Raw genomic sequence first — 131,444 nt, forward strand, 5'->3', positions numbered from 1 at the left:
ACAGTAAATTGTGCTAATAGAGACTGACATAGATTAGATGAGACAAAATTTTGTACAGAAGGCTGTTTCTTTTATTTTGAAGATTGCCCATTTTGGTATCTTCCTTGTATCATTCCTTTGAAACTGTAAAAATGCTATATGAATAAGAAAGTTATACCATGACATTATGAAAATTTGTTTGCTTTTGTCTGATATGAATGATCTCTAATATATGCAACAATACCATAACAAAAGTAAACATGTTCAGATTGGCAAGAACTTTTGAAGAACAATGAAAAGAATTGAAAATTTGCAATCCACACAGATTCTAATATTCTATGACTATCTAACTAATGTTATATGAAATTGGAATCCATTAAAATATGGCCCTAGAAATAAGCAATCTATTTCTATCATAAAATAAAAATTTAGAAGTACAATTCTGCAATGGTTTCAAATCTACTAGTTTAATTTAATTCTGAATCAATGGTGTGGTCTAATATATATATGCTTTCACAGTATTTACACCTTACAAATATACTAGTTTATATCCGGCAACACATAAACTCAAGCAAGAAAGTTGAGCTTATTAGATATAATAACATCATTCACTTACACCTGCTTAACCCTGTTGCAAAGCCTCCTAACTAACTTTTGAAGAGTCTTATAGAGTGGGAATTGCATCCATGCAAATATAGCCACAGGAAGGAATCCAGCACAATAGAACAAAACAGAAGTCCATTTCGTGTTCTCCAACTGAATCGTCAGCAATACGGTTGCGCTGAATGCCAGCATTGTGCACACCAATGAGAAGAACAACAATGCAAATCCCAGATTGAGTTTTCTTGGGAGGGACTTGTAGAAATCCCATAACTCGAATGGTGATGTTAGGATTGAAAGGAACGTCACCACTGAGGCAAGTGAGCTCACAAGGGCTACAACATCTGTGACAGTGAAGAAGAGGAAGACTCGTGAGCCAAAGAACACTGGTGTGCCGTTTTCACTCCCACCTGGGATTGTGTAGGCAGCAGCAAAGACAACTGTGGCAACAAGAACTGCTACTGTGGAGCATGATTGAGCTGTCTCCTTTATCCAGCACTTTGCCTCTTTGTGCATATCCTGATGCTCCATTTCCAAAACATCATTAGCTGTTAGGCCATCTTTGTCACAATGCATCAAGTAGTGAGGAGGAATAATCCTTCTCACTCTCTGCACGAATAAAGGTGAAGTAATGAACTAATGATCAGTTTATTAATGACTTGTTATGAACCAGTTAATTTTAATCAAAAGTACATACCATAATTTGAATAGAGGACAAAAGCAAATCACAATTCAGACATAGATAGATGTAAGAAAGAGTCATAGAGCTAGAGCTGCTTACTTCGTACCAACGCAACTCGTCTTGCAGTTGGAACGCCACGCCAGGGAGCCGTTGCTCTTTGTAAAACTCCATTCTAGCAACTTGGTGCAAGAGAGTGCGACCTTCCCCGGTTATCCTGTGTATCAATGATTTGAATGCAGAGTTTCTCTTTATCAGGTTGAAGATTTTAAGCTGCCGGTGCTTCACAGCCATGTGTAGAACATTGTGTTCATCCTGACTAACATGACTAATAGCCTCAGGATTCATGTCAATGATTTTTTCAACAATTTCTACGATTCCTGAGCCGGCTGCCATGAGAAGAGGTGTGTAGTTTTTAAAATGGGATGCTTTGGAAATGGATTCCTTGAGCAAAGGTTTGCTGATTCTAGAATGAGCTATTTCAACTAACTGGCGTTTCTCCTTCATCAGCTGAATTTCTTTTATTCTGTCTAGTTTGGAGGAAAGAATTGGCAACACAATCAATGGTTGAAAATTTGAATGAAAAGAAATCTGCCATGAGAAGTCCTTCTGCACTAACAACTCAGCCAGACACTCTGCTAACTTGTGTTGTTTCTTCTTTTCCCAAATATGTCCAATCCCATTGAATTCTGCACATGATCAACCATAAAATTGATCAAAAAGAAAACAATCCTACAACAAAATCTAGTTAGTTCAATTAGTAATTCAACTATTTTCTAAGGATAACATAGAGCTACTAACATTAAATCAGATGCCTGAAGATTAAAAAAATTAATGTGTCACTAAGAAATTTATAATTTGCCAAGAATGCTTTGTTAATATTTTAACTTGTATGGTATATACCTTTAGCAAGAATTTTCCAAATAGCATAATTGATCCTTGAAAAAGCTGCAAATTGGTGAACTTTAATCACATGAAAAAAGGGGGGAATCAATCTCATTAGGAAATCCATGAGCTTAGTATATGTAAATGAAAAAACAAATAAACGCCTCGAGGGTTGGAGGTTTAGGGTTTAGGATTTAGAGGGTACCAGATTGCTTTGCCTTGTCCAGTGGACCACTTTCTAAATCTGTTCTCAGTCTGAACAAAACACTCCCTTCCTCCTCCTCCCCCTTCTCGTCATAATCATCATCAATTTCATATCCTTCATCTGGAAGCACTGTGTCAACCAAATTACAATCAATGTAAACAATCATGGCAATGTTGGAGAATTGAATATAGATATGGGGAAATAAGAATGTACAATAATATACAAGGTTCTTCACTGCTCCCATTGAGGGGGTTTGGCTCCGAAAAACAAGAGGCATGTTGGCAAGAAGTTGAAGACATGTCAACCCATCCATATCCTTGTGTTGAGCCAAATTTCCATCCAATTTCAATAACCAAATAGCAACATCTGCACCATAAAGTCACAAAGTACTCTACTATATATCACACTTATTAACATAATTAAGGATATTATTAACAATGACAATAAAGAAATTAGGGAGATACCTACCAAAGAATTGACCAAGAATGCAAGCATGAAGAATGGAACATCTATCAAATCTTACAAAATGACTTCTTATGTCACCAACCACATGATTTGCCATATATTTAAGCATCTTGAGCTTTCCAAGCTTAGCAGCCCTGAACAAAGGGGATTCACCAGAGTCATTTCTTACTTCTACAAGGGGATCATATGATTCTACTTCTTCCTGCAGCTCCTTCTCCAACTTGAACACAACACCAGCCATGTCAACCGTTGTGCAAAAGACTATCTCATGCAGAAGAGTGTTATTCACACAATTCCCCATCCTCATCACGCGCCACCTTTCTTGTCGAGGAAGCAACTCCAGAAGTTCCTGCAAGAGATTTGGATTATCAGAGTGAGTTGCAATGTGGATGGCAGTGTTTCCAAACAAGTCAAGGGGATCAAGTAACCGCATCCTGTCAACTTTAAAGATTTTCTTGAATTCCCTCCAGTTTTCACTCCTTGCAGCCCTTTGAGCACTTATCATTTTCTCATCAAACATAGAGATTTGTTCTTTTATTGATTCTCTCTCACTCTCAGCCATTTCCCCTTTGATTCTCTCTTTTTTTCTCACAGCAATGTATGCACTCTAATTTATAAAATTTTCTCCTTCTTACTAGTATAAATAATCTATGTGTTTTCTTTGTCCAAGTGTACTTCATTGAATATGATTTAAATTTTGTGTGTATCTTTTTCTGATATTAAATTTAATGAACCAACAAGGAGAAAGGGACTCATATAAACAATAAGAGTGCAATACTGAAATTCACTTGGAAACTTCCTAAGGAAAAATTGTTTAGTTAAACTTCCAATATTTTTAGACGTATATATGCAACAACTGTATAACAAGTCCAAGTCCAAGTCAAAGTCTTCCAGATGTATTAATTTAAATAAAAATTTATATACATTTGTGTTTAGGTAAAGTTAATAATCAAAATCGTTAGATAATTTGATAAATTTGACTAAATTATCATTTAATAATTGTCAACTTCTTTACACAAAGTCAATTATATAAATTTTTATCATTTATTTAAAGATTTATTTATCTTATATCCTAAAGTCATATTTTAAATTTATAAATTAAAAAAAATATTAAAAATATAAGAAATTTAAATTTTTTATTCATTTATTTTACATTCATTCAGTTAAAACATTTATAATTTTCACTAATAATAAATTTGTTAACTAAACCCTTAATTTAATATCTTCATGAGATACTTTTCTACTAATGATGCTCCGAGAGTCCCGTTATATTTAGGCGAGGACTTGAATAAAGTTACCCTGTGTGACTTCTGCTGAAGTTGCTCCCATGCACTGTTCTTAGCGTTGCACGCGTCAAACGTTTTAAGAATCATCTGAAATTTCAACTCGTTATGAGTTGTTAATTTTCAATTCATTTGAAATTTTAATCCCATTTGTGGAGTGGATAACTTGATATTATATCAACGGACGACTTATTATTTTCACTAAATTTATATTTACTATTATTAGCATAATTGGACTATTTTCTAATTTACTCATTATAATTTTATCAATTTAAAAATCATCTACATAATATTAAAAACTAATATATAAAAAATCATCATAACCACAAAAATAACATTCTTTTTGATCTTTAAAAACCAAATTTATACTTTCTTCACCATAAAATCCTACAAACAAAGCCTTAGTTTCATAGAATTTTTTTGAGTGAAAAAATATCTTCTAAATTCTAAAGAATCAGGTAACAAAACAAATTAATAAAAAATAGAGGAATTGATTCACAAATCCATATTATTATTATTATTATTATTATTAGATGTCACTCTCATTTTTATTCTTGTTATTATTATTATTATTATATAAAATTTTTAATTTAATTTTCCAAAAAAATATGATTGGGTCTTCTTACTGTTATTTATTATTATTATTATTATTAGATGTCATCTTCGTTATTATTTTAGAAAAACTCGAATTCGCGATAGGCGAATATAGGAAGATTATGTCATTTAAAATATAATTTATTGACCTCATTATTATTATTATTATTATTATTATTATTATTATTATTATTATTATTATTATACGAAATTTTATAATAATACGAAATTTTTAATTTAATTTTTTTAGAAAATATGATAGAGTCTTCTTACTGTTATTTATTTATTTATTTATTAGATGTCACCTTCGTTATTATTATTATTATACGAATTTTTTAATTTAATTTTGCAGAAAAATATGATTCAGTCTTATTTTTTTTTTTATCAAAAATAAAAAAACTTGAACCCGCAACTTCTTAGGTAAATATGGAAAAACTATGTCATTCGAACTATAACTCATTGGCGAGTCTTCTTACTATTATTATTATTATTATATGTCACCCTGAAGGTTGTGGTAGGCTTAGAGAAGGGGGGTTGAATCTATGCCTTCTTTTTAAGTTGCTGTTATTACTCTTTTAAAACAGATTTGCAATTCTGATTCTGTTTGAACTCAGCAGCCGAAATTTATGAGACAATTTATTTTTGTCTCATGATTATCAGAAAACAGAACACAGCAGAGAAGAGAAAAGCTAACACCAGCAAGTATCCTGGTTCGGTTGCCTTGAGTTATGCAACCTACATCCAGTCTCCTCCACAACTATGGAAGAATTTCACTATAGTTAACAGTATTACATACACCAATAACACAGGATTGACCCAATCCTTTCACACTCAAGTTCTAACCTAACTTGACATTGGCTATGCTAATACCTAACTGTTCACTCTTAGTGCTAACCCAACTGAGAAAGAGATACCTTACAGGTACAAGATACAAGACATAGACATACCTAAAGAAATCTGAAAATAACTCTAGGCTTTTCTCTCAAGTGTTTCACTCAGCCTTTTTCCACTCATGGCTTTTACTTGAGCTTTCTCACAATGCCTTTTCTCACAAGAAATTACAGAAAGATAAACATAGAAAAGTACATTACAATCAGTAAAACATGAAGGAGATTGACTTCATCAACAGCATCTTTGCTATGTTAAAAACCAGCTTTGCAAACCTCTGATTTAGTTCTTCAATATTGGCCGAATGCTTCTTTGATAGAGAGCATTATCCAAGTAGAGGAACTTCACAGGGAATACTTCACAGAACACAACTCTCAAACTCTGGTTTTCTCTCTTTAGTTCTGAATGAGCAGGAAGTCTTCTTTTATTCTCCTTGCATGTTACTGGGATCTTCTCCCAAGGTCAACTTCTTGAGCTGTGTGCTTCACCAACTCACCTTTCACTTTCTTCCATTTACCTCCAAAAATGGAATGCTGGAACATACCTTTTTTTGCTTGACCGAAAGCCTTAGATCAGCAAAGATACAAGTTTCAAAGGTAAACTTGAATCTAAACCATTGATGATGTGCTTTGGCTCCAAGAAACTTTGTGAACCATTGATTTACGGCAACATTGATCAAAGGCTTCTTTCTTCATTTAACCAGAAATGGGTATGAGGGGAAAATAAGCTTTATCAAGTTACTTTGGGGTACCAATAATGGAAAGATCTTTCTAATTTGTCTAAGATCTGATTTTGCCCTAGTTTCTGATTTCTTCTTCTTTCTCTTTGTAGCTAACCCCTATCTTAGCCATTGAAAACCAACTTGGTCCCTAAGATACACTTGTGATCGTGGATGCACAGCAGTGTAGAACAGAGAACACTTTTTCCATTTATCCAAAAATGGTAAAACAGAAGATTTGAGATGAAGTGAAGAAAGTAAGTTGCATGCAAATGGAAATAAATCACCTTTTAATTTCTGACTTAGTTTGATGTGGGTGATTAGACATTTGCTTTCTGAATAAGCTTTCTCTTTCTTTTTTTTGTTGAAATGAGTAGGAACGACGAAGCTCTCTTTCTTGTGTTTTGTTGCTGACCAAAGCAATAAGAGAGAGTGAAGACTTCAATCTTGTATGAGAAGCTTGGTGGGATCAACTTGGGTGAGCAACTCGGGCTTGGGTTGGCTTTCTTCATTCATGCAACCCGTTTGCTTTCTATTCATCACCTTTGGGCTTCTATTATTTTGTGACCCAGTAGAATAGATTCAGCTTGCTTTGAGTTGGGCTGTTGTTGATTAGTAGCCTTCCAACCTTGTTTTTATTTTCATCCAATTGGGCTGCTCTATTATATTTATTTTTGGCCTGCAACATATCATCATCAATAATCAACACTAATTATTTACTTTGCTTAATAAAATAATGTTTGTCATCACTAATTAATTTAGTTAATTTCTTAACTCAACAATCTCCCCTTTGATGACAAACATATTTAAGCAATAACCAAAAGGAATTGAATTTTAGTAAAGTTAGAAAACTTCCCTTTGATTGATGTTTCTTGCTTTAGTGTTGCTCTCCCTTTCTTTTTCAAAGTTAACTCCCCCTTGATTTGTACTCTTCTTTTCTTTCCTGTTTGTATTTACTTATAGAGAGCACCATAAAGAGCTACACAAAAATATTTTGACTAAGGGAGTTTAAATAATCAACACTACAAATTTAGCCCAATACTCAACATATTATGTCAGCAGCAAAATCAAAGTATCAAGAGATTAATCAAGGGCAAGCCAACAACATATGGAAGCAAGTTTCAATTGTTAGTGGAGATACATTCCATGTAGCAGCACAATTGCAAAACAAAATTTATAAGCTCAACACTATCATCAGCAACAATCAAAAGTTCACAATTCAAATCACAGAAAATTCAATAGCATTCCGCAGCTATTACTCCCCCTTTTGTCATCAAGGGCGGACAATAAGCAAGATCAACAAAAATAGCACCTTAATCTCTGCAAGAAAGTGTCAGAGACTTTCTTTTGATGATACCAGATTAGCTTGATGTGCTCTCCCTTTTTTTCATATAAGTTGCTCCCCCTTAATGTATGCTTATCGCTTAACCTGAGGGCACAAACAATAATGCCAATACAACAATTCACCAGTACAACATAAAGTTTAAATGACTTAAATTCATCCAAGTTCAGTTCACAAACAAGTCAAACAGATTTCATCTCATAAACACAAGTCAATTAACAAACACAAGACTAGTCAAAACTAATATCCAATAATCTCAGTAAGTCTTATGTCTTATCAAGTCTCATATATGCATTTTTCTCCCCCTTTAGTCGTCAAGGTGGGAAAAATAAAACAAAACAGGACCTGCAAAAAAGTGTGTTAGAGACATGTTAAAGCTAAATGTTGCGTTTTGAAATACTAAAAAATTGGAAGAGAAATAAAGATCATATTTCAACCTGCAACACCATAGTTATATAATAAAACTCACAATGTGCAAAGACCAATTCTTGGTAAAGACTCACTAGAACCAAAAAGAGAGTTTCATATCACTTGAAGGTTTCAAAGAACAAAAAGAGACCACATGTGTAATAAGATTCAAGCTTGGTCCATGTCCATTTTTACATTACAAAATCTAGATCTCTTATTTCTTATTCAGCAAATGTCTCTTTGACCCAAAAGTGAATTTCCAAAACCATGCAACTGCATCACCTTTTGAAATGACATGAAAAGACCTGACCTCATAAAAGAAAGATTTTATTTGATTTTAAAAATTAAGTCAAACTGAAAATCTTTTTTGGATCAAGAACATTAAATGAAAATCCTTTTAAAAAAAATTAAGCACACAGCCCAACAATCACAACAACCAAGCAAAAATTATAACATTCATATATGGGCCCAGAGATGGTTGGTTTTAAGGAAACATATTGGACCACTCTAGATCTGAAATTTGAGATTGGCCCAGATTGACTTTCACTTGAAACAAGCCCAAAACACGCTGATTTGAAGGAAACGTTCATCACCTGCCCAAAATTATCTCACACCTGTTTATAAGACAAAAAGCTCCAGCAAATACATCAGCATTTTTCAAATAAGGAATCATAACTCAAAATTTCTAGACTAGTCCTAAGCATGCAGAATCTATCCTCAGCTAATGGTTTTGTGAAAATGTCTGCTAATTGCTCCTCTGATTTAACAAATTGAATACTAATATCCCCCTTTTGGACATGTTCTCTTATTGAGTGAAATTTCACTTCAATATGCTTAGTCCTAGAGTGCAAAACTGGATTTTTAGAAATATTGATGGCACTCATATTGTCACACATCATCAAGGGAATATTTTCAGCGTTTAATTTGTAATCAGCAAGCTGTATTTTTAACCATAAAAGCTGAGAACAACAAGAAGAAGCAGCTATATACTCAGCCTCTGCAGTGGATAAGGCCATTGTTGGTTGCTTCTTACTTGACCAAATATTTAAGGACTTTCCAAGAAAACAACATAGGCATGAAGTGCTCCTTCTATCAACTCTATCACCAGCAAAATCTGCATCACAATAACCAACTGCAGAAAAATCATCAATCTTAGGATACCAAAGACCAAAATTAGACGTGCCATGAACATATCTAATGATCCTTTTAACTGCAGAAAGATGTGACTCTTTAGGTTTGGATTGGAACCTAGAACACAATCCAACACTTTGCACAATATCAGGTATGGAGAAAGTTAAGTACATAAGAGAACCAATCATCCCTCTATACCTAGTCTCATCAACATCTTTCTCAGTTTCTCCCTTATCTAATTTAGAACTAGGATGCATGGGAGTTCCCATGGGTTTGGCATTTTCCATACCAAATTTCTTAACTAATTCCTTGGCATACTTTTCTTGGTGAATGAAAATACCATTTTCTATTTGTTTAATTTGCAGCCCAAGGAAAAAATTAAGTTCACCCATCATACTCATGTCAAATTCGCTTGTCATGAGTTTTCCAAATTCAGAACAAAGGGATTCATTGGCTGACCCAAAAATAATGTCATCAACATATATTTGGACTAGAATAAAAGAATCATTAGAGTTCTTGATTAATAGAGTTGTGCCAGTGGTGCCTCTTTGAAAACCATTTTTCAAAAGAAAAGAGCTAAGTCTCTCATACCAAGCTCTAGGAGCTTGTCTTAAACCATAGAGAGCTTTAGATAGTTTAAAAACATGATCAAAATATTCTTTATTTTCAAAACTAGGAGGCTGCTCCACATACACTTCTCTATCTATCACTCCATTCAAGAATGCACATTTCACATCCATTTGGTATAATTTAAAACCACAATATGCAACATAAGCTAAGAGAAGTTTTATGGCTTCCATTCGGGCAACAGGGGCAAAGGATTCATCAAAGTCTATTCCTTCTTCTTGGTCATATCCTTGTGCCACTAGTCTTGTCTTGTTTCTTGCAATGCTACCATCTTCTCCCAACTTGTTCCGAAATATCCACTTGGTGCCGGTCACTTTCTTTCCACTTGGCCTTGGAACCAAGGTCCATACTTGGTTCTTTTCAAACTCAAGAAGCTCATCCTCCATAGCTTTAACCCAAGAAGGGTCACTAAGTGCTTCCTTGACGTTTTGAGGCTCTATTTGTGAAAGAAGGGCAATTGTTCCTTCATTTGCCTTTCTAGTGGAAGACCTTGTTTGCACTCCATGAGAGACGTCCCCAATGACAAATTCCTCAGGATAATTCTTCAAGAATCTCCACTCACGAGGTCTGGTGGACTTGGAGGCAGATTCAGTCACCAAGGGATTCTGGGCGCTGTTGGCTGCAGGATTTCCTTCAGATTCATGAGACAAAATGGAATTGTCTCTTGAATTTTCAGCATTTGCTGTTTCTGGTTCAGCTTGTCTAGAATTTTCTTTTCCATGATTTTGAGCAGCTTCATCCTCCTTTTGAGCTTGATTTCCTGCATCACAATCTTCCAAAATACTTTGTACCAAGTTAGTATCACAAAATGTAACATGTATGGACTCTTCAATAATTCTAGCATCTTGATGATAAACCCTATATGCTTTACTAGTTGTGGAATATCCTACAAACAAACACTCATAAGCCTTTGGATCAAATTTTCCCAAGTTTTCTTTGTTATTTAAAACAAAACATTTGCATCCAAAGATGTGCAAGTAATCTAAGTTTGGTGGGTAGCCTTTCCAAAGTTCATAAGGGGTTTTCTTCAAAAATTTCCTTATAATTGTTCTATTTAAAATGTGGCAAGCTGTGTTAACCGCTTCAGCCCAAAGGAATTTTGGAACATTACTCTCACAAAGCATAGCTCTTGTCATCTCTTGTATGCTTCTATTTCTTCTTTCCACAACACCATTTTGTTGTGGTGTTCTTGGACAAGAAAAGTTGTGAGATATTCCAAATTTCTCACAAAAGGATTCAAACAAATTATTTTCAAATTCAGTTCCATGATCACTTCTTATAGAAGAAAGATTTTCAAATCCTTTTCATTTCGAATTTTCTTGCAAAAAGGTTCAAAGGCCGAAAAGGTTTCATTTTTGTGTGCAAGAAATAAAACCCAACCAAACTAGTAAAGTCATCCACAATTACTAAACCATAATGTTTACCACCTAGGCTTTGAGTTCTTGTTGGACCAAATAAATCAATGTGTAGCAACTCAAGTGGTCTTTTAGTAGAGATGTCTTCCTTTGGTTTAAAAGAACTTTTTCTTTGTTTTCCCATTTGGCAAGCATCACAAGTGATGTCTTTGTCAAACTTTATCAAAGGGAGACCTCTTACTAATTCTTTCTTTACAAGTTTGTTTATTTGAAACATACTTGCATGGCCTAATCTCTTGTGCCATAACCACTTTTCAGATTCTTTAGAGTGAAGACAAGCTACATTTTGATCCTTTAGTTCATCAAGAGTAAGTCCATACATATTATTGAAACGCTTGGCAACAAACATCACTTCATTTGTCTTTTCATTAACAACACAGCATTCTAGCCTTTTGAAAACAACTAAATATCCTAAATCACACAGCTGACTTATACTCAAAAGATTGTGCTTTAAACCACATACCAAAAGCACATCATCAATGAAAGTAGATTGCTCATTACCTACTTTTCCAACAGTAATGATTTTACCTTTACCATCATCTCCAAAGGTCACAAAACCTCCATCATACTTATTTAGTTTGATGAAGTAGGTTGACCTTCCAGTCATGTGCCTTGAACATCCACTATCCATGTACCACATGTCCTTTTTGTTCTTGGATGCTAGGCAAATCTGCATGATGAGTTTCAAGTAGCCTTAGGTATCCAAATTAATTTGGATCCTTTGAAGTTAATCCATCTTGGTTGCCCAAGTGCATTGAAATCACAAACAATATTGTAAACTTTGTTTCCAACAACTCTTTTTTTAATGAAGCATTGTGCATATGAGTGACCAAATTTCTTGCAATTAACACAATGATTTTCTGATGTGTGCCGCTGAAATTGAGGTGAGTTATATTGCTTGAAATGATTAAATGGTTCGAATTTTCTGATTTTTGGAGGAGATGCATTTCTTTTGACAAACTGGTTTTTGTTATAATTATTCCTCTTTGCAAAAATGTTTTAACTAGAATTTTTTTTAAACATTTTTACCTTTCGAAAATGAGGTTTTGTTGTAAAATATTGGTTTCTTGAAAGCATCCTCATTTTTTGAAATGTAACCCAAACCTGGCCAGTTTGGACTCAGACCAGTTCTTGGTGAAGGCTCAGTTTCACTTGTGTTTGCTTCATCAAATTTTTCTTCACAAGTTGAAACATATCCGATACCTGATTTGCTTGGTATAGATTTGGTATTTGATGAAGAAGCCACAAATTTTATAGAGGAAGTATTAGAAACTGCATCTTCCTTGGCTATGTAGCCTAAACCAGATTTTTCAAACAATGGTCTTTGACTTGCAAGTAATTTGTCCAAGTTTTTGGAACCTTGAGCAAATTTTGCTAAGTCACCATTCAGCCTTTTAATCTTATCATTTAATCTTTCATTTTCAGCAATTAACTCATGAGAAGGATCCACAATGTGCTTTCCTTTTAATTTTTCAAGTTCAGATTTTAGAAATCTGTTTTCTTCAATGATGTCCAATGCACATTCAGTTTCCTTCACTTTTTCTTTTAAAAAATTATTTTCAACTCTTAACACATCTCTTTCAGATCTGCATTCATTGTATTTATCAAGCAGTTTTGATGTGTTTAAAGTGAGATCATCAATAATAGCATGCAAGTCCTCAATGGTCAAATCATAATAGTTTACCTCATCAAGATTGTTGTTTCCAGCCATGAAGCAGTCTTTGTCATCTCCTTCAGATTCTTCTTCTTCATTTGAGTCATTCTCAAGATCCTCTCAAGCTGCCATGAGTACTCTCTTCCTTTCCTTCTTCCTTTTGTCATCCTTTTTTAGCTTTGGACAATTTAGCTTGAAGTGTCCAGCCTCCTTACAGTGATGGCACGTCACTTTGCTTAAGTCGATCTTGTGCTCCTTTGAACTTGAACCTTTGTATTTGCCCTTGTTCTTCATCATTCTTCTAAATCTCCTAGCAAAAAACAAAAGTTCGTCATCTGAAATACCATCACTAGACTCACTCTCTTTCGATTCTATTTGTGACTTGAGGGCTATTCCCTTTTTCTTTGAGTCTGTGTTTGTGTGTGTGGCTTCATAGGCAAGGAGTTTTCCTCTCAGCTCATCATAGGTTATGGGACTTATGTTGTTACTCTCGGTTAGGACAGTGGCAGTGTTTTCCCATTCTTTTGTGAGGTTTCTAAGGAGTTTTCTCACCAAGGTTTGTTCTGCATAGTTTGTACCCATAACATCAAGGTCATTGATTATGATTGAGAATCTCTCAAACGCTTCATCAATGCTTTCTCCATCCTTCATGCTAAACATTTCGTACTCTTTTCGCAGCATATCAATCCTCGTTTCTTTTACTTGTTTGGTGCCTTCGTGTGTAACCTGGAGTTTTTTCCAGATTTCTTTGGCTATCTTGCATCTAGACACCTTCTGGTACTCTTCAAAACTAATAGCACAGTGAAGAAGGTTGATTGCTTTAGCATTCAGCTCTATCTTCTTCTTATCATCTTCATTCCATTCAGCTTCTTCTTTTGGAGTCACCACTCTATCAGCACTTGTTTTTGTTGGGATCTTTGGACCGCTTACAACGATCTTCCATATGTTATAGTCAATGGATTGGATGAAGATCCTTATCCTTTCTTTCCAGTAGGAATAGTTCTTCCCGTTGAAGAAAGGTGGCCGGTTGTTTGACTGGCCTTCAGTGAGGGTGTAAGCAACTGTGGTTGTGCCCAAGTTGTTTACCATTGGATCTTTTCTCCAAGTGGTTAAGCTTGATTCTTGAGACCTTAGCTCCTGATACCAATTGAAGGTTGTGGTAGGCTTAGAGAAGGGGGGTTGAATCTATGCCTTCTTTTTAAGTTGCTGTTATTACCCTTTTAAAATAGATTTGCAATTCTGATTCTGTTTGAACTCAACAGCCGAAATTTACGAGACAATTTATTTTTGTCTCATGATTATCAGAAAACAGAACACAGTAGAGAAGAGAAAAGCTAACACCAGCAAGTATCCTGGTTCGGTTGCCTTGAGTTATGCAACCTACATCCAGTCTCCTCCACAACTATGGAAGAATTTCACTATAGTTAACAGTATTACATACACCAATAACACAGGATTGACCCAATCCTTTCACACTCAAGTTCTAACCTAACTTGACATTGGCTATCCTAATACCTAACTATTCACTCTTAGTGCTAACCCAACTAAGAAAGGGATACTTTACAGGTACAAGATACAAGACATAGACATACCTAAAAAAATCTGAAAATAACTCTAGGCTTTTCTCTCAAGTGTTTCACTCAGCCTTTTTACACTCATGGCTTTTACTTGAACTTTTTCACAATGCATTTTCTCACAAGAAATTATAGAAAGATAAACATAGAAAAGTACATTACAATCAGTAAAACATGAAGGAGATTGACTTCATCAACAACCTCTTTGCTATGTTAAAAACCAGCTTTGCAAACCTCTGATTTAGTTCTTCAATATTGGCCGAATGCTTCTTTGATAGAGAGCATTATCCAAGTAGAGGAACTTCACAGGGAATACTTCACAGAACACAACTCTCAAACTCTGGTTTTCTCTCCTTAGTTCTGAATGAGCAGGAAGTCTTCTTTTATTCTCCTTGCATGTTGCTGGGATCTTCTCCCAAGGTCAACTTCTTGAGCTATGTGCTTCACCAACTCACCTTTCACTTTCTTCCATTTACCTCCAAAAATGGAATGCTGGAACAGACCATTTTTTGCTTGACCGAAAGCCTTAGATCAGCAAAGATACAAGTTTCAAAGGTAAACATGAATCTAAACCATTGATGATGTGCTTTGACTCCAAGAAACTTTGTGAACCCTTGATTTACGGCAACAGTGATCAAAGGCTTCTTTCTTCATTTAACCAGAAATGGTTATGAGGGGAAAAGAAGTTTCAGCAAGTTACTTTGGGGTACCAATAATGGAAGGATCTTTCTAATTTGTCTAAGATTTGATTTTGCCCTAGCTTCTGATTTCTTCTTCTTTCTCTTTGTAGCTAACCCCTATCTTAGCCATTGAAAACCAACTTGGTCCCCAAGATACACTTGTGATCGTGGATGCACAGCAGTGTAGAACAGAGAACACTTTTTCCATTTGTCCAAAAATGGTAAAACAGAAGATTTGAAATGAAGTGAAGAAAGTAAGTTGCATGCAAATGGAAATAAATCATCTTTTAATTTCTGACTTAGTTTGATGTGGGTGATTAGATATTTGCTTTCTGAATAAGCTTTCTCTTTCTTTCTTTTTTGTTGAAATGAGTAGGAACGTCGAAGCTTTCTTTCTTGTGTTTTGTTGCTGACCAAAGCAATAAGAGAGAGTGAAGACTTCAATCTTGTATGAGAAACTTGGTGGGATCAACTTGGGTGAGCAACTCGGGCTTGGATTGGCTTTCTTCATTCATGCAACCCGTTTGCTTTCTATTCATCACCTTTGGGCTTCTATTATTTTGTGACCCAGTAGAATAGATTCAGCTTGCTTTGAGTTGGGCTATTGTTGATTAGTAGCCTTCCAACCTTGTTTTTATTTTCATCCAATTGGGCTGCTCTTTTATATTTATTTTTGGCCTGCAACATATCATCATCAATAATCAACACTAATTATTTACTTTGCTTAATAAAATAATGTTTGTCATCACTAATTAATTTAGTTAATTTCTTAACTCAACACACCCTCATTATTATTTTTGTTATTATTATTACACTTATTATTATTATTATTATTATTATTATTATTATTATTATTATTATTATTATACGAATTTTTTAATTTAATTTTCTGAAAAATATGATTGGATATTTTTACTGTTATTTATTTATTATTATTATTATATGTCACCCTTATTATTATTTTTGTTATTATTATTATTATCATTATTATTATTATTATTATTATTATTATTATTATTATACAAATTTTTTAATTTAATTTTCAAAAAAATATGATTGAATGTTATTATTATTATTATATGTCACCTTTATTATTATTATTGTTATTATTATTACGCTTATTCTTATTATTCTCATCATCATTGATATTCTTATTATTATACGAACAAAAATAATTTAATTTTTTAAATCAATATATTAATATTTTTATGTCTTTGAAGCTTTTCTAAAATTTTCTTTCTTATATTTTTAATCTTAGCTTTCCTAAAATTTATGCATATAAGAAGGTAAAAGACGAAGTTGTAAAGGGCTTGAATAATATTATTGGATAATGGATAATAATTAAACCTAGATTTTCTATTTGGATGGATTGTGGGTATGACCCATGTGACAAATTCCAAAAATATAAAAGCTATTCATTAATTTGTTCAAAAAAAAAACTGTCATTATAAGATTGGTCCAACTAAACTATGTTAGGACCAGTCTGCAAATATATTTAATTTTAAGTTAAAATTAGTATTTCTAACAAGTTTAGTATAAATACAATTTAAACTATTCATTTGGAATATTTTTGCATGGTCTTTTAGGATTATCCTTTCTCCGCCAAGACATTCTCTAACTTCATTCAATTTGTCTTATGGCTGGTTCTACTATAGGAAAGAATAATGTGGCCCACTAAGAACCTAGGAGGTTTTATAAAATAAAAAAGTTGTAAAGTTTGATTTATAAATATTAAATTAGCTCAAAAGCTGTGTTTTAAGAAAGTGTTTAGAAATAAATTTGCTGATAATTTAGATTATCAATGTAAATACTGAAAATGGGCAAAACAACGTCGTAAGAAGAGCCATATACGATCGAACAAGAAAAAGAACAGTTGTAGGGAGAAATTGCTTCGACTGAGCTACAAGGAAGGAATATCTTCGGCTACTTGATCAGACGAACTAGGGTCGAATCTCAACATACTCATATCAACATCTCTCTGTTGCGTCTTCCATCCACTAGATCCAGAGATTCAGATCCACAAGGTTAGTGCAGTTTTTTGCTGTATGAATGTTTGAGCTAGGAATTGGGGAAGCCTTAACGACAACCCCTAATCTTTAATGAGTGCTCTATATTTCACCATGCTAATTTTCTTTCTTTCGTTGGAACAAACAGACGTGTCTGGGTTGTTTTTCACGATTTTAGTGGTTTGTAAAGTGAATTTTGTGTTGAAATGTGATAATGTGTTGAGGTGTTGTGCATTTCTTTGGTTCAGGGAGGCTTACCCTTTCGAAGTAGTGCAAGCTGAGATCTTTTGAGCGTACTTTACAATATTGATAAGTGGTAACTAAGAGTTTTGTTACACTCTCCTGCTTCTGTAAGAAAAATTAAGGAAAAAAAAATAGAGAAGGGTCTATGCAAAATATTGACTTGAGAAAAAAAAATTATTTGTTTATTTATTTATATACTGATTATTATTTGCAGGTTTTATAAGATGAATTGAATTGTTCATAATGTTAATAATAGGCTAGGATTTGATGAGATTGAACGGATAAGGAAATAAATGAAATGATTGAACTTGAGTGAAATGGTGTTGTTCAAATTCAAACAATGAAATGGGAAAAATAATTTTATATGACTAACTCCTATGGAATTTGAAACACACAGCTGTCTTTTTATTTCTGTGATTCTTTTATTAGTCTTTATGTTTTTTTTTTCTAATGTTTTCACTATTTTTAAACTTAAGTTCAATTTCTAAATATCTTCGTTGAGATAAATACTACTTCTGACTTAAATTTTATACATTTATTATTACTTTCTGATGCATTCTATTATCATAAATTCACAACCACGAGTATAAATTCACTTTTATTGTTGAGGGGGACTTTTTTGTTACGAATCTTTCGGTTTATTTTATGAAATGGGAGAATAGAAATTGAGGGATGAAAAGAAAAAATTACGAGTAAGTTAATGATGAAAGGGGGAAGAAGAAAGGAATTGTACTTTCTGTTATAAGTGAAAATTCTTCCGGGCGGATATATTTTATTTGTATAAAGAGAGTTGGTTAAATACCCTTCTAAAAAACTTTGTCCTAACTTAATTTTGTATTTTTGTTTGGCAAAGTTTTGAAAATAATAATTTCAAGAATGTTTCATATTCATAATGATGATGAGGTAAGGGCATTGTTCATGCTGCTCTCCAACTCAAGCAATTATTACACTTATATTTTATCAATATTCATCTTTTGTTGCTCTCTAATTTTTATAAATTCGGTTTCAATTCTTCTTTTTATAATGTTGGATACTCTCAAAACTGACAACTTTTTCCTTTTTGTATTTTGCTCACCAACTATTTATAATTTTGTTTCTTTATTAGTGTTAGCGTGTTCAGAGAGTGAAAGAGACATGGGAATTCAAGTGGAAGAGATGCAATGCACTATAGCCGTTACGTTTGGGCTATGGGGATAAAGTGTTGAGGCATCCCATTTGGTTCATAATTACATATTAGTATAAATAAAATCATATTAATAGTTATAGAATTAAATCAAAATTAATTTTTTTATAAACAACTTAATCTTGATTTTAATTTTAATGACAACATTAATATTCTCAATAAAATATAATTTTGGAGACAAATATTTAATTTCAATTACATCAGACTCATGTTACTTCCAACTGTTATAATCACTTTTTGAATATGATGGATGGACTTCTCCATCAAAAAGTACTGCTGCATCTGCATAATCTTTTCCAGTAAAAATCTCTTCATGACTTATCCAATTTGCTAAATTATCTATTTTTATTATTATGTATTTTTTTAATTCAAAATTCCTTTTTAATTCTTGAACACAATTTTTTAGTAGCATAATTATTTTTAAATAATAGATTTCAGTATTTCGTATAAAAATATATATTGATTATTTATTATTTTTGCATTAACTTGATGTTACAAAAATATAAAAAGGAATTTTTCTAAACTCTAAATCCTAAACACTAAAATTTAAAACCTAAACGCTAAATCCTAAACCCTAAACCCTAAATCCTATAACTTAAACTCTAAATCCTAAACTCTAAACTATCACTTTTAATACTCTGATCCTTACACCCTAAACCCTAAACCCTAAACACAAACGATCATTTCTAATACTCTAACTCTTAACCCCTAATCCATAACTCCTAAACCCTAAATCCCTAAAATCTAAACCCTAAACTATAATTTCTAATCTTGTAACCCTTGTACCATAAACCCTAAACTCTAAACTATCATTTCTAATACTTTAACTCTTGCATCCTAAACCCTAAACCCTAGATTCTAAACACTAAACTATCATTTCTAATCTTGTAACCTTTGTACCATAAACCTTAAACTTTATACTCCAAACCCTAAATCCTAAACTATTATTTCTAATACTTTAACCCTTGTATCATAAATCCTAAACCCTAAACCTAAACTATTATTTTTAATACTCTAATCCCTAACCCCTAACCCCTAAATTCTAAATCCTAAACTATTATTTTTAATACTCTAATCTTTGCACCGTAAATCCTAAACCCTAATCCATAACCCCTAAAATCTAAACCCTAAACTATCATTTATATTCCTCTAATCCTTGCACCTTAAACCCTAAATTCTACACTCCAAATTCTAAATCCTAAATCCTAAACTATCATTTCGAATAATCTAACCCTTGCACCACAAATTTTAAAATCTAAATCCTAAATCTCAAACTCTAAAATCCTAAGACATAAAATCCTAAACACTAATTCCTAAATGCAATACTCAATTATAAATCCTAAATTATTAGCTATAAACCTTAAACATTAAATACTAATTATAATATACAAATATTTTAATATTTATAATAACATTTACATCTAATATTTTAAAATTTATTTATTTTTCTCATGATAATAAAATTATAACATACTAAATAAATTCTTTAAAACGATTATATTTTATATATCTTATTCACCAATATATTTTAAATTCATATATATATATTGATTATTTATTATTTTTGTATTTATTCTATGTTAATAAAAAAAATTGTTCGAATTCATCAACTAAAAATGTATATTCGTATAAACCTTTTTTAAATACATAAGTCATAAATGTTTAAAAATTTTAAATTGTAAACCCTACATTTTAGTAACTACATATGTCATGAGTAATACAAATAATAAACACAAATTTTAATAAACTACATATGTCATAAATAATACAAATAATAAAAATGTAGTATTATTATTTAATTGATCTAATTATTATTCGTAACATTCTATTAATTAGGTAAATATAGTTCAGCATTTAAATTTTTAATATATTTAAAAGTGAAAATATTTAAATTTATTTTCTAAAAAATATCAGGTGAACAAATTATTTTTGTAATCAAGTCTAAATGTCTAATCAACTAATTTTTTTATTAATTTTTAAGGTTGCGTTTGTTTACAGGCACATGACACTAAAATAGAGATACAAAAATACAAAATCGTATTTGACAGATGAGATATGAATAGAAATATTGTGTCGAGAGACACTGCATTAATGTATTTTATGTTTACTCTGACAGGAGGATATAGAGATACTAACAAGAGATATAATTTATTTTTATTTTTTCTTTTATTATTTTTGTTAATTTTTCATAATTATATTTTTTATTATTATTATATTTTTCTTTCCAAATTTATTAATTAAAAAATGATAATAATTTAGACTTTTATAAATTGTACTAGTTTATTATCAAATAAAATATAATAACACTAATTTTGTGTCTCAGTTTTTTGTATCTTGTTTACAAAGTCTTGTCTTATCTTATTTTCAAAACCAAATGCAGTTAAGCCATTAGACCAATTTAATTAAACTTAATTACCGAAATACTTTTATTATATAATATCATAGTTAGATTAATATAATAACCGAAGACAATTGAACTACACATATTATTCACAATCTAATTTTAGTCATTTTAAAATTAAAAAATAATATATTAATCTTTTTAAAATTATATTCAAGGAATTGTTATATGTTTTGGCTGAAATCAATGTTTTAATGAAACAATGTATATACTCAAGGATTATTATTATTATTATTATTATTATTATTATTATTATTATTATTATTAGTAGTAGTAGTAGTAGTAGTAGTAGTAGTAGCAGCAGCAGCGGCAGCAGTAGTAGTAGTATTATTATTATTATAGTAGACACTTTTGCTTGTGAGTTTTTTTTTTTCTTGTTTACAATTTGCTTTATGAGTTTTTTTTCATAAAAGTGTAAGTAGTAACGTTACAATTTTTGTTAACTAGTGTCTAATATTAGTTTAAAATATTGGTTCTTTATACACATGTCCATTAAAGGCCCAAGTTACAAAAAGCCCATAAACTTAACCCTTCCCTAATTGCATCTAAATAACAATGCTTTCCAAGTCCAAAAAAAAAAATGCTTTCATTCATGATTGAGGCCTCTTTATAATTATTATAAACTTTGCGTAAGAATATAAATACACATACTAACCTGTACAATTGATCAACATCCATACATTTAGAATCAAATTAAAGTGTTCTTTAAGGATCGCTTGATACTTTCACCACCATAACCAAATCCTTATTATTTTTTCTTTAAGATTCTTTTTAGTTTTTTTTTACGACACACCAGATATTTGGATGAATTCTTTTAATGTATTATTTAAAAAAAAATTCACCTGTTTTTATGTTCTGTTTTTAAATATCTTTGTATTTTATTTTTTAATAATTAATAAAATATAATTTACTATATTAAAAAAAATTGCTATCTGAATCTCATAAAAATTTACTATATAATTTACTTTAGCTAAAAATAATAAATTTTATTCTGTCGCCTAACAATATTAAACTAATAACGGTAAATTAAATTTACTTTTGAAAAAGTACTCGTTCTTTAAATTAGTCCCCCAAAAAAATTATTTTAATTGAATTTGTTTTTTAAAGATTTTAAATTAATTGCATTAGTTATTTTATTATTTTTTTATTAATGATGTCAAAATTTGTTAATATGATATGTTAAGTGATACTACAACACACATAGGAATTTTAATTGACTACTAGTATAATAAATTTATGAAATTATATCAAATTAAAATTTAATTAAGAAGAGAACTTAAAGCATTGGAATTTTTAATTTAAGATTGATTTAATTTAATTTTATAAAGTTGTCGTATTAACTATCTTTTAATGTTACTTTATATGTCACATCAATAAATTTTGATGTTGAGAATGACAGATGCACTAAACTAAGTTAAAATATTTAGAAAATAAATTTAATTAAAAAAATTTAAAGATTAATTTAAATAATGAATAATTTTTTAAAACTAATTTCACTATTTGATCAAAACTAATAAAGATTAACGTTATACTTGTGCTTCATGAACTGTTGTTAAGTTAGAATTAGTGAAGTCAATTACTCTCATTCAACGTTCTGCTTGTAAATGCATTTACAGGGATGGCAAATCCAGCTTCAACTTCTGAGACCATGGCTACTAACTACGACATCTTTCTGAGTTTCAGGGGTGAAGACACGCGTCATGGATTCACAGGTCATCTCTATGATGCTCTCTGCCGCAACGGAATCAACACCTTCATCGATGATGAGAATCTCAGAACAGGAGAAACAATTCGACCTCAACTCCTTCATTCCATTGAAGCCTCAAAGATCTCCATTATTGTTTTCTCAACAAACTATGCAGCTTCAACTTGGTGCCTTGATGAACTCGTCCAGATCCTTCGGTGTCACAGGGAAAGGTACCAACTTGTGTTTCCGGTCTTCTACAAAGTAGAGCCCTCAGATGTACGGCATCAGAGGAACACTTACAAGGAAGCCATGGATGCTCATGAAATCAGGTTTGGTTGTCACTCTCAGAAGGTGAAAGAATGGAAGGAAGCTTTGGCTGAAACATCCAACATGAAAGGATTTCATTTAAAACAAGGGTAAGTAATAAATACCTTCTCCCCGATTGTTTTAGTGTCTAAACTCTAAATCACATTTTTAATTCTCTTATAATTGTGAGGATGGGTGGTAATGGTATGCTTGACTATTAATATAACTATACCATTATTAACTATTACAAATTGATATCCTTAATTTTCATTAATTGGTACTTCTATATTGATTTGAATCGCTATCTTGTGTACATGGTCATATAAGTGAAGATTGACTTATCAATTATTTTAATGTCAACTAAATAAATCCTTTATTAGAAGTTAGAACTGACTTATAAAGATTATCATTAAAATGTTGCATGATCATTCAATGACGAATCTCAATATTCGAAAACTGTTTGAACATCTACAGGTATGAATTCAAGTTTATTCAAGAAATTGTAGGCAAGGCATTGACTCATATACCTCCAAGACAATTGCTTATTGAGGATCATATGGTTGGATTGCAAACTCGAGTTGTAGAAGTGAAGTCACATCTATATTCTTGGTACAGGGTATTATCCAGTAGCGAATCACCCAAAACAAAGTTCTATAATAACAATACCATGTTGGGGATTGTTGGAATTGGTGGGAGTGGAAAGACGACACTTGCCAAAGCCTTGTATAACTCCATCTGCGACCAGTTTGAATGTGCTTGTTTTCTTTTCAATGTTAGAAAAATTTCAGATCAAGAAGAGGGCCTAGTACATCTACAGAAAATGCTCCTCTCAGAATTGCTTGGGGAGGAGAAAATCAAGGTCCGCAGTGTTGAGAAAGGAATCACTATGATCAAAGAGAGACTTAGGGAAAGAAAAGTTCTTATTGTTCTTGACGATGTTGATAAGACAGAACAATTAAAAGCATTGGCAGGAGAATGTGATTGGTTTAGTCAGGAGACTCGAATTGTTATAACAACAAGGGATAAATATCTTCTAACAGCTCATGAAATCGAAAAGATTTACGAGATGAAATTGCTAAGTGACCCTGAATCTCTACTGCTCTTCTGTTGGAACGCCTTCAAAATGAGAAGGCCCAAAGCAAACTATGAAGACCTATCCAATCAAGCAATACATTATGCCCAGGGTCTCCCATTAGCCTTAAAGGTTATAGGGTCTAATTTGATTAATAAAAATTTAGAAGAGTGGAAGTCTGCTTTGGACAAATATGAGAAGAATCCTCCTAAAGACATTCAAAGTGTTCTTAGAGTAAGCTATGATTGTCTTGAAGGCAATGAAAAGGATATTTTTCTTGATATAGCATGCTTCTTCAATGGGAAGAAATGGGAATATGTAAAAAATGTATTAGATGGATGTGGTATGTTTACAGAAGATGGTATTAGAATACTAGTTGATAAATCTCTCGTAACTATCAAAGATGGTTACTTGAGGATGCATGATCTAATACAGAATATGGGTAGAGAGATTGTGAAGCAGGAGGCACCAAAAGAAGTTAGAGACCGCAGCAGATTATGGTTTCATGAAGATGTTCTTGAGCTACTACCGGATGATAAAGTGAGAACTACACAAACTTTCTTTCTTATTTAGCTTTTTGACTTTTTCCTGTCAGATGCAGGGTATTCTAATTATTTGTCTTCCTCCCATCAATACACATTGGAAAAGTTCTGAAAAGTTTTGTTTTATTTTATTCCCCCTTCAAGCCTTCCTCAAAATTAATAACATTTAATGTGACATATTCTTATTTCACAGGAAAATAAAAAAATTGAAGGAATAAAGCTTGTTCAATGTGAAGAACATGATTGGACTGACACTGCCTTTGAAAAGGTGAAGAAACTTAGAATTCTCATTCTTCGGAACACAAACCTTTCATGTCGGACTATTCCTCTACCTGAGCAATTAAGGCTGCTTGATTGGAAGGGGTACCCTTCAAATTCTATTCCGTCCAACTTAAAAAAAATTGTTGCCTTAAGTTTACGTCATAGTCCTCTCATGTTGGAAAAGCCGTTTCAGGTACAACTAGTTGTCTGATTCCCTTCTTATAAAAGGTTCGCTTTTTATTGTGCAGACTACTTTCTTCTAAAACTCGAAATTTATACACAAGGATCCATTTAGACTATGCGTAATTCTTGTTAATTTACACCATTAGACAACTTTTTATATATTTATATTACCTTTGTGATTAATTTAGCAAATTTTAGAAAATTCAAAATGGCACCAATAATAGACAAATAATCCAAAGACGAGACTTGACTTATATTACAAAATTGTGTTATGTCAAAATAAAGTAGTGTTTAACATATTAAATCTCTTCCCAATTTTATAAAATTTTACATGATTAATCTATATGGTTAAGTGTCTCAATTCAATGGTTGGATTCGTGGAATTCATATAATATATTGTTACCTTTTTTAATTTATTTATTTTTGTTTGCAGAACTTTAAGCATTTGACTTACATGAATTTCTCCCATTGTGAATCAATCACTCATTTTCCTAATGTATCTGAAGCCCGAAGTTTAAGAAAATTGATACTCAATGGATGCATAAACTTGGTTAGGTTTGACGAATCAGTTGGATTTCTCCCAAACCTTACATATTTGAGAGCTTCAAAGTGCACTAAATTAAGAAAGTTTCTTTCAAGAATTTGTCTGCCTTTACTAGAGCACCTTTCCTTTAACTGGTGTCGAAGACTTGGACTCTTCCCAGACATAGTGGGAAAGATGGATAAGCCATTAAAGATTTGTTTGAAAGCTACTGCTATTCAAGAGCTTCCAGATTCCTTTGTTGATCTTGTAGGACTTCTCTATTTAGATTTGACAAGTTGCGAGAAACTTGGTTATCTTCCAAGCAGCTTATTTATGCTGCCAAATTTTGTCACATTGAAAGTTGGAGGATGCCCTCAACTTGGTGGATCATTTGCAAGATTCAGAGAAAGCCTTGCAACTACTGCAGAGTGCCGTCCAAGTTTAAAAACTCTGCATTTAAGCCATGCAAGTTTATGTGACGAAGATCTTCATGTAATTATGCAGAGTTTTCCGAACTTGGAAGTCTTAAATGTTTCATCAAACAACTTTGTATCTATTCCAGCATGCGTTCAAGAATCGTCCTACTTGACAAGTTTGGATTTGAGTTACTGCCTAAATCTTCAAGAAATTCCGGAACTTCCCTCTAGTGTTAGGAAAGTGGATGTGAGACACTGCAGTTTCTTAAGTGCAAACACAACAAATATGCTATGGGCACAGGTTTGTTACTTTGAAATCATTTCATATCTTTTTAACCAACATAATGATTAAAAAGAAGAGAGAGAAAAATACTGAAGCAATATATTTGATGTGTAGGTGCGCAAAGAGATACATAAATTACAAGTTGTGATGCCAACTTCCAATACAGAGATTCCAGAATGGTGGGACTATCATGGAAGTTGGCAGGGCTATCCACAGTACCTGAATTTCGAGGTACGTGGCAAGTTCCCTGTTGTGGCTTTGGCGTTTGTGTTTGGAGAAATGAACTATCAACCTGTTGGTCTGCACTTGTCCATTGACTCTAGAGATTACTCTGCATACCAACCATCGCATAATTTCACAGTTGCCGAAAATCATGTGTTGTTGTGTGACCTACGAGTATTGTTCAGTGATGAGGGGTGGAAGAGACTTGATGCACATGCTGAGCATGGTAACAAATGGAAGACAGTGAAGGTGAAGTGTGTACCAGACATCATCCCAGTTCAATGGGGAGTGTATGTTTACAAGGAAGAAACAAGCATGAAAGGTATCCGCTTTAGTGGGTCGCCAAAATACTGGTTGGAGAGTGTACCTCGTAGTCCAGGGAGTTTGACGAAGAAGAGATTATCTTCTGCTGAGGAACTTGCCATCATTGCTAGCTTCCCAGAAAGCCTCCAAACTGTGGTAGAAAAGTTGAAGAGGCTTATGGCTCCAATAGAAGAAGACCAATGCTTGAGCTTAATGCTACAAGACGGAGATGAGGAGGACGAAAATGAGGATGATGGAGAGGAAGGGGAGTCAGACATCGAAGCTTAGAGGACACTAAAGTAATAAGGTTCCCCCATAGAACACATGCATGTGGCCATGTTGCAATATAATGAGTTAACAAGGTTGGGTGACCAATTCTCTCTACACTTGGCCTGTTTAATTTTTATTCATTGGGTTATTAATTTGCATTTTCTGATGAAGAAAAGTTGTCTTTCTTTTCATTTTTCCTGTTCTATATACATATTAGGATAATCATTGCTTCTAGTTAGAATGCTTCTTTGAAAAAGATCTTGCCAACCTATCCTTATATTTGCATTTATGTGTTTTGTGGCTGGTTTAACTAACTTGGCCAGAACATACTTCAGAATTGTTGATTTGTTAGTAGCATTATATCATGATTCAGTGACGCTTTGACAAGTCCATTTCTCTGTATAGACTTGCGTTTTGCATTATTGGCTAAGCCGAACAAATACTTTCATATGCTGACTAATAATCAAAATTTCCGATTTCAAGAAATATATTTTGAATATATCAATTAAGTAAATTAGTAGATTTTTGTACGTTTCAAATGTGTGTGTATTTGTAAATTGAACAAGGAGGATCTCTTTATATCAATAATCGAATTAATAATTATCAATATCTTGACTTATTGAAGAGAAGAGAACCTTCACCCTGCATGCAGTTTTTTGTTAATCATTTTTAAATAAATGAATAAATGATCTCTCTCTCTAGAATGAAGTCTTTGATCAATTGAAATTTTGTACCTTATCCATGAAGAATACTATGACAGCATAACAACCATTGCAAACTTCAGGTATATGAAGTATAAAACAGAAATGTGTTATTATAAAGACTCCTAAAATAAACATTATTTAATAACACTTAATAATTTTGTTATATTTTAAGTCTCATGATTTATTTAGCTTGACCATTGTCCCAAAAAAATAACTTTGATCTTTTAACTAAAAAAATAATTATGTTATTTTTGTCATTAATAACTAAATTTTGTAGATCTGTCAGTGTTGAAGGTACATGGGCATTGATTCATTGTTCTTGGATGTTGGATGAACTCTACCAAACAGCATATGCCTCCAAAAGTTTATCTTGCAACAGCTGGTTGGCTAATACATACAAATCCATTGCCTTGTACAATCCAATATTTAAGTTGGTAAATCCGAAAGGCAATTCACTCATTAATATATAAAAATGTTTACATGGTGAGATGTGAATCATTTAAAGGAGCACATCATTACAATACTTTAACTTCTGCTTCTACTTACTGCTATTATTATTTTTATCAGTGCACATAGTGATGGCAAATCCAGTTGAAGAAATAGAAACTGGTTCTGAGACCATCAGCAACAGCAGCAGCAGTTACGATGTTTTTCTGAGTTTTAAGGGTGAAGACACGCGTTACGCCTTCACCGGTCATCTCTACTATGCCTTGTGCCGCAAGGGAATCAAAACCTTCATGGATAGCGAGGATCTGAGGGTGGGAGAAACGACTCGACCTCAACTCTTTCAGGCCATTGAAGAATCCAAGGTTTCAATCGTTGTTTTCTCCGAGAACTATGCAGATTCCACTTGGTGTCTTGATGAACTTGCCAAGATCCTCGAGTGTCAGGGGGAAAAGGGCCAGCTTGTGTTTCCCATATTCTACAAAATAGAGCCTTCAGATGTACGGCATCAGAGAAACAGTTATAGGCTTGCCATGGCTGCTCATGAAAATAAGTTTGGTTGTTACTCCGAGAAGGTGCAGAAGTGGAAGTCGGCCTTGCTTGGAGTATCTAACATAACAGGATATCATTTAAAAGAAGGGTAAGTAATACAATTACAGCGGTACAATGTGATATATACTTCAATTTCAATATGAAATATTTTTTCAGGAAAATGATATTGTAACTCCTACTTTTTATGAGAGAAATGTTAGGTGGTCAACATTTTTTTTTTTAATTTTTGTCTTGTATTTGAATAGATATTAGCCAACTCTCCATATTTTTACACTCTAACATTCTCCTTTGGGAACTGTTTTGTATGTCACTCTTTGGATCAAATTAGAAAGGGACTATATTATCTGACGGAGATAAACGTTGAAAATTGTTTTGTGTATTTTGAAATCTGATGGACTAAAATGTCGGAATTTAAAAACTTCATGGACTGATTTGGATAATTACTCACTACTTTTATGAATTTAGCTAATATATATTTTAAAAGTACATTTTAAAGTTATCATTTGAAAATTCAATTTATAAAAGAAATTACATTTTCAATATATTTGTTATATATATTAAATAAAAAAACTTTCATTAACGATAATCTTTATATGTACAATTTTATGAGCTAAATCATATTTTTATAATCCCTAATATTACATTTATACCAAAAAACAACCAGCAATAATTGTAGGAAAATTAAACATGTATAAACTATTTTGAAATCGCCAAAGAGAAAGAATATTAAAGATTTATCTGTTTTTTTTTTAGGAAAAGATAGAATGAACTTCATGATTTGAAAGCCATTTGTATGTTTTATCTGCTCTGCACTCTGCAGGTTCGAATTCAAGTTCATTCAAGATATTGTCTGCAAGGCCGCCACAAAAATTTCTCCTAAACAGATACCTTTGGAGGAGAATGTAGTTGGACTGCAGTTTCGAGTTGCAGAACTGAAGTCACTCTTAGATATTGAGTCTAACAAGAACACTTTCATGTTGGGGATCATCGGAACCGGTGGAATTGGCAAAACAACACTCGCTAAGGTTTTCTATAACTCCATTTGCAATGAATTTGAGGGTGCTTGTTTTATTTCCAATGTCAGAAAAGCTTCCAACCAAGACAAGGGGAGAATATTCCTGCAACAAAAGATCCTGTCAGATGCTCTTGGGGTGCAAAAGATCAAGTTGGACAGTGTTGAAAAAGGAATACATACAATAAAAGCCAATCTCAGCACAAAAAGAGTTCTCATAGTTCTAGATGATGTTGACAAGATAGAACAGTTGAAAGAATTAGCAGGAGGATGTGACTGGTTTGGTCTTGGGAGCAGAATCATTGTAACAACAAGAGATAAACATTTGCTGGTAGCTCATCAGATCAGAAGGATTTATGAAATGGAAATGATGAATGATCGAGAATCACTTGAGTTGTTTTGTCAGAATGCCTTCAAGATGAGTACTCCTGCTAGAAACTATGAAGACTTGTCGAATCGAGCAATACGTTATGGAAAAGGTCTTCCATTAGCTTTAAAAGTCATAGGCTCAGAATTGATTGGTAAAGATCTGCAAGTGTGGGAGTCTTCTTTGGACAAATATGAGAAGAATCCTCATGGAGATATCCAAAATATTCTTAGAATAAGTTATGACAGTCTTGAACGCAATGAAAAGGAAATTTTCCTTGACATTGCATGTTTTTTCAATGGGCAGAGATTGAAATATGTTAAAAGAATACTAGATGGCTGTGACTTTTACACAGACAGTGGTATTAAAATACTAGTTGATAAATCTCTCATAACCATTGAAAATGGTTACTTGAGGATGCATGATCTAACACAAGACATGGGTAGAGAGATTGTGAAGCAAGAGGCACCAAAAGAGTCTGGTGAACGCAGTAGGTTATGGCTTTGTAAAGATGTTCTTGAAGTACTAACTGAAAATAGGGTAAGAACTAAGAACATTACAGCTCTCTTTATTTGCTTTCTTTTTTGTTAGTGCTAGTACAAGAGTATGTTTAATGAAGTGCATATAATTACTCTTGGTAAAGGAAAATAGTAAAACTGAAGGAATGAAACTAGATTGCTATGGAGAAGTCAACTGCTGTGATGATACCTTGGAGAAAATGATGAAACTTAGAGTTCTCATTGTTCACAATGCAAGCTTCTCCTCAAAGCGTATTCGTCTTCCCAATACATTAAGACTTGTTGATTGGAAAGGGTACCCTTCAACATCTTTTCCAGCAGCAGGATTTAATCCCAGTAAAATTGCTGCCTTCAATTTAACTTGTAGTTCTCTTGTATTAAAGAAGCCATTTCAGGTACAATTGCTCGTCTTCTTTTCTTTGTAAAAAAAATACTTCATTATGATCTAGGGTTATTCGATTTTTAAATCTGAAATATTTTACATATGAATTTCTAAATGCAAATTCTTGTTAATGTTTTGCAGAAATTTGATCAATTGACTTACATGAACTTCTCCTATTGCCAGTCCATCACTCAATTTCCTAGTGTGTCTGGAGCCCCAAATTTAAGAGATTTGGTACTTGACGGATGCAAGCAATTAGTTAAGATTCATAATTCAGTTGGATTTCTCTCTAAACTTGTTTATTTGAGTGCTTCAGACTGCACTCAACTAAGGAGTTTTCTACCAGAAATCTTTCTACCATCTCTTGAATATCTTTCTTTTGACTTGTGTAAAAGACTAACGCATTTGCCAAGGTTGAGAGAAAACATGGATAAACTATTAAAGATTTCTGTAATACATACTGCTATTAGAGAGCTTCCGCTATCTTTCGCTAGCAGTCTTTGTGGGCTCGAATATTTAGACATGACAAATTGTAAGCAACTTCAATGTGTATTTACAGGATGGTTTCCAAAGCTTCGAACATTGAAGATTGGAGGGTGTTCTCAACTTCGGAAATCATTAAATGTAGATACATTTTTTCTTCTAGAATATCGTTTGATGAGTTTGCATCTTAGCAATGCAAGTCTATCAGATGATGACCTTGAGAAAATTATGCAGATGTTTCCCTATTTAAAAGACTTAATTGTGTCCTCAAACTGCTTTGAGAAAATCCCGTTTAAACACTCCTTTTTCTGGACAAGTCTTGATGTTAGTTACTGTCTAAGCCTTAAATATGTTTTAGCACTTCCTTCTAGCATTCAAAAAGTAGATGCAAGACACTGCAATTCCTTAAGGACATACTCATCATCCACGCTATGGTCACAGGTTTATTACTTTTAATTCCTCTCTTGTTTTCTTCTGTTTAGCAAAATAAGGCCCTTATAATCTTATTATCCCTGTCTGGGATCACAGATGCGCAAAGAGATAAAAGGATTGCAAATTGTGATGCCGAAGACACAACTTCCAAAATGGTTGGACTACTGTGACTCTGGAGGGATCCCCTTCTTATGGGCACGTGGCAGGTTCCCTGTAATGGCTCTAGTGTTGGAGTTTGGCAAAATGGACTACCAAGATATTAGTCTGCATTTGTTCATTGACGATGAGCATATATACAGCCAGCGCCCTCAAAGGCATAGTTTTGCTCTTGCAGAGGATCATGTGCTCTTGTGTGACCTGCGACTACTATTCAGTGATGAGGAGTGGAAGAGGCTTGATGTGCGTCTTGGACATGATAATGATTGGAAGGCAGTGCAGGTGAAGTGTGAAGCAGGCTTGAACTTAAGACAGTGGGGAGTTTATGTGTACAAGAATGAAACAAACATGGATGATATACAATTCCCGTGTCCTTATTATCATGAAGAAGAAGAAGAAAAGTCATTCCTGGAGGCTGTGACAACATCACCAAGTGATGAGATGGAGGAAGAAACTCTAGCGGCAGTCTCAAGTAGAAAGGAAGAATGGTCATCCCCTGAATTATCTGATGATGATTCAAATCATGATAATCGTTCCCCTGGAACTTGTAGCCTTTGTTGTTCGGCATTATTGTCAAGCTTCAAGAAGCGGCTTTGCTGTTGTAAGGTGAGAAGGGCGAGAAGTATTTCATGGTGGATAGTTTTATGGAATCAATGGAGACGGAGGCAGAGGAGGCTAAGGGAAGAGGAGAGAAACTGGGAAGAAGAGAGAAAAATGGAGAGAGACATGAGACGGCAGAAGGAGAGTATGGCAAATGAAGCAATGCAGAGAGATATGGAAGAGTTGTTGGAGAACATAATGGTGGAGGAGGACCAGCTGAAGAAAGAGAGATCAGAGACGTGTGAAAGTCAGAGAGAGGGGAGAGAAAGGGGACAGATTGAAGAGAAAGAGGACATGGAAGAGGAGGAGAGCAAGAGGTGGAGGGATAGAAGGCAGACAATAGAAGAGACATGGATAGAGGAAAGGCAGCAGAAGGCAGAGAAAGAGACATGTTTGAGTCAAAGAGAGGATATAAAAATGGAAGAGATTGAAGAGGTAGAGGACGTAGAGGAGGACAAGAGCAAGAGGTGGAGGGAGGGAAAACAAAAGATGGAAGAGACGTGGATAGAGGAAAGACGGCAGAAAGAAGTGGTTGAAGAGACGTGGATGGGGGAATTTGATTGGAGTGTGATGAAGATGGAGGTTGAAACGAAAAGAAGACGAGAGAAGATGAGAGAAAAGGAAGAAGAATGGAGGGAAAAGCAGTTGGATGTGACAAGGGCGATCTCTTCACATCATGCTCCTTTCTCACCAAACCTCCAAATTGTGGTGCAAAATTTGAAGAGGCTTATAACTGTCGGAGAAGACAGTGGCTTGGACAACAACCACGATTATAGCTCGGAGTGGTTTCCGGACAGGACAATATTAAGGCATCATGATGGGGAAGTGGAAGGATAGTCGCCTCAGCTTGAAAATTTTTTAGCTAATTATAACAGCATATGTAAGATGGAACAAAAATGTTATTCTTACACTAAAAACGTATTTGTATATAAATATATATGTGATTTAATTTATTTTGAATATGTATTTATATTTTAATATATATTTTATATTAATAACTGATTTTGATAGTTAATTTTGGTGTCTATGTAGCATAGTCAAAGAAAGAAATAAATTTCTCCATGACTACATTTTCAATTTCACGCTACAAATTTACTTATTTTCTTTCATTTTTATTCATTTTTTCCTTTGTCATTACTTTCACAATTCTTTAATTTTTTAAAAATATTATTTTATATTCTGTACAAAATTAATAAAAATAATACACAGAGATAAAAACATGTATTTTGTTTGTATAAATAAATAAACATAATATAAATAGACAGATGTTACGGTGGGTAAGCGGAGATTAATAAGATGGATGGCTTTGGTTGGCCCAATCGTCCGCGGATGATGGCTTCCGAGCTAGTTTGCACGTTGGAGCCTCCTTCCGACTTGTGCTCGTGAGGGAATGGGGGGTGGTACCTGCAAAGACACTCCGATGCCTAAGTTAGCAAGGGTGTGAGCAGGTCTAGAGAGTATTGGGCTTAGAGATACCTAAAGGGTGTCAGGGTATTTGTAGTGGTGAGCCAATAACTACCGTTGGAGTAGTGCCATATTTTGAGGGTGTTAAGATATGGCTTGATTAAAGTAGTTGGAGAGATTTTAGGGACAGTTACTCATTTGAATGAGTGCTTATCTGCCAGTTGTTCTCCGTCCCGACTTCTTGGGAGTAAGTCGGGTTTGGCACCGACTTCTAAGTGTGAAGGTTGGCGTTTAGTAAGGCTCGATCCTCTGGACTGGGCCTCTTATTTGGACCTAGGCCTTTATTATTGGGCCAGGGTAGGAACAACAGATAAACATAAATTTTGAGTAAAAAAAAGTTCCTTCACATTTGTGTAAAACATAATATATATATATATATATATATATATATATATATATATATATATATATATATATATATATATTGAACAAAATAAACATATTTTTAAACATGAAATTAAAAAATGAAAAGAATAAAAAAAATTGTAGATAATGGATGAAGAAGTGAAGAATAAGAAAGAAATAAAAAAATACTGTGGTGTTCGTATAAAAATATTAGAGACTTTTCCATTTCTAAACACCTACCAACTTTTCATTCATTTGTTTTCTGTGTTGCGACTAAATCCAGAGCCAAGGATATAGATAGTCAAACAATAGATGGTATTTGCATTGGGTTCCACCTCCCGTTCATTCTATTAAATTGAATTGTAATGCTAGTTGTTTTGCTTCTTTTTCTCTTTTTTTTTCTGTTTAGTCACCAAAAACAATACATGGTGTTTAATTTGTGATATATACTATGATTGGATAGAATAATTAAATATTATATTCTAGTAGTAGTACCTATAAACATTTGGCATGATATCCATATCCAAGTAAGGTTCAGATTAAACAATGTGAAGGCAGGGGCGTAGATATGAAATAGTGTTATATATTTGGTTATTAACAAGCACGTTAACACGTCAAAACGTGAGAACCTCTTCGTAGTGTGTAGTGTCCACAGTCCAATGTCAACGCCAATGACAACGTGATGCCTACCACATAGCATAACATAGTCTCAAATCCCTTGATCTTGATTAATGATTCTTCTTTCTTTCTTTCTTCTTTGTTGTGTTATATTATATATATAAGAAACTGTCATGTATTTGCAATGCATGCATAAGGGTGCAAGCAAGAAAGAAACATTGTTGGTTCATTCATTTGGTCACAGTAGTTCTCTTTCTCATTTTCTAACCATCATGAACATCTCTTTATGCATCATAACACTACTACTGTTGCACTTAGGCTTATTTTTAGGGGCAAGCTTAGCCTACTCCTCAAGCTTCAACTATGGTGATGCTGTTGACAAGAGCTTGATGTTCTTTGAAGCTCAAAGGTCTGGTAAATTGCCACCTCAGCAGCGAGTCAAGTGGCGTGGTGATTCTGGCCTCAATGATGGACTTTCACAAGGAGTGAGTTGTCCCCATGAATTGATTTTTGTATTTTTTGAGCCCCACTATGGATTTTGTTTGTGTTAAATGTTTTATATTATAGTTGTTTATGTTTTTCAGGTGGACCTTGTGGGAGGGTACTATGATGCTGGGGATCATGTGAAGTTTGGGCTGCCAATGGCATATAGTGTGACAATGCTTGCATGGGGAGCCATTGAGTTCAGAAAAGAGATCACTGACTTGAACCAAATGGGACACACTTTATGGGCCATTAAATGGGGAACTGATTACTTCCTCAAAGCACATCCTCAGCCTAATGTTCTTTGGGGACAGGTAAACTGCTACTGATAGTTTCTATTGTTTGTTGTTCGGTTATAAAATTTTGGATGCTAAATTACTTGTGACACAAGGTTTGTTGTTAAGATCAAACTATTATTTCAATTATTTCATAGCATTGTTTATAGGTGAAGACTCGTTTGCAGTTGTCTTCAGTAAAATTCATAGTTGAGAACTGTTAGATAACAATTTAGTCAAACATGTTAAATCATTTCATGATTCTCAGCTAACTACTTTCCACGAAGACAACTACATGCATTTGAATTTTGGTTTGCCATGGGAATTTCAGGTGGGGGATGGAGCCTCGGATCACTATTGCTGGGAGCGTGCTGAAGACATGACAACTTCAAGAACTGCCTATAAAGTTGATGAAGAGCATCCTGGCTCTGATATTGCAGGTGAAACTGCAGCTGCATTGGCTGCAGCATCCATAGCCTTCAAGCCCTACAACTCTTCTTACTCTAGTCTTCTCCTAATTCATGCAAAACAGGTAACCAAAATCACTTATACACTTGAAAGGAATACAAGACGCAACATTTAAAAGTTGTTTGATCAATCGTCAAAGGAGCTTTATTGATGTTCTTGTATATATTTTGTGGCAGCTCTTCACATTTGCAGATAGGTTCAGGGGTCTATATGATGATTCCATAACTAGTGCTCAGCAATTCTACACTTCTTCCGGTTACTCAGTGAGTAAACAAATATTTTTCTCTATTTTGTGTGTTTATAGTCCTATTTGTGTCTTACAATGCACAAGCCTAAATCAAATAACCTTTTGATGTGAAGGATGAACTATTATGGGCTGCAGCATGGTTGCATCAAGCAACTGATGATGAATACTACCTAAAGTATGTAGTGGACAATGCTGTGTACATGGGTGGAACTGGCTGGGCAGTGAAGGAGTTCTCTTGGGACAATAAATATGCCGGTGTACAAATCCTCTTGTCGAAGGTAATCAACCACTAGAATAATCTTTTCCTTCCCTATTTTCTTCTTGTTAGATGTATAACTATTCATGCATTTCTTTCCATTAGTTTAAGTTTTTAGAACAGGTGATTTCATAACATTATATCAGAGCTTCTATGGCTAAAAGGTCAAAAATTCGATCCTTCTTAGTCTGCAAAAAAAAAAATTCAGCCTAAGACAAAAACATTTTAGAAACCTATGCAAAATTCACTCAAACTGTAAAAGATACTCTTGCGTGAGGGGATGTATTATGATAGTTCTAACATGCAAATGTGTGTACCAATTATAGTTCAATAGAAACATGCAGATAAATGGTTGAATCCAATTTGCAGGTGTTACTAGAAGGAAAGGCTGGTTCATATGCCTCTACACTAAAGCAGTATCAAGCCAAGGCAGATTATTTTACCTGTGCTTCCTTGCAAAAGAATGATGGTTACAATGTCCAGAAGACTCCAGGTTAGTCACTAAAGGGTAACATCATTTCTAACTATTGCTTTATGTGTACATATAAGGTGTGCTAGTATACGTGCGATTTTTATAGATTCTATTGATGGAATTCATTGCTTAATAGGTGGTCTAGTATACGTGCGCGAATGGAACAACATGCAGTATGTTTCTTCTTCTGCATTTCTCTTGGTTGCTTACTCTAAGTATCTATCAGATGCAAAAACTCAGATTAATTGTCCAGATGGACAAGTTCAGCCTCAGGAGCTCCTCAATTTTGCAAAATCACAGGCATGTCATATAATTATATTCTATTGGATTTTTGTCCTACCAGTGTTCTATTATACTAGTATTTTGCTGGTGCATTTTGACTTTCTTTTGATATCTGTAAACTTGTTAGCTAACTGCTGGTCGAAAATAATAAATTGTGCTGGCCTTGTAACACAATTGTACTTTTTTTCTAATACTACTGGATTGAACCAATAACATTCAAGTCCTATTAACAATATCACAGCTAACTCTGCTACTGAAACTGTGGAATTTGGTTGACACAGGCTGATTACATCCTTGGCAAAAACCCTGAGGGTATGAGCTATTTGGTTGGATCTGGACCAAAATATCCTGTGCATGTTCACCACAGAGGAGCTTCCATTGCTTCAATCTTTTCTATTAGGTCTGAGGTTGGCTGCATCCAAGGATTCGAGGCATGGTATCACCGTGCCGAACCGAATCCTAACATCATCTATGGTGCCCTTGTGGGTGGTCCTGATAAAAATGATGAATTCTCTGATGACAGATCAAATTATGAACAAACTGAGCCTACACTTTCAGGATCAGCTCCTCTTGTAGGCATCTTTGCTAAACTGCAGAGTTTATATGGCAATTCAGGTGAACCATATTCTGCACTAAGCAATAATCTACTCACTTGTTTGCTTATTCCTCTATAAACCCCAAGCACTTTTTCTTAATTGTCACAGGTTACTACCATAAGGAATCATCAGTGCCCCACCCCAAAACACCAAGTGAGTAACAAAGTCAAAATAGATGATGAACTAGAACATTGTACAAAAGAATGATAAAACTATGACAAAATCAAAGAATTAAGTCTTCACTTTTTTTTTATGTTTATAGTCATCTATATTAATCTAACATCTATTGGCTTGACAGATACCACAAGCTCATGGAAAACATCATTGTCTAAAACATTAGAAGGTAAGGTCCTATATATATATGCCCTCTGCTTGAGTTGATTCATGTATTTGTGTATAAACATATGTATTAGTTAATTCATTTTCAATGTATTTTATATGAGCGACTGATTTGGTGACGGATTCTTTGTCTTCGTATAGCATGGTTGTTTTTTAATTGCAAACAATGAATGAAGAATGATAAGGTTATGTTACAGGTGCACCAATTGAGTTCCTTCACTCAATTACTAGCTCATGGACTGTTGGGGCTACAACTTATTACCGCCACAGAGTGATCATCAAGAACACTTCTTTGGAGCCAATAACAGATCTCAAGTTGGTGATTGAGAATCTCTCAGGATCTATATGGGGTCTATCTCCAACAAATGAGAAGAACATTTATGAACTTCCACAATGGCTCAATGTCTTGAATCCTGACTCAGAGTGTATGTTTGTTTATGTTCAAGAAGGACCACAAGCAAAGATCAGTGTTCAAAGCTTCCATTGATCATTTTTGGTAGAGAGGATTGGAAGTATAAAGTACATTTGATATCCTAAGCGGCCATATTAAGAGTTTCTTTTTTCCTTTTTTTTATACTTGTAATTTGACTGTTAAACTTCTGCTACTTCCATGATTGTAAATTTTTAATATCAACCTGTCAGATCATTACCTTACTACTCAAAGTAAAAAAAAAAAAATATTGAAATGTATAGTCTGCTATTACAAGCAATCAATATATGAAAACTCAGTTTAATTTGGTACACAGGTGGAAACTGTATAGTGGACTAAACTTGTGTCTTTTTAGATCCATTTCAAGTAACTAATGATCACATCAACAATGACAAGTGAATTTTATTGTAGAAATAAGTAATCTATTATCTATCTATTCTATATTGTTAAAATTGGGTTCTCTGTATTTAATAATAGAGTAATTAAAAGATATATTATATAATAAATCAGTTTTAATTTTATATAATTAATTCCAAACGCAATTATTTATTTTTAATTTAATTTCTTTCAAATAAAATTAATTTTAAAAATATTTGTTACTGGGCTAATGCACAGTTATTATTGTTAATATTTCAAATAAAGTAAGGTAAATGATTCAGAGTTGAATTTTTATATATATTCTTTGAAATACAAAATTCACCATAATAAGGTGGAGTAAAGAAACAACAAGAATACAAGACTATTTATAACTTTTATTCTTTTGTCACTTCTAATATTGTCATCAATAATTAAAAGAATCAACACAACTCCACTTTTTATAGTTTTTAAATAAAGATTTAACAACATTAACAACTTCTGACGCCTTATTCTGAAAGGTCATTTGATTTCTTTCTCATTAAATATTTCAAACAATAGCGAAAAATCTATCAACCACTTCTTGTTATAATCCTTTCTCATTGTTACTCTTGTCAAACTTTTAAAATGTTCCTTTATCGTATTTAGGATAGTCCATGAATGGCCACCATTATAAATCAAAACACATCACACCTTCCACGAAAACTCACAAACAACAAACAAATGGTATACACTCTTTACATCCTTACCACACAACACACAAATTGTCATTAGATTCAATTACATCAAACGTGCCTATCTTTGTATTAACTCTACAAATAATTAATACAAACCAAGTAAAAATTTCAACTCGAGGTGGAACCAGCCCATTCCAAATAGTTTTGGTGAAGCTATAACTTGATATATCGGTAATCTTTTTCCTGCAACACCTGTACAAATGAGTTAGTAGTAAACAATCCATTTTTATCAAATTTTCATACATTTGTATCTTTGCTTTCTCTTGTCAATTTGGCCTCTTGTAAAACACTATGTAGTTGGATGAGTAACTCTAATTCCCATTGATAGAGATATCTTCTTCATTGGAAGTTCTACACCCAATCTAACCCATCCTAAAACTCACATTCTGGTATAGTGGATCCTTTTTTGTTTGAAACCAAGAAAAATTTTGGAAAGAAAGACTTTAGAACACCACAATGTAATCAGTTATCTTCCTAAAATCTAATCATCCTCCCATCTCCTAACTCCATATACATACTATTAATCATATTCTCTTTCGCATATTGCTCATTTATTTGCATTTGACAAATGTCCTTTCAAGGACCATCTCTAATAAGGAGCGTCTGAGTGCATAGCATCTGATTCGGATCGAGGTTATTACACGAGCATACCACCTTTTTTCAAAGCGTACAATCTTCTTTAAAAAACATTCACCACCATTTAAACAGAAGCGCCATATTTTGAACAAATGCATCACCCATCCTAAACTTTTTAGCTTTTTAGGTGCATGTACTACTTCTATTTAACTTGAGTAATCCTAGGTTTACCATCCTCCTTACCCCAAAAAAATCTTTTCTGTAATTAAATTTTCTGCAACCATCTTCATCATCTTATACAAACTAAGATAATAAACTGGCAATTATTAAGAATAGATTTTATAAGAACCAATTTACCAGCTTTATTTAACATCTTAGCTTTTCATAGACTAAACTTCTCTTCAACTTTATCAATCACTGATTTCCATCTTTTCACAAGCCGTGGATTCACCCTTAGATTGATACCAAGGTATTTCACTTTGTACCCCAAAACACCACACATCTGATATACCCAATCTGACTCACAATTAACCAGAATCAAGCTAGATTTCTCAAAGTTGATACTTAACCCAGACATCAATTCAAAACATCGAAGAAGCCTCTTATAGTTTCGCACAGTTTCCTCTCCAGGGAGAAGAATAATATAGTGTCATCTACAAATTGGAAATGAAACAACTCTATATTATCCCTCCCTACCAGTAATGGGGAAATGCACCATTTCGAATTGCCTCTCCTATCATTTTGTACAAAGCATAAACAACAAGAACAAAGAGAAATGGAGACAAAGGATCTTCTTGTCTCAAATCCTTTTCCATCCTAAAGGACTTCGTCGGTGACCATTATTTATCAGTACTGACATTGATGCAGTAACTACACATTCCCTAATTCACTCCTTTCATCTCTGACCAAAACTCATCTTAGCTAAAACAATATCTACAAAGCTTCACTTAACTCTGTCATACATTTTTTGGAAATCTAACTTAATAATTGCAGAAGTTTTTTTTCTCAACTTTAGCCACTCAACAGTCTCACAGGCTATCAAAGTCCCATCATGTATTTTTCCATCTTTCACAAAAGCACTATGCGTCTTCCCGACTAATCATGGCATTATCCTTCTCAACCTCCTAAACAACACTTTAGATATCACCTTATATACATAGCCAACCATACTAATATGTTGCAAGTCTTTAATCTCCTTTGCTCTAACAAATTTCGGTGCCAAAGTCACCCATATAACGTTTGAATCCTTTGGTAGCTTAGCTGTCTCAAAGAAACTCATCATAGTGAACTCATCTCTAATCTCTTCCCAACACTTCTTAATTAAATCCATATTGTAATCATCACTACCCCATGCCTTAGTTGATTCGCAATTCCATACTACCTCCTCCACTTCAACTGATGGCAACACCTCTATAGATATAGATTCTTCCTCATTGATCTGACTGACTAGTCCATCACGAAAACCAATTCTAGAAAAAACTTTTTGATGGTACAAACTCTTGTAAAAACCCCTAATTACAACCTTGATCATTGTTTAATTTCTTACCACCCTTCCATTTATTATCAATACATCAATTCTGTTATTTCTTGCCTGTTAAATATACTACAAAGCAAAGTATTATGCGATTTCAAATTTTCACTATCTATAACAAGTTAGATCAATAATATAATATTCGTTCAGAAGATATGCTCCCTACTGAAAATTTTTTGACAAATATTTGGACATTTTCCTTTTTCATGATTGAGTGAAATATAATGACTTCCGATATAGCTTGAACTGCATGTCTCTAAAGCTCAACGGTTAGAAAAGCAAATACGTTGTTAGCAGCAGCAACGATCTTTCTTATCTAATGGATACAACTATAATTTTTCTTCTAAGTTTGTGTGATCAAATTGACACTATTTGTCTCAATTTTATTGGGAATGGTTCAACTGAGAGAATGAAGATTCATCTTCTTGGCTGAAAAAATATTTGCAAACCTAAAGATCATTGGATTTGTGATGATGAACAAATTCTGTTTGGAAAAATCATTGGATCCCTTGTGTTTGTTAGACCTTGTGGATATTAATAATGTTGATTATTTGGTCGATTTAATAGAAATAGATGTTGCCACTGCCACTAGAGGTTGGAATTTTGATTTCCTAAGCCAAATCCTTTCTCTGGACATCTTGAGTCTTATTCATTCCTTGAGAGCCCCTCAATTGTGTTTGATGGATTGCATTGTTTGGTTTTTGGAAGCTTTAGGTCTGTTTAGCTGTAAATCTGCTTCATGAGGCTTGTGCAAGTTATGGTCGTTGGAGTTACAATAGTGTTTTTAAGCATTTTTAGAAGATGAGTATCCTCAAGATAAGTCTTTTATGTGGTTAACTAGTGATAATACTCTCCTCACACATTAGGAAGGAGTTTATGTCTAAAAATAGGAAGGAGTCAACTAGTGTCCTCAAGATAAAAACTCCTGCATATGTAACAGTTAATTCAGCACAACAAAAATTATATCGGACTTTTTTGTTAGGTCTAATAGATCCATAGGCTGTTTGTTTCTGATAACAGGACAAAATACGGACAAAACATTGATGGATAGAGACATAAAATTTTGTGTTCTGGTATTCTGTTTGGTGATAAACTAGAACAAATTATGAAAATTCAATTTATTTATTTTTTTTCATTCAAAAAATTTGAGATAAAAAATATAATTATAAAAAATTAACAAGAATAATAAAAGAAAAAATAAAAAATAAGTTGTGTCTCTTGTCAGTGTCTTTGTGTCCTTCTGTCAGGATGGACAGAAAATACACTAATTCAGTGTCTCTGATACATTGTCTCTGTCCATGTCTTTTCTGCCAAACACAATTTTGTGTCTCGCTGTCCTGTCTATGTAAACAAACGCAGCCATATGAACGGAGTGATATATATATGAGAGTTCTTTGGTATTTATGATTTTTGTGCTTAAATTTTATAAAAAATATATTTTTTCGAGTTATCTTTTTTTAAAAGATTTTATGGAAAAGTAAAAGTAATTTTATATTTAAGTATTTCATGCAAAAATATATTTTTATCTATCAATTATGTTTTGATATAACAATATAAAAATATTTTTTTGTTTATTTATTACATAAAAAACATCTTTTTTAATAGAAAAAGATCTTTTAAAAAAATGTAAATTATAGTTTCTCAAAAGATATATTTTTTTAATTTTTCTAGTGCTTTTATTTTTACTACTAGAAATTTGCCAAATACGCAAAAAATAAAAAAATATTTTTTCATTAAATTTTTTTTATCAAAATAATAGCATCCAAACAAGCACTAAAAATAAAGACAAAAAAAGATAAAATTTACTCTTTTATTTTTAAATTTTATGTCTAAAATTTAGACACAATAAAAAGCATCATATATATATATATATATATATATATATATATATATATATATATTTTAAAGAAGTTAGAAACTTAAAATATTTTTAAATAGCTCAATAAAACTCTGTGCGAAGCAAAGGATCGAGACCTTTTTTTTTTTTAATAAAACTTGGTTACACTTAATCTTTTTTTAGTTGTTTATGATTTTTTTGTTATTATAATTTTGCTATAATTCTCTGCAGATTTAGATGGGTTGCTTTTTTTTGAGTTGTTTATATATATATATATATATATATATATATATATATATATATAGCTGAATTTTGATCCGTTGATAATTAAAATATAATAATCAAATTAAAAATAACATTATTTACTTATTTTAAATAATTATTTGTATGATAAATATTAAATGTAATTACTTTTAATCATACAAATACATATATAAAATATTTTTACTTTTAGTGTTTATTAAAATTTATTCCTTAATATTAATACAAAATATAATGATTATTTATATGAATATATAAAAATAATAATTAAAAATTATCAAATTACTTAATATAATATATGATTATGTTTTAATTATAAATTTATAATTTTCTGAATATAAAAGCCACCAAGCATGTGGGCCAATATGCTGACTTGGAGGAAAAATATCTAACTCCTCTCATTTAGACAGAGTAAAACGCACAGCTTTGGCGCCAGTTGCCACAAACATTAAGCCAGTTTCAAAACCCTAACCCCCTTCGCCGAATACGCAGCGAGACGCAAGTATTTATAAACGAAGCAGCCGTAACCTTATTCACTTCTCTCTTTGCTCCAAAACCCTAAAATCCATCAGACGTAGGGTTTTGCAGAGCCTCCATAACATCTCCCTTTTTTCTTCCTCCAACTTCGCCGATTACTCTCTCTTCTGCTCCAACAATGGCCAAGACTAGCAAGAAATCAGCTTCCAAGGTATTATCTCTCTCTATCACTATATCTATTTCCTTTCAATTCGTCTATCGCGATATAACTAACGCGTTGTGTGCTCTTTTCTTTGAAGGTTGAGACTGCTCCACCTGTCAAAAAGGGTATGAAAATTCTCTCTACGTCGCTGCTTCGTCATTACGTTTTGATATTGATGGTTTTTTTTTTAAGTTTGATTTGCTGCTTTTGGTACATGGTTTATAAAGAGTTTTTTTTGTTACTTACCTCTCTAACGTGCTTAGACTTGCTTCATTGATATGTGTTGGTATGGTTAAGGCATATGAGTATTGATGTTATGAATTTGTTCACTGGAAGTTTTTTTTCTTTCATTCGTTGTCGGTATTTGGTTGGAAGTTTCGTTACTCATTGCTTTTTTGTTGGATTTCTCTCTTGACTGATTCTGATCACAGGAAAGAGGCAGGCAGATGAGGAACTTGAGAAGAAAGTTAGTTTAAAGAAACAGAAGATCGAAGAGGCTGCTCAGAAGCAAAAGAAGGAAGTGAAGGTGCAGAAGAAAAAGGAGGAAAGTAGTTCAGATGATTCTTCTTCAGATTCTGAAGATGAGGTATTGGATATGAATAAAACTAAGTTTTATGTCAGTGTAAATATTGTTGCTTTGTTTTCTTCTGCTTATTTCGTTGGTAACTGTTTTGGGATCAGAAACCTGCTACCAAAGTTGCTGTTGCTTCAAAGAAGCAGCCTGCTAAGAACGGCACTTTAAGCTCCCCTGCAAAGAAAGCCAAGCCAGCTAGTAGTTCTAGCTCTGATGATTCTGCTTCAGAGTCTGAAGATGAGGTACGGCACTGGCATTTACCATTATGACAAATTATTATTTTAGGGTGTAAAATTGTCCCATTTTGCTTGCATCTGATCTCTCTCTTTTATTTTGCTCAGAAACCTGCAGCAAAGGCTCCTCCAAAAAGTCAGGCTGCAAAAAATGTTGCTCCAGCAAAGAAAGTCAAGCCAGCTTCCTCTTCAAGTTCTGAATCCTCAGATGATGACTCTGATGACGACGAAGTGAGTAAATCTTAAGGGATTGTAAAACAGTACCCCATGTTAACCATTGATATATGTTTTATTGTTAGCTAGGATGCCTATTTATTTGTCTTTCTTTGTTCAAAGGTGCCCAAATCCAAGGTGCTGCCTGCTGTGGTTAAGAATGGATCTGCTTCTGCAAAGAAACCAAATGAAAGCTCTGAGTCTGAGGACAGCAGCTCTGGGGAGGAAAATGTAAACAAAAAACTCTCTTAACATATCTGTTCTATGATTATCTTTTTCTTGGATAAAATAATTAAGGAATTGGATGTTGGAATCATCCAGAAAGCAAAATCAAGCAAAAAGGTGCCTGCTAAGAAGGTTGAATCAGAGTCATCCTCTGATAGTAGCTCTGATGAAGAAGTACGTCTTATTATTTTTATTATGTCCCATGCTCTAATTATTCTTTTAATGCACTCTGATGCTCATGTATAAATTGTTGTTCCAGGATGAGAAAAAACCAGTAGCCAAATCATCTGCAGTTCCAAGTAAGAAAGTTGAGACAACTGAAACTTCAGATGATGATTCAAGTGAAAGCTCTGATGATGAAGAAAATGTAACTTTGTGTACACAGTCTTTACTCTTTAGGGGATAAACCTGTTCACTTGTTGTAAATAACTTTTGGAATGTATTGTATCATTTATGTCATTTAGGGTGCAAAACCTACTGCAAATGCGGCTTCCAAGCCTTCTGCTATAGCTAAGAAGAACGATGACAGTGACAGTTCAGATTCTGATGATAGCAGCTCCGAAGATGAGAAGGTAAATATTGTAGTTTGTTGATTGTTTTTAATAAATTCTTTGTTGTCCTTTTGAGTTGAAGCTCCCTTTTGTACTACGTGCTCTCAAAATGTGCTTAATTACATTTTTTTATCCCTAACTTGGTTGGTATTTGTAGTAAGGTACCGTTGTATCATTGTATGACAATAGTTAACCTTTTGGTGTTACAGAAAACTGCTCCCAAGACTGTTTCCAATGCCAAGTCAGTACCCGTGCCAAAGCCTGCCAAGAAGTCTAGTAATTCTAGTGAGAGTGAGTCGGATGAGGAAGAGGTTAGTTGGTTTATTCTTGATTTACATATATACTTGTTAATGTTTTGTCCTTTTACATTAAATGTGTTTTCAATCTGAATTTACAGGACTCATCTGATAGTGAATCTGAAGATGAAAAGGTGTGTTTGTGTTATCTTCTTGTACTACTGTTGTAATTTGTCTTTACCTGATTTATGTATTGCTTCACTATTATTTGAATTACTTTCTCATTTTTTATTCATTCTATATTGGTACAGAAAACTGCTAAAAGCTCCGGTCAGGTAATTCACCATATACACTTGATCTAACATTGAAGTGTATATAGATATTAGTATTAGTTTTAATTAATTTGGCATGTTTTACAAGCTTATGTTATGGATTCATGATTGTTATATTATCCTTTGTCTATTGAGAATTGTGGAAGATCATGACTGGTGATAGTATTAACTTAAAAATTTTCGTTAATAGGACAACTTTTGCTGATTGTTGAAAAGACTCACTTTTCTATTACAGGGAAAAATGGATGTTGATGAAGAAGAGAGCTCTGATGAAAGTGATGACGAGCCAAAAAAGAAGGTCTGTCTTGATATCTAGAGTTATTACTTGATCAACTTTTCTTTCTGTGCCTTAGTTTCCTACTTGTATTATGTAGTGTTAATTGCTACGGTTCTCTCTTCCATTATATTCAACTTAAATTTCTCAATTTAGATATCTGAATTATGTACTTTAAGACACGTGTTTTTTTTTTAAAAATATTTTATACTATGTGAACCATTGTTTATTATTTTGCTGTGTTCAATTTCTTTTGCTATTCACTGCAGCCTGTGAAAGTTTCAAAAGAAAGCAGTGATAGTTCAGATGACAGTGATGAGGAAGAAGAGAAACCTTCTAAAACTCCTCAGAAAAGTGTAAGCAACTCTCTTTGTATTTTAATATTGCTGTTTGAAGGCCTGTTTTGCTTTGTCTTGTGATTGTGCACTAAATGTATTTTCCTCTTGTGAAACAGGCTAAGGATGTGGAGATGGTTGATGCTGACTCAGCAAAGAAAGTTGTATGTGACTGGTCTCATTTTTTAATTCTTTTTAAATGTTCTAATATCTTTGATGGTGATATATCTTTGCTTTGCAGCCTAAAACCCCTTCTACACCTAGTGCTGCAACAGGTGGTACAAAGACACTATTTGTTGGAAACCTGTCATTTAATGTGCAACGATCTGACGTGTATGTATTGTATCTCTTATATTTCCTTGTTTATAGTGTATTCTTTTTCTTATGATGTCATCTTACTGTTGTTCAGTGAGGAGTTTTTCAAAGATTGTGGAGAAGTTGTTGATGTTCGTTTTTCTGTTGACGATACTGGGAGGTTTAAAGGCTTTGGACATGTTGAGTTTGCTACTGCAGAGGCGGCACAAAGTGTAAGCTATTGCTCCTCAAATATCTACAGAATAATGGGTTATTTGTGGTGTTTGCGTAGCTTTTGCTAGCAACATTTCTAAAACCTGTCAAATATAGTGTGTTAAAATTAAATAATTTCTTTTTGAGTACTTCTGTTGTTGGAAGTTATTGGCCCGCGTTAACTAATTATCATGTTTTTTTTATATGAAGTTAGTTTAATTGTTGTAATATCTGTTCAGTTTGCTGATTTCTTTTCTCATTCATTTTGAAGCTATTTTTTTCCCAACTACTGCCTTGCTGTTTCTATGCTGTTAACTAATTGCTATTGCTTTATTGATTTGTTTTCTCCTCCATAGTGTTGTTTGATATGTATCACTGCAATCTATTGTTTGATTACCCTCCATCCCTTTTTACTTTGAAAAGATGATGTTTAAATTATGTATTTGTTGATTTTTGGGGTTTTGTATTGATAATCCTTTTGGTTTTTGTACTTGCAGGCTCTTGAATTGAATGAGCATGAGTTGTTGAATCGTCCTGTTAGGCTTGATTTAGCTCGTGAAAGAGGTGCATATACCCCTGGTGGCAGGTAATTATTATATCATCTCCCTTCCTCCCATGCCTCATATCTACTTCTATAACCTTTTTCTCCACTCACTTTCATGCCTTGCTTCCACTTATTTCCTTCTCTTTATCCTTTGTAATACTTGTTGCAATTTCAGCAATTCCTTCCAGAAAGGTGGTCAGCGTCAATCTGGTCAAACTATATACATAAGGGGTTTTGATAAATCTCTTGGAGAAGAAGAGGTAATTTTATTTCTATCATGTTGGCTGCTGCTTCCCTTGCATGTGTTTCTTTTTGCAATTCATATTTGAATACTGCCAAAATTGTGGTTGCAGATAAGAGCTAGCCTAAATGAGCATTTTGGTTCGTGCGGGGAGATCTCGAGGGTGTCAATCCCAAAAGATTTTGAGTCTGGATGTCCTAAAGGGTTTATTTCTTCTTCAAATCCTTTTTCTTTTTCGTTTATTTTTAGTGTGAAAGATTTGCTATTTCAGTTTTTGTGCATCCTTTGTTTCTCAAGTTGGATGCTGATTGTGTTACGTGTTGCTTTGAGTTTAGCAAACTGACACCAGGTGTAATTTACAGTTTTGCCTACATGGACTTCAAGGATTCTTCTAGCATGAAGAAAGCTCTAGAACTCAATGAGACTGAACTTGCTGGTGGTTATTACCTCTCAGTTGAAGAAGCCAAACCTAGATCTGATGGCTTTGGTTCAGGTGGAAGAGGTGGCGGTCGATTTGGAGGTAGGAGTAATGAAGGTGGTCGATTTGGAGGAAGGAGTGGTGGTGGCCGATTTGGTGGTGGAAGGGGTGGTAGTGATCGAGGCAGAGGTGGTCGAGGAAGAGGTGGTGGAAGGGGTTTTGGAAATAAACCGACATTTGCTGCAGAAGGTACATGCAACAATTTCCTTCCCATTGCTCTGATTTTTTCGGACATTGATTGTTGCTTACGTTTTGAGGATTGAGAATTAAGGATTTGATGGATACTTAAGTTTCAACATTCTATAACCTAATAGTTTTCGCTGAATGAATATTGTTTATTCATATTATGTTTACCATTTTAGCTTTCGATTGATTATATGCATCAATGCAATTTGTTCTCCTCAATCTGAATGTGTTGTTTTTTTCCATGTCAATTTCTGATGATTTTGATTTTCCCGTGTTCAGGAAAAAAGACCACATTTGCCGATGACGACTAGAGTGGTGGATTTCGGGAAAGTTTACTATATTTAGTTACCGTAATTTATATTCAGCTGTTTTGCCCTTCAATTTTGTTTTACTAAGATGAATTCGTTAAAATCCAGTGTACCGAAAAAGTTTTAAGTGGTGGTCCAGTACCTGTCTGATTAAATTTTTGTATGCTTGCGTTATCCCGATTAGTCATGTAGACAACTCTTTATTATATAATTATAATATTTTTAATGACAATATTTCATGTTGAGGAAAACTGTAGTGCCCATTTTTTCAGTTTGTGTGTTTAGTTTATTCGAGGAATAATTGGTAATAAATAATGTTTTGATTTTGCCATGTTAAAATCGGCTGATACTTTTGTTGAATCATCCTAGAGTTGTTTTAATAATGTAAGTTTCCCATAGTAAAGTCATCCCAATATATTTGCATCTTTCGATAGGATAAATTACCAAATTCCAAAAGTTTATGATAATTAATAATGAAATTTTAGTGATGCAAGATTCAGTACTACCAGTACACAGATTCTTGCCTTTACTTTAGCAATATACAAGCATAATTGCTTGCACCCTTTCAAAACCCTCCACAGTTGTGCGTCAAGACAAAATGCGAATTCGTTTATTCACAAGGTTAAATTCCAGTTGTGGTCTTTCAGCTACTCCATAGTCCATATTGGATTCCCTTGCCATTTTTTTCCCCATGTCAAGTGAACTTATATTCGCGTGACATTATCTATTCAGTATTCATCCTTTAAAAAGGATTAGTGATCATAAAAAATTTAGAAGGATAAAAGGATTTTTTCTTCTCAAATTGTACCTTTTAAAATGTCTTTAGAACAATAATAAGACTCAATATTTAAATGGTGTACCTCGACGTCTTTCAGCTTTGTGATTGGCAGAGAGTGCCAAAACCGCCAAGAAATAAAGGAAATCTATAAAATGATGAGCATTGGAGATGCCGTTAATAACAAAAGCACTTGTAATACCCGTCATCAATGTATAGAAAAATATTATTAAGAACGAAGTGGCCTAAGACAATGTAACAACCTTGGACAAAAAATGAAACAGGTTACAGCTATGTCGAGAGAATCAAAAGCAATTAAACAAAGTCCTTCAATTTATATAAAGCACCATATTACACCTCTAAAACTTCCCATTCATTCTCTTTTCCTTTCCAGATAAACAAAGTATACTAACAAGATAGGAGGAAATATATAGAGAACATAAAAAAACATGGCAGCCACATTGCCTTCGAACATCATGCCATCCCCTTCGAGTCCTGATTGGTTGAACAAAGCCGACAATGCGTGGCAACTCGTCGCGGCAACACTCGTCGGCCTTCAAAGTGTTCCTGGACTCATAATCTTGTATGGAGGAGCAGTGAAGAAAAAATGGGCAGTGAACTCAGCGTTCATGTGCTTGTATGCATTTGCATGTGTCTTCTTCTGTTGGATTGTATGGGGTTATAGAATGTCCTTTGGTGATAAGCTTGCACCATTTTGGGGTAAAGCTGCGGTTGCACTTGATGAAAAGTACCTTTTTGACCCTGCATTTTCAGGGATGTTCCCAAATGCAACAATGGTGTATTTCCAGGGTGTGTTTGCAGCCATAACATTGATTTTGATAGCTGGTGCTTTGTTGGGAAGAATGAACTTTTATGCATGGATGGCTTTTGTGCCTCTTTGGCTCACTTTCTCATACACCTTCACTGCATTCAGTATATGGAGTCCAAATGGGTTCTTGTTCAAGCTTGGGATAATTGATTACTCTGGTGGATATGTTATTCATTTGTCTTCTGGTGTTGCTGGATTCACTGCTGCTTATTGGGTAAGCAATATATGATCATAAGACACAAGAGTGTTTATATGAATATCTTTATATAAAGATAATAGTTAAGATGCTGATATATACATGAATATGATTAACAAATAATGCTTGTTACGCAGGTTGGACCACGTCTTAACAAGGATAGAGAAAGGTTTCCTCCAAACAACATCCTACTGATGTTGGCTGGGGCTGGTTTACTCTGGATGGGGTGGACCGGCTTCAATGGCGGCGACCCCTACTCAGTAGGCCTGGATTCCTCCCTGGCTGTGTTGAACACTCATGCTTGCACTGCCACCAGCTTGCTCACTTGGGTCATTCTTGATGTCATCTTCTTCCGCAAACCCTCCGTCATTGGTGCTGTTCAAGGCATGATCACCGGCTTGGTCTGCATTACCCCTGCCGCAGGTTCGTAGGCTATTGGGAAATAGCAGAATCTACTTTTTTTTTTTTTTACTTTTGGATGTCATAATTTATGTGTTTGGCATTATTTAAAAAAAACTTTTAATTTTTCGAAAAGTTAATTTGCAGTTTTTTGAAGAAGTAGAAATATATGACTTCTTGCTCATCGAGAAGTCATTCTACCACTTACTTAAAAAAAATTAATTTTAAAACAAAAAAATCTACTTTCCTTCTTGACTCTATGAAAAATACTGACCCTTCATCATCATTTTCACACAAGGTCTGCTAGAAGCACTGGCCTTCCACCATCATTCTCACGCAATGTTCCAAGTCTCACCATTTTTACATAACATCTGATGGAAGTATTGATACTCCATATTTTCAGACAATATTACATCTGAACAACTGACTGCATATATTCCTTTTAAATTTTTTTTATCATTTTATCACTATTTTTTATTATTAAATTTGTATTCAAGTGTGGTATGAAATTTCAGTTTTAATTTTATTTTTTTCATATGTAATTTTATAGCTTATTAGTATTTTCATAGTTAATTATAACAAGTTCTTGACCTCAATAAAGGAGAAGAGAGTTCTAATAGGAGTAAAAAGAAAAAATAAAAAACAGCAATAAAATATACATTGACACCGCATTTTATATTTATTTTTTATTTTCACCTATCATATCATACACAATATTAGTGATTAGGTTATGTAAAATCAACATTCAATATTAGAAAGTATTTGTTATCATGGTTATTTTAATATTCATTCTCTTTTATAAAAAAATTTATTTTTTGAGTTATTTATCCAAACGCTACAACTTCAAAATAAGTACTTTTATAACTAAAAATTCAAATACAAAATAACTTATTTATATGCTGCTTTTAATAAAAGTTCTTATGTTTTAAGCTCATTTTCCAAAAGAACTTATTTAAGTTATTTACCCAAACTGGGCCTAGTTCTTAAAAGTAAAAACTCAAGGGTAGTCAAGTCAACTTCATGTGAAGTTGATAGTTGAGAGAGTTAAATAATTTGACTGATTTGACTAAATCTTTATCTAACGACTCTCAATAATCAAGTGAAGTTAGACTGCACCTGAATTTTTACTATACTTAAAATTTTTTAATATTATAATTTTAAATAAGTCAATCAATTTTAAATATTTTTACTAGATCATATTATATTATGATTTAAATTTTATTACAATTTCATATTTAGAGCATTAGAATATTCAATTTTAGTTTAATTATATTTTGGATCCTAGCAAATGTCATATTAGTACTTATGATACTATATATCATGAATAATGGTCACTCCAATATTTTAGTTTGAATTCAATTTAAATTTTATACAAAGTAATAAAATGTAATTCGTTATTCACCAAAGTGAAACCGTTTCTTTACATGAAAATTGATCACATTTCATCAATCATCTCTAATCTATTTCGAAATTTTGAACCACCAAAAGCATTTTATTAGAGTTCCTCTTAGTGAATCTAAGTGCTTTATAGAAATTGAAAGTGATGATGAAAAGACAATTGTTGTATGTTGATTTTGTTGATTAGGAGTTGTGCAAGGATGGGCAGCAATTCTAATGGGGATGCTATCAGGCTCAATTCCATGGTTCACAATGATGGTAGTTCACAAGAGATCAAAGCTTCTCCAAAAGGTGGATGACACAATGGCAGTGTTGCACACTCATGCCATTGCAGGAACCCTTGGAGGAGTCCTTTCAGGCCTATTTGCTGTGCCAAAGCTCAACTTCTTGTTCTATGGTTCTTACAACAAATATGTTGGACTCTTCTATGGCCTCAAAATGGGAATGAGCAAAACAGGGTTTAGACAAATATGGATTCAGTTGGTTGGGATTTTCTTTGTCGTCACATTGAATGTCATTAGCACAAGCTTGATATGCCTGTTGATTAGGATGTTTATTCCTCTGAGGATGTCTGAGGAAGACATGGAGATTGGTGATGAAGCTGCCCATGGTGAAGAGGCTTATGCTATATGGGGTCAAGGTGATAAGCTTGAGAATGCAAGCTCTAAGTATGCAAGTTCAATGTATGATGATGTTGAAGCAGCCACCAATAAGAAAAAGCGTAGTGGCCAAGTTGAGATGATGTAGAGAGAGATACTAGTTAGTAGTATATGGAATAAATAGAGCTAAAAAAAAGTACTAATTCATGTTCATTGGAACTACTGTAATTTCTGTCGAGTTATAGATTCTCCTTTCCTCTCTTAGTTCATTTTCCTCACAAAAATGTGCCTGCATGTTTTTTTTTGTTGTTGGTAGTATTACAACCTATTAATTAGTATAAATGGCATTTCTTATTTCATACTAATTAATACCGGTTAAAAAAAGTTTTAGCATTAGCAACTATAATCATCTAAAAAAAGTACGATGATGTGAAAAACCCTACATGATGCAAAAGCCTTGGTCCAAGTGTGCTGCAAGTGATGATGTGACGTTGATGAAGCAGCGTTAAAAGTATAAAAATAAATAATTATTAAATATTTAAAATTTATTATAAAAAATAAATTTGACAAAAATTAGATACCAAATTATATATAAACTAATATCTCAAATAGGTCTCCAAAAATTTGGCCGTCCGACAGATTTGTCCCTCAAAAAAATTAACTAAGTCTTTAGTCCCTGAAATTATTAAATATATGCCATGTACATCCCTGATTCAGGTTTAGCCGGTTAATCAATGCAAACACTCTCTCTTACGTGGAGGTGATCAGTGTCACGTGTCAGGTTAAAGGCTACGCGTCGCTTTCAGGACACATTAGTCCATGCACACGTGGCCAAAACGACGTCGTTTAAGGACTTCTTCAAATGACGTCGTTTTGAGTGAGACAGATTAGTCCCCAAGCTTTCTCATGTCAATGTTATAAAATGGCAGCATTGTGAGAGGTGCAATACGTCGCTGTTTCAAAAGGGGATCATAATAAAATTAGGTCTTTATCTTTAACCCATGTCTCTTTGTCTCCAACCCATGTATCTTAGTATGTGAGAGAGAGTTTTTGGCTTCAAAGAAGGTGATGGCGAGTGGAGGCAACACGTCAGTTGGTGGTCAGAGAACTATCGATGATGTCTTCAGTGTTGACAGCGGTTCGACTGGCTTCCGAAAGGGGCGACTTAGAAGAGGAGAACATCCTAAGTGTAAGTGCAGGACATATGCTGTAATATCCAGGTCTCGCACAGCAGAAAACCCAAATAGGCTGTTCTTTGGTTATCCTCACTTCAAGGTACTTTAGAGTGGTGGATTTTTGTGGTGCTATAGTTTTGATAATTGGGGACTATGACTAATGTTATGATTTTTGTTTTGTTATTCTGATTGCAGGAAAAACAAAGTTATTGTGATTTTTTGTATAGTTTGATGAGATTTTTGGGTATCTGGTGGATGATGTAGTTGAAAGCAGTAAATTAGCCTCTGTGGAGACATGCATGGGTGAAGAATTTGGTGTAGGGTTGAATCATAGCTTGGAGGAGACAGTGAAACAATTGGAAGAGATGTTAATAAAGAGCAATGAAGATAGTTTGAAACTCAAGAAAGATAGAGTTTTCAGGTTGTTTAGTAGTGTGATAATAAGTGCACTTATAGTTATGATTTTGTTTTGTATCTATGTGGTGGTTATTTAAACAATTAGCATTGTATGTTTGTTGAACAAATATTGTATTTGAATGGCTCATTTTAGTTAAATGAACATTAGAGGTTGACAATGATGCTAAATTGAATCTAGTCTATATCCAAATCAGAGTATGCAAAGTAACTTGACCAAATGGATATTACAAAATATAGTATACAATCCAAACTAGAATATTCAAATATCATGCATCAAAATATTAACATAAAGTAGCATCAACATAAAGTATGCATATAAGTAGTATCAAAATGTTAACAAACTAAATAAGGTCTATTTCCTTCTACACACACTGATGTAAAGTGGTAACACAAAAAGTATTAAAAGTGGAGGTCTATTTTCTTCAAAATAATAAACAAGGTCTTGTCCCTTTCACAATAAAATTCAAGAAAGCATTATTTCTTCTTAGAGAGGTTCAATCTAGGAGTTGGAATAAATTTGAACATTCTGGAGATTGTGCCACTACTTGCAGCTGCTATTGTCTAAGCACTCACACTTTCCTGACTCTTGGGCCTAATTATTGTCTGCTTTAGGCATCTGAAAGGTTGCTAAGGCTAAGGCTGAGTTTGTCTTTCCTGATAGAATTGTAAACAATTATGAGTATTCTAACATAAGATATTAGTATCTAGTGTTTAGGAATTAATAGTGAAACACATTATCAAACATACTTACAGTTGCAGCATTTACACTCATTCCAACATCTGGTACAGTAGCATTTGTTGGTGCCTCATACTGAGTAACCTCATACATGAGCAAATTTATTAGGACAATTAAATCCTTTATGATGTATGTTATAAGTTAAATAGATCCTGTAGAATTTATACGATAAGTCAAACAGGTCCCTAATTAATAATATGATATGTCAGGTTGGTCCCTATAACAGAGTAACTAATTACTGTAAAAAAATTGAATCCTAAACATGTCATCACAGATCTCAAGCTGCACAATATATCACATTTAGTATAACAAGGTAAGCGTTAATCATGAATACCTGAGTTACGGGTGCTGATTGAGAAACCTGAACCTCTTCTTGTGTTGCAAATGACTTTTTCTTGGATTTTCCCTTGATTTTTCCTTTAGGATTAGTCTCAGCCTTAGGAGCTCCCTTGCAGGTCTTAGCATTGTGGCCGAACTCTCCACATTTTTCACATGTGACTCTGAAGGTCTTTTTTTGCCTTAGTACCCTATGGTCCATTTTCCACTGGATCTGGTCTCCTTCTCTTTATTAGACGCCCTATTGGCCTCTTAATCTTGGGAGGGATTGAGCTTATTTCTCTAGACTTCTCCCAATACTCTTCACTGTTGACAGGGCTAATGGAATGACCATATTAGGGGTGTTCAAAACCGATCCGGACCGAACTAAACTGAGGAACCGAACCGAAAAAACCGAAAACCGAATTAACCGATAATCGAAAAAACCGAAAAAAATTGATTTTGCTGTTTTTTGTTCGGTTCGGTTCGGTTTTCGGTTTTGCATTTGAAAACCCTAACCGAACCGAACCGAACCGGTTAGTAAAAAAACCCTAAACGTAAACGTTACTAACCCACCCCCACACGCGTGACACGCCCACACCCCCCCTTTCCCCCCTTCAATCGAAACTGCGCGACAGCCCCACCCCACCCCCCAAACGAAACTGCGTCTACCCTAACCCCCAAATCCACAATCCATACCCTAACCTTCAGGCTTCAGTACTCATCGCTCCCTCTTCTCCAAATCTCCACACCTGCCGGCTGCCGACCTGCGCCCAGCCAGCCAGCCACCGCTCCCTCTTCAGTACTCAATACTCATCGCACCCAGCCACCCACCAGGCCACCAGCCCACCACCGCGAAGCCTTTGGCCCGTCGCACATACACACAAACGAAGCCACGCCGTCGCACTCAGTCACTCTCGCTCTCTCTTCTCCAAATCCCCAAAGCACGATGCCACCCACAGCACCACGCCGAAACCTTCCTCTTCGCGGAGACGCCACCCACAGCACCACGCCATCGCGCACGCACAGCACCACGCCGTCGCCGTTGAGACGCCACCACCCAGCGCCAGCAGTGTTTCTGGGTTCTCCCACTCAGCGCCACTATCATCAGTTCAACCCACTCCCAGCACGGCAGCACCTCCGAGTCTCCCAGTCAGCCTTCCTCCCAAGTCAACATGGAGCCCGAGCCACCGATTCAGGTAATTTGCTGTTTATTGCTGTTTACTGGTTGTTTATTGGTGGTTGTTTACTGTCAATATGGAGCCCGAGTCAATATGAACCATTTGCTGTTTACTGGTGGTTGCTGTTTAGTGTTTATTGTTGTTTATGGTTGCTATTTATTGCTGTTTAATTTGAACCATTCCAAGTCAATATGGTTGCTGTTTATTGCTGTTTAATTTGCTGGACACTGGAGTCAATCTCAACTTCCTTTTGGATTTAGATGTTTCTTGCAATTGCCTTTGGCATATTCTAATGTGTTGCGAATTGCAATTCTCGCTTGCTGCAGTTCCCCTTCTTTTGCAGTGATAGAGAATATATCATTGGTAGAAAAATTTGGGATGCTGGACAAGCTTACTGCTGCGTAACAAAGGTTTGTAAATGTTTTCTCTGCTGTCTAATAGTGTGAAATGGTGATGGCTTTATAACAAAGACTTATGATGTTGCAATTTAGCTTTCAGTTTTGTAGTTGAAAATTTGACTACTATCAAGTTTCTAGGATACTTCAGCTCAAAAGAATCACTGTCTTATTGTCATAAAAAAATTATGTTTATTCATCTTGATTATCCATTCTAGAAATATAATTTGTGTCAAAACATACCATTTTCCTTTCTCTTCCCTTGTCTGCAAATATTTACACACTAGTTTTTTATAGCTTCATCAGTACAGAAAGACTTGAAATCCATGTCACTAATATTGTGAAGTGTGCTGCCTTATTGTTTACTCAACCTCGTAGCAATATTAAAGTGAAGTTATTGGGATTCAATAAGTCATTTCCCTTGACATGGAATAGCTTGTAGCTAAAAATGATATTGATCTTATTCTTAGCTAGATATGATTTTTCATTCTTTTGGGATTGAGAATTTATATTATATTTCTAATCTCTTATATCAATTTGTTTAGGGTGTCCCTTGTCCGTCTATGCCAAGGCACAACAAACCTAAACGAGTTGATCTTTATTATTCAAGCTGGTGCATTCGTCCAAGTAAGAGGAAGCTTAAAGTTTAACTCAAAGTACTTTTTACTTATGTGTGTTGCATGTGTTAAGAAATCTTTTATGTGTCTAGATAACTACTTATTATTGAAGCTATCTGCTGTACTTTCTAAAAAGACAGCCAATACTATTATATATAGTCTGATACTTGGATGAAAAAGATTATGTTAGGAGCCCACACATTACTAAAGTACATAGAAGAAAGGATATATTAAGAAATAGATATGATGTGAACTAGATAGTAGTGGGGACAGACATATACTTGTATCCAACTTGTTCAGTTGTGTTGAACTATTAAACTTCTTTAATTGTCGTATTTGAATTCTTTTGTCGTTAAATTTCATTAGATCAAGACTTTGTTAACTATTGTGTATTTGTGTTTGTCGATTTTAATGTTATGACTTTGCAAAATAGTATGGTAATATTTTTCTTGAATTGATTAAAAAACCGAACAAACCGAACCAAACCAAACCGATTTTAATTGGTTTGGTTTGGTTCGGATGACCTTGACAAAAAAACCGAACCAAACCGAACCGCAGTTAAATTAGACGATCGGATCGGATGACTTTTCTCTCAAAAACCGAACCAAACCGCACCGCAAACACCCCTAGACCATATGTTGCTCTAAAAGCATCCATCTTCAGCCACTTGTGCACATATGTGTCTGCTCTGTCTCCCCTTTTCGCAATAACAGCCATGGCATGCACACATGGAATACCTATACGCAAGGTTCTGAAAACCGAACCGAATCAGCTGGTCGAACCGGTTCAACCAGGGACTAGTGATAAAAACGGTCCGGTCCTCTATGAAAAATTGTTAGAAGAAAAACCGTTTGAGAACCGGCGAACCGGACGGTTGGACCAGACCGATAACTGCCCGGTTCGCATTAAACCACGTTTTAATGATTTGTATTGAAAAAAAGAAAGAAAGCAGGTCTGTCGCGAACCCAAACCCCCCCAATCCTTTCTTCCCCAATCATTCGTCACTGGAGAAATCTGAAGCAAAGGGAAAAGTAGAAAACCCTAGCCCTTCGTCGCTGCCACCGTTCTCAGGTCCTCAGCGCTGCCGTCGTCCCTAGATCCTCAATGCCACTGCCTTCTTCCTCTTCCTCGTGTCCAGAACCCAGTAGCTTGGCACATCGTCTTCACTCTTCATCGTCGCTGCCGCTGTTCCCAGGTCCTCAGCGTTGCCGTTGTCCCCAGATCCTCAGTGCCGCTGCCTTCTTCCTCTTTCTCGTGTCCAAAACCCAATAGCACGGCACATCGTCTTCACTCTTCATCGTCACTGGCTTCTCGGCATGGCACCTAGGTTAGTGGCTTCTCGTCTTCATTTTCCAAGAATGTTCGGTCTTCTTCTTGGTTTGAACTTTGAAGTTCTAAAATTGCTGTTCTTCGGTCTTCTTCTTCAGTCTTCTTCAATTTTTGTTCCATTTTTCTTGTAATGTTTTGTAAATTGTAATTACCTGTTGCTGATGGATCTGTCTTGTATGATGGCTGGTTGGTGATGGCTGTAAGATTTTTGTTCAAATTTGCTAATGAATCTGTCTTGTATCTTGATTTTAATTGTTAACCACAATTTTGTTGATGGATTGATGGCTCTGTTAGTCACTTAGTCTGTTATTCTATTTTAGTGTTTTCTAATTGCTCAATGGTTCTGATAGTGTTTGGTTGTTTTATTAGTTGCTGATGGCTCCTAATTTTTTTGTTCAAATTTGCTGCTCTAATGTTTTATACTTTTACTAGTTGCTGGTTGCTGATGGCTTTGTTTGTTGCTGAATGCTGTAGAGTGTAGACAGAATTTACTCCATTTAGATATGGTGTCTTATTGATGATTTTTTTGTTTCTCTTTGTGCTGCGGCTGTTTTTAATTTTGTATCTATTTTATTAATTTCAGTTATGGCTAATAGTATTAATCAAGAAGCAATTGCTAATAACAATACATCTGTAAATAATAACTTGCCTGTTAATCTTCCTATTTCGAATGATGCTGAGATTTAATATTTAGATATATTTTTTTACTATTTAACTTTAGAGTTTGTATTTTGATAAGATCATATGGATTTGGTTGATGATATTTTATAGTGTTTTAAATTTCGAAGATATTTTAAAATTTATATTAGATTATAATTATATTTTAGGATGTTTATTTATAATTTATTTATTATTTTATTTTAAAACGGTTTTTTTGGTTGAACCACCGATTGGACCGATTGGGCCAATAAACCAGTAAACCAGTGACTAAAGCGGTTCGATGACCAGTCCGATTTTCAAAACCTTACCTATAAGTGATTATTAACAACAATTAGATATACAATTTGTCACAATAAGAATTAAAATGCATAAATTTAAGTGTTATACCTGTAAGTTGCCACATGTTACATGTACTGTTACCCAAGTGCTCTCCCAGCTTCTTCATGTGCATTTGCACCTCAAATACATGTCTGGCATCATCGCCAGTCTATTGAGCAGTCCAAAGCTTGGTGTCCTTCACAATGGCTTCCATTCTTTTTTGTTGTACAGGAGCAACTACACCAGTGTACGTGCTTAGAGCCTTTTTGTGTTGTGCCATCCTCCGCATAATATAACATTAGAGCTCCTCTAGAATTGTTAGAATAGGTTTTCTCCTATAGTTCACTATCTTGGCATTCTACACCTCTGTCATGTTATTAGTGATGTTGTCCAGCTTAGGCCAGTGGCTGAATTTTGACTTAGTCCAGCATTCTGGATCCAATTTTGCAAGGTAAGCCCATGCGTCTTCGTTCATCCTCTTCAACCTTTGCATGTTCTCATTAAACTCTGCAAATGTTGAACTTTCGGCGCATGCCCAAACCACGTTCTTAAGCTGTGTGTCCTTGTATTTATTTGTGAAATTCTTCCAAATGTGCCTAACGTAGTTTCTGTGATGTGCGTTAGGTATAACCTCCTTTAGTGCTGGCAAAAGACCCTGCATCACAGTTCAAACAGATAAAAAAATAACATGCATAAAAATCCTAAATATGAAAATAAAAAACATACTTAACAGTGATTACTATAGCAAGAATACAAAACATTAAGATAGTAAACATAACAAACACTAAGAGTTAGAACATTAAACCTATGTGATATTCAAGGATACCTTCTGTTGATCGCTGATGAAGTTCCAACCATCATTAGTGCATTGCCCAAGATCATCCTGTAACAATCCCAAAAACCATTTTCAACTTGCCTTTGTCTCACTATCAACTACTGCATACACAATCACATAAAAATAATTGTTCGCGTATTGTCTTATAGCTGACAATAATTGTCCCCCATAAAAACCCTTCAGGAAGAACCCATCTAAACCTATCAAAGGACAACATCCAGCCTTGAACCCCTTTTTGCAAGCATCTAAGCAAATATACAATTTATCAAATAACGGAGGAGATTGAGGTATGTGCTCCACTGCCAATAGTGCAGATGAACTTGCATTGCTCCTGTGTAAACATAATCTTAGTATGACAAGAATTCACTTAAATACACTCTTAATGCATACAAAGTACACATTTGAGCATGCAATTTACTTCATGCTATTCGCAATAATTTATTTATCTCAAACAAGAATTAACATAAATACACTTTGCAAGTCTGGGTCTTTTGTAGAGCTCTGATCTCTTTGTCTCCGTAATTTGGGTGAAGACCAGATTTTAGGTCAGCAGAGGTAGGATCATACCAAAACATTGCCTTGTAGCCATGGTAACCCAAGTCCCTAAAAAAGTTTTTTCAGGTTAAAGAAACATATCAAGTTAATGTCTATTGGAGAAAACTTCTTGACTTTTCCATTGATGTACACAAGTACCCCCTTATTGTCTCTAACAACGCTTCCACTGTGGTGAAATACGGGTACCACATCTTCATTCATCTAAATATAACAAAATAAAAATCTATCACAACTTAAACAAGGAACGAACATATTACAAGAACATTAAAACAGAATGCAATTTTTTAACACCGACATTGTTAACGTTATTATGAAACGGCATAACCTATATCACTTTACAACCCTGGCCTAACCTACACTAGCAACACACTATCTTTGATCTACCCTACACATGACATGTATGTTCGTCATACTTCAATCTTCACCTCCAAATTAATTCAGAAAAAAAATAGTAAACTTACCTCCAACAATAGCGATATGCACGATACACCACCGCCACCACCTAGTCGCCAACAACTTTGTCAAACCACCGTTACAGACTTTAGTCAACGTTAATGGAGTTGAGGAAGATGAATGGTTACCTTGTAAAATCTGGGTGAGGGTTTGGGGTTTCAGGTCATTTTACAGAGCCAAGGGAAAAGGATGTGCGTTTTTATCATTATTTTGAAGTATTACTCTTTTATATATATATATATATATATATATATATATATATATATATATATCATAAAATTTATCTTCTAATAATAGGACACTAACTTTGCTAGATATACCAGCCAAACTCGAGCAAACTTTTTAAATTTAAAAAAACCTAAATTAAAAAAATATAAGCCCATAGTAATTGCGCTGCACACCTTCATTTTCTTCCTCCTTTTCTTTTTCTTCTTCCTCTTCTCCGTGTGCTCGTCTACAATTCTTCTCGAGCACTCCTGGGCAGGCCCTCGTCACGCATCGCCAGGTTCCCCCTCACAAAATCCAAGAAAAAAATTCCAAAAATCTGAGAAAAAACATTTAATAACCCACACAAAAAGAAACATTCATTTACTCCCGAAGAAACATCTAAAAAATAGCTAAAAAGAGAAAAAGAATGCACACAAGTGGCATTTCTTTGTCTATGGAGCCTTTGCAATCGGCAAGGAAGGAGGTTTTGATTGTCTCTCATGATGCACACGAGGCGTGGAGGTGGGGCCGGTGGACATTCGATTGACGGTGGGCCACGCAACACAGTGATGTCGCAACAGAAGGTTTTCGGCAAGGTTGACCAGGACTTCGTAACGGTGCGGTTCGGCGGTAGGCTGCGACGCAACGATACCACTTCTAGGCCCGCTTCGTGGGGTTTGTGGTCTTGTGGACGTCGCCTTCAGTGGGAGGAGACGCGATTTCTTCCTACGATCGAGAATGATCGGCATTGGTTGGGAGAGGGGGCGCAATGGCGGAAATGGAAGGGGAGAGAGAAGGTTGTGCAGTTTTTTTTTTTCAAATGTGACTAATAGTAAAAAGTGAAAATAAGGTTAGATTTAGATAAGATTATGAGGTTTTCTTTTGTGTTATTGAGTTTTTTATTACGGCTTACATCTATTCTATTATATAAAAACCGAATTTTTACATTTAATGATAAAGCTGACGTGGCATGCTTTTAAAAGTATTTTTCATTTTATTTCTTTTAACTCATTAAATACAATTTATTATGAGATTAATTATATCAACTAATTGAGTTGATTAGTATTTAAAGATTACATAATTATTATAATTTATATCAATTTATTTTAATAGTATTTTCTAATTTATTTCTTTTAATACTCTGGTAATATTTTTAAATTTATTTTTTAATTTATTAAATCAAATTAGGTATATTAGTTATGTATATTAATTAATTGATTTGATTAAATTATTAATAATCAAAATAATAAATTTATGAATAAAATAAACAACTGAGATATTTTTAACTAATAATAAAATCAAATTAAATTATATGTATTGAGTCAAATTCAAATCATTTGAATTAAATACTAAACTAAAATATGATAATTTCTTACTTATTCAAATTGAATGCAATAAATACGAATTAATTTTGTTAGATAATCATGATTTTTTGCTCTTCTATATATAGACAGCCAAACAAAATTATAAGAATCATTATTTTTATTGCTCTTGCTATTTCAACTATTCTTTTCTTCTTCTTTTTTTATGTAAAATTTCTTTTATATATAAATGAGAATGTATGGATGAATAGTATTTCGTTGATTGTTTGTTTATAATTCGAAAATGTCTCAATTTAGGTATGACCGTTGCTGATGGAATTGGACGATAATGTGCTCGGCATACTTATGGCTTAAGAAATCAGGCCATGTGTTCGAGGGGCACCGATGCAAACTTTTGGAGCTACCGACTGCCGCTAAATTCATCATATGGCCGGAGCAAATTATGATATAGTGAATAAACATTCATGCATGCATGTTATTCTTCTTTATATATATGTATCCCTCTATTTTTACAACTCACATCTTTATATATAGATTCTTTTTTACATTATTTAAATTTGATATTTTTTATTTTTACGCTTCTAATAATTTTTTTGTCTTAATATTCTGTTCTCATCAATTTCCATATTTTATTTTAGGTGAACTTTGTGGTTCAAATATAATCATTCATGTCATTATTAAATGTTATGAAATTGACTTGATATTAACAATAAATAATTCAAAAAAGGTATTTTTTTGAAATAATCCTCCTAAATTCAAATTGTTACGTTAAACAGATGATGATAAATATTTTTATATTAGATCTGTTATAAAAGAAACTTATAAAAATGTTATATTATATGATATAATTTAATTATATATATTTTTTATCTTCAATTTAAATTATTTGAATTGGCATACTATTTATTTTTAAATTTAATTAAATATCTAAATATCTTATAATTTAATATAATTTAATTTATATAAATACATTACTTTTAATATTTATGTAATAAATTCTAGAGATATTTTTGCAAGTTATAATTTTTTATCTGTATATTTAACTTTTAATAATATTTTTTATTTATTAATATATTATTTCATACTTATATATATATTTAATTTTATAATTTTGAATTATTGTATAAATATAATTAATATAATTTTATTTCTATTATTTGAATATTAATAATGCGTTAGGAATTTTTTATTGTATAAGTTACTTCGAGAAAAAATAATAAAATTTTATTTATAAAAATTTAAGTTTGAGCATTTATTATGATTAACCTCAAATTTTAATTTATTTTTTATATTATATAAATATTAAATTCTTTGATTAAAGACTTTTTTGTTTTTAATAGGATATTATATATAACTTTTATATTGGAAAAAATTTCAAGTGCTCCACAAATGATATATTTTAGGTAATTGTACATTTTTTATTATTTTAAAAATCATTATATATTTTTAGAATTGTTTAATTATATTTATTATTTTAAAAAGTTTGCTATTATTAGAGACCAACTAATGTTTATAATAGTCTAAAGTTAAAAAAAATAAAAAAATACAAAATATTAATACTTCTGAATTTTTAAAGTATAAATCTTAAAATAAATATATGTAATTATGATTAATGGTTATAATTGGAGATTTTTATTTTATTTTAATTTTTTCATAACATATTTGCCTTATTTACGTTTTATTTTTTTATTGATTGCTTTTTTTGGTATACTTAATTATCATTAGTTTATATCAATTAAAATTTATACCTTGAATAAAATAGTCACATGGCTAAAAAAATGAACAAACAAATATTTTTATTTTTAGTAAAAGTTTATGTTGCTTTAACTTTTTTTTCTACGTCACATCTTATATTTTTACTATATTTATAAGAGAATTTTTATTCAAATTAAGAAAATTTTTTAATTATTTTTCTTTCTTTTAGTTTTAAATATTATTTACTAATATAATAAAAAAAGGTAAAAATAACAATAATTACTCAAATAATTAAAATAGACATCCTAATATATCCATGATATTATGTATACCAAGAATTATTATATATAATAAATAATTATTTATTTTTTATAATTACTATTTATATAATTTATTACATAATTTTCTCCTCTTAATATCAATATTTAATGAATATAAGATACAAAATATTATTTATATTATTTAACATACAAAACAAATATCTTAAGTCATCATCTAGAACAAGAAGTGTAATAGTGCAAATACTTACTTACTTATCTATTCTATTTATTCTATTATATAAAAATAGATTTTTTGCACTTAATGATAAAGCTGGTGTGGCATACTTCTCAGAGTGTTTCCTTTTCATTAAATACAATACGTTACGATGGCTTAATAATTATATCAACTAATTGATTTATTAGATATTTAAGTATCACACAATTTAATATTATGTATATCAATTAATTAAATATAATTGTTAGAGTATAATTATGATCAATTAGCGTTATTTAACATATATGAATATTTGTTATAGGATATTACATATTTATTATTTTGATTTTCTTATCATCTATAAATATCCTTTTATATTGTATCATTCTACACAACTTGAGTACTCACAAACCTTTTTCCTATTACTCTCTCTTCCCTTTCTAACATGGTATCAGAGCCATGGTATCCTCTTTAAGGAGGATAAGTTGAGTTTCTTATGGTAAAATCATTGTACTTTTCATACTTTTTTCTGTGCCATTTTTTTCTTTCTCTTTTGTCAATGCTATGATATTTTTCTGAGCTCACCGATTAGCTCATCCACTACTTACTTATTCACTTGGAGAAATCATATGTTTTTCGTCACCTTTCGATAATTTGTTATCTCTTCGCACTTTGTCACTTTTCAGCAATTTTCTGGCAATTCACTATCTTTTCAGCAGTTTTGTCTGCGTTCTCTTCTGACAGTTCCGTCTGCGCTTTTCTTCCTACAGTTTTGTCTGCGCTTCCTTCCGACAGTTCCGTCTGCGCTTCCTTCCGGCAGTTCCATTTACGCTTCCTTCCAACAGTTCCACCTGCGCTTCTGTGCTTTCTTCCGACAATTATATCTGCGCTTTTTTTAGGCAGTTCCGTCTGTACTCATTTTAACAATTTATGCATTTTTTTATTTAGTTGTTTCAAATAAGTTTCAAACTCAAGTTGTCATTTGAGTTTGAGGGGGGATGTTAGAGTATAATTAGGATCAATTAGATCAATTAGCATCTTTTAACATATTATAGGATATTACACTTTTATTATTTTGATTCTTTTAGCACCTATAAATACCCTTTTATATTGTATCATTCTACACAACTTGAATATGCACAAATCTTTTCTCTACTGCTCTAATAAATACAATTTAATTTAGTTAGAAGTTCATTGTTTTATAGTCTTCTATAAACATGACAGAATAAAATTGTAAAAATAATCTTTTTATTACTTTGGATATTTTAATTCTTTTTTCTTTTTTTTCTCTTTACGTGTAATTTTGTTTTGCGTTAACTTTGTTTATTTAATGATGAAATATACTCATGTTAATTCTATCTTATAATAATTTATTTTTCTCTTATGACCTATATATTTTGATTTGTTAGTTACTATTGATCTTAATGTTTTTGTTTTCTTGAATTGTTTTTTATTTTTTTTTTATGACTTTATAATTTAAATAAAAAAGCAAAGAAAGAAAAAAAATGACGGCCAAAAGTGGAGGCTAGAAGCCTAAAGTAGCAATATCATTCCTCAACATTATTATTATTAATATGAACTTTATTATTTCTTTTCTAATATTTTTTTATTATTATTAATGCTTTTATTATTTTCTTCACTAATCATAAATCTCCTTATAATAATTTTTTGATAGAATATTTTTTTGGTCTAATAGATTTTTTCATATTTTTTGTCAAAAATAATTTATATTATGAGAAAAAAAGAAGATACAAATTAAATTTTATAATTTAAATTTAAATAAGATGTGCAAAGGTGAATTCATTTAGTAGATTTAAACTCTTTATATTATCGTCACTGAAAATTTTAAATACTATTAGAAATTTCTAGATATTTTTTATCTTACTATTCTTAAATTATACATTATATTGTGTATTTGAAAAGTTTCATCTTTTTTTAAATAAGTGTGACATTATATACTTTTTTTTATACAAAGGGATAATGAAGTTAAAGTAAGTAACAAAATTGATTATATAATAAGATACAAATTTTTAGAATTTCTAGCACAACCGATAAATTTTTAGTTTCAAAATAAATTTTTATTCTGTTTTTTATATTTTATTTGATTTTTTACAATTTTTTTATTCTCTTAATTAATTATGATTGTAATAATTCATCACAAAATTTGTATTTTGTAGAAAAAAATTATCAATCATAAAATACAGAAGACTTAATCAAAAAATTTAAAAAATTTTGATTAATCACAAAATAAAAAATTATGAATTGTGCTTTAATTATGTTGTAAAATACAAATTGGAGCTATTTAAAATTAGTTTTTTTTACCATTAATGTTAACTTAAATTATAATAAGGTAAAAAGTAAAAATTATATATAATAATTTAATTTAATCATTTATACTACTAAAATTATTTTTTATTATATCCCATTCATTTTTATTCATTGATGATCTTTGATTGCCTATTTTAAATAAAAATTTGAATTGATGAATTAATTTTTTGTCAATCAGTAATATAATTATTGTGACATTTGCTTTGCTGAGTAATATTTTTAAATTTATTTAATCTGATTAATCATTTCTTTCTTATTTTTATGCTAATTTAACTAGTTAAAATTAATAAATTTCAGTTATTTTAATTCTTGCAACTTTTTATCCTAATAATGTATTTCAATTAATGCATTAATATAATTTTAATATTTATATGTCATTAATAATAATAATCTCACTTTAAAGTGACGTTTTATCCCTAATATATATATATATATATATATAGAGAGAGAGAGAGAGAGAGAAAATATACTATTTTTTATATGATTAGATTAGACATATTTATATTTAATTTATTTGATTACTTAATTAGAATTAATTATATTAAAAGATTAGATTAAGATTATGATAGACTAATTATATTGTTATTAATTAATTATATTAAAAGATTAAGATTATGATGGACTATTATTATTTTATTATTTTTTATTTTTTATATTAATTCAGATATTTAATTTTTTTTAATTATTATTTTTTATTCTCTTATTCTATGTATTTATTCTCATAAATCTTGCTAAATTAAGCAAGGTACTCTATATCTTCTTTTTATTTCTCTTTTATATACACATAAAATTTATTAAATTATTTTTCTTCTATCTAATAATTTTGTTTTTCTTCTAATTATATTTCTTTTCTTCAATATTTTTTTGGTTCTTATTTTTCTAAATTTTACTTTAATTTATGTATTTGTTTTTATTACACCTAACATTTTTTATTTATGTATAATATACATTCTTATATATGTTATAGAAATATGATTTCATTCCATTAACCTGCCAATGAAAAATCTAAAGCTAAAGATAGAACAAAGATATATTTATAAATATTTTATTTTTTTAACTAAAAAATATAATATTTTTTGCCATATTTGTTAAAATTCTAAGTTAAATATGAATATTGATTCTTGAAATAGAATAAATATATTTTAATTTTTTTCATCTAAAAACAATATTGTATCAATGTTAAAATTATTTAGATGGATAAGTGATAGTGAATATAGAATTATTTAAGATGGATGGAACTAAGTACATTTTTTTATTGAAAATACGAATTTAAAAATATTATATTCAATTCTCAATAGTCAATCTCTCATTGAACCATTGTATGTTCAAAATTTTTTTTTGAAGAAATGAAATAATTTTAGGTATATAATTTTTTGTAAAAATTTAATTAATTCAAGATATTTATTATCATTGATTAAAAAAATAAATTGAAATGACAATTTAATATTTTTATACTCTTAAAATATTATTTATTTATTTATTTTTCTAGCATTTTTTATCATCCAATGATCACATTAATATCATTTAATTTACTAAAATTATTTATCATCATTTGATTGAATAAAAATTCTATTTTATCTGAAAATTTTAGGATTTCTCAACCTCAAGATCATCCATGTTAAATCATTAAGAAATATAGCTGAGAGCACGAAGCGTCCCTTTATTCCAGAGCATGATCGAGATCAGAGAGCTTGACTCTTGTGGTTCTTTGATCTTCGTCAACCAAAATCTTCTGTATCTCTGATAGGGTTGAATTACAACTCCACCGTGGGAAAAGAGCTAAGGAGGTGAGTTTGATGTGTTGGAGACCAAAATTATGAAGTCATTATTTATATTTGAGTGTGTCACTCATTAAACCTTAAAACTCAAATAAAATAGTATCTATAGTTTTAATCTCCTTTATCCAAATCAAAAGTAATAATGACTTATTTAATTCAACATTTATGACAATAAATGAGATCACCGTTGTATAAGTCATTTAATGTAAAATTACTTAATTTGCGATTATCATTAATATATGTATTGTCCATAAATATATTAAGAAATAATAATTTCCTAACAATCTTCCACTTGGGCTATACGTATATATTTTCTTGAGATAATCTCATCTTCTTATAAATTTTATGCGCACATATGAATGTTATTTTCCTGATTACTTTAATAATCTGGTCTGTCTCATATATTAATTATGAGATTACAACAGCTTTTATCACATTACTGTCGCAATGAAACTACAATGATCGCCATACTAAAATACTCAACCACATAGATCAAATTTGAATGAAAATATTTAGAAATTACATGCAAAATGATCTCATGCATGCCTATTTTCAACTGGTCCAACTTGAATAAAAATTCTATTTTGTTCAATGACAGACTCAAATAAAACTGCAATGGCAATGTCCGCGCTCATAACAACGGCGACTAATTGATGAGTCTGTGGAAGAAGACGAGAAGAACTTAACAGACCCACAATGAGAGAGAGAGAGAGAGAGAGAGAGAGGGAGAGAGAGAGAGAGAGAGAGAGAGAGAGAGAGGAATTTACCTAGAGAAAAGGGACTCGGCAGGAGAAAGGTGTCAATGGGCTCAACAGTAACGAAAATGGGATAAGCAGCGATGGCAACATGAGCTGTGAAGGAAGATGAGAGCTGTAAAGGGGTAGGCGGCGATGGGCTCAGCAATGACGATGACGGGAGCTACGAGGTTTTTCGTGAAGAAAAAGACTTTGGGTGAAAATGATTGGATTTCTCTTGCATGGCTATAGAGTATGGACTAAAGTTGTGAATCACTGAATCTATGATGTGAGGCAAATTCTAATTCCTAAAAAGTATTTATATGTATATATCCAGAACGGGTACACCCTAAACCCGACCACTAGCCAATGGATTGCTACACACACAAGCCGAGGTTCTAATTCCTAATAGTTGTTTAAGCGGACGAGTGAGAATGATGATCACTCAACAAATTCAAATTGATTAAGACAAATACTAATTATTTTTAATATTTTAATATTAAAATCCTGAAAGTTTGATTTTAATTATAACTTTGTAAAATATTTATAATAATAATTACTATATATATTTTATTTAAATTTTAATAAAATTTTTTATATAATTTTATGTATTATTCCGTACAGGATACGAAAACATACACTAATTATAGTAATTAAAATTGGTTGATAAAACATGTTATTTGCTGGTAATTAACTTTTACATGTGTAAATATTTTATTTGCTTTTTCAATATTGGAATACATATCATTTGTTGGCAATCAATTTTATATGCTTAAATATTTTGCTTGTTTCTGCACCAGAGCAATGCCTATAATATTAAAGGAGCATTTTTTAATTTGTTTCAAAATTTAATCCCCACTAGGTGGATTTTGAATCCAAATAGATTTTATCCTTTTATACAATTATGTTTCGAACTTTTGTTTTTGATATTGGAGTGGTAATGGGTTTTTTTTTAAATGTAGATTGTTGAGATGTTATTCTTAAATGTAGAACCGTTTAATTCAAAAAATAGCAATTAGACGGTCTGATTTGTTAGAAATATAAAAATCAGACCATCCAATTTGTGTTAAAAAGAAATTAAAAAATTTGAGGTACAGAAATCGGACCTTTTAATTTATGTATTTTCTACCATTTTAAAAACACCAAAAATTACAATGTTAAGGTATATCACTGCTTTTATTTTCGTATAAAAAAAAAACCTTTATGTTCAATTTGGTTTAAGAGAAAAATTTATGAAAGAAATTGTAGGTTGAGAAAATGGGAAGAAATTAAACTTTTATCTTGTTTGGATAGCACAAACAGTGATAAATAAGAGAAAATCAACACTGAATTCCATATAAAAAATTTTCAGCTTAAAAAAAGACAAGAAAACTTGGAGAAGAAGCGTTGAAATGTGAAATAACTTGTTTGTCCTTACATATTTTTATAAACAATAAAGTTATTGTTTTACTCAAATTTTTTTTATGGTTAATAATAAATAAATTAACAATTTTCAAACTTTGTTTGATAATCTTAATTCAAGGAGTGAAAATCATTTCTTTTGTGGTGTCTCAAATCTCAATTGTAGGTTTGAAAATAAAATTAAAAATAAAAAAAACATACAAAATATTGGAGGTAAAGTAAAATACAAAAATTAAAAATTAAAAGAAAAAAAGAAGATAAAAAAAGTAAAAAATTTTGATTAAAAATAAAAAATAAAATATAAGTTTGAGTTCGAACTTCAAAAAAATTAGTTAAGATTTTCAGTTTCACTTTATGATGTCAGGAAAGCTAAGAGCACTTTTGAGTTTTCAAATATTTTTTAAGAAGAACTGAATTGATTATAATGTTTGTCCAAAATTTTATTTATAGACTAATCTAATGTCAACTGACAGTTACTCCTATAATGATCTTCCTCAGTTTTTAAATTTGAATAACCGTCCGCACTTGTTTTCTTGATGACCGTTCTGTACTCTACTTTGACGCTCTATGTTAATAACTACTCCCGCACATAGCACGTCCCATAATTCAGGTTTAATTTGAATTTTGAATAAAAACTGCTCCTTTGTTAGTGAATTAGAAACTTCCCCTAATATACTGAATTTGGCTTCATAAGTTAATAATAATATTATCTTATATTTATTTACTTAAAACAACTCTTTTTTTCCTAAGTGATAATAATTTTTTCCTAACGAGATGTCCCTAAGATTTTTAACTTGAAAATATGCAACGATTGAAAGTGAAAAAACTTAGTTGTTTATTGACATTTATCTTATTTTTGATACTGATAATCAATTGACACTTTAGAAACATATTTGTTTGACAAATTGAATGCCTACTAATAATAAATTTAACAGAATTTTAAGCCTATAAAACTTTTATATTAATAGTTCAACTGTCAATGGGGTTTATTCTTCTGTATAAAGCTTTTAAGTGTGTCAAATGATATATGTTCTAATTTTGGCACATTAAATGTGGAGTAAACACCCAATTCGGTCCCTGTCCATTTTTCATAAGGACAAAACGATCCCTGTAAAAAAAAGAGTACGTCCCAGCCCATGTCTTTGCATTCCGTGAGACATGGCGGTCCCTCTGTGCCTTCCGACGTTGAAAACAACCGAAATAAGCATACGTGTCACTTAGCGGTGATGAGCTTGCTGCCAGGTGTCGTTGAAGTGCCAAGCTGTCAATTTAAAAATGGACAGGGGTCGATCTGTCCTTGCCTCCCAAACAAAAATGTTGTCGTTTTAGGTGGGGAATTGAAATGGTGCGTATAGTACATGCCTTGGGTTTCCATTTAACCCTTCTTCCCTTTCTCCTAATTACAGAATACCCAAAATCTTTTCATGTTCTCTCTGAAGACTCTCTGAAGATGACAAAACAACAATGTCTACCTGGCTGTGGAGCTGAGTAAGACGCTGACAGTGTTGCTGACAACACTCCAAGTGAAGCTTCAGACAGCACCACTAACGGACTTCCTAACGATGTTGACAGAACTTTCTTGTGCAAGTCTTCAAGGTAAGCAACAGATTATTCAAATAAAATATTAGTTACATTGTGTATTGTTTAATTAGTTTAAGGTTTGTAAGTAACAGATCTCTATTTAATTTAATTATGACCTTTGTTATGATCTTCTCTATGGACAGCCTGCAACAAAATTCAACACCAACTCTGCACCATGCTTTAGGGAGAAGCAACCAATTGTGAGACCCACTGCTTCAACGAACCAAGGTGTATCAACAGGAGTATCAGTTGAGACCATGACTGCAACAACTTCAGGAACTGCATCAAGACTTTTTAAGTTCATCCCCACTCCAGGGATTAGGCCTCCTAACAAGAATTGAGTAGTTGATCTAGTTTTAAAAGTTTGGAACTAGAAGAATAGATAATTTGAACAATAACTTGTGGATACTGTGTCTATTTTGGTTATCAGATTACTTGCTACGACAACTATGTTGATTAGGGACCTTGTGTTGCCCTTGCTTTTGTTATTATATAATTAGATGTTAAGACATGCAACCAGTGATATAGTTGGTTGAATACTCTTTTGGATAACTATGTTATTAAGAGCTGTTATGATGATTTCCTTATTCTATTATTATGGTATCATGTCTTAAGGTTCAATTTTCAACAGATTGCTTCTTACTTTGTTCAACAAATTCATAATGCTTTATTTTATTACAAAATCATGTATACTACTGCAGTCTTTAAAATTAAATAAACGAACATAATAAAACAAAAGCAGCTTAATTATATTTATATTCATTCATCAATAGCAACAAATGCCATAGCCTAAACAACTTAACAACCAAGATCACCATGTTTCACAATACTCCAGAAGCAACATTGATCTCTCTAAACTACACTACTAAACAGGTTTTCAACTACAATTCCAGCAACAAATGCCAACATAACACATCCAACACTACTGCATCTAATTTGACTAAAATTCAATCTAGCTTTCTTCAAATGAATTTCTAACCCAACCAATCTTTCCTCTAGCTCCCTAACTTTGTTATCATCTGCAGAAGAATGTACCTCAATTGATCTTTGTCTTAACCTTTAATATTTCAGTTGATGAGAGCTTTTGACACATACCCTTTTATTGTTTCAATTGGCATTATTAATTAACACAATTTTTCTAACTTCAGAAATAACTGAATCTTAACTTCATGCAGTTGTTTCTTTAATACGTTAAGCTCTAGGTGTCAATTAAATTTGATAATATTTTTAATCCTGTTAAAATCTTCACACTGACATTCTAATAATTTTGACTCTAAGCGCCAATAAAGTTTATAGAATTTTTAAGTCAGTTAGGTTTTTGTACTTATGAATTACATACCCAAATGTCAATAAGAGATTGTTTTTGTTCCATGCTTTTAAACTTGATATTTTTTTTTTTGAAAAATAAAACCATAACAAGGTAAATAAAATGCTTAGAACCAAAAGACAAGAAAGACATAGGAATTTAAAAGATAAGAAAAATGAGAAAGAAAAGACAAAGAAGATTAGGATGAATAAAAAAGAAAAAAGAGATAGAGAAACAGAGAAAGAAGAGAGAAAAGAGAAAAGAAGATGAGATCATTCTTGTCATTTTTTTCATCAAAATTATTCCTTATTTGCAGAAAAGTCATTTATCTTGTACTTTAGAAAATTTTTTTTATCATCCTCTATATGACTTATTTAATAGGATGTTTGATGAATATTCAATCTTTCTTTCATCATCTCTTTATATTTTGTTTCTTTCTCAGCTTTTAACTATTCAATTTGTCTAATATTTTCAGTAATGAGTCATGTCATGATAGTGTTGGGTTACAAACTTCTTCCTAATTCTAAATTCTAATCCATTTATAGCTATTTTGACAACTTTAGAGTCTGAAACTGGAGTAAAGTATCAATTTCTCATGTTTTTTAATCTAACTAAATACTTACCAATTGATTCTCTTACATTACGTTTGATGGAGAATAAATCACTTAAACTAATTCTTAATTCACAACAAAAAAATTATTTATGAATTTTTTTTTTAATTGCATCCAAGAGTGAATTGAATTTGACTTTAGGTTAGAAAATCATGTAAAGGCATTTCTTGTCAATAAGGAGGAAAAGAATTTCATCTTCAAATACTCAGTTGATGCCACTTCATTGATTTCGACAGTATAACAGGCAATATGCTCTACTGACGATTCTTTATCTTTCCCAAAGAATGTAGTTAATGACTTAGAAAACTTCCATCCTTCGGGCAATTCAGTTTGTTAGATAAATTCAGTAAAAAAAAACATAAATTGAGGTTGATTTGCAAATCCAACATTATTGAGTTCCAATCTTTTCAGAATTTGTTCAATCACTTAATTGACATCTTGCCTCTCGATATTATTTTGCCTAAGTCATTCCAACATATTATCAGCATTTTGACTATGTCTAGACATATGAACATCATAATTAGAAATTGCTCCATCATTTTAGTTGATATAGTTGTCATTTTCTTTTAAATTTATCACAGTAGCAATTCTATTAACTTGTCTATTTAATTGTTCGATTCTAGTATTTGTGTTTTCTAATAAAAGACTCAAAAAACAGTCAGTATTTGATGAGTTAACATGTTTACTAGATTATGGTAGCTTTCACCCATTTATTGCCTAATATTTGCTAAAGATCCGACAGTTTGACTAGGTTGATTGACAGGCATTGCTCATGACATATCAGGAAACACATGCCTAAATTTTCTACCCTAATAGAAGTTGGTGTAGTAGAATTAGATGCACTGTTATTTCTTGTATTAATAGCATGTGGCGAGTTTTGTTGTGATATATGTGAACCTAACACCCAAAAAATAAGTACAATTAACATGTCATATGAATTTTGATAAAGAAGATTTTGAAAAGTTGAATAGAGACTAGAGAGTCACAGGCAATTCTTGTGTCACCATGGGTACCCCGGTGGCAAACCATATGGTGGTCACCTCACGGTATTTATGTGAGTTGCATTTAATCTTGGATGGGCATGGCCAACGCCATCATGCCTCACTGACGACAAAGTAGGTTCTGCGTTTGAAATAACAGGAGAATTTCCAGACTTATTTCCTCTAGTCTCATCACTAGAAGTAAAAGAAGATGTTATAAATGTATTTGACATGTTAACTAACACTGATTTCTTAATCTCTGGAAACACAATCTTACCATTACGTAACCACATACAAATTCAAAACTTCTGATTTTTTTTTTGACAAACTACAATCTATTGACAAGGTCCCACCGGACGTCCCAATTTGTTTTACTTAATTTTTTGTTTCATTGTTAACAACAAATTATTTAACAACTTTCGAACTTTGTTTCACAATCTTAATTTAAGGAGCGGAAACGACTCCTCTTGTAGGTGTCTCAACTTTCATTGTAGTTTCGAAAATAAAACTAAAGATAAAAAAAAATATGCAAGGTATCGAAGGCAAAGTAAAATGCAAAAATTAAAAGAGAAAGAAATAAAAAAATAAAAAAGAACAAATAAAAAGTAAAGAACTTTGATTAAATAGAAAATAAAATACAAGTTTGAATTTAGACTTCAAAGGATTTACTTAAGATTTTCAGTTTTATTCTATGATGTCAGGGATGCTGAGAACACTTGAGTTTTTAAGTATTTTTCAAGAAGAACTGAACTGATTATAATGCTTGTCAAAAATTCTATTCATAGACTAATCTAATATCAACCGACAGTTACTCCTATAATAATCTTTGTCAGTTTTCAAATTTGAATAATCGTCCACACTTGTTTTCTTGACGACCGTTTTGCACCCTACTTTTGACGCACTATGTTGATAACTTTTCCCGCACATAGCACGTCTCATAATTGCTTAATTTAATTTTAATAAAAACTGCTCTTTTGCTAGTGAATTAGAAGCTTCCCCGCTAATATACTGAAGAGAAGTGTTAAGGGGCAGCAGATTTTGGGATTTGTAGTTATTAATTAGCCATCATCAATATTTTTAATGGTATGAGATTATATCTAATGGTATAGAATCACTCTTTTTTTTTATAATTAAGTGTTGGTCAAATTTTAATAAAAATGCTGATCTTCTAGACTTTCTCTATACTGAATCTGACTTCATACATTATTAATAATATTATCTTATATTTATTTAGTTAAAACAACTTTTTTTAAATGATAATAATTTTTTGTCTAACAATTATATATGTCATTATATATATATTTTAATATTTTCTCTTTTTAATTTTTCTCATTTTTTATTCTTTTTCTTTGACCCAAACACAAAAAAAATATATATATATTTCTCTTTGTTTTCAATTTTTTTCTTTGCACAGCCAAACAAAGGATTAATACAAAATTACACGATTAAACTTTACGGAGAGTTATGCACCGAACATTATGTTTATTTATTTTATATTTTAAGAATATACGTTAAAATTATAAATTAATTTTTTTATTAAAAATACAAAAAAAATTAAATTTTTAATGTATTTATTTAAAACTTAAAATATTTTACTAATAATAAATTTATCATATGTTATTAAGACAAAAAAAACATATGTTAACTAATTCTAACTAATATTAAATAAAAACATTATTTTTTAATTATTTTTTTAAGATAAAATAGACAACTTTTAGTCATAACTAGGATAAGGTATAGAATAACCATCACAAGAAATTAAATTGTCTTTTATTTTCATCAATGTATTATATTGACGTACCATAAGACTGGTAGTTTTAAAAAAAAATCACAATATGTTATAAAATTATTTTTTGTTATGAAAAATTTAAAAGAAGAAAATTTGAACACACTATCAGTTTTTAAAATGATATCTCCAAGTCTAACACAATTTTTTAAAAACTGAATTTATATTGAGAAAACTCAATCTCATCGTATGCTTCACTTTAAAGATTTTTCTGGTAGACTTAGAAAGTATAGAATGAATGATTAGAAGTAATTTCTTAGTCAAAAATTGAGATCCTCCTAAAAAGTAACTTTATTCATTTTCCATTAGGTTGGTAATAATATATGAATATATTCAACTGTCCTTTAGTAAAATAAAGTTCACTGTCCATTCATTCTCTTACATCTATATAATTAGAACATAAATCAATGAATACAACTCGAGGTGATATTTAATAGATGTAGTCCATTCTAAATGATTGCGGCTTTGGATAATCGTGCTATAACATTAGATGTATATAATAATTTTAAATAAGAATAATAATCAAATTATTAAAAGAACAATAGAATGACAATATTATAAAATATCATAAAAAATTATAATGCATACCTTAAAAGATCAATTTTGATGAAAAATAAAAAATACATTCTTATTCTATGAAATAGTAAAAAAAAAATAATAAATTAAAAATTAAACAAAATATTTTGATTCTTAAATCTAGATTCATGAATCACAAAAAAACACTATATAATTATATATACATTTGAGTTGCATTAAATTGATTATAGTAATTAATTATTAATTTTAATATCAATTTCATACTAATAAAATATACACTAAGCTATTAATGTTAATATCATATTTATGGCTAATTATGTTTGACTAAAAATTATATTATAATAATTGATAATTAAGATAATTAACCATTAATATAACTAGAATGATTGAAAATATTAATTGTTTATATCCTAACTAAAAATAAATGGAACCAATCAGTATTTTTCATACGTAGGCCTACACTCCAAGACAATATGGGCCTATCTTTATTTATTTAGATAAGTAACTATCTTTTAAATTTTTTTTTATTTATCTAAAAAAAAGATCTCAATAATCTTTCTATTTAAAAAATAGTTATTAACTTTACTTTTACACTTATAAATATCTTGACAGGTATTCTTTGAATTTTAAAATTATTAAAAACCTATCTAAAATTTTTACTGACTTAAAGCATCCTAAAATCCTTACTAACTTAAATATCTAAGTTCTTTTTAGGTATTATCCGCCATCTCCATCTTTAGTTACAAAGAATTCAGACAACTTCATCTCACCAAAGAAGACGTCGGAGACAATTTCAAAAAGAGTCCAAACTTTTCAGTTAATTCATGGAACATTAATCATTGACAATTAATATAATTGTGTATTAAAGATAGAGAAATTCAAATTCGCAACTTCTTAAATGAGTATGAGAAGGACCATTTTTTTCTGTGACTCGAGAATATCCCATTTGAAATATAAACGTCATGTCCTCGTTGGTCTCGGCACATTATATATATATATATATATATATATATATATATATATATATATTTATTTTCGGTCAGCGCTCTCTCGGGCAACAAAGACTGAACGCGCACCAGAAACCCGACCCACCCAAAGACCTGGATCCAACTCAGCTACCCGGCTACCCCCACGCCTGATCCCTAACTTGTCTACCCCTCTTCATAGCGCTTCGCCAGCTTTCCAGACCTAGGTATAAGTCGCCACCGCGTCACCAACAGCGGTTGCTGTGATACTCAGACCGACGGCGCCGATTCTCAAGCCTTCCCAACTGCTGAGCAAGGTGGGCAACCTCTCCTATGAAGATCCATGTGGTTCTAATCCTGCTTCAAAGTCTGAGGGCGACGGTCGAACTTCAAGGCGTAGCCCCTGTTGCGATTCCGGAGAAGAATAGAATCTTGATGTCCCTTGTTGCTGCCCATGCTGCTTGATCCGATGACGACTCTCGTTCCTTCCTCCCCGGCGAATCAACGCCGGCAAGGCCATCACCGTCACACCCCTTCATTATTTTTTTAGTTCAAGAGAAAAAAAAAAGATAATAATAAGAGAGAATTGGACCAAAGACCTTTTGGGCTGCATGTATGGATTAGGATTTAGAATGGGTTTAATTTGGGCCTGAGATGGGCCTAGACTAACTGAGGACATACTAAAATAAAAGAAACCTAGTACACAAAAAAAAAAAACCTACGGCACACGGATGGAGGCAACACTTGCAGTTAGGCACTTAGGCTTTAAACACTGCGATGAGCCGATGATGTTTAATTGCCTAATTGGGAATTTTTTGTTTTCTTTTCTTTTCTTTTCTTGTGTGCACTAAATATCATCATAACACAACATCGCAGAGGCGCTATCTCCTCTCCAGAACGCTCGTCTCTCACTTTCTTCGCTCTCTCTCTCTCTCTCTCTCTCTCTCTCTCTCTCTCTCTCTCTCTCTCGTATGGCCAAACTCTGAGCTCGCTTACCACGAAATTAATACACAATAAAGAAGAAGGTATGCTTCTTTATCCTTCCCTAATGAATTAATGCTATCATAGAGCTTTTAATTCCGCCACTGTTTGAGTTAAATAGAACCGTAAAGGTAGGAAACTTTGAATCCTTTACTTGTTTATTCCTTTTGAGCGTTTTTGTTTGCTGAAGTAGGGGATCTTATCTTATGTTATGTTTTGATTTTTTGATTTGTTAATTGAAAGTTGAAACACTTGCCTGATTTGCTTTCTATACGCATGTGCTGATATAATTGCAAGAATGTAATTGGATCTTATGGAAAATCAAATCTACATAGCTTTTGGTGCACTTTGTCATGTCAATTCCTGTTCCTCACTCCAATCCTTCTTTTGTCTTGATTGTTTGCTTCTAGGGCGCTTATTTTGATTTTGATTTTGAATATTTCTGCGTATAAGTTTGCTTCCTGTTCATTCAGCATGTATATACACTCCATAATGGAAATGCCTGATTACCTAGAGTTTGATTTTGGTTTGTTGATTCGAAATTTGGTATTTGGCCTTGCATTGAATAGCAATGTTTCGTTTCTGATTAAACTATCATTTTAGAGATAACAAGCATCTAAATATAACAACTGTCTAACTGAAGGTATTCTCAATTATTTAGGAATACGAATCATGAATTGTATTACCTTGGCGGGAACCATAATAGACGTGAATTTATCATTAAAGATAAATTTCACATGTTAAACAATGATGTGAGCGCTAAAAACTAAAACAATGATGAGTTAAACTGTGCCTAGCTAAGAAATTTTCCTGAACAACATTTACCCGAGTATTTTCTTATTTTTTGTATTACCTTATTAGTATGACAATATCTTGACTTCAATGTGAGCCACAGTCTTTTGAGAAGATGATTACCTTTCAATGTGAGCCAAAACATTTTACAATAACATTAGTAATAGAGTAATTATTAAACACAAAACTTAACTGAATATTAGTCACTTTGGTGCCATTATTTATGCTGAAGCTCAACTGTTGAAAATTTTTAGCTTCACAGAAATCCGTTTGATGTGTGGATTTCATACCCACGTTTAATTGCAGTTTCATCATCTCAACTTCTAGATAATGAACATTTGGTCTGATAACAATGCATTATCTAACTGAAGGTAACTGTGCTGCAGGATAGTAGGAGTTGGGGGAAGACAATAATCTCAATGTACTTGAGGAGAATACAGTGTAGGGACCGGAGATGGGCTTTCGTATTGCAGCCATCAAAATACTCTTTTAGTCCAAGATTCTCAGATCATGCAAACTTGCAATCTTTTTCCTCCAAGACCACTGTGAGAGCATATGCTTCTCATGGTAGTTTCTTGAGAAGACATCTTTTAGGTTCAGATTCATATAGCTCTGCTTCATATAGAAATAATTGTATTGGTCTGGACAAAAGGACTAGTTTATGTATAAGTACTCAGTTACGTGCATATAGTTCTGAAAGTGATGGAAGAAATGCAAGTGAGGATAAACATGTGCACGTTAAAGATGGAGCTAACATTGATAAAGGGAAAAATCAGAAAGAGAAGTTTGACAAAGATGTCAAGTATTGCAATGAGCATGCACGACTTGGCGAGCAGGATCAAGCGGAATGGCTTCATAATGAGAAACTTGGAATAGAAAGTAAGAAGAAAGAATCACCATTTTTGACAAGAAGGGATAAGTTCAGAAATGAGTTTCTAAGAAGAATTGTTCCTTGGGAGAAAATAAACATTTCATGGGACTCATTTCCTTATCATGTCAAGTAATTATGTTTACTTCGCTTTGGTCTTTTTCCTTATTATTAATTTTTGTTATCTTTAAGTTAATTGTGGATTTAAGTTGCACTTTTCCATCCATAGTGAGCACACCAAGAATCTACTGGTGGAATGTACTGCTTCACATTTGAGACATAATTCATTCGCTTCATCTTTTGGTGTTCGTCTCACATCTTCAAGTGGGAGGATATTGCTTCAGAGTGTTCCTGGTGTGCCATTTTTATTCCATTTTGAATGTGATTTTTGTAATATTTATGCAAGGGAAGCCTTTTCTAGTTCTTGTCTTTAGAGTCGTGAATATTTATGTTGTTATTTTCAGGCACTGAACTCTATCGTGAGAGGCTAGTTAAAGCTCTTGCACATGATTTACAAGTTCCATTATTAGTTCTTGATAGTAGCATCCTTGCTCCTTATGTAAGCTCTTCAATAAGCTAGAACTGATAACTTCTAGAAATTTCTTAGTGTCAGTGTTTGAAAGCAAACAAGTTATCTACTTTGAATTATTTTGCAGGACATTGATGATGAATTATCATCAGACTATGAGTCTGAAGATGATAATGCAGACTCCGGGGCAGAGGGCTCTTTGGAGTCAGAGAATGAGGATGATAATGATGCTGGCAATGAAGAAGAGTGGACTAGCAGTAATGAAGTGAAGTCGGATGCAAGTGAAAATGAAAATGATAATGATGATGCAATTGCATCGGCTGAGGCTGCTCTTAAGAAGGTTAAAGCAGCTGTTCAGAAACTTGTTCCTTACAACATTGAAGAATTTGAAAAGGTGTATATAAAGTGAAGTGTTTATAATTAAGGGGCGGTATCCTTTGCCTAGAGCAAAATCTAACAAAATGAATGTTTAAAATGCGATATTGATGCTAGAGTTAATATGTATCTATTTTCAAGTTACTTAAAACACACTGTTGGTTCAATTTTACTCAATCCGCATGAATAGACTTTTTACTTATTGTTGTTCTTTATGAAAAGAGCAAAGGATGTTTTAATTTTTGTAACAAATTATAGGAAATCCATGGGGCATTAAAATGAATTGATGGTGATATTTGTGCTGGCAATTTATTTTATTGTAATCTGTTACACTTACTCAAGTAGGATTGTAGGAATATTTGGGGGGGGGGGGTTATTTTTTCAATTCCGTGAGGATAATATGGTCTAAATGAAAGTAAATGTTTCGATAATATTTCAGAATTATTGGCTTATTTAGTTACAACAGACTGTTTAATTTCTCACCTCCTGTCCCCAAATCTGCTGGCAGATATCATCTGGAGAATCTGAGAGTTCTGAGTCATCTAGGTCTAATGAAGCCAATTCTTCTGATAAATCTGGGTGCCAGATAAGAAAAGGTATCATACACATAAGCTGGAACTTATATCATACCTATGAACTTGCCAAATGTGATTTTCAACCATGTCTATTCAAGATATTCAGCAACTGAAACTTTTAACATACATATGAACTTGCTGAATGTGACCTCCCGCTTCCCCTCTGTCACCCTCTAGGATCTGGTGCAATATAGGAAGCCGGTAGAGAAGTTTGATGATCTTACTATGACTTGATATGATATTATCCCCCTAAATTCTATTTCAGTTTGTTGCATTTAATTAATGGATGAATATACGTAGTTGTTGCAACGTTAATGATTGACCTTCAAGGCTGTCCACTTTCACATGTATGTATTAGCATTCATGTAATTTCTAAATTACTGGTTTGTTACGTTTCAGGTGACCGAGTGAAGTACATTGGACCATCTACTCGAGCTACAATTGATGATAGGTAATGAAATAATTCCTTATTCCCCTTCTAATCTGGAAGATGCTTACTTCTTGAACTGTTGTTTCCCCCAATATTGTATTTATGTGTTGATTGTTCTCTATTTATTGAAGAAAGCATGACCTATATATATCTTTTGATTTGCCTCAGTTGCACTTGAATGTGCCTATTTGTAGTAAGGTGGGGCTAGGCAAATATGGTTTATTTCATCAGCCAATTGGATACAATTTTCAGTGAATGTATTGCAGAAATAGTAACAATGGTTGTGGTGATATCATCACAAGGTGTGTGTCATAGTGCTTCCTATGCTTATGGCTATTGTCATGCAACATGTGAGGTTACAATAATGGTGATTGTCAAAGAGCTAGTGTGATACTGTTGAAGGAGACAGAGGATAAACTTATCTATATTGAATTGGAAATTTAAGGTCTTATATTTTATTAGATGAAAATCCTTGCGTATTAAGTGTAAGATGCAAATCCCTGACAAGTTTTTCCTATAGTTAAGAGGACCAAAGTGAAGTTTGGCAGATGATAACCTAGGAAAATTATCAATCACTTCTATTTCTCCTTATCATCTAATATGTGGTTTGTTTTCTTTGCATTTGATGTCTTTATCGTTGTCCATGTATGTGGTTGAATTGTATTGCTAATATTTGATGAATTAATACTGCTTTCTTATCCAAACAGTGTTTCTTTATTTTTTCCCCCTGTAATTTCTAGGATTATCCACTTAAAGGTGTTTGATATGGTGCTTTGGATATTGTGTAAAAGTCAAGTACTTTAAACTACAAACATTTGGAGTTTGCATGATATTACTCGGTGAATAGTTTTTTTATATCATTAACTTTAGTACTTAATTATGAAGGCTTTTGTCTCCCATTATTTTTCCCCCTAAAACAAATTGGAACCTTCATTCTGAACCTTGAGGAAGATGTAATATAACTTGGGGGAAAGGTACAAGGAGAAATAATGAACAGGTTTTCCAATATTTTGAGTATTGGACTTGAGGTTTGGTTCTAGGAGAGCAGCCTCTAGTTCCTTGTAAAACCATTATATACACATCCCAGGTGGACTTTTAGCACTTGCTTGACATTGGCATATATAATTTTATCACAGGATCAGATTGGGGAAGATACTGACATCTGATGGGTCAACTAGTGCTTATACTGTTATACATGGCAGGTGGGTCGGTAAGTCATCCTAATGTGTCAAAACCAAACTGCTAAACACCTCACACCTTTTTGGCATTTTCTTTTGAAACTGTTCATTGAATAGAGTCCATGGTTCTGCCAACTTCTCAGCTAATCAAAATTATACACACGCCTATGTAATTTGTTACAAAAATGGGCTTGTATTTAATTTGGGGCTTGACCTTACCCGTGCCTCAACCCAGGAAAGCACACTGCCTAAGCTAAATCTTGTGGCGTTGTGGAGAAAGGGCCTGTGGTTGTTAGTTGTTACTGTTGTGTGGGTACGTAATGCACTTGGTCAGGGTTAGGTAGTTAGACAAGGGTTTCAGATTGAATAATTTGCCTGCTTGTGTGTGCACTTATGTTTCATGACCTTTTAACTGTAAGGGGTTTCTTAGTTTGACATTTATATTTCTTCTTTTCCATATTTTTGTTCCGTTATTCGATTCTTGATTGTCTGATCCTTTTACATTTGTATTCTTTTATTCATAAATTTTGGTATTGTATGTTTCTTGGCTGGAACGCCGAAATTTCTTGTATTCATGTATTTTGTATTGTCCTTTAGGCAATCGTTGACTTTTGTATCTGATACAAATATGAGGATTTCTACTATTCTTAGTGTTATCTTGTGACATGCTTAATGTTTATGACTTTATTTTTGTATGTTGGCTTGTAATTTGTTATTTTGATAGATGTTTGTATCTTGCAAATGAGAACTATTTGTTGCAGAATACTCATATAGATTTCAGGTCATGCAGTTTGCACCTTTAATCAATTAGGATACTTTGCAGGCCTTTAACCACTGGTCAGAGAGGAGAGGTATATGAAGTAAGCGGAGATCAAGTTGCTGTCATAATGGATATTAATGAAGATCGTGGCAATGAGGGTGGGGCAGAGAATCTTAGTAGTGACCATCATACAAAACCACCGATTCGTTGGCTACATGGTATATTCTATATTTTTCTTATTCAGAATTATCCTATATATTTTGTGTTCACTATTCAATTGTCTGTAGGAGATATTGGTAACATTCTTATTTATTTATATTTTTTCAAAGAATTAAATTAGTCAGAATTACTGTCACTCAATATATAAAATATGGACATATGGAATTAATCTCCCTTACAAGGAATTGACGTTTGACATTTTTTCCCAAATGGCCTATTTTCTACTCTTGGGAATAGTTCTTTTTAGCCTTGCAGAAGACTAGCGTATGTGTTTTTATGAAGGCATCAAGTTATTTGATTATTGACAAATAGACAAATAGAAAATTAGATATTACTAAGGATTTAATAATAAATTTATTTTATGTGCTTGAACACCCCCCCCCCCCCAACCACATCCACCCACCAAAATCCCCCGCCATCCCTTGCTCTGTTCCCTTTTAGTTTTAAGATGAGTTTAGCTTATAATTCTTTCGATTACAAACAAACTGATTTTTTTTTTTTTAATTTGCAAATAGTTAAGGACATTGAGAATGATCTTGATGCTCAAGCACTAGATTGCTATATAGCACTGGAGGCTTTATGTGAGGTATGTTGTTCTGGTATTCTTCAATATTTTGAACTTCCGTAATAAGGTAGCCACTATTTTTATTGATGGTTAAGCTTGACTGCTGTTTTTTCAGGTTTTGCATTCGAAACAACCGCTCATTGTCTACTTTCCAGATGGTTCACAGTGGTTGCATAAATCAGTTCCTAAGTCAAACCGTAATGAGTTTTTTCACAAGGTTGAAGAGCTGTTTGATCGGTTATCTGGCCCCGTTGTGTTGATCTGTGGGCAAAACAAAGTTCAATCAGGATCAAAGGAGAAAGAACAATTTGTAAGCTTTAATTGTTTAATCATGAAGTAGTATCTTCTAAATATTTTTTATGACTAATGCATTTATTTTCATTTTGCAAATGGTAACATTTTAATTGTTTACTTTCTTCTTATTGATATGCATTTTTGACAGACAATGATACTTCCAAACTTTGGACGAGTTGCTAAGCTGGTAATGCTTGCTATCTACAAATTTATACATTCTTTAAAATATCATATGGTCATTTTGGTTAGATACATGAGAGCTTTTTTTGTGTGGCTATTTATATCCTACTATTTTAGAAGCTATCATATTTTATTTATATTTTTATGGCCAAATCTATGGTACCCAAGTGGCCAAGTTGCAGTTGTAATCACTTAGCTCTTTTATATGGTCTGATTATTGCATCTACCTGCAGCCTCTTTCTCTGAAGCGTTTGACTGAGGGATTCAGAGGTGCAAAGAGATCAGAAGATGATGAAATTCACAAGCTTTTTTCTAATGTTTTGTGCGTACACCCACCTAAGGTAATTGTTTTCTCTTTACTGGCTTATGATCTTCCTTAAAGACTTTAAGTTCCTATGATTCAATGCAAAAGTAAATTTATATATCAATATTGATGAGCATTTCTGTTGTGGGCTCTTTTTTTACCCAAGCATTAGAGTGATATATTTTTCTCAACACATTACATGGGCAGTCTTGTAATTTTCCTCGAAATTCAAGATGAAAAGATGTTATATTAGGTTGGCTCTTGATTGACTCTATGCCAAGTAAACTGTTTTTAGCAAGGATTACAGAAGTATCTATTATTTTCTTTTTATTTTCATTATGCTTACATTTGCAAATTTGTGTATCTGCAGGATGAAAATGTGCTGGTAACATTTAAGAAACAACTTGAAGAAGACAGGAAAATTGTCGTTTCAAGAAGTAATTTGAATGAATTAAGGAAGGTAAACCTTTGATCTATGAATTTTGTTGCTACCTTGATGATTCATGATACACTTAAATCATGCCATGTATGTTACTCGAGATTTTTCACCGTCCCCAATCGGGCATTTATAGTTGGACTTTTATCTTGTAGGTTCTCGAAGAACATCAGCTGTCATGTGTGGATCTATTGCATGTAAACACTGATGGTGTTATTTTGACAAAGCAAAGTAAGAAGCTGCAGTTAGTGAATAGTGAAGTCATTTCCTTTTATTCCCTTGTATACACATGCATGCGCTCTATTCCTAATCGTTCATTTGCATTTATTCTCCATTCTCTTTTAGATTGATATGACTTTAGCCTTGCTGAATATAATGCTTGCTTTTTGTTTTTGAAATGGAGAAGATGTTGATTAATAACTTACGTAATGGTTTTCTTGTCATATATTATCTTTGTTCTCAGAAGCTGAAAAAGTTATTGGGTGGTCGAAAAACCATTACTTATCATCATGTCTGCTCCCTTCTGTGAAAGGAGAACGGTTGTGCATCCCTCGTGAAAGGTTTAACTACAAATCCTATCATTTTATATGTTTTAGTGTTTATTTTGAAGCTAATTTGTATTTTTTTCCCCTTTATGTGAAGTCTTGAGATTGCAATCTCAAGGTTGAAGGGCCAGGAAAATATATCACAGAAGCCTTCCCAAAACCTTAAGGTGTGGTTTATTTTACTCATAGTACATATAAGAAAGAATTTTAAATTCAAAAGTTTTAAGTTTTTTATTTTTTATCTTTTTGAATCTAATATTGATTTCTGTCTTGCAAATTACAGAACCTTGCGAAGGATGAGTTTGAGAGCAATTTCATTTCAGCTGTGGTACCCCCTGGTGAAATTGGGGTGAAGTTTGATGATATAGGTGCTCTTGAAAACGTGAAGAAGGCACTTAATGAACTTGTTATTCTTCCGATGAGAAGACCAGAACTCTTCTCTCGTGGTAACTTGTTGCGGGTAAATGATTGTCGGTTTTCGTATTGTGACTTTGTCCTTAAAATTTTATTGTTTTTAATTGGAGGAAACCTTCTCAGCCTTGCAAAGGAATATTACTTTTTGGTCCTCCTGGAACTGGAAAAACACTTCTGGCCAAAGCACTTGCAACTGAAGCTGGTGCAAATTTTATTAGCATAACTGGTTCAACTCTTACTTCAAAGGTGATTTTGATGCTAGTCTTCTTAATTTGATAAACCTTTTACAACTAAAACTTCAATATTTTTTTTTCTATTTCTTCTCGGTTTTCTAAGATCTCACATTTTTTCTTGATACAGTGGTTTGGAGATGCAGAAAAACTAACAAAAGCTCTTTTCTCCTTTGCTAGCAAGCTTTCTCCTGTCATTATATTTGTTGATGAAGTGAGTCTTTGTCATTAATAAAATCTTGTTCTTGCGTGTTATGCCAGTATTAAAAAATGGTCATAGAAATCATCAAGGATTTAGCTATAAATATCTTAATACTATGCAATTTGATTTTTAGGTTGACAGTTTGCTTGGTGCTCGTGGTGGTGCTTTTGAGCATGAAGCCACTAGGAGGATGAGGAATGAGTTCATGGCAGCTTGGGATGGATTGAGATCAAAAGAAAATCAAAGAATCCTCATTCTTGGTGCAACAAACCGGCCATTTGACCTTGACGATGCTGTCATTCGTCGCTTACCAAGAAGGTAATCACTAAGGCCTTAAGAAAGTTATAAGCATGGGTTGAATTATGATTGTCTTGAATTTTATTGGCTGAATGATGGGCTGAAATAAAAATTCGGAGGCTGGGGCTGAGGTGTCCTTTTTTGTTTTTCTTAAAGGGAAATCTTATATATTCACATAACACTTTCTTCAATTTCTTGTCCATGTAGAACTTTATTTTAAAAATACGAAGGTGGTTTGTGATAAGGTCCTGAAAATAAAACAATTTGGCTAATTAAGCTGTGTTTGCATTGCATTTGCTTAGGATATATGTTGATTTACCTGATGCCGAAAATCGAATGAAGATTTTGAGAATATTTCTTGCACAAGAGAATTTGGATCCTAATTTTGAGTATGACAAACTTGCTAACTTGACTGAAGGATACTCTGGCAGTGATTTGAAGGTAAATTTTGTTAAGTTCTGTTGATTTTCTTTAATGAGAAATTAAAATGAAACATTTCATGGGTAAACTTGACATGTCATGTATATATGATGCTTCTTGCTTATGTTTGGCAGAACCTTTGTGTTGCTGCGGCATACAGACCTGTTCAAGAGCTCATAGAGGAAGAAAACATTGCACAGGTATTATCAAGTGTTTTTCAGAACACATTTGATTTTCAGAATAGGTTCTAACAGATAGTTCACACGGTGTTATGTGTTGCATTGTACAGGGAGGGACTAATAGTACAACTACAGTATTAAGGCCTCTTAATTTGGATGATTTTATTCAGTCAAAATCCAAGGTATTTGATAATTCAGTTGTTAATTATTTATTTTTAGCACAGCAGTTTAATCCATGTAGCCTACCATCTAGTGGAATAAGACTTTGATGCTGTTATTGTTTACATGCGATGTTAAATGTGTGTATAGGTGGGTCCATCGGTGGCATACGATGCAACAAGTATGAATGAGCTGAGGAAGTGGAATGAAATGTATGGTGAAGGTGGTAGTAGGACCAAAGCATCATTCGGATTTTGAAAAGAGCATGGTTTCTATGACTAATTCATGAGGCTCATGTTCCATAGCAACCTGAGAATATACCAAAGGTGGCAAAAAAGGAGTACTGAATGCAGCATACATTGTACGTTATAACTTGTTCAACGGCCTCTGCATTCCAAATAATTCAGTACCCTCATTTCGTATAATTTTTGATACAAGAAGAGTTTTCCACCTGCACAAATTACTGATACAATATGATTCCGTCTTGGAGGCTTTGTTTCGAGGTGGAACCCTCCCATAATCTATTTTGAGCCATCGGAAGAGTTACTCAGAGTTTAATGTATGTATTGAAATTTAGGTAGTTTCTAATCTGGTCTTAGGAGATATTCAAATCATATGTATGATAGGGGAGATTTTCCCAATTAATTTTTTGTTATTTTCATTGGCCGTGTTTAATAATTCAGTGTCATTTTAAGTGTTGTAATGGAAATAATTATGATTTCTAACTGGGGGTATTATTTCAACCAAGAATTTAGTTGCAGAGGCTTGTTACAAAGCAAATACAATGTGTTTTCTTCTGCCAAAATATTACACGGATATGATAAGTATCAAATCTAAATACTATGCATTGTCTAAGATGAATGCATATTAATTATAATCGTTCAAATGTTGATTTTAATGCCAATAATTTAGAAAAATCGAAACCAATGGATTAAGTGAATAGTTTCTAAACAGATTTGATATTGATTCTTAAGTCTTAACTATACATGTTAAGCTATTTAATTTAGAATTCTAATATTCACTTAAATATTTTTAACTACTATGAAAATTTAAAATTGATAGAAAATATTAAGAAATCATTAAAGTGATTTTACAATTTAAGTCAACTATTTTAAGACTAAATATTTATCAACTATACTAATTTTTTGATTAATTCATTTATATAATGAGGAGTGCTATACATACAAGTCATTTTTGTTTACAAGTCTTGCAAGTTGAGCCTAACACGTGCGTTACAGAAGAAGAAGAAGAAATTGGGCCTAACATGTTCGTTACAGAAGAAGAAGCGTGAATCTAAATGACTTGTATGATTTGTATGGAAAAGCGTTTTCTCTTTGCCTTCGATCTCCTGTTTTTTTTCGATTTTCATGATTTCTGAAATCAAGCTTTGAAATTATTTTGAAGATGATGGAACTTCAGAAATATACCCGAACGATTACAAAAATACACCCAAACAGTTACAGAAATAAACCAAACGATTACAGAAATACACCCAATATAGGAAGAGACAGTATATTTCTTCTTGAAATCAATACACCCAAAGAATTATAGAAATACACCCAAAGGATTACAAAAATACACCCAAAGAATTTAAGAAATACACCCAAAATTCGTTGAAGTACACCTTATGCATAATTCAAAACTCTTTCTCTTTTTCCTCCTCATCTTCTGCTGCTGCTTCTTCTTCTTCAAAAACGATTTCAGAGCTTGATATCAAAAAACAATGGAAATCGAGAATAACGAAAAAAGAAAACAAAGAGAAAAGCACGTAAATGAAGAAGAAGAACAGGAAGAGGAAGAAGAACGTGTAGCAAGAAGAAGAAGAAGGAAAAAGAGAAGGCAAGCAACGTACCTTGAATAATGTTTCTTCGTTTTTTCTGGTGATTTTGATGAAGGAGAAAGAGAAAACGAAAAGAGGAGAAGAAATTTCAATAAAAAAAGAGGAAGAGAAGAAAAAGAGACACAGAGAAAGAGGAAGAGGAAGAGAAAGAGGAAGAGGAAGAGGAAGAGGAAGAGAAAGAGGAAGAGGAAGCACGGAGAAAGAAGAAGAAGAAAAAGAGGCAGAAAAAAAAAATGTGAAACTGCGTGTTTATAAATGACTTGTATAGAAAATCACTTGTATGTGGAGAATTACTCTTATATCATATACATTCTTAAAGTTCAAAATATTTTAGCAAGTTAAATAAAATAATAGAGAAAGAACATCATTGGAAAATTAAGAATTATCATGTTAATCAAACACTTTAACTAAAATATAGGGTTAATTACCAATTCAGTATTCGAAAGATTTAGCCGCTAACAAAAAGGCTTCTGAAAGATGTTATCAACAAAACAACTCCTGAATTATTTGAATACACGACAAAAAAATCAATAAATATATTTTATAAGAAAAAAATTTTAATATTTAGCAAATAGCTTATCCATTAGATCTAGATTTTTGTGGCAAAATTTGAATAATGATTTAAAAAAATTAAGAGCAAAATTTGATCTCTAGATTTCTTCATTTTTCAAATAAATCTGGTCATTCATAGTTTTATGACAAAAAATTACCAAATTTTAAGAATGAAAAGATCATTTTCTAATAATAATTCCAAAAACTTATATCAAAATTTTATCGCTCAAGTCATTTTCTAAAATATATTTTCAATATCTATTTTTTAATTATGTTTTTAAATCTTTCAGAGACTTATTTGTCATTATCATTTTTTGGAATTTATTTTGTCATTGATGCACATTTTTAGATACTATTTTAATAGTTTACTCTAAAAAAATGTTTGAAACGGGAGAGAAAGGCCCCAGGTTATTAAAGGACAAGAGTTAGAAACGCATGAAAAAAAATGTATGATTAATATAATTTCCGAGGTGCAGCAAATCATATTCAATCAAAATATATGTACCTACAAAGTATAGTAATTGGAAATAAAGTACCAATAATGTAAACCTTCAGATAACATACTCTGAACTTTTTCTTTTTAAATTTTTTCGCGTACATCATAAAGAGTTATAGTTATAGTTTACAAATTGAGCGAATGTAAGAAACACGAGGAAACCAGTACTTAAGATAATTTCCCACCTCACATCCGAACCCAAAAGAGAAAACTAAGCATTTTGGGAGTTCGGAGCCAAAAAAATCAGCCAACTCCCAAAAATAGGATCCATGAGTTAACATACGCCACTCAATCATTTTTTCACTCAACCAAGATAAATGATAAGCAAACCAAACAAGGGGCAAAATTATATACACAACCATAAATATTTTTTCCCCAATAAAATCGAATATACATAAACAAAAATTACTATTGAACCCTAAATTTACAAAACGGTATTTATGTGTAGAGCTTTAAGCAATGAAGTAGCCATCTGTTTAACCAAAACTTGGCCATCTCTTCGTTCGCCTATTAAGTTTTGAAGTTTCTGGGGCAAATCATTCTCCACGATCAGCTTCTTCGGCTGCGGATGATGCTCATAGACAGCCTGCCACAACATTTTTTCATATATTTGGTTTATGGACAATAGATAAAGGAAAAAACAAATGTGCAGGGAAGACCATTTCTTTAAAGTTCTTGAATACAAATATTTCAATACACACTATCACCTCGTGACTAAGGCAATGCAGAAAGACGTTGACATAAGTCGCGGAAAGAGTGTAAAATACCAAATAGAAATTTTTTGTCTGTATAACAATTCTTATATGCGTACCTTTATTAGCCTGAGTAAATTAAGGCGAGCAATGGCATCTTGATGATCAAGCCTTGCAATGAGTAATGGTGTTAATCCATTAACAGCCAGCGTGGTATTGATCCTTGCAGATTTTCTGCAACATAATTTTATAATGGGACTTAATTAACAAAAAAGAGTGTAGAATAGAAGGAAGGACCAATACTCAGAATGACAAAAAGAACAATGCTCACAAACAAAACAGAAAAAAAAAAATTTCTAACATCACAAACTATTTCTGGCAAGAGGGCAGAGTTATTATGTATAGCCTATAGCTTACCCTTGTGAAAATCTAGATATCTTTGGTGTGCCATATAAATTCCTCTCATAGAATAACCCACCATATTTCCCATATGCTATTTGGACTAAAAGAAACGGGAAAAGGCAAGATAATAAGCTAAACAACATTGCGGCTTTGGCCCCACCATATCTTATTTTTCCTATATAGCTCTATGCAACAAGGTAGTCAAGCTTCTAGGGCATCGGGCCATTGATATAACTCAGTCCCTACATTTACAAGTTCCTAATTCTCTTTCAACCATGCATCAATCGAACTGAAAAGTTGAACACCCTTTCATTTTACATGCTCAACTATAAAATTAAAGGGTGCAAAAAATGATGGTTTAGAAAGAGGCTAACTTGTCAAGCAATTGGAATGTAAAAAACAAATCCTTTCAATAATTGGATCAATAAAAGGCAAAGGATTTAGAATCATGTACGTGATGATTTTCAAGAATGGCTCCAATATGTGTACAAAATGCTGCTCCGGACACGACTGGAAAAACTTCACAAGCTTTTGAACTGCATCCTTTTTTAGTAATGATTGTTCCACCTTCTTACTGTCATTGTCATGGGCTAAGCAAACAGCAATAGAATCTAGTGCTGTCACAGACCAAATTTCATCCTCAAGGAGATTCAAATAGACATCCAAACCACCATGAGCCCTTAACTGCTCCCTTGAATTGCGAGATGCATGAGCCATATCACATAGTAGAGGCAAAGCATATTGTTTCAAGGGAGAATTTGATGTGATGAATTGCATCAAATGGGGAATGATCCCATTTTCAGCTGCCTGCTCTTGTCTCCTTTTATTTATCTTGCATAAGTTAAACAGTGCATTGAGGACCTATAAAAGATAAATGAAATACAACATTTAAGCCAACTTTAGATAGTCACACTAATATAGAATCAAAAGCAATGTAAAGCTGCAAGTCAGTGCAGAGCCGAGAATAACATGCAAGACTTTGAGTACTGTCTGCAAACAATCTTCCTACGATTTATTGAATAGTGAAGCATTTTAGTTGCTGCCATAATCACTGTCAACTTAAACTGAACATAATACAAAAGAAAGAGAGAAAGCATTATACAGAATGATGTAAAGATGTTTTAATCACAACAAATTTTAAATGACAGCAGCAAGAAGATCACCAAGACTCACCTCGTGATGTATTTCTGATACAAGAGACCCTTCTTTGAGTTCAAGATTTGGTATCAAGTATTTTATAGCTTCAGCACGTTGAAGATTTTCTAAGCAATTTGGATCAGTTGACAGATGATTAATACACTTCAGTATCTGGAGAATAAGCCAATACATAAATGGTCAGAACCAATAGGATATAAGCTAAGCTATTAAAGGGTAAGTTTTGGGCCATACCTTTAACAGAATAGGAGGCTCCACCCTGTTAAACATCTGGAAAAGACGACTGAGCAAGCTATGGCTACACATATAAGACTTCACTGTTGTGTCTGCTTGTGCAAACTCAAGCAGAAGGTCTGCCACCTTTTCTAGGTACTCCCGGGCAACATCTGCATTCAATGATGAAACCATGTGGGAAAGTAGCCCAGATGAAGTTGCACTACCTGGTCTAGCATTTAGAACACCTGAACCAGATAATACACCTGATGCAGTCTGGGATACAATCCCAGATGTTGAAGCAGCTCCTTCACTAGCACCTAAAGTCCCTAATTTCTTGGGAGCAACTTTGTGAGACAATCTGGTAGCAAAATCAAGATTTCCATTTTCCTTTCCACGTTGAGAAACATCTGCAACACCACACACAAAACATGTGAACATACCATTGATACAGAATCAATTAAATAACAGCCAAACCACAGAAAATTTGGAGGAAAAAAGAAGCAGCAGCTAAGGTGATCTGTTTTATCTTTTAAAGTACATATGGTTAAATCAAATTTCAGGAACAATAACACTAGAACTAGGCTCAACATGCTTTTAGATATTCAAAAAGATTGAACAAAAGTACCAATAATATAATATCAGAAATTTTGGTGTAAAGATAATAACTTAATTTATGAGAAAATATGTGACATAGAAGATTCTAAGATGTAAGTAGTCCAATTCTTCAATCAAAACCTAGAATGCAAGAAGCAATCAAAGGCTGGTTGTTGCACAAGAGGTTTCGATCACTTATTCGTGTTGATGTAATCATTTTTTCAAGTAGTTTGAAAGGAAAGGAGAGGAAATAATAAAAAATGAAGAGCAAAAAGCTTACAATGAACGTCTATGATTGAATTAATTGCAATTTTCTGTTATATCTATTAACATATGTTCATTGAAGGCAGTTGATGGATCCTTCTTACCTGCAAACTCTGCCATCAAAAAGTCTAGTTCACCATTTGCTTTCTTTTCAGAGGCATGTAGCAAAGGAAGTACACTTTCATGTCTTTCTAATCCAGAAAACTGACGCACATACTCAAGCTGGCCAGAGAAGCGTCCAGATGGGGGCTCTTTCTCCAACAAGCTTAGAAGAGGCCGAACTTGCTCTTGCTGTGTCCCTCCAGTTACTGATAACCCATTTGATGCAGTCTCTGATGCTTTAGGAGGTCTATCTGTTGATGTCCTGTTGGCAGAGAAACTGATACGCTGAGGTCTGGATTCAACATCTGCTCGAGAAAAAGAATCCCTTGGTTCAGATGCTGCATTGCTAGATTGAGGCCTATCAACATCCAAGGAGTAAGTAGAATCTGATCTTCGATTATTGGATGTTGAAGCATGGGAAGCTTCTACGTGATGGTCAAGTACTGCACGCCTCACTTTAGGTATATCCTGCTGATCTACTGAAGAGAGCAATGCCTCATTCTGAACAATAAAAGGATGTGTAGGATCTGCCATTCCTGAACGTGGTCGTTGAGATGAACCATCAACCAAAAGTCCACCCCCAACAGACATAGAAGCTAGCCGAGTTGCTTCATTTAAGCTATAAAGGGTATTTATAAGCCTAAGGAGTATTCCATTCTTTGCAGCAATTCGACAGAAGTCATTTCTAGGAGTCGACTGTTGAAGCTTGAATACTTGCCACATGCCATCAATAGCCAGATGAACCATTTCCCTGAGACAAGACAGTTCAAAATAGACACATCTTGAGCATAAGTACCGCATACTGCACTAATGGGAAATATAGCCAAATATTTTCTATAAAAGACACATGCATCATCAAAATAACAATTACAATGTTAAAAGAAATTCTCTTGATCATGGATCCTCCTCCATGGCAAAAAGAGAAAAGATAAAACAAGAATAATTCAAAACATCAGTATAGGAAGCACAGTCTCACTGCTTATCTATTAAGAAACCCTGATTCACACCAAAGAGGACCCAATCCTCTAAATTTAGCAAAAAACAAGATGAAGACGCTGAAAAGTTCTCAAAGGAAATTTATTGAGACAATGTCATAACAAAATGTGTGGATAATGTTAAGTGTCAACCAAGTTTTGGCATTGCATTGTAGATTATAACCTTGAGAAACGTGTGCATGATGTTAAGTGTCAACCAAGTTTTGGCCTTGAATTGTAGATTATAACCTGGAGTAAAATGCGAATAATTGAATATAAACACCATTCACAAACAACTAACCTGTACTTGGCATAATCAGCCTCAAGAAATCCCACCAGTACAGGTATTCCACGACAAGCTATAAACATTTGTAATGTCAAAGAGCTGCATCAAGGGTAAACGATTTATTTAAAAAAAAGTATGAGAGTATGAAAGAAACCAACTAACAGTAACATAAAAAACTTCAAACCTTGACTGACAAAGCTGCTGCAAAAAATAAGCTGCTTCCATACGAATCTCTCGGGGTCGATCAGGTACTGCAAAGCTCATGACTGCAGGAATCTGCCATGGGGATTTTGAAAAGAATTAAGAATATAGCTAAACCAAGATATTTAAGGATATCTATTGATACAACCAAGCATCTACGAAGCCTAAGCACAAAATAGACTTAGACTTGTTTCGTTGTTTTGACCTAAATTTATTCAGAATAGTCAGCCTAGAGTAAATATGAAATGCACTCAAATTTTCCTTGTTTAGAAATTAGGAGGATGTTTAGAGAATGACTTAGGAGGATCTATCATTTTCCATATATTTATGGGGCTGATTTTAATTTTGCAAAATCCTAATCAACCCAAAATTGTTCAGGGTTCTTAAGAATAGAAAGCAGTTAATGTAGATAACTTAAATCTAAACTCCGAAGAACATTTTACTATTGTTCATAATATATTTCCAAGTCATGGATATATATTTGGGTTAATGAGTTCATCACATTTAGGTGATACGGAATGTTATTTGAATGTTCAACCTTGAACTGTGGGAGTTTTGTAATACCAGAGTCATGAAAGAAGTCATAACTGAAACATATTCAATCCTTCCATTTTCAGCAATAAAAAACATCATCTTACAAATTAAGTAAGCCATTAATGCAACTGTGACAAACCATAGGTAGTTGATTACCCACAAAAGAAGGATCATATAACATTTGTAAAAGTCATCTGCTAGATTACACATTAGGAATATGCCCTTTTGCATAGAAGTTATTTACTGAATTCTGTGTGACGGCATGACTGAACAGTAATACAATCTTTCAATTTCTCAATTTACCGTGATTTTGGTTAATTCCTTACAAAAGTTGAACCCATTTTTATTATTGAAGTTTCATAAATATAAGCCTAACTCAACAATAAACACAATATCAAATCAGAAAGATAAGAATGCTCATGCTGGACAGAGAATTAACTAAATGAGCATGCCAAGTGAGCCAAAATAAACTTGCTAATTTTAATAAGAAATAAGAATGGATAATAAAATAAGAGAAATGGGAAAGAGAGGAGCATAAATGTATATATGACTTACCAATCCAACAAGACATGCATTTTCTTGAAAATCAGTGTTGTCTTTAATTATTTGATTTATAAGTTGAAGCACAGAGCATATGACCTGCAACATCCATTAAAGATAAGATGTCTTCCCACTTACTAAAATGTCGGCCATGCCCGACAACAATGAGTAAAATAAGGTATCATTATGGACAACATACACGTGTTTTAGGAACCTCCAGTAAATCTGCCAGAGGAAGTAAACCATGCTGGGTAACAAAAACAATCTTCTGCTCTGGACGTTGGTGAAATATACCAATAAGTTTCTGGCAAGCAGAGGCAATGACTTCTTCTGATTCCTCTTGCCGTAGTGAACCAACTAATCTGCCAAACTCAACAGCCTACAACATGCAAACAACATCACAAACGCAGTCAAGAATTTGTTAAGCTGATTACAAAAATTTTCCTGCATGGAAGCAGTTTATTGGAAACAATTAAAAAGAATGTATGTCACTTGACAACCCTGAATTAAATGCTTCACCATGGTGTATGCCCCGCAAAATCAAAATGAAAATGAAAAGGGAACCAAATAACAAATTCAAGAAATTTCTACTGTGCATAATATGTAATACATACTTTATAAATACATAAGCAAATTTTGAAGAACAGTTTCAGCTTTGCATTTTGTAAAGGTATGCTCACATCAAATAACATACAATAAGTAAATAACATCCGTGTACATCACATAAAGTTGAATAAGAAAGTGAATACATGAGATGCTAGAACTGAGTATAACAGACCATAGTATGTTAGGGAGGTGGATATTATTCAGAGGAGAGGTACATCAGAATAACAAAAAATCACAACTGCAGATTCAAAAGAGACTTGGTACCTGCAATGGAAAAAGATTCTCTCCAGGAAGCTTCTCATCGAAGACCTGATTTATTTGGGGGAAAAAAAAAGTCAAAAGGGATAGAAACATAGATTTCAAATAAAGAGCTACTGTAGACTGGTAACATACCAAACCATCAATGTCAATCACATCATCTTTTAGAACACCTATCATTACTCGGTGTAAAAGGTTCCCACCATTGTTTGCCTGTCCAATTTCACTCTCCTTCTCCCATTGTTTTCGGGCAATGGTGGCCCTCAACTCCTTGGCCAGATCATTTTTCCCACCATCATTCATGGATGCATTGCCTTTAGCCGTATGTGAAGTGGATGTAGATGTGGAAGCCTCAGCAGCAGCATCGCCAGGTTGTTTGTCTTGAAATAAATCGTCTAAGTATGCATCTCCTGGAGGGTCACTAAATCTACTCAGCTCATGTCCTTCCCCTTGGGCTGGTACCTTCATTGCCTTCAAATAGCAATCAGACAAATCCATTAGTTTCATCATTCAAAGAATGAGGATGTATTTTATTGATGAACTACAGCATCATAACTAAGACAGAAGACTTTAGGAAAGGGACCGTGTCCATATTCTAAATGGATTTACTGATAAGATACCTTTCATTAGAGTACTGGTCATCTTAACCTAAAATACGGCTTCTTTCTTTCTGTAATATGTGTGCAGTAAAAGAAAAGAAAAAGAATACTAGAAATCTGTTTGAAGAGAGAAATCATTTCGGACAGAAAGCAAATAAATGCTCAAGGGATATTTCAATCAGCAAGCAGAAACATGGATGCATTACCACCAGGGCACCATTATCATGACCTCTTGTTCCAAAAGCAAATGATTTATTGCCATTATTATTGGTACTGTCTTTTCCTCCAAGCTTATTAGCCATCCCTCTTGATTTTGGAGATTTGACTTCTCCATTCACCCCAACTGCATGTAGGTCTTTAGCATTAGAATTTCCATGATCATCGGTTGGCCCAGAACCATCTACTTCTCCATTAGATGAGAGTTTGCTAGAACCAGTTTGTAGAAACGACGTCTCGGGAATGGCTAAGGTAAGAACTTGATCTGATGGAACATCATCAGCCTTCTCTGTTCTCTCGTTGAGAAAGTTAGAATCTGAAGCATTGTCTTCGTGAGATTTGCTGCCATCAACGGTCACAGTTGAAAACTCTTTTGGAGGATCCTATAAGATTCAAATTGAAAGTAAGACATAATAACAAATTAAAAATACAGTATCCAAAAAAAAAAACAATATAATTGCTCAAAATATGCAGATTCCTGGTTTAATGTGTTAGATTATATTCTTAAAGTACTAGCACCAGAAGAAATGACAATGAAAGGAGATTCCCATAGCTTCAATTCAACACTGACCTCTTTCTCCGCTGAAGATCTTTCACCAGCACCCTTGTGATCAACAGAAGAAACTTGTGCACCTGCAGAATCATCTTCCTCTATGTTTCTGTAGAGGTAGCACCATTACTCAAATTAAAAAGCTATAAAATTCTGGAGCTACAAGTAAACAACAATAAATGATTCAAACAACAGTCTAACTGTAAATGCATCCAAGAACTATAAACATACTCATTTCACAAAGTAGAAAAAATGTATCTTCAAAGTGTTAATACAAAAATGCATAGACAAACACTTTCGAAATAGAAAATGTATTCCATATTAGATGATTCTTATTCTCAAATAATTAGAAGACGAATTAAAAGTAAGAAGCTAAGCAATGAGGACAATTAATTCAGAAAACAACAGTGTGATTTCATTAAGTCAAGTTGTCTGCTGTAGTATACGGAGGAGGATTGTGTATATTACTTGAAATTTGAAAAAAAATGATGAAAGTAACAACCACTTGGTGCCTTGTAAAATATCAATATCTGACGCACAAGATTCAAGCTACATGCTAATTGTCAATATTAGACAAACTATACCAGAAATGATAACAAACAGAAACATGTCAGCTCCTTCAAATCTTATGAATTCTTCTATCAAAATAAAAATTTCATAAAGATTTGATTTGTTGAGCTAATTGGTCAGTATCTTGGAACATCATAAAGGAAAGACCACATTTGGAAATTGTTGATACAATCTTTTTTTCATTTTCTTTAATTTTGAAAGAAAGAATATTAGAAAAGACAAAGTAAGAAGTACAATAACAAGAGTAAAGACCATTTTGTGACATTTAAATGTCAATTCAACCAAAATGGATGTCACCCAATATCAAGCATCAGAATAATGAGAATAAAAATAAAGTGATAACTGGATCACAAAGTATTCGTATTTAGAAGGCTACACTTGACCAAAAATAACATAATTGGACAATAATATATCATGCTATCAAACCTCAATGTTCCACTATGACGGAGTGAAGACTGCAGGACACGTCTACAGTTTTGAATCCAAGGGTGAGACAGCAGTGTTTTAGCATCAGGCCTTTGTCTAGCATCCTGTCATGTGCAACAGAACATCAGGACAGGAACAATGAGCAAAAGGGCCGAAAGGAATACTCAAAGGGAAGTCACATGCAGCCGGCATAGCATCTATGTTAATACATTGTATGCATTCCAACCAATAAGTTAAGATTTGCTTTACCTTCTTAAAGCATTGATGCAGAAAATCGGTAATGTCAGGTGACAAGCTATCAGGAATTGGAGGATGCTCATCCTGAGAGAAAAGTCAAGGGATTAAGAAAAAGTTTCTTTTCACAACACGAAATATAGATCAAATAAATTTTTTCATGGGCCTTTGAGAGCTCCAATGAGACTAAATCTTAAACCCGAAACTCTAACCACACATTGGTTACACAAGAAAGTTTGATGCCTTTATTTATCCAAATGTAAATAAAAGAAGGTCCTAGGAACCTTGAAGAAAGAGTAACTAATTACACATATACAAACCTGGACAATACGAAAAAGAGCTGGCATAGGCTGCAAATCATAATACGGAGGTACACATGTAAGAAGTTCAATAACTGTACACCCAACACTCCAAATGTCAGAAGCAGCACAAACCCCAGACATTTCTATAACCTGAAAAATTAAAATGAACATTATCCATGAGTGTCCTTAAATAAGGCTAATACATTATATTAGAAGCCACTGCTATAATCCACAATCCTTTTTTGTTAGGTGGACTAACATTAGATATTTAACCATTAGTGGCCTCTATCTAACAGCTTAAACTTTTATGATAAGTGATTTGATGACATGATATTAGAGCTGCTATGACCAAAAGAGCCCTTGTTGCCCCATTCTTCTAAATAAAGAAACAATCAGCATAAAATAAACATATGAATAATTCACAGCTTTCACGCTTCAAGTCCAAAAAGGGCTCGTGTGTGAGGGGCCACATTAGATATATAACTATTCATGTGTCTCTGCCTAACATCTTAAATTTTAAGATAAGTGGTTTTATTACAACTAAAGTGCCATCTTGGTGCTCATCCCAACAAATATACCATTTTTATATTATGAAAGATACAACATAATAATGAGAGAAGAGACAGAAACCAAGGGGAAGATGAGACCTTCCTGAGAAAGAAACAAAATAAACAGCATGCCAAAAGCTGTTATAGATTATTCAAATAAAGTAATGATTAAAAGCTCTAAACAAATTATTAGTGCTCAGAGCTAATACCTCTGGGGCCATCCAGTATGGTGTTCCAACAACTGAATGTGTATTGACATCAGCCTCTGTTAATTTTGTCGCAACACCAAAATCAGCAAGCTTGACAAGACCCTGAAGAAAGCAAGAGTTATAATTGGTGAGAATTAATTGAACTAGATTCAATGACAAGAAAATTAATAAAACTCGTAACTAGATCATGAGACACTAACCAAGCAAAGTACAAGTTACTAAATGCAGAATAGCTAGTACCTAGTAGTTCATAATAATGCTAAAAACAAGCTAGCAAGACTGGGAACCCCTTCTCTTGTCTTCTGATTTCCAAATGCGGGCAAAAAAGTTAAGTTTTGACTCACTCCTTACAAAATACAGTAAATTGCCATTAACTTAAACATAAAGGGGGAAAATCAACATAGACCAAATTAAGCACAGAAGCAACAAGGGGGGAAAACTCCAAAAAGCAAAAAGATATGGTGAATCGTAGAGGGAAGGGGAAAAAAGGGTAAAAATGCAAAATACATTTTTTTCCGAACAAAGACGAAAATATAACAACTACAGTTATCCCACCTAATAAGATTCTACCATCTCTCTACTACTGAGCTATCCAAACTCTATCTATAATGCATTTACTCCTGCTGCTTCTATCCGTCCTAATGTGTCCACTCACCTGTCTCAACATCCTAATCCTTTAGTTATTTTCTTGTTGGCTTTTTTACCATCCAACATTCAATCCCATAGAACATTTTTTATATTTTGCAGTTGATGCTTGTACACCAGGCTGCCCTTTTTTTAGTTGTACAATAAATTTCTCCTCAACCTTTAGTGGTATTTCTTTGTCGCATAGAATGAATGCCCATAGGCTACTGCTCTTACCACTAAAACCACACATCAGTACCCACCATGGCCAAATATTGATTTTAGATAGATTAATATGAATACACAGTAAAGCACCAACATCTTGATTCAATCAATTAACTCCAACTGAGGAGGGAATATATGACACAAAACTCACTTGTATATAGATAATAACCTGAATAACAATGCATACACACCAGCAAAAGAATTGCCTAAACACAGCCCTAGCACATAATGCGAGCTAGAAAAATAGAAGACTTGCCTCTTTAGTTGTCAATATGTTTGCACCCTTGATATCTCGATGAATAACACCTTGTTCATGTAGATAAACCAAGCCTTCCAACACCTAGCTCAACATATAATACATTTAACATAAAATCTTATAGCCAAATCCTTGGAAGATCGCAATGGAAAAGTCATAAGTACCCCCAAACCTGGGCAATATAAACAGCAACCAGTGATTCTGGAAAAGGACCAAATTTATTTGGCTTGATTATATTTGCAAGTGAACCATTCTCCACATACCTATTAAGTCACAAAGAACACATAGCAAAATCATGACTCCTCTAAAGTACCATTAAATTATGCTACAATGAGATTTATTTACATTGTAACACAGATTTGAGGTCACTTACTCTAGAATTATGTGCAGGTGACTCTTCGTCTTTAAGGATCCAAGATACTTTACAATGTTTTTGTGGTTCAAATTCTGTATCAGATTACTAGCAGTTAACATGATAGGTAGTGTGATTTTGAGAGTTTAAACAAAAAACATTACAGGAAAGTAGACATGTAAAGAACACATATTAAAAAAACAAAAGAGGGAAGAGAGAAAAAGAAGGGGGGGAGGGGGGGGGGGGGGAATACATTGTAGCATAGTAACACATTGCAGCACAGATACAATATTAAGAAACAGTACCTTCAACAAATCAATCTCTTGCTGGAAAATCAAAGCATCCATCAAATCAGACGAAAGCAACAGCCAAAGCAGCACCCAAATTAGTAATGTAGATAATAGATGAGGAAAGAAAAGCAATATAAAGAGCTAAAAAGACATTGAGAGCTTCAGAAAGATTGAATTGATTTTTCTAGTTGCTTTATCTATCATACAATATATGTTGCCAAATTATGAATATGTGAAGAAGTTCTGCTCCAAAAAGAACTAGCCTAAGCAATAGACCAGTTTCTCTTGAGTATGTTTGTTGGTTTTAGGACTAGGAGAGAGGTTAACTCCTTGTGCCATTATGCAATATATGCCAGTAGTCTCTTCAATGACAGATTGTCAAACACGATATTTTTATGGAAAATGATTATATATTTGGCATCCTAAACCTCATGATTCATTTAGAGGACTTCCCCCTCATAGATAGCTCTTCTTTTGATTGTTTTGTGCTCTTGTATGAGGATCTCTTATCCTCCATGTCCTTGTTTATTCTTCTCTCCATCTTAATGAAATTCTTCTTTTATCCAAACCTTTTAAAAAAGGTGAAAGACCTAGCCTAAGCAAGGACCATATCAGTTGAATGACATATGGACACAATATCAAGCCACCATGAGAGCCTCAGATGTCCATCTCAACCTCAATTGGGTCTGTTGAGACATAACAGACTAACTTTCTGCTTTATAATCAACAGTTAACACGATAATTCAATCTAAGGAAAAATTAAAAGAGGGATGATATGAAGACATTTTATACCATGATGATGTTGAGATCCTCCTGTGCAATATTCTCCAAAGAGACTTGTTTAATTGCAACAAAGTCTCCATTCTCCAGGTCCAAACCTTTGTAAACTCGACCATAAGCTCCTTTCCCAATCTCATCTCCCAGCATCTGCTCCAAGTCTCACAAGCAAAAATAAATAAAAAAACAAGAATAAAAGAATTGGCCAATGAAAAAAATCAAAGCAGTTTAATATACCAATCCAACAGCAGTTTCAAAATAGAGACGAAATCATATAATAAAAAATCCATGAATTACAGAATATAACATTTCAACTTTCAAGTGCATTCTCTGCCACATGTGAACTGCAAACGCTGGATGATTTAACAAAGATGAAGGAACAACCAGAAGCAGCATCAAACAATGTAACACAGTCCCTTTAGAAAACATTTATTAACTGCTACCATCCAATCATCATCAGCAGCAGTAGCATCCCTCACCACTAGATCATGTTATTAGCAATATGACCTCATTGCAACCATAGTCACATCAACAACAGTACTCTTATTTGGCTGCCTAACACCAGTTCCACATTACCCCAGCACCCTAAGTCTAACATTACCACCACTACAGCCCAAAGCTGCTACAGCCTACCAGCTACCCTACCATCAGCTTCATCTACTTTTTTTAAGGTCATGGTATTGCTACCGTAAGCTTATGATTACTAATGTTACAATTCACACAGTCACCGTAATTTCAACAGTTCCCATATACTACTATCCTCCACATTATGTGCCATATCGTACTACTAAAGTAAAAACCACCACCAGGCTTTCAAATTTCATTCAGAAACATCTCTTATTCCACAATGAACACAACACTAAACCCTTCACTAATTCAATTTCAGCTATATACTTTCTAAAACAAGAAATTCACGTCTTCACCCCCCAGAAAATGGGTAAAAAATCTTAAATTTAAGCAGCATTCTTTTGGCAATTGGCGAAAACAGAGAACAGAAAAGGCTGAAATCGTACGGAGAATCGAAAGTGAATTTGTGAAAGGAGAGAAATGGCGTACATATTTGTTGTCGAGAGTCTTGGATTTAGTGAATGCCGTCGACGCCGTTTGGCGCGACATGTCTCCGGTGGGAAAGCGCAGCAGAAGCTACGATAGGAGACACGCGGAGGGAGAAAGAGAAAACAAAGAAACCCTAGAAATAGAGAAGAACGAGCCGGAGGAGGCCCATTGCGGAATTGGCTGATTCCGGCGGCGGCGTAACGGGGGCTCCGATCGGATGAAATTTGGGGAAATAATAATGGGAATATCTATGAAAACAAACTAACAAAGTGAAAAATAAATAAAGAAAGAAAAGAAGAGAGAAGAGAGAGAGAGTGTGTTGCTGTCAGGAGTGGTCAAAATGGAATGTCCTGTGTGTCTAGCTTGCTTTCTTTCTTTCTTTTCTTTCTTTCTCTCTCTCTCAATCTATAGACATTGGTATATAGCTGGCATCTTACTGGGTTTCATACTTTCATTTTCTCTTTTTCTTTTCCTCCCTTCTTTATATCCATTATAAAGTATAGTATAATAATAATATACAGTTAAAAAATGTGTCCAAAATAATCACAATAATTCTGTATGCATTAAATGTGTCATTTTTTTAAATATGCATCGTTTTTTTATAATTTATTTAATTTTACTAAATAAAACTTAAAAACTGTTATAAGAAAAAAAACATTATTAGATTTTAATAAATACAAAATAGAAAACATCTTATAATATATAATATTTTAAACAATAAATATAATTTTTTAAAAATAAATACATATAAATACAGAAAAATATAAATGAACTTTTATACATTAAGATCGATTATTATATAATAAAATTTTTATAATATTTAAAATTTATATTAAAATAATATTTTAAATTATAATATAAAAATATAAAATAATTAAATTTTATTTTATATTATCTAACAAAAAATTAAATTATTTTATTAAAAAAATTTTTACTAACTATTTATAATTTTTTATCAAAATATTTATAAAAATATAATTTATTTAAAATATTATATATAATACATAGAAATATTGAGTTTTTATTTTTTTCAATTTATTTTAGAAAAACAGTATTTTTATAAATAATTACGTCACTTTTTAATGATAAAAAGTTATATTATATAATAATATTTATAACAAAATTAGTTACTTAATACATTTTTATTAAAATAATTTAATTATTTTTCAAATAATATAAAATAAAATTAATTATTTTATATTTTTATATTATAGTTTAAATACTATTTTAATATCAATTTCTAATATTATAAAAATTTTAGTGCATCTATATGTTATTTATTTATTTATTTAAAAATAAAAAATTATATATATTAATATATTAAAAGATGAATAATACTACAATCCAAGTCTTTTTGTTAACCAAATTCTATTAAATTAGTCTAATTGTTAGGCAAAAAATTATTATCACTTGAGAAAAAATAATTTGTTTTAAATAAATAAATATAAGATAATATTATTATTAACTTATGAAGCCAGATTCAATATATTAGGAGAAGCTTCTAATTCACTAGCAAAGAAGCAGTTTTTATTCAACATTTGAATTAAGCCTGAATTATAGGACGTGCTATATGCAGGAGCAGTTATCAACATGGTGCATCAAAATAGGGTACAGGACAGTCATCAAGGAAACAAGTGCAGAACAGTTACAAGAAATTCAAATTTGGTAACTGTTAATTGATATTAGGCTAGTTTATAAATAGAGCTTTAGGAAAATATTGTAATCAGTTCAATTCTTCTTGAAAAATACTTGGAGACTCAAAAACGCTCTCAGCCTTTCTGGCATGACAGAGTAAAACTGGGAATCTTAAGTAATTCCTTTGAAGTCTGAACTCAAACTTGTACTTTATTTTCTATTTTTAATCAAAGTTCTTTATTTTTTATTTGTTCTTCTTCATCTTCTTCTTTCTTTCTCTTTTAATTTCTGCACTTTACTTTGTCTCCGACACCTTATATGTCTTCTTTTTATCTTTAATTTTACTTTCGAAACTACAATTGAGACCTTGAAACACCCACAAAAGGAGTCGTTTCCGCTCCTTGAATTAAGATTGTGAAACAAAACTAAAAAATTGTTGATTTATTTGTTGTTAACAATGGAACAAAAATTTGAGTAAAACAAATTAACACGCCTGGTGGGACCTTGTCAATAGATTGTAGTTTGTCAAAAGAAAAAATTAAAAGTTTTGAACTTGTATGTGGTTATGTAGTGGGAAGATTGTGTTTCCAAAGACCAAAAAATCAACGTCAGTTGACATGTCAAATACATCTGCAGTATCTTCTTCTACTTCTAGTGATGAGATTAGAGGAAATGAATCCGGAAATTCTCCTGTGATTTTAAACGCAGAGCCTACCTTGATGTGAGTGAGGCATGATGGCGTTGGCCATGCCCATATAGGTTAAATGCAACTAATATAAATACTTTGGGGTGGCCGCTATATGGCATGCCACCGGGGTATGTCCCTCCATGGTGACACAAGGATTGCCTGTGCCTCTTTACTCAACTTTTCAAAATCCTATTTATCAAAATCCATATGGCATGTCAAATGTACCTGTTTCTGGGGCGTCAGGTTCACCCGTATCACGATAAAATTTTTCACATGCTATTAATACAGAAAATAACAGTGCATCTAATTCTACTACGTCAACTGTCACTAAGGTAGAAAATTCCAGACCTGTATTTTCTGACATGTCAAGAGCAATGCATGTTAATCAACCTAGTCAAACTGTGGAATCTTTAGCAAATATTAGGCAACAGATGGATGAAAGCCACCATGATTTAGTAAACATGTTAACTCATCAAATGGTGACAATTTTAAATCCTTCTTTAGAAAACACAAACACTAGAATTGAACAATTAAATAGGCAAGTCAATAGGATTGCTACTGTAATAAATTTAGAAAAAAATGACAATTTGAATTTAAGATTTGATAATGTCAGTCAGAACGGTGGAACAATTCCTAATTATGATGTTCATATGCCTAGACATGGTCAAAATGCTATGATATGTTAGAAAGATTTGGGCAAAATAATATTGGGAGGCAAGATGTCAATCAAGTGATTGAACAAATTCTAAAAAGATTGGAATTTAGTGTTGGATGTACAAATCAACCTCATTTTATGTCTCCTTTTCCTAAATTTATCCAACAAACTGAATTACCTGAGGGATGAAAGTTTTCTAAGTCATTAACTACATTTTATGGGAAAGATGAAGAATCGTCAATAGAGCACATTACTCGCTATACTGTCGAAATCAATGAAGTGGCATCAAATGAGTATTTAAAATGAAATTCTTTCCCTCCTCATTAACAAGAAATGCCTTTATATGGTTTTCTAATCTAAAGCCAAATTCAATTCACTCTCCGAGGCAATTAGAAAAAGATTTTCATAAACAATTTTTTCGTAGTGAATTGAGAATTAGTTTAAGTGATGTATTCTCCATCAAACGCAATGTCGGAGAATCAATTGATAAGTATTTGGCTAGATTCAAAAACATGAGAAATAGATGTTGTACTCCAGTTTCCAGATTCTGAAATTGTCAAAATTGCCATAAATGGATTAGAATTTGGAATTAGAAAGAAATTTGTAAATCAACAATATCATGACATGACTCAACTTACTGAATATGTTAGACAAATTGAACAGTTAAAAGTTGAGAAAGAAGCAAAGTATAAAGAGATGATAAAAGAAAGATTGAATATTTATCAAACATCTCATTAAATAAGCCATATAGAGGATGATCGAAAAGAAATTTCTGAAGTATAAGATAAATGACTTGTCTAAAAAAAAAAAAAAAAGAGATGCATCAAGTTTAAAATTTTGGACAAAATTAATCTCTCATTGACATTTGGGTATGTACTTCATAAATACAAAAGTCTAATTGGCTTAGAAATTCTGTTAAGTCTATTAGCGCTTGGAGTCAAAACTATTCGAATGTTAGTGTGGAGATTTTATAGGATTAGAAATTTTATCAAATTTAATTGACACCTAGAGTTTAACATATGAAATAAACAACTTCACGAAGTTAAGATTCTGTTACTTCTGAAGTTAGAAAAATTGTGTCAATTAAAACAATGAAAGTGTGTGTCAAAAAACTCTTAACTAAAATATTAAAGGTCAAAATAAAGGTCAATTGATACACATTTAATTTGTCGAAATTAGAACAGATATCATTTGACACACTTAAAAATTTCATACAAAAGAATATACCCCATTGACAGTTCAACTATTAATGTAAAAATTTTTATAGACTTAGAAATTCGGTTAAGTCTATTACTAATAGGCATTTAATCTGTCAAGCGGATGTGTCTAAAATATCAATTGACTCTCAATGTCAAAAATAAGAAAAATGTCAATAAACGACTAAGTTTTCTCACTTTCAATCATTGCATGTCTTCAAGTGAAAAATCTTGGGGCATCTTGTTAGGCAAAAAATTATTATCACTTAGAAAAAAAAATAATTTTTTTAAGTAAATAAATATAAGATAATATTATTATTAACTTATGAAGCCAGATTCAATATATTAGGGGAAGCTTCTAATTCACTAGCAAAGAAGCAGTTTTTATTAATTTGAATTAAGCCTGAATTATAGGACGTGCTATATGCAAAGTAGTTATCAACATGGTGCATCAAAATAGGATACAGGATGGTCGTCAAGGAAACAAGTGCGGAAACAGTTACAAAAAATTCAAATTTGGTAACTGTTAACTGATATTAGGCTAGTCTATAAATAGAGTTTTAGAAAAATATTGTAATCAGTTCAGTTCTTCTTGAAAAATACTTGGAGACTCAAAAACGCTTTCAGTCTCTCTGGCAAACTGGGAATCTTAAGTAATTCCTCTGAAGTCTGAACTCAAAATTGTACTTTATTTTCTATTTTTAATCAAAGTTCTTTACTTTTTATTTGTTCTTCTTCATCTTATTCTTTCTTTCTCTTTTAATTTCTGCACTTTACTTTGCCTCCGGTACCTTGTATGTTTTTGTTTTATCTTTAATTTTACTTTCGAAACTATTGAGACCTTGAGACACCCACAAAAGGAGTCGTTTCCGCTCCTTGAATTAAGATTGTGAAATAAAACTAAAAAATTGTTGATTTATTTGTTGTTAACAATGGAACAAAAATTTAAATAAAACACTAATACAACAAAAATCAATTATGATTAGTATTATTTTAAGTCTTATTGTTTAACTTACTTCGTAAAAAGACTTGGATATATAATATTATTCTTAAATTACTTATTAATGTATTAATGTATTATTAATTTATTATAATCCATCAATTCTCTTCTTTTAAGGCCATATTTAATTTTTATTTAATGAAATTCAATAGTTTATAAAAAACAGATTCAACGTGCACAAAGTTATTATGCTTATTTTAGACATATTCGAGTTAAAATATTATTTTAATTTTAAATATAATCCTAATAGTTGCTTCTTGTAAACGCTGGTTTTGGCAGCAGAATCACTTCTGCGTTCATGAGAAAAAAATCTACCAAACCAAAAGTTGAAACTTTCAAGAAATTTAAACGTGTTTCTTCCCTTCCAACGGGTTTCCCAAACACACCCTAAGTTAGCTATCCTATTACAATTTCTGTTGTTTGATTCTGCTAACACGTTATTAATTATTTCAGTTGAATTTTTAAAACTTGTTTAATAAATACATTATAGATACAGTAAAACTTTATTTTTGTTTTAATAAAATCCTTTTACATTGAAATTCTTAACAAAAATCCTTTAAAAAAATACTAAATAAAGTATATGTACATTTCTTTTCTTTTCTTTTTCCTTTTAAGAAAATAGTATTTAAAAAGCAAAGAATATTTAAAAAATAAGAAGTATGGAGTATGGACCATAACATAGTTGAGAAGAATTTATCCAACTAATATTCACTCAAGATACTGAGAAATTCACTTCACAGAAAATTAGCCACATAAATAAATGTTGGTGATTCCAACAAGCATTGCACATAACACTTACGGAATATGCCTTTATGTTATAATTTTAATCCATTGTCAAGAGATTTTTTAGTCTTTAAACTTTAAAGGGGTTTGTCGAGGCACTTACCATGTAGTACAATTACAAAACGGTTGATTATAAATTAAAAAGTAGAAAAGTGTAAAAAAGAAAAGAAAAAAAATAAAGAAAAAGAAAACGTTCCAAAGTTTGTTCTGTGACTTGCAAAAATATCCATTTAATGAAAAAAAAAAGAAAAAGAAAAAGAAAAGAAGTAGTTATCTTTATTGCACATAACAATTCGCATACTACTAATTACTAGTATTAGTATCTGGTTCTAAACTTTTCTCTTCCTTCTTTTTGTACTCTATCAAATAATAACTCATACTTTTTGTAGTATACTATTGATTACATTGTACAAAGCTTTTTTTTCAAATATCTAAAAGACAAATCGACATAAAAACAGTTTTCAATTAAAATGAATTATAATGATGATGTTAAAAGTTTAACCATTCTTCTGGCCATTTAGTCATATCCAAGGTCCCTAAGGTCAATTCAATATCTCTTTTTTTTTCTATGTTATCTCTCAACTTGACAAATTAAAAACTAATCTGTCATGAATCAGAACTCCATTTAAGAATTTCTGATCAATGAACTACTATATGCACAAAACTTTTGAACTTTCAACACTTGCTTATACGGATTAGTGAGTTAATAACTAGACCAACCTAACTTAGTTACTCAATATCCTCTTTATTTATATAATGATTATGATATTGATAAATTAGTAAATATACATGTAATGAATCAGATATAAGCCAAAAGATACCAAGTCAAACGAAATATTTTAAACAAAACTAAATTATCGTTTAGCTCATGGAGCTCATTGTAGTAATCAATTTCTATTTCTATTTTTATTTCCAGTTTACAATAATTGTCATTTTAACTATTTTTTTTTATTTTTTGGTACAATCATGGATTAATATATCATGTATCTGGATAAAAATTAAATACAAATACATTAATTTTTAGATGTATCCAAAAAAAGTCAAAATCACTTTTTTCATTGTTACATTACTGTGAACACCAGTGTTACATGCTTCAGTTAGATGTCAACATTGATGAGTCAAGATCACTCGATAATGGTGCTTTTGAGTCAACCCCTTTGGCTTTTTTATCACTTCTTTGATGTGACTTATTTAAAACTCTGTCAGACTGAGACACGATCTTGGAAACTGTGAATCCACCAACTTCAAAGGTGTGTGATCTGTAAGGTAATAAAGAATTACGAAGAATAACATCAACACCTTCATATGTCCAAGCGCTTAAAACTGCATCTCCTTTGAGTCCAATGGCAAACCAACCAAGCCCAGAAGCAGCAATGTCTACAGAACTTGACCCCCAACTGTTCCCACTAACATGGAACTCCCTTCTCACCCAATTCCCAAGCTCTTGAACTCGTTTCTCTCCAATTGGAGGCTGGCAAAGAACAGTTCAAAATGGTGTTACAGTCGAGGAAAATTTTAATGCAATATCATTCATGCCACAATGAAATATGCGCACACAAAAAAAATCAGCTACCAAATCATCCACTGTGTCTGTGTATAATACATGTCTTATTTAACTCATTCTTAGTGTATATTTTGTATTTCAACATATATTCTATATAGGTGGTTGATTTAATAGCTGATTTTGTGTGTATATATATCAAGATTGATTAAATAAAGTCCTGTGGTATGATAACAAATTCCCCTAATCCCCTTATATCTGCCATTATCAGTTTTTGGCACATCCTTCTACAGATGTATCTGGATAATTCCTTGATCTAACAATGTACCAAACGTTTTGTTGCTCTCACGTTTTAGTGCATAATGTATTTGGAAACGAATTGTAGTTATCTGGTGGATACAAATTGTATGTGGATACAATATCTATCATAGTTCCTTTTATTCGCCATTATCACCATTTGCTATATTTTTAGATCAATGTATTTTGGATACATTAAAAGGAACGAAAGGAGTATAAGATTTGTTGATAGTGTAGAATATTTTACACCGAGACTATATCAAAATTAATCTCATTGAATAAGTAGTCTCTCACCTAGAGGAATAAATAAGACTTTGTTGTTGTTGTGGTGGTGGTGGTGTAATTTTTATTGAATAAACAAGAGCAAAGTGAATACCTGTAGCTGGCAGCCAAAATGGTCTTGGAATATTTTGGGTGCATTTTCTATTTTACCCATATGCAGTGGAAGATAAGGAGATGCCCACACTGTGACATAAATAGTATCTAGGGATGTTTCTTCAATATCCAACCTCATTAGACCAGCTATGTGAATAGAATGACCAACCTGCCACAATGAATTACCGCAAGTGTTAACAAGATAACAAATATTTATTTTATCTTTAAAAAATAGTCACAGTACAAACTGGCAATGCATATAAGAAATTCAGTACCAAGAATTAGCATCTCAGTGCACTCACCTTAACTCTATATGTCCTAGGTTTCAACTCCTTGCCCATGTTAACAAGCTTTTGCTCTTCCCTCGTCAACCGTGTTGTGATCTGGTGAGGATGAAGAAGGCCAGGTGTATCGAATAATTTTGCCTGCCTTGGAAGGACACCCTCCACTCTGAGAATGCCGAGTGTCGTCCCTGGCACAGGTGCTTCTGTCAGATGTGTAATGTTCCCCCCAACATACTTCCCTATTGAGTTTATTAATGTACTCTTTCCTGCATTCTGTGCCCCAACAGCCCAGACATTCCCTCTAGGCCCAGCTAGTGCAACTATATCGTCGACTAGGTTCTTCACTCCCCAATCCCGCAGTGAACTCACCATGTGCAAACTAGTAATCTTGTTAATTCCACCCTCTCTCGCTCTTTGCCTAATCCAATACTCCAATGTTGTTGGTGACAATGAGCTAGGCAACAAGTCAATCTTTGTCACCACAAGTACCACTCTTGGCACATTCCCTGACTTGCCTTGCTTCCATGCAGCGGAATGATCCTCAATTGTCTTAGACAACAATTTTGCAACCTTCCGTGGAAATGATCCATCAAAATCCACTGCATCCACAACCATCAGCACCACTGATCGGGTCCCTGATGTTGATGCTAACTTCCTTCCCACCGTATAATCAAAGTCGAAATCCGGTAACAAGTTCTCTACTGTTGGGTCCTTTACTTTCCCATAGTGCCTCAACGAATGGCAGCGTGCACATACCACTGGCTTCTCTGGTTTCTTGATCAAGTTTGCATCATCATCATTAAGCTTTTCAGGTTCAATAACAATCCCTCTTTTAACAGAATTGGAGAACTCAGGCTCTTCTGCAACAGGTTCAAGATTGTTAAACAATTTATAGTTCAGGTCCTTTTCAGAGGGTTTAATAAAATACCCAGGGTGTTTAGGGTTGGAATCCTGCATATAAACACCACAACCAGGGCAAACAACAGATGGGGATGTCCCTTCATCATAATTACCCTCACGCGAGATAGGCAAATTTTGTTTCAAAGCTGAATCTCCAGGCTGTGAAGAGAAAAACCTAATCAAACTAATTGTGGGTTGTGGCAAAAACTTTGGGCAGTTTTGTATCTGGAATTTTGAGTGTGCTACCAAAACTGAAGAGAGCTTTGAGTGGGCAAGGTTTCTGCACTCAGGAAGGAGTGATAAATAAAAGAGTGGCTTAAGCTTTGAAGGAGATAGCTTTCGAGCTAGAAGCATTTTTAAATGTTCAGTTTGAATCTAAAGAAGAGTTTAAGCACTCGGGAAATTGGAACTTGCCTATTAACCAGCTACTATGCTATATTGCTATATGCTATTTAACTACTGCAAGCTTCATAATCACACTCGTAGTCACACACTTAGGAACCCACAAATATGACTATATGAGCAATAAAGCTACATAATTTAGAGTACGCATTCCGTCAAACACCTTGTAAGCACTCTTGTTCTCGGGTGTTTTCTCTAGTACTAGCAGGCCCCTTGCTTGGTCCTCTTGGGATGGTTGTGGCTATTATAGAAGACTGGTTATCCTGCAATAAAGAAGAGGGAGCAATGAGGGAAGCTGTATTGAGGAGGTTGGTAACCAGTCGCAGTGAGAGTCGAACTTGAAAATGGAGGTAGTTGCGGCGGCTGCTCGGAAGAAGGAGAACTCGTCTACAATAATAACATTTTAAAAAGAATTTAATTTTTGATACTAAAAGGCAAAAAGGTTCTAAAAACCGGAATGATTATCAAATCGTTTTAGCTACCGGCTCATTAATTTATTGGTCTAACCAATTCAACCGTAATTCAATAAAAAACCGTTTTTATAATAAAAAATAAATAAATTATAAATAAATACTCAAACATAATTATAGTCTTATATAAACCTTAAAATGTTTTTCAAATTTAAAGTACTACATGAAATATTATCAACCAAAGTCTTACCAAATTTGAAATGGGGAGAACAGGAATAAATAGCAGCATCACAATTCACAATTACCTTCATTGCTGGTTATGAGCACTAGAGCAGGCTACTAATATTGCCATGCAATAATCTTAGGTGTGCCTACTAATACTATGTTGAGTCCGTTCAATCGATTATAATTTAGAAGTGTTGTAGACTTGTAGTACACTTACTCTGTTATTCATCTCTTTTCCTATTATGCTAGTTGTTTAATAAACCATTTGTATGGTTTAAGATATTGCATTGCATTCATTAATTTCACCCGCTGTAGCATTAATTTTGTAGTTTTTGTACATAAGGGATATCATAGAATAAATGCTAGGAATGAATGATTCGAAACAAGCAAAAAACCGGAGTCCAAATCTAGTTTAGTTTTCATAATATAGATCCTCTAATTGACCCTTCTACATTTAACCAGCTATCTATCCTATATCTAACTCTTATAAGCAAATCTATATCTAACTCTTATAAGCAAATCTATCTGGCATGTTACAAAAAGGTTGCATTGTAGTGCTGGCTGTGTCAAGAAGCTGCAAGTATTCATCAGCACCATCAAACAGACACTGCAATTCCACGAGCAACTAGTGAGGAATCGTAAGCATCACAGAATAACAATGATGCATTTGAGTAAAATTTTTAAGTTCTTACAAAGGTAACAGAAAAATATTATGTGGTATTAGTGATTTAGTGTATAATTTCTGAAAGCAAAAGGTCATTTTGTAAAAATATTATCCATAACTGAAATCAATAAATCATTAAGAGTTTAAGACAGTCACAAACTCGCAATCTAAACATAATTAACTCACAAAAACAGTAAAACACAAAGCAGGCTACATTACACAGGCAGCAGCTCATCACTATCCAAAAAATCACAAAACAGACAAGTAGAAAACACAAAAAATCACAAAACAGACAAGTAGAACACACAAAAACGAAGAACAAGTGAGCTCTGAGTCACTGACCTTCGATCGCAGAGGAGGACGGACGGCGACAGACGAAGACAACGGACGCCGAGCTCGAGGAAGAACCTGCGAGCCAGCGACTGATGATTGCGAACAGATGAAGACTTGAACGCCTGCGACGCACGAAGACACGAGGAGACACGCCCCTGAATGCGACGGACGGCGGCAAACACGGCTCCTCCTTGCAGCGGGGGTGAGGCTAGAGTTTTTCCCTTGTTACGCGCTCAACTTTTTTTTTTTGCCCTTCAAGAGGAGACACGGCGTCGTTTTCTACAAACCTGCCTGTTTCCGGTCCGATCCGACCGGACGGTTCAGAGGTTTGATTCCGTTTTTGAATTGGCGGTTTCCATCAATAAAACAAACCGTTAATGTCTCCAGTTTGCAGTCGGGCCAGTCTGACCAACCAATCTGGTCCGGTTTCAGAACACCCTGCACTTACCAGTATAGTTATCAAAATCGAACTGGTATTTAATCTGACCGGATCATCGTGTTACTAGTTCAATCGATGAGTTATTGGCTCGCTTGATTGATTTAGACATAATCTTTATAGTTTTGTCAAATTTTCAATTAGGTCTTTATAGTTTTTTATTTTCAATTGGATCCCTATACAAATTTTAATTTTGTAATTAGGTCTTTTCATGTCAAAAACGTTAAAATTAACAGAATATTTCTCCTAAATACATGTGGTTAAAGATCTAATTAGTTTTTTAATTATAAATATCTTCAATTTACAAAAAATATTCAATTAACTATAATATTTTTTACACTAAAAAAGATCTAATTATAAAATTAAAAGCAGTCTAGGATTCAATTGAAAAAAAATTGTAGAAATCTAATTAAAAATTTAATAAAACTATAAAGATCAATAGAGTAATTAAATCTAAATAAAATTATAAAATTATAAAAATAAAATTAAAATTATAAGTTAAAATGTATGTCTTCACACAAATATTAATAACAATCAAGTATTAATTCTTTTAGAAACAAAAAATTCAACTATGATTATTTTTAACAACAAAAAAGTTTAGCTAAGTAAGAGTAAGATAATAACAAATTTGATGATAATCAGTAACAAATTAAACTTGCCGATGATTTTTAGCAAAAACAAAGTAATTAAGAAATTATTTAGCAAGACAGAAAAAATTCAAAGTTCAATCACTAACAAATTCAGTGACGATTTTCAACAACAAACAAATTTAAGCTAAATGATTATTTCGACAAGACAACAAATTCAAGGTTCAACTTTACTCAAAAAAGAATTAGCAAATAAGATTGGTAGATACTACCATAAAGATTTCACAATTGTCTTCATATGAAGATGCTTCTTTTTTACCATTAGATCATGAATTGTATGATTTGATTTTGATGTATTACAGAAGTATTATTATTTTTTTAAAATGTAGCCAAACAAACAAAATACACTTTTAACACAAAAATCTTTATAAGAAGATGTTTTTAGCATCTTCATTTGAGTAGGTGCCAATAAGATTTATGAAGGGTTTTTTTTATTGATTTAACTACAAAATAATGGGAAACCAAAAAAAAAAAAAAACTACAAAATAATGAAATTCCTTCATCTTGCGCACAAAATTAATGCTCATTAAACTGAGAGCGCACAAGATTTGTGCAGTCTCCTCACAAGTGTTATTGCGTACCACCTTAACTAACACATTGTGAGGACTAGTTGAATTTGAGTTAACATGGAAATTGATTCCTGAAAAATTATATGTTCATCAATTTGATTTCTTAAAAGATACTAACATTAATCAATTTGAATATTTTGTTAACTTCCTTGGTGTAAGGCTCAAGGGTTTGTTTGGGAGTTTTAGAAAAAAAAATTGAGTGATATAAATTAGTAAAATTTGGTCCACTGAATGAGTAAAAATAGGCTAATTTTTTTAGTTATGGAAATTTAAAATGTGTTATGCTCAATTATGAAAAAATGATGTGTTTTTTATAGATATGGAGATAATTTTTTTTTTAAATTGAAACTCACAAATCAGAAACTCAGTTTTGTTTTTGAAAACAAAACTTAGGGTCAGATTTGGGGTAATAGAGAAATCTTCAGATTTGTGTAAGATGAAAATTTTTTTAAAGGATAAACAAATCAGTGGGTCAGTTTTGTGAAAAAAAAATGATAAACCACAAATCTGAGGGTCAGATTTGTGGTATAACAAAAAAATTTCAAATACCTTCTGTGATTATCCATTCCAAAAAAAAACACACCACTTCTCCACATTATTTAAAAACACCACCACAATCTCAATAATAAAAATAAAAAGTGGTAAAAATAAACGAATAAGTTGCTACTATCATTGCATATAAATTATAAATACTATGAATAGTTTAAATACTATCATCGGTATATATATATATATATATACACACAAGAAGAAATGTCAACATAAGCTCAGAAGGTGCAATGATCTTTTAGAACTTGTCTAGCAAGATCAAGAGCTCCACTCTTCTTGTAGATCAGGTGCAGATTGTGAGCAGCCTCTCTGCGAAGATCACAGTAACCGGGTTTATGATTTTCAGCAATATCCGGTGTTTCATTGAGAAGTTTTGGAATGGGATAGTCCTTCTCACGAATAGCAAGCACTTTCTCATAATAGAAAGCTGCCAAAGTTACAAGACCAACATGATGGAACGCCCTAGCTATGTTGTACAATGATTCCTGCAAAACCTCAACAATTTCTTGCTTATTAGTATTGCATCAATTTATAGATTTAAAAAAAAAAACTCATGTCAGAAGAAAAACCAGTCATTTCAGCCCTTCATGATTTTACAGCCAGAAAAAAAAAAAATTGAATTCAAAAGATGACTCGGTGCCTGAGGCTCCAACCTTAACAAGGTCTAGATAGATGTCCACAGCAAAACTATAATAAAAATTTTGCACTGGATACAAATAAAGCTAACCTTTGGTTTTGTGATTTTTATTAACAAGGTATTTTTCTTCTTACATGGGAACAAGGAAATTTAAGAGATGCAGTGTGGCACAAACCTGGCTGTTGTCGCAGATCCTTAAATTGTTATAGAGGAACGCTAAACCTTGTACAACACACTGATGCTTATTTTGAAGTCTTAAACCCAATGCTAGATTGATCAAGGCAGTTCCTGAAGAACATTTTGAAGGAATGAGTTCAATAGCTCATTCTTGGCCTAAGCAAGCACTACCCAGATGCAGCACAAAATAAAAGAACATACCAACGCAAAGATTAACCAAGGGATTCTCTGGCAGAAGTTTATAAGCTTCTAAGTATTTCCTTGCAGCATCTTGGTGATGGCTAATTATAGTATACTGATTAGCAGAAATGAGAATAGGAGGTACACAATCCACGAACTTTCCTTGCATATTAAGTATAAACTTGGAGTGTCTTGTATCTCGATTTTCCAATCTACCAGACAGGAGAAAACAAATAAATGAAATGTTAGGGAAAACTAATGCGTGTCCATAGGTCATCAATCTATTCCTACTGTTACAGAATATGAGGCAACCTAATGTTTTACGAAGAAATCGGGGATCTTTGCATTCACAAATTTACCTAGACATAACCTTGTAGTAGCAATTCCAAGCAGCAACACTGTACGGATGTTGCTGAACAATGTATTTTACACAATCAAACCCATGCTTAGGATCCGTGGTGTTGTATGCCATTTCTGTGAAGAACAAAAATTTACTTTATTAGCAAAAAACAAAATAACTACATATTAACTTTAGCTTCAACACAGAAATACCTAAACATAAAGGGGAGAGTAACAATAATAAACGAGCAGTAAAAGCAAATATGATCCTCTAAAGTAAAGATACATGTAATTGGTCCAAATGTGATTGATCTGTCACTTCTAACTCTATAACATCCCTCACGTCAGAGGATCTAAATCCCAATAAAATTCTTTCACTTTTCAATTTTATTTCTTGCAAGCAGAAAAGTAGGAAGCAAATAACTAAGCTACAAGAAATACACGTAGTTGGGGCTCAGGAGTTACGAGCTCCAAGAGATCGAAGTTCCTCTTTCTTGTCAGCAGAAAGTGCAGAATGAGTCAATCTGAGAGTAATATTTATAATCTCCAATGCTTCCCAATACCTTTGTAAGGAAGCTAATGCCTTGCACAACTGTACAAAAGAATTAATAGGTCAGATAGTATGGAGAAAAGCATAGAGATAAAAAGAGATAAAAGTACTAACATTAATTATTAGCTGGTGATGCTCTTCATCCTTGAGAAGATTACATAATGGAGGTTCTTTGCGTACTCTCTGGAAACATTCCATGCATAATACAGAAGGCGGTTATTACATTATTGCTCAACTTGTTTGTTCTAGAGGCAAGATTAGATATCACAGAACTGATCACCTGAGGTTCAATATCCGAATCATCGCTCAGCCAGTCAATTCCAGCTGCCAATGCCTCAGCTTTCTTTTTCTCCTTCTCAATTTCCTTCTTTTGAAGTGATCGTTTTGCCCTGGAAGCTTTCCACCTGAATTTATTTAAACAAGAGTAGAAGTTCTTTAGCAAGGAAGTTAAGTTTACAACTATCCATTGTTTATATCATAGAAATAAGCATATAACACTTTTTTTCGGGATAAAAGAAAAGAATTTCATTAAGATGAGGAGAAGGAAATACAAATTGGGGGAACAGGATCCTCTATACAAAAACAAAAGGAGGCAAAATACTCACCGGTCAGACCTATCAGAAGGAGTAGCTATAGGCCTGAATCCTTGAAATACATTATCCTTTTCTGGAGCATTCATTACCCTAACCCTTTCAACCAGGTCTCGTGTAGAGAGGCGTTTTTTCGATTTACCCTACAGTGAGAACCGACCATGACAAATATTGACTGTCATTTTAGATGAAAATAAATTAGATAGATTATAACATCAGGAGGAGGCTATATCTTGGCATAGAACAATGTATAAGAACAAGTAGAAAATGGCATGCCAAAATAGGTCAAGTCAAATATTTCTATTGCATGCACATGCGAGAAAGATTTTAAGAAAATATCTTATAAAAAATTACCCTCTGTCGAAGGGTTGCGACGTACAATGATTCACGTATCATAGGAAAAATTGCATCCACAAAATCATCTAGCAACCCTTTATTCCAATATATATTGCAAAGCTTCAGTTTTATCCTTTCATTAACCCACCATTTATTTGGCTTTACAGAATGTGCTTCAGCAGAGTCTGCAAGTATCACATGTTAAAATCTTTCAGAGAAAAAGAGACAAAGGGAGGGGGGGGGGTGGTGGTATGGGGTGGGGGGTTGGGGGAGAAAGCAAAAAAAGAAGAGTTCATGGTATTTACCAGAATCCTTTGGAGGAGAAAGCAAAGAAATGGCTTCATCTTCTTTCCCTTCTTCAATCAAAAGGGAAGCCAACGTAATGCGTGCATCAACATCATCTTGTAGTGTTTCTAGGGCTATAATATAAAAGGTTGTTCAGCAACAGAGAAACATGAATATCAAAATGCAATTAATAGTAAAAGAAAAAAACTTATGAACTTTAATATCACCAGCACTTGTTAAAAAAATGTAATGTAAATATTTAAGCTCAAAATATGCTCTTATAGTAACCCAAATCAATTATTAACTCTAACTCAGCATTGGATGTGACAAATATGCCAAACTTGAATCTAAGATGCTTAGCAAACCTCCCAAGAGAAAAATAATTGTAGCTAAACTTGATATTGTTGGCAACATTCATACTAGAAACTAACAAAACAGATTATCCAGTATTTCAATCCATGCAATAAAAAAGGTAGACATAAGTGGTTCTAATAAATTATCATTTTCCTGAATACACACTTAACAAAAATGAAAGCTTGCCTTTGGTAAAAAAGTGAATTGCTTGTAACCTTTCTTTCAAGGATAGATAACACCTAGCAATTTTCAGATACAGAAGACCCTGCAAACAAGAAAAAGGCATATGCAATATGGCATCAGATTAAAATTACTTTTTGGGGAGAAGAGAGAAACAGGACTTTTGGGGGAGAAGAGAGAAAAAGGATAGAGTTTCTTGTAGACTATCTTTGAAAGATTTATATGTAGAGCTCAATATCAGATTGTATGACTTGTAAAGGGCAAGTCAACCACTAAAGAAAAATAGTAAAATACCACTATAAAAGTGACAGAGTGCTGCAATACAGCAATAGACAGGAACAAGTTACCATACATGTTCATTTCCACCATTGCCTTCCAGCATCAAATAATAACTCAATGCGGAGTCATAATGCTCAAGTTCCATTAAGGAGTCTGCAGCCGCTGTGACCAACTCAACATGTTCAATTGCATTCTCTGGTTTTATGTCACTGAAGCAAGCCTGTTAATCATGTAAAATGCTGATTATAGCATACAAATAATGCAGAAACAAAGGGAAGCTTTATATCTTTCCATAGATTCCCTAAACTCCACATAACGATGATATAACAGAGGATTTAGATATCTAATGCGTAAATAAAAAAAAATCTTAACATGACAATAATCCCCCACAATATAGGAAATTCAGCAAAAAACTACACGCATTTCTCTTTTGTAAAAATTCAAATAAGTGTACAATACATGGAGATATCATAAAGGAATCTCAACACCCAGTAATAGATACCATGATTACTTACCATCTAAGACCTATGATATTCTGAGGTTCAAGCTTGTAAGATTACATACTCACCTGAGCCCTCTCCATGTTTCCAAGATGAGCATGGCAGATTCCAGACTTAATTTTCAGGTTCAAAGGCATTTCTTCCCCTGAATTTACTATTCGAACATGCTCAATATGCTGAAGAGCTCTGTCATGTGCCTTAGTTTCCATGTATATAGTAGCCAATAGGTCAACTAAGCTTGCATGAGCTTTGTCTGGTTGACTCCTTAGATAATCTTCAAGAATTTCGATTGAACAGGCTACTTGACCACATTTTTGGTAGCACTAAAAGAAAGCAGTAAACGATAAATTCAACAATGAAAGTCAACTTCTAAATAAATAATTGGGTCAAAATCAGATGTGATCAAATAATGAAAACGTAAAGATCATAATCTCAGTGAGGAAGAGGAAGAATCACTGTTGTTAACAATATACAGTGGCAACAAAATAAGCAGCATCTCTGACTCAGATAAACAGAGCTAAAGACAAACCTTAGCTGCTTCTGTTAGTGCTTCAACATTCTCAGGACAAAGGTGATGTACTTGCTCATATGCAGCAGCAGCTTTTTGATAATCTCCAAGCTCAACATAAAACATTGCACGTTCTTTCCTAAGACTCTCGTCCTTGGGATCTGCTGTTATCGCTTTGGAAAGGCAGTAACTGGCTTGACCAATATCACCTTGTTCTCTGCAGTTGGAAAAGGTTCTCAATTCAGTAATTAAACTTCTTCTCTTCGAAAAGAAAAGCATTTTAAAAATGAATACGTTGATTCAGGTACTTTTAAAAGGTGACAAACTCCAATGAGGTAAAACTAATAAAGAGATATTTTGAAATGGAAAATTGAGTTAATTATGAACCATTTTCCCCATTATTATTTTGCCTGCACAGGTTATTTATTATGTGGACATATTAGTAGATGAAATTCTAACCACTTTCATGATTCAAGTGGGAATGAAAATTCATGCAGCTGAATAGTTCCGGAAGCATAACTAATTAAGAATGAAGATGCAACAAAATAATAAACCATCTCACCTGGACCAGTCATAAAGCATTTTCCAACGGGATGAATCTTTAGGAGTCAAATGAGCAGCAATCATGTAAAAATCCATCGCCCTTTTGTAATCCTCAAGGTCATAATAGACAAGTCCAAGGGTGTGATACGAATCAGCCACATTTGGTGCCAGCCTAATAACTTCATGTGAGACAGCTATAGCCTGCAAAAAGCCAACAAAAAATCTAAAGAAAAAGGAATAGACGAAGAAAGCATGCAGGAGAGAGATCCAAAAAAGAAAATGTTAACATCCGGCTTTTGTGACAAATTGCAACTTCCAACCTTTTCAGCTTTTCAATCGTAGACAACTCGTATATTGGTAAAGTAGTGTAATTTTGAAGCCAGATCTGAAGTAATTAAGTATGAATGCTCCTTCTTGTATATTAATTTTTTAGCCCTATCTCAACTAGTTATCATAAAAGAGAAATACAGAAGCATCTACTGCCCCAAGTTGCATCAGGTTACTACATCCTCTAAGTTGTAGAATCTATCTGAAGGTGTATGGCAGAAAACCATCCTCATGAAAGATATGAATCAAGTTGGTAAAAAACTTATTTATCCTCTAACTTTTCACTCAATATAATTTAGAACTGTGACAGACAGGAATTAAACATCTCCAATGCCAGAGGCCAAAGATTGCCACATGACAGAACAATGTACCTGGTCATAACGGCGACAAACGTAGTGAAGCGTCGCATCACCGAGCATTCTTGTTATCTGTGGGTTTAGCTTATTCCTTGATCCTTTTCGCCTACCTCTTTTCTTTTGCTGCATCAGTCAGATGAATAATTGTGAACAATGAGATGCAAGTTATACAAAAAGCTAAAAGAAGCTTGTACCATCCATGGGTTGTAACTGAAAATGCTTAAAATCATTCATCTACATCATTTCAAGGACAATCATTGATCAAAATAAGGGAGAAAAATATTAACAAAAAAAGAGTAAACTATTGAGAAACCAATGATGTACATATCCATACCTTTCTTGATCTCCTGCGTGTGCCAAAATTCATTGCTTCCATTATCTCAGCCATGGTTGCCCCAGGATTATCATCTTCCCTCGCCTTCTTTGAAGGAGCCCCTTCACTGCATGCAGACGAATTCAACAGCACAATGAACCAGATACATCTTAAACACTTTTCAACATCCATAATAGCTTAACTCGTAATAGCTTACTAATGCATGGTACATATAAATAAGAGAACATTCAGTTTATCCAAACGCAGCCGGAACATTTTAAACACTTCATTAATCCACTATACAGAAAACATAACTAGAACATGAAATTTTACAGAACGTAACTGAAAGGAAGCAACTATAAAATAGAATTGATAAGAGACGAAGAAGAATATATTACTGATGAGAATCTGAAAGTGAAAGGGCTTTGCGCTTTCTATCAGCGAGAGCTTGATGCTCAAGGAGCTCGAATTGCTGGTAACGTTGGACGTCGGAATCGTTGTTTCGAACGAAATCCAAATGACTCATTCCGTTGGTGAATCTGAAAGTGTATTCGCCCTCTCCCTCCTCCTCCTCCTCCTCCTCCTCCTCCTCGGCCTCTTCTTCTTCTTCTTCTTCTTCTCCTCCTCCTCCTCCTTCATCGTTATCATTGTCTTCTTCTGCTTCTGCATCATCAACTTCGGTCTGATTTTGCTTCTCTTCTTCTTCGAAAGCAACATTTACTTCGTTATCCGTGGCAGCTTCTCCTCCCTCTGTCGCCATCACATACACAGCTCGGAGCTCGCTCCTTCCCCTTCTTTTCCTGCCTTTCTTATTTTTTGAATTTAGATTTCAGTGTGTTTGGAAAGATTTTTTACCGTAAAAGAATTCTAATTCTATTAAAAAAAGAATTTTATTTTATTTTTAATTTAAATTATAATTTAGAATAATACATCATTTTGATTAATAAATTGAATGTTTTTGTACAGATATTTTGAATTTTTTAATTTTTAAAATTATAACTGAGAATAAAATTAAAAATCAGACAAAAGAAATCCGATTTATAAAAAAAATAAATATGAGAACTAAAGTTTTTATTAAAATTGAAATTATTTTTTATTTGTTTTAAAATATAAAAAAAATTAATTTTTAATGAATTCTGATTCTTAATTGTTAGAAAGAAAACATATAAGCTTTAAAGTCATATTTTTAAATTGCTGTAAATTGAAAATTTGTATAAAAAATATTTTAAAATCTTTAACACAATTTATCTTATCCCATTGTTATTAAAAATAAAATACTTTTTCATTTGGTTTGATTTGAATTGATAATCCATTATTGAGTTTGAATTCTTCTGAGTAAAATAAGAATTCAACTGGTTTATAAAGAATTATTTTGATTTAAAATTTTGAATCGATGTTTGTCATTTTATTCTTTATTTATAACACAATTGTTTAATCTCATTTTTTATTGTTTTTTTTCTTATATTTATTTTTTATTTTATTTATAAAATTAATAATAAAAAATTATACTTTATTTTTTTAAATGTTAAAAAAATTGAAAAGATGTCTTTTCCAATTCACCCCACTGGCAGCTGAAAGTTATTACTGGTGCCCAGAAAAATTGTAGTCGGACCTCCCCTGATTCAAGGCCTAAAGTGGCTTCTCATATTATACTAAAATAATTCTTAAAATTTTAATTACACAACTTTTGTTTCGGAAATTAGTAAAATTGTACTATATTAGATCGAAAAATTGAGTCTTAATATTGTATTTAGTGGTCAGATATTTTTTATTTCCAAAATTTTAATTTGTTTAGTATTTTTAAAAAATAGAAACATAGATAATTAAAAATTTTTAAAATAAAAACTGAAATTTTAATAATATGTCATTTCTAAAATATCTTCCTTCAAAAACAATAATACTAACTATCACACCTCCAAATTTCACCACTACCACTACCAATAATATCAAAAACAACAATCTCAACAATATCAAAATCCGATTCATCAACTCATAACAAGAAGATTTCAAATAAGGCAATGCGCAACACAGCAGGAAATAGAGACAGCACAACGAATTCAAATATAGCAGTACGATTCGAACAGAAGTGACACGGTGTAACGCAAAACTGTATGAAAGAGAGAGCACGACACGGCGATACCTGAAGAAGGCGACACGATACGTCATGGCGCGGAAATGTAACTCGAGAGAGCGCGACAAAGAGAACGCGTGACACGGCAGCACAACACGAAACCAGAGAGAGAAAGAGAGAGAGCTAAGGCCGAGTTTAGTTGATGTCTTGAAATAATAAAGACATAGACACAAATACACATGAGTATATACATAAAAGACACTTAACTTTTCATCTTGTTTGATAACTTAATTTTTATTTATCATTATTTTTGTCCAATCCCTTCCTTCAGAATTATCATCAACATCAATACCACTATAATCTTCAACCAAATACAAAAGCAATAATATATCAATCTAAATTAAATTTAATAAAATCAACAAAAATTTTAATTTGTTGCA

At 32.9% G+C, this 131,444-nt stretch overlaps 10 protein-coding genes and 1 long non-coding RNA gene across 25 annotated transcripts; 6 read left to right on the forward strand and 5 right to left on the reverse strand.

Moving 5' to 3' along the window:
- Positions 1 to 427: 427 nt before the first annotated feature.
- On the reverse strand, positions 428 to 3,633 carry LOC112789007 (uncharacterized). Of its 3 annotated transcripts, none has more exons than XM_072232264.1 (6): positions 2,817 to 3,633; positions 2,562 to 2,714; positions 2,349 to 2,477; positions 2,162 to 2,206; positions 1,361 to 1,947; positions 428 to 1,188 (listed from the first exon to the last, which is right to left on the reverse strand). In XM_072232264.1, the coding sequence occupies exons 1-6, from the start codon at positions 3,373 to 3,375 to the stop codon at positions 592 to 594; spliced, it is 2,070 nt and encodes a 689-aa protein (XP_072088365.1). In that variant the 5' UTR covers positions 3,376 to 3,633; the 3' UTR covers positions 428 to 591. The 3 variants fall into 3 exon arrangements, with proteins under 3 accessions (XP_072088365.1, XP_072088366.1, XP_025686490.1); XM_072232265.1 differs by having other exon boundaries at positions 428 to 1,098; positions 2,162 to 2,221; XM_025830705.3 differs by having other exon boundaries at positions 2,162 to 2,221.
- An 18,855-nt stretch (positions 3,634 to 22,488) lies between these two features.
- On the forward strand, positions 22,489 to 33,631 carry LOC112771910 (uncharacterized). The gene is made up of 11 exons (XM_072230534.1): positions 22,489 to 23,063; positions 23,428 to 24,565; positions 24,761 to 25,021; positions 25,445 to 26,251; positions 26,348 to 27,040; positions 28,010 to 28,013; positions 28,300 to 28,816; positions 29,549 to 30,647; positions 30,751 to 31,020; positions 31,149 to 31,931; positions 32,019 to 33,631. Exons 1-11 carry the CDS (start codon positions 22,579 to 22,581, stop codon positions 33,513 to 33,515), a joined length of 7,554 nt encoding a protein of 2,517 aa, XP_072086635.1. The 5' UTR covers positions 22,489 to 22,578; the 3' UTR covers positions 33,516 to 33,631.
- Positions 33,632 to 35,311: 1,680 nt separating this feature from the next.
- LOC140172931 (endoglucanase 5-like) lies at positions 35,312 to 39,262 on the forward strand. Its single transcript, XM_072232272.1, has 11 exons — positions 35,312 to 35,590; positions 35,690 to 35,902; positions 36,195 to 36,395; positions 36,508 to 36,594; positions 36,692 to 36,856; positions 37,204 to 37,327; positions 37,443 to 37,606; positions 37,870 to 38,203; positions 38,293 to 38,337; positions 38,483 to 38,527; positions 38,721 to 39,262. The coding sequence occupies exons 1-11, from the start codon at positions 35,378 to 35,380 to the stop codon at positions 39,008 to 39,010; spliced, it is 1,881 nt and encodes a 626-aa protein (XP_072088373.1). The 5' UTR covers positions 35,312 to 35,377; the 3' UTR covers positions 39,011 to 39,262.
- A 5,413-nt stretch (positions 39,263 to 44,675) lies between these two features.
- LOC112789008 (uncharacterized) lies at positions 44,676 to 50,416 on the forward strand. Its single transcript, XM_072232271.1, has 22 exons — positions 44,676 to 44,937; positions 45,026 to 45,053; positions 45,360 to 45,514; positions 45,610 to 45,744; positions 45,844 to 45,966; positions 46,072 to 46,179; positions 46,270 to 46,347; positions 46,433 to 46,540; positions 46,638 to 46,745; positions 46,934 to 47,035; positions 47,122 to 47,154; positions 47,272 to 47,295; positions 47,528 to 47,590; positions 47,836 to 47,922; positions 48,021 to 48,065; positions 48,143 to 48,234; positions 48,311 to 48,428; positions 48,906 to 48,994; positions 49,128 to 49,212; positions 49,306 to 49,397; positions 49,556 to 49,860; positions 50,137 to 50,416. The coding sequence occupies exons 1-22, from the start codon at positions 44,905 to 44,907 to the stop codon at positions 50,166 to 50,168; spliced, it is 2,043 nt and encodes a 680-aa protein (XP_072088372.1). The 5' UTR covers positions 44,676 to 44,904; the 3' UTR covers positions 50,169 to 50,416.
- Positions 50,417 to 51,118: 702 nt separating this feature from the next.
- Positions 51,119 to 54,645, forward strand: LOC112789009 (ammonium transporter 2 member 5). Its single transcript, XM_072232273.1, has 4 exons — positions 51,119 to 51,224; positions 51,335 to 51,983; positions 52,103 to 52,388; positions 53,950 to 54,645. Exons 2-4 carry the CDS (start codon positions 51,390 to 51,392, stop codon positions 54,507 to 54,509), a joined length of 1,440 nt encoding a protein of 479 aa, XP_072088374.1. The 5' UTR covers positions 51,119 to 51,224; positions 51,335 to 51,389; the 3' UTR covers positions 54,510 to 54,645.
- A 1,705-nt stretch (positions 54,646 to 56,350) lies between these two features.
- LOC112789010 (uncharacterized) lies at positions 56,351 to 64,514 on the reverse strand. 6 transcript variants are annotated; one of them, XM_072232269.1, is made up of 6 exons: positions 63,749 to 64,514; positions 63,356 to 63,396; positions 63,033 to 63,095; positions 62,811 to 62,942; positions 62,331 to 62,387; positions 59,125 to 62,159 (listed from the first exon to the last, which is right to left on the reverse strand). In XM_072232269.1, exons 3-6 carry the CDS (start codon positions 63,089 to 63,091, stop codon positions 62,141 to 62,143), a joined length of 267 nt encoding a protein of 88 aa, XP_072088370.1. In that variant the 5' UTR covers positions 63,092 to 63,095; positions 63,356 to 63,396; positions 63,749 to 64,514; the 3' UTR covers positions 59,125 to 62,140. The 6 variants fall into 6 exon arrangements, 5 of the variants coding, with proteins under 5 accessions (XP_072088368.1, XP_072088370.1, XP_072088369.1 ...); XM_072232268.1 differs by having other exon boundaries at positions 63,356 to 63,485; XR_011879466.1 differs by lacking the exons at positions 62,811 to 62,942; positions 63,033 to 63,095; positions 63,356 to 63,396 and adding exons at positions 56,351 to 56,607; positions 56,705 to 56,764 and having other exon boundaries at positions 61,574 to 62,159.
- Positions 57,587 to 59,579, forward strand: LOC140183698 (uncharacterized). Its single transcript, XR_011879467.1, has 3 exons — positions 57,587 to 58,203; positions 58,512 to 58,595; positions 59,126 to 59,579. It is a non-coding gene; the product is annotated as an uncharacterized lncRNA (long non-coding RNA).
- Positions 64,515 to 81,104: 16,590 nt separating the features above from the next.
- LOC112789011 (uncharacterized) lies at positions 81,105 to 92,764 on the forward strand. 2 transcript variants are annotated; one of them, XM_025830711.3, is made up of 25 exons: positions 81,105 to 82,077; positions 83,212 to 83,825; positions 83,923 to 84,047; positions 84,158 to 84,252; positions 84,350 to 84,616; positions 85,106 to 85,193; positions 85,572 to 85,623; positions 86,739 to 86,804; positions 87,604 to 87,758; positions 88,275 to 88,345; positions 88,440 to 88,634; positions 88,767 to 88,805; positions 89,032 to 89,139; positions 89,473 to 89,562; positions 89,694 to 89,769; positions 90,002 to 90,098; positions 90,181 to 90,250; positions 90,367 to 90,543; positions 90,621 to 90,743; positions 90,858 to 90,941; positions 91,063 to 91,247; positions 91,529 to 91,667; positions 91,781 to 91,846; positions 91,936 to 92,007; positions 92,135 to 92,764. In XM_025830711.3, the coding sequence occupies exons 2-25, from the start codon at positions 83,245 to 83,247 to the stop codon at positions 92,240 to 92,242; spliced, it is 3,129 nt and encodes a 1,042-aa protein (XP_025686496.1). In that variant the 5' UTR covers positions 81,105 to 82,077; positions 83,212 to 83,244; the 3' UTR covers positions 92,243 to 92,764. The 2 variants fall into 2 exon arrangements, with proteins under 2 accessions (XP_025686496.1, XP_025686497.1); XM_025830712.2 differs by lacking the exon at positions 86,739 to 86,804.
- A 2,151-nt stretch (positions 92,765 to 94,915) lies between these two features.
- LOC112789012 (MAP3K epsilon protein kinase 1) lies at positions 94,916 to 109,422 on the reverse strand. Of its 3 annotated transcripts, XM_025830713.3 has the most exons (24): positions 108,931 to 109,422; positions 107,890 to 108,024; positions 107,113 to 107,133; positions 106,829 to 106,902; positions 106,628 to 106,718; positions 106,456 to 106,539; positions 105,351 to 105,452; positions 104,612 to 104,743; positions 104,307 to 104,378; positions 104,058 to 104,161; positions 103,083 to 103,170; positions 102,502 to 102,894; positions 101,832 to 102,167; positions 101,703 to 101,747; positions 101,032 to 101,211; positions 100,848 to 100,931; positions 99,742 to 99,833; positions 99,573 to 99,656; positions 98,300 to 99,048; positions 97,356 to 97,744; positions 97,140 to 97,274; positions 96,421 to 96,827; positions 95,684 to 95,798; positions 94,916 to 95,458 (listed from the first exon to the last, which is right to left on the reverse strand). In XM_025830713.3, the coding sequence occupies exons 1-24, from the start codon at positions 108,988 to 108,990 to the stop codon at positions 95,297 to 95,299; spliced, it is 4,134 nt and encodes a 1,377-aa protein (XP_025686498.1). In that variant the 5' UTR covers positions 108,991 to 109,422; the 3' UTR covers positions 94,916 to 95,296. The 3 variants fall into 3 exon arrangements, with proteins under 3 accessions (XP_025686498.1, XP_072088375.1, XP_072088376.1); XM_072232274.1 differs by lacking the exon at positions 107,113 to 107,133 and having other exon boundaries at positions 106,829 to 106,915; positions 107,881 to 108,024; positions 108,931 to 109,389; XM_072232275.1 differs by lacking the exons at positions 107,113 to 107,133; positions 107,890 to 108,024; positions 108,931 to 109,422 and adding an exon at positions 107,517 to 107,812 and having other exon boundaries at positions 106,829 to 106,915.
- A 6,343-nt stretch (positions 109,423 to 115,765) lies between these two features.
- Positions 115,766 to 120,989, reverse strand: LOC112789014 (GTP-binding protein BRASSINAZOLE INSENSITIVE PALE GREEN 2, chloroplastic). Of its 2 annotated transcripts, none has more exons than XM_029295424.2 (4): positions 120,288 to 120,989; positions 117,363 to 119,033; positions 117,062 to 117,229; positions 115,766 to 116,358 (listed from the first exon to the last, which is right to left on the reverse strand). In XM_029295424.2, exons 2-4 carry the CDS (start codon positions 118,596 to 118,598, stop codon positions 115,981 to 115,983), a joined length of 1,782 nt encoding a protein of 593 aa, XP_029151257.1. In that variant the 5' UTR covers positions 118,599 to 119,033; positions 120,288 to 120,989; the 3' UTR covers positions 115,766 to 115,980. The 2 variants fall into 2 exon arrangements, with proteins under 2 accessions (XP_029151257.1, XP_072088377.1); XM_072232276.1 differs by having other exon boundaries at positions 117,363 to 119,888; positions 120,288 to 120,527.
- A 1,589-nt stretch (positions 120,990 to 122,578) lies between these two features.
- LOC112789015 (uncharacterized) lies at positions 122,579 to 131,233 on the reverse strand. Of its 4 annotated transcripts, none has more exons than XM_025830718.3 (19): positions 131,074 to 131,233; positions 129,332 to 129,737; positions 128,955 to 129,060; positions 128,636 to 128,743; positions 127,957 to 128,138; positions 127,416 to 127,611; positions 126,955 to 127,209; positions 126,460 to 126,606; positions 126,114 to 126,192; positions 125,594 to 125,707; positions 125,307 to 125,473; positions 124,968 to 125,095; positions 124,643 to 124,766; positions 124,477 to 124,545; positions 124,278 to 124,404; positions 123,833 to 123,947; positions 123,495 to 123,685; positions 123,292 to 123,404; positions 122,579 to 122,964 (listed from the first exon to the last, which is right to left on the reverse strand). In XM_025830718.3, the coding sequence occupies exons 2-19, from the start codon at positions 129,691 to 129,693 to the stop codon at positions 122,698 to 122,700; spliced, it is 2,850 nt and encodes a 949-aa protein (XP_025686503.1). In that variant the 5' UTR covers positions 129,694 to 129,737; positions 131,074 to 131,233; the 3' UTR covers positions 122,579 to 122,697. The 4 variants fall into 4 exon arrangements, with proteins under 4 accessions (XP_025686503.1, XP_025686502.1, XP_025686501.1 ...); XM_025830717.3 differs by having other exon boundaries at positions 129,332 to 129,741; positions 131,074 to 131,229; XM_025830716.3 differs by having other exon boundaries at positions 129,332 to 129,733; positions 131,074 to 131,222.
- Between the last annotated feature and the right edge of the window lie 211 nt (positions 131,234 to 131,444).

The sequence above is a fragment of the Arachis hypogaea genome, chromosome 3, assembly GCF_003086295.3.
Source record: "Arachis hypogaea cultivar Tifrunner chromosome 3, arahy.Tifrunner.gnm2.J5K5, whole genome shotgun sequence".
Taxonomy (NCBI): Eukaryota; Viridiplantae; Streptophyta; class Magnoliopsida; order Fabales; family Fabaceae; genus Arachis; species Arachis hypogaea.

Coding starts and splice junctions, on each gene's coding strand:
- LOC112789012 (XM_025830713.3), bottom strand. CDS start 108,990: ATGTCGCGCCAAACGGCGTCGACGGCATTCACTAAATCCAAGACTCTC. Junction 104,162..104,306: donor TGCATCAATGCTTTAAGAAG/GTAAAGCAAATC, acceptor TGCACATGACAG/GATGCTAGACAAAGGCCTGA. Junction 97,745..98,299: donor TTTGATGGCAGAGTTTGCAG/GTAAGAAGGATC, acceptor GTGGTGTTGCAG/ATGTTTCTCAACGTGGAAAG.
- LOC112789009 (XM_072232273.1), top strand. CDS start 51,390: ATGGCAGCCACATTGCCTTCGAACATCATGCCATCCCCTTCGAGTCCT. Junction 51,984..52,102: donor GATTCACTGCTGCTTATTGG/GTAAGCAATATA, acceptor CTTGTTACGCAG/GTTGGACCACGTCTTAACAA. Junction 52,389..53,949: donor CTGCATTACCCCTGCCGCAG/GTTCGTAGGCTA, acceptor TTTGTTGATTAG/GAGTTGTGCAAGGATGGGCA.
- LOC112789008 (XM_072232271.1), top strand. CDS start 44,905: ATGGCCAAGACTAGCAAGAAATCAGCTTCCAAG. Junction 46,746..46,933: donor GCAGCTCCGAAGATGAGAAG/GTAAATATTGTA, acceptor TTGGTGTTACAG/AAAACTGCTCCCAAGACTGT. Junction 48,429..48,905: donor CTGCAGAGGCGGCACAAAGT/GTAAGCTATTGC, acceptor TTGTACTTGCAG/GCTCTTGAATTGAATGAGCA.
- LOC112789007 (XM_025830705.3), bottom strand. CDS start 3,375: ATGGCTGAGAGTGAGAGAGAATCAATAAAAGAACAAATCTCTATGTTT. Junction 2,222..2,348: donor GGACAAGGCAAAGCAATCTG/GTACCCTCTAAA, acceptor ATGTGATTAAAG/TTCACCAATTTGCAGCTTTT. Junction 1,189..1,360: donor ACGAGTTGCGTTGGTACGAA/GTAAGCAGCTCT, acceptor TTATTCGTGCAG/AGAGTGAGAAGGATTATTCC.
- LOC140172931 (XM_072232272.1), top strand. CDS start 35,378: ATGAACATCTCTTTATGCATCATAACACTACTACTGTTGCACTTAGGC. Junction 36,396..36,507: donor TCCTAATTCATGCAAAACAG/GTAACCAAAATC, acceptor ATTTTGTGGCAG/CTCTTCACATTTGCAGATAG. Junction 38,338..38,482: donor GCCCCACCCCAAAACACCAA/GTGAGTAACAAA, acceptor TTGGCTTGACAG/ATACCACAAGCTCATGGAAA.
- LOC112789011 (XM_025830711.3), top strand. CDS start 83,245: ATGTACTTGAGGAGAATACAGTGTAGGGACCGGAGATGGGCTTTCGTA. Junction 86,805..87,603: donor TATACTGTTATACATGGCAG/GTGGGTCGGTAA, acceptor GATACTTTGCAG/GCCTTTAACCACTGGTCAGA. Junction 88,346..88,439: donor CACTGGAGGCTTTATGTGAG/GTATGTTGTTCT, acceptor CTGTTTTTTCAG/GTTTTGCATTCGAAACAACC.
- LOC112789010 (XM_072232266.1), bottom strand. Junction 62,160..62,330: donor TCATCAGCGATCAACAGAAG/GTATCCTTGAAT, acceptor ACTGTGATGCAG/GGTCTTTTGCCAGCACTAAA.
- LOC112789015 (XM_025830716.3), bottom strand. CDS start 131,099: ATGACGTATCGTGTCGCCTTCTTCAG. Junction 129,734..131,073: donor TATCGTGTCGCCTTCTTCAG/GTATCGCCGTGT, acceptor TAAGAAAGGCAG/GAAAAGAAGGGGAAGGAGCG. Junction 124,546..124,642: donor ATTCGGATATTGAACCTCAG/GTGATCAGTTCT, acceptor GAATGTTTCCAG/AGAGTACGCAAAGAACCTCC.
- LOC112771910 (XM_072230534.1), top strand. CDS start 22,579: ATGGCAAATCCAGCTTCAACTTCTGAGACCATGGCTACTAACTACGAC. Junction 24,566..24,760: donor AGCTACTACCGGATGATAAA/GTGAGAACTACA, acceptor CTTATTTCACAG/GAAAATAAAAAAATTGAAGG. Junction 28,817..29,548: donor GGATATCATTTAAAAGAAGG/GTAAGTAATACA, acceptor TGCACTCTGCAG/GTTCGAATTCAAGTTCATTC.
- LOC112789014 (XM_029295424.2), bottom strand. CDS start 118,598: ATGCTTCTAGCTCGAAAGCTATCTCCTTCAAAGCTTAAGCCACTCTTT. Junction 117,230..117,362: donor CTAGGACATATAGAGTTAAG/GTGAGTGCACTG, acceptor TCATTGTGGCAG/GTTGGTCATTCTATTCACAT. Junction 116,359..117,061: donor ATTTTGGCTGCCAGCTACAG/GTATTCACTTTG, acceptor GTTCTTTGCCAG/CCTCCAATTGGAGAGAAACG.